At 39.2% G+C, this 144,179-nt stretch overlaps 1 protein-coding gene across 8 annotated transcripts; it reads left to right on the top strand.

Moving 5' to 3' along the window:
- The first annotated feature begins 15,605 nt into the window (after positions 1 to 15,605).
- Positions 15,606 to 85,173, top strand: SNCA (synuclein alpha). 8 transcript variants are annotated; one of them, XR_013950009.1, is made up of 7 exons: positions 15,607 to 15,859; positions 17,592 to 17,737; positions 24,249 to 24,290; positions 30,135 to 30,280; positions 38,266 to 38,327; positions 39,885 to 40,002; positions 63,715 to 81,103. XR_013950009.1 is itself a non-coding variant. In XM_080588921.1 (6 exons), the coding sequence occupies exons 2-6, from the start codon at positions 17,617 to 17,619 to the stop codon at positions 84,578 to 84,580; spliced, it is 432 nt and encodes a 143-aa protein (XP_080445047.1). In that variant the 5' UTR covers positions 15,606 to 15,859; positions 17,592 to 17,616; the 3' UTR covers positions 84,581 to 85,173. The 8 variants fall into 8 exon arrangements, 5 of the variants coding, with proteins under 5 accessions (XP_080445047.1, XP_080445051.1, XP_080445049.1 ...); XM_080588921.1 differs by lacking the exons at positions 38,266 to 38,327; positions 39,885 to 40,002 and adding an exon at positions 84,548 to 85,173 and having other exon boundaries at positions 15,606 to 15,859; positions 81,055 to 81,144; XR_013950008.1 differs by having other exon boundaries at positions 39,885 to 81,103.
- Positions 85,174 to 144,179: the final 59,006 nt, after the last annotated feature.

A 144,179-nucleotide genomic window follows, 5' to 3' on the forward strand; every position in this document is an offset into this window, starting at 1 on the left:
GTAGCCATGACACAGTAAGTACATGAGTGCTTGGATTTCAAAGGTCTCTCTTTTCTAGCTGTATCAATAAGAGGAAAATGGGAGGTTAAGAGAGAGTCAAAGGAGATAGGAGCAAGTAGTAATGGCCACCAGCTACTAATTTCAAATGAAAGAGCTGGAAAACCTTGTACTAAGTGAATAAGCATGATTTCTAATTTCACATCTGGCTTCTTGGTTTTGTTTACACTTTCAGATTGAATCACCCGGAGCGTGCCAGTAAATCTGCAGAAAAGGTGTATTTATTTTTAAAAAAATAGAAATAATAATGTCTCATTTCACCAAAATGCTTTTCCTTTTCTGATGTTAGAAAATCCACAAATTAATAACTGTGTATTTTTCATTTCCACACCAGTCACCAGTGGAGAAAAGATGAAAGAGAAATAGAAGGAAGAGAAACAAATTGAGTAACTGAGAAAAGGCTTTCAAAATAAAAATCCCTCACAGAATAAAACAAAAGTGAATGTAAAATTGCTCCACTTTATCCGCTAAGGAATTTAAATTTCAAAGCTTCTTGTGAAACCCTTTTTCTCTCTTCTATCAACTCTGCTTAGAGCTAGACTGGAGATGAATTGAACCCAATATGTTTTATCATTTGTAGCTGAAAGGTAAGACCTGCTACCACCTCTTTTAGCAACTGAGGAATGTAAGATCTCAGTGTGACACAGAGCACAGTGTTCCTACAGGAGGTACAGCAATATGGGCCTGTCTTATCTATATTCTAAGAGTGCCTTTAAATCCTTCTGAAAAGATCAGGCAGCCTCCCTGATCCTTGGCAGGAAGGCACTGAGATTTGCTCAAGCCCTCTACATCATATTCAGACATTGAAAAAGAAAAGGAAAAGACGTTTTCCAAGTGTTGAGCAATTGGATTATTCAAACCTGGTGCAGGCGTAGCAAAAGGGCTTTGGGAACGCGGCCTGTTAGAGTGCCCAAGGTGAACCCATTTGGGAATGAATACCCAGAGGAATTAGGATTGACCAAGGCTTCACCTTCGCTTTAAGAAGTTAAATGGTTGATCCACCATTTCCATTTCTCAAGGGAAAAGGAAGCATCTATTATAGAAAACCCCAGGGTTTTCATTGGAAGTCACATTGTTGGGCCATAATGCCAGGATCCTTCAGAGACCTAGAAACAACAAAGCAGCCACTAATTTGACCAGCTGCTTCATGGCCTGGGAGGAAGTTGACCTTGACTTCATATATTGTATTGCAGTGAATATCACTGGTGAGAAAGGCTCTGTAAAATTTCTACATGACTTTAAGCTCTTCCAATCTAATTTTGATGGAGAGAGAAATTCTGCTCTTTCAACATCTGCAGAACTTCTTTCTCCAGCTGATCCCACTGCATGTGCTTGTTACTTTCCACTCCTGGGGAATATCAGAGCTCTGAGTCCTTTGGAGGCTGATTATTTTTATCTCGCCCAGCTCTTTTCTATTTAGAAGAAGGGGAGTGATGTAGATGCTTCTCCTTTCCCTATTTGTACCAAACAGCCTTTCTGAAATGTCTGGACTTGTTCTGGCTTCCCTGAAGCTTTGTTTTAGATTGTTTGGTTGCAACAATTGCCTAATGACCAAGTAACTATAGCCAACCTGATTTTAGTGTTTGCTAGCTTTGTAAAATTGTGTGATGTAACACTGACTGTTATCTGTAATTAACACACAGCAACAGCAAGTAGATATTATGTATAGAATGAATTATCTGTGGCCCTCAAATAAAATGCAGCATAAAGGACAACAGGCATGGGATTAGAGTGGAAAATTTAAAGGATTGGCACAGGATATCAGAGGCCCCAGGACTGTGAACAGCTCAGCTCTGGTCAGTTATTGGTTTTACACATAAGGTGTGTTCCCCTTTCTGCTCATGACAGGATTTGAAGTATATCAACCTGATGGAGAATTCAAGTAATCTGGTCTTTAATTTGGATGCAACACACTGGTAACATGTGGAGCAGAGTCTGTAGTGCTAGTAGCAAACTGGAAGTAGCAGGAGAAAAAAAATAAATCTGTATGTGCTGCAGCGCAGCACAAGGCTTGCCAGTAACCAGTGCCGTTAATCAGGGGTGTTTCCAAATGCTGGAGGGACAGTCTCATTTCTTGTAAAAGGACTCTCTGTTAATGACATGAGTTGTGGATGAAAACCCCAAGAAAATGTAACAGAACAGAGCGGGTGACACCGTGCCTGGCTGCCTGGGAAGCTCTGGGTTTATGGAATGGGTTGCAAGGTCTTCTGGGAAGTGCAGGCTTGGCAAATTTACGAGGCATAGTAAAATGAAATGACAATGGCTAATTACTGGCTTTGCAAACTGCTTGAACTGAACAGCACATTTTACTGTCATGTGGCAGGAGGGGCCCCAAGATATTTGCTTACAATTGAGTGTGAGCCATGCTTACCCCTTGCAACAATAAAATTTTCCCTATGAGCCCCGTTTCAATTTCTACATGTTCTGCTTCACTGTTGGTTTGCCACAGCCACATTTGCTGAGTTTCAGTCGGTCCTAACTGATAAATTTGTGAGACAGAGGGGTAGAAAAGATAGCAGTACTTCAGGATGGTAGCTGTTGCTGTGCGACAAAATATACTTACCTAAAGCAGTAGGCAACAGCCTTCCTGAAGTCATTCAGGAAATCTCTGCAGGCTATATAAAAGAATACGGGAACGCCTGACTGAAGGAGCATCATGATGTTGAATAACCCACAGTAGAAGGCGTATAATACATTTAGAGGAATGACAGGCTCTGTGTGCACTGTCTGCAGCATGCCTCAGCATTCAGTCCTGCTGTTGTCTGGATCAGGTGTGGCGTGGCAGAGTATATGCATGGATCCATTAGCCTGAGAACTGGATCTCCTTCCTAGGGCCACCAGCAAACTGGTGGAGAGGCTGGGAGGTAAGTAGGGGCCCCCAATTTGATATTTTGATGTCTTTTTCCCTTTTCCCAGAAATAACTTTATTCTGGTGAAGCAGCTGTGCCTTTTGCACCCTTGTAAATCTGGGGGTATTACAGAGCTTAGATATCGAAATGAAATTGCATACTGAAGATGGTGATGGCTAGAGTGTACACAAAGAAAATTACATATTCTAGCATGCAGCATTGAACTGAGTGCTAATGGTGCAGTCAGGCTAACCTGTAATGCAGGGTTTAAGACTTTTTTCATCTGCTGTTGTGATTACAGATTTCAGACAGACAGCCTATTGATGGCAGAGAAAGAAAATTGGGAGAACCAGAGCTGCTTGAGAGACCAGGGCTACTCGAGAGAGCAATGCATTTAGCAGTCATGATAGAAACAATAGAATAAGGTTAAGCAAGTTGCAGTATTTTTTTGTAATTGTAAGGAGAGAACAAGGTATTTCTTGCAATAAAACTGCTAGTATAAGTCCACAAAGGCAATTCTTTCCATCTGAGAAACTGATGAAGATCAAACGTGTTTTTATCAACACGCCTGCATAGGCACACGTAGAAAGACTTGAATGTGTTGGAGAGAGGAAACTCAGTCTGGGAGTCTGCATAGCTGAACTGATAGAAAATTCAGCCCTGCTAAAAGGCTCAATGTAATGTACAGCTTCCAGATATAAATGTACATGCAAACAAAAGGGCGCTCTCCAACCAGAGCTATTCCACGCTGACAGGCCTAGCTAAAGAAGAATTTCATTTGCTTATGTTGATGCAGCCTATATGAGGCACTTAGCGAGTCTCATTTACAGAGTAGGTCAACAGCCTGCTTGCCTCCTCCAAGCTACTGTCTCCGTGCTCTAACTTAGTTGTGGCTGAATCATCCTTCAGTCTAGTTTGCAACCTTTCTGGCCTTCTTTCTAGATGTGCGAACTGCAGTTAACATTAGGAACTTGACTCCACATTTGTTTACCAGGTTCTAAGCTCTGAGATGCTGTGAAGTGTCCTTACATTTCCTATCCTCTGTTATACTCTGTCAGTTACAACCTTGTCTCTCTCTTTTCAATGTACAAAATTTGCAGAGAGGGACATGAAGAATATGTCATTATGTTGTGGCTGAAGAAGTGGTTCAGTAACTTAGCAGACTCATCAAACTGTTTTCTCCAATGGATTAACGCTTCTCAGTGTTCAACCTCTTGCTATGTTCTTTATAGTTTTTAGATAATGAACTCTTCAGTCAAGCAAAATTCATCAAGTTCAATGAGAATTAGACTTAAATGAAAAATTCTCTCGGTTCCTTATTCTGTTACCTTAACAACCAGTACATATACCTCACAACTAAAATTTCCATCAGAAGTGCCTCCCTGTTCCACATATATTTCCGTTCTGAATATTCACAAAGAATAATACTAGATATCAAATATTGACATAATTCGTATGTGCCTATTTTCCCATAGGAATTCATAATGTCAGATACCAAGCAGTTTACCTGCCAAGTTGGTTTTTTTGAATTTACCCAAAAAAAAGGTCAAAAAGGGAAAACTTCCTGTTTAAGAAATTTAACACCAAAGACAAGATTGCAAAATGGATGAAATTAATGAGAAATTCTCCATTTTCTCCAACAAGCTTTACATAAGACAGGTGTGTTTTTCAAAAATAATTTCCTTGAGAAGCAACCAGTAACCAAAACAGAATTAATAACTCTCAATTTCTTCTTAAGATTTTTCTTTTTCTTCTTTATGAAGTAGTTTCTCTAAACAAAACAACTGCTAGTTCAGGTTCAGCTATGCAGTTTGCTGCTTACTTAGCAAAACTCTTAAAATGTTTTTGAACATCTTGGATTTAAAAAAAAAAAAAAAGATTGAAAAAGAAAAAAGTGTCCTTCTGTTTTGTGAAATAAAGCAACTAATACTACACTAGGAGTACCAGAATTCCTTTATCATCACTGAAAGTCTTTTCTTCATATCCGTTGGTATGACTTTTACAAAATACTTGAAGTTAGCAGTGCCAGTTATCTTTAAAACTAACCCCTACTTCCTCTGTTAGTAGTAGTAAAGTTAACTCAGACATGGAAGAAGAGGTATTATTGTTGCAGAATTATAATACAATAGTTATGTTTTCTGCAAATATTGGAAATACTACAATAAAGCCGTACTGAATTTGTCATGCAATACAAGGACATTATCTTCTACAATCCCAATCCCACATTTTTACCAATGAAATAGACCATAGAGAGACATTCTGTAAGTGATAAGAAATGAACCTTTTCTCATTCTGTAGCTGTGCCCGTTTGTACAACTCAGAAGAAAAGGAAAGTGAGTTGTACAAAGTACATTGATGGATTCATTGTTTCATTGCTGGAGAACAGCATTCAAATTAGTTTAGGCCATATGACAATACATTTTTTTCTGTTATTCACAATTGCATTAGGGAAGATTTGCCTCAGTGAATCTACATTACTGTTCTAAATCAGATCAGGAGAGCACTTCTGGAGCAGACCTCCCACTCTGCCTGACTTACTGACTTGCATCATAGACCTGTCTCAGGGTACACAAACTTTTTCACTTGGAAGAAAGTAAACAAAAAGATGCGTTCATTGCACTAGTGGGTATTCTGTCCATGGGACAAATTAGAGCTAGCCTAGAATATCTTTATCTGAAATACATATGGTTGGTATGTATTTGGTGTAACATTTGGTTGGTTGGTTTGCTCTTCGTCCCTCCCTCCCTCCCTCCCTCCCTCCCTCCCTCCCTTCCTTCCTTCCTTCCTTCCTTCCTTCCTTCCTTCCTTCCTTCCTTCCTTCCTTCCTGTAGCTGGACTAACTGATAGCCCCAATCAGACAAGTACAGTCAAATCGGGATCACTGAAGTCAAAAGCAGCCAAAGGTGGTTTGGGACGACAAAAATATGTCAAATCTACAAAATTATAACATTATGTTTGTTCAGAAGGTTCTGGATGGGAGCAATATAACTGACTTGTGAAAAAAAAATGTAAAGACACTGGAAATGCTGTTCTCAGGCTGAGATGGCTTAATGAGGCGTCAACGTCTCATTTTCTTATTGATGGTGTTAGTATCTCACAGCACAGATGACCCCCACAGACTGAATTATTATCCACAGTAGACAAGAGTAGCAATGACTGAAATGCAATCTTCTAAAATCACTAAATGGAAATATAATACCCATCATTTCTTTAAGGTGTTCAGCACACTGATTTTAAGTGAAGAACATCAGTCAAATTGTAGTCAGCTTCCCAAATGAGCTGAAAAGTATGTCAGCAGATACATTTCAAATTGAAACACAAGTTTGCTCATGATGGGGAATGCTTTCCTTCAGCAGAGCATTCAAGCTAGTCATAGAACAAAGAAAGATGAATTTGGCTCATGAATAGCAAGGGAAATTATTTACAGTTATGATTTATGCCCTTTTCAAGTACTTCTGAAAGAGTTTAATATTTGAAGGGAGTTTCAGAAGTACCTAGAAATGTGGTTATAAGGACACCAGCAGAAGACAGTACTGATGAGTTTATGCCACAGGTATGAACAGTTTACTGCTTGGTTAGATCTTAACAGTAAATAATTATTATTAACAATTGATTCAAACATTGAAAATACATTAGCTTTTTATAAACAGTTTACATACAAATTCTTAGCATAGATTGTAGCCAAAACAGTCTTATGTATGAGAGGGTCCTGATTAGGGCCATAAACCCTGCTGCTAGCCTCTGTTTTTCCTAACAAAACCAAAGCAGCACTGTTCCTGACAGCATGGAAAGGAAGATATTGAATGGGGGTGTATGGTGTGTGAAAGGATGCATCAAGATCAATGCATCTTGACATCGATATTTTTGAGCAACTGCATAAGCAAGAACCTTTTAATTGTGTAGCAAATCAGATCAATCTCTATCAGAGAAGCTTGAAATTACAGCAACAAAGGCAGCATCTTGTGGTGCGTTAGCCATGGGTTGAACACATGCAAACCTGGACAGCAAACAGCAGAGAAAATTACAGTGGAAGCTGGAGAGAAACAACCCATTCTCTAATCTAAGTTCACCGAGGCAGGGAAAAAAAATAAAAAAATAAAAAAAAATAAAAATAAAAGCTACAGTGATGCTAAACTCTCATTTTGCAGGGCAGTTAGTACCTAGGCAGGCAGTGATCTGTGATTATTGATTGCTGTGAATGGTTCACCTGTTTCACTCTCACTTGTCCTTCTCACATCCTTCATCTGTGCTTTATTTGCCTGTTTGTACCTTGTCACTAAACAAGCTCTTTTGAAAAAAAGGATATTTTCTGGTCTTTCTAAATATTTTATATAAAGAAGGATCATAAGATGCAGATGACCTCCTGAGGCACCCTGATTCTGTAAAAGTCCTGTATCTTTCAAAACACAAAAGGAAATTTGTATTTTGGCCCAGGGAAAGATACAGATGCCCAGTATGAAAGCAGACCACTCTTTAAATAGAGTGCAAATATCAAGGAACTGACTACTTGTTTTAAAAAGCGAGATCCAGCTGTTTCAGACAAGATTGTCTGGATTTCTTGCACAGAGCACAAAGCAGGGGAGTGGCTACTGATGAGTCTGATTCGCAACAATGAGTGTTGAATGCACCCCAAGGACAGAGCAAAGTGAATCATTGAGAACAATTTATTTCTTACAGCTTCTGTGTTTGTGATAACCTGAACAAAATCTAGGGATCTGAAACAACTTCAGACTTTTAGAAAGCCTTGATTTGGATTTTGTGTTTGTTATTTTCACACTCCATAGTCCAGGCAGTGTCTGATTTCTCTCACTGTTACTCCTTTTTCCTTCTAAAGTCCCCAAGAAAGTGTATGTTTGTCTTGGTAGCAAGTTAAGGCAAGAACATTTAAATTTAAATTTGAATCAAATCTGAATCTGTAGTGGCTAAAATGAAAAACAGTACTTTTGGGAGATTAATGTCTGCCAAATCAGTATCATCTGAATCTGAATCTTACTAATATTTAATGTTTAGTAGTGATATTATCATTAACAGTGATGAAAGTTGTATACAATTTGGTTTACAAAAAATAATAATAAAAAGCAAGCAGTATAGCTGTCCTACGGTTTCATTACTCTGGTCTTTGTGTGACAGAGAGATTATGAAATTATGTCAAAATTCCTAGACTTAATTGTCTAAATGAAAAAGTCTATTTAGACAAATAAAACAGTAGTGCTGGTTCTGGAGAAAGCTGAGTTTCGGCTGTTACAGGCAGAAATTTTGCAAACCTGGACCCTTGTCTAGATGCTTTGGGTGGTTGACCTCACTCACCCAAGCATTAAATTCTGAGTATTTCTCTATCTGACAGTGAGTCACCTTACAGTCACCGATAGTACAAATGATCTGGAAAGCAAGTGCTCTTACAGCCTGGTCTGACAAACTTTTATCCTAGCAGAGGCCGAACATGATTGCTGTAACTTGCTGGGTTGGAGCACTTAAGATGATCTGATTGTCTGACAGCTTGTAGGTTAGGCCTTGGCAAATACAGCTTCTACTCTGACTTTGACAAATATTTCCTTTTTCCAGTCATATCGCCTTCATAAGCTGCTACAGAAATCATTTTCCTAGGGCATTGCTTCTACCATATCATCGCTCTTTTCACAGTTCTGCACTGTCCCTTGCTTTTCTTGGACAGCACACCTGAAGGTTCCTTGTGGCCTGTCCTTATAGAACCTACTGCCACCTGTTTGCTGTCAACACATCGGTTCTTGTCTCTCTTCTGACAGGTGTCTGTGACATCCAACACTAATGATGATTTGAAAATATTTCATTCCTTCTCCCCGATCAACCTTCATGCAAGAGAAGTCATTCCCCAGACACGTCTACTTATACCACTGACAACTTGAATTGAGGCCTACTGTGACCTTTTTGTTGGGACTTTTGTTGCCACCACATTGCTGCTTTGTGCCCCTGTGTTCTGGGTGGCCTTGTTCTCCCTTTGTCTCTTCCCTAACCAACTTATTCCATACTTAAGTGGTCTTCTGAGTCTTCTTCTCCTACCTCCTGGGCATCACTGTAAATATGAATGCTTCAAACTACTTGTGAACTGAAACAAATTGGAGAACCTAACAAAAACAAAGTGTTGCTAGTGTAGATTTTTTTCAAGATCTAAGCTTGAGGCTGTTCCTGGAATGGTAATTTAAATTAAATTTAATTTACAGGTGCATTTATTTTGTGCATGAAAATGAGGAAAAATAATTTTTTTATTATTATTTGTCTCCAGTGCTCAAGCTTAAGACTAGATCCCTTTGTGAAGAACTGTGAAACTGCTGCCTGCAGCCACTGTGTGCCCTGAGCTGCATATAGATAAATATTAATACCCTAGGTATTGCCTTAAAAATAAGGATTTTAAATCAAGACAGGTACCTAAATGTTTTGTGGCAATAAACACATAGACATAAGGTACAGTGTGGGATGGAGATAGGATCCCACTAATTGATTCCATGTCATTAAAAAAAAATGGAGGCAGAGAAAATGGAATATAAGTTCTTACACAGATATTTTCCTTCATATTCTTGCTCTTCTTGATTCTCTCTGAGGAAATCTCTGGATTAGTTTCAGAATAAATGAGAATTGAATTAGACTCACAGTTAATGTTACAAAAAGCGCTGGCAATTCATGACCATGTAATGAGGTTTTGGTGATTGTACCAGTCCTAGTACAGTATGTATCTAAGGGACCTAGCTGGTTGGGGATCTTGCATGTTGGAATCAAAGAAATGAGAAGGGAATGATGTGTTGCCTTTTCCAGAGAAGACTTTAGCTTTTCCTTATGACTTAATGAGGCAAAACGTAATAAAGCAAGCTATGTAGTCTTTACCTACTTTTTCTGTATATCTTTGTTTATATATATATTTTTTTTTTCAAACATGGAATATTCAATAACAAAATCTTCCTTCTGCATAACAACTGTTGGTGAACATCAGTTACATAGCGTGCTTTTGTTTACTAAATATGTCAGATAAAAGACTTGTAGCAATAAAGGAAACGTTTTCAGAAGCAACATGAAAAACAGGAATTTCTGTGTGAAGGTGCAATCATGTGCTTGGATTGCTTATATGTTTACCACCTCCAGGCTATTAATACCTCTGGTGACAAAACTGCAACCTGTTTGAAACTTGCCATTTTTCTTTTGTGCGATGTCTGCTTTCCCTTAAAAATTGTAGAAAGAAGACAGTTGGATAGATGGTCCTGCCTGGGTTTTACACTTGTTTGAAGAGTTTGCTGGTTCCTAACATTAGTATCTAATTAAAGCTGCTGCCTTCCTGGTGTTTCTCCTGAGAAATGCTGCCAGGTAATTAATGTGTTTTGCCTCCACCAGCTCGGTTACATAGGTTTGTGGCAGGTTACTTCAGGGCATACAGTATTATCGTTGACCTTGGATGCATCTGGTGCTGACCTCTAGCTGAAACAGGATTTGGGACTACACAGGCATCAGACATGATCCTGGATGACGAGTCTCACTTTTCTAGTATTAGCTTGTCAGTTATATCAGATAGTGCTAGCATGTTGCATCACATGGGAGGAAGATGATTCTTTCCCTCATTTACAGTCACCTCATTGGTGCTATGTAATGGGAAACATCTTAAAGAACAATCAGCATTGTCTTTGCCAGACACCCTCTGGTCAGCTTGATCTGATGTACTGCGTGTCTGAGTAGAAACATGCTGCCAGATGGCCTCCTTGGCACTTGAGCTGTTGCTTTTCAGAGTACAGCTTCACCTAAGGTCACAGGTGGAACAAACAGAGTTGCTTTCCTCTTAAGCACTGAATTTCTAGCCCAGACAAATTCATTAATTTACAAAATGTTACCATTGCTTATGCAAAATGTGGTATCTCTGTAACTTCAGCCTTGACTGCAAGTAAAGTAGGTGAAGGTCTAGCAGGCTTTGCGTGTAACAGAGATGGTATAAAGCTGTGAGGCCCCTCTTTCCATTGGCTAAAGATATGTCAGGATTGTGTATTTGGGCTGATATTTATTAGGTCAGAGAGTCACCTCTGGTCATCTCTGCCTTCTTTAAATATATATATATGTACATACATACATACCTACTCACACACACGTATATGTGTATACATACACCCAACATGGTATTTTTGTACATTTATCTGTCTCAATTGAAAGGTTCTAATTTATGCACTTTATATATATTCCCTCTCTCTTTTATATATATAAATATACATATACACAATAATAAGTAATTGCCTTAAAATGGGTAATCTAAGTCTGAGCTGATGGGGACAAATCTTATGTTTTACCTATGAACTTGTGTTTTGAGAATGTTTATACTGTTCATGTTTGAAAGAAGGAATTTGAGGGTTAGCAATCACTGCTGGGATATATGTGTGGGTATTTATTTTTTTTTTCAGACATGTTTTTGGTTCCAGTGAAATTTCTTCAAGTGTTAAGACATAGGGAAAAACCCTTCCTTCTAGGTCTTATGTGCCCAGGCAGAGACCTTTTTCTTGGTTAGATCTCTAATGAATCCACCTGCACTGACAACCAAAGCACCCCGGAACATGCTAAATATTAAGAAAATGATGTACCAAGACTCAGGCTCACTTGTAAGCAAATGAGAGGTCATACTCAACTTTTCTTGAAATTGAACATGTTTCTGAGTTCTCAAAAATTGCTCATGCACATACAGCATGGTCAAGAACAGCAATGTCCCACACAGGGACCTGAGTGTGAACAGAAATGCAAATGGCGTGATGTAAGAATATGAAAATGGTCTGAACTTTCAGTGGAGTTTAAAGCAATACAGATAGTAAGCTGTCCTGTAAGAAACCTAAGACTGAAATACATTTGCATAAAAATCCCATTTTTACACAGTTAATGAATTTGTGAAATTAAAACAGTTTTCATGAGATCTGCAATCATTAAAAAAAACCACCCTGCAGTGGAATAATAAATGTCACCTGTGAATAGCCTGCCCATTTCCTGTCATTTTGCAGTGTTATGTAGACTAGGACAGCTTCCTTTCATATTGCAGCTTTTCAGGTTTTCAAAGGTACCCTTCTGCTGAGTAACATCATATACCAGTTCTGTGGCAACAGGGAACATTTGTGTGAGTCACTTTGAATGAACAGGACAGTGCTTTCAGTTTAATATATAGTCTTCAAGGGGGACATCTTTCCAGTGTTTCTGCTTGAAGAGTTTTACATTTGAAATTTTTCTACCTAAAGAGAGAAAATTCTGATAAATTTTACTCTGCAATATCAGTCAGTTGTCAATAACTCTGTAACTGTTCTTTTCATAGTGATGAAGTAGATTTACTTGATCACTAGCAGGTAAACCAAGAAGTTAGCCCACAATGCAAGATTGATTGAAGGAACTTTTATTACTACTTAATTGATTTTTACTCTAAATGATCATGCAAAGTAAACAGTGCCATTAAATAAAGATTTGCTTTAAATGTGATCAGTGGGCAATCTGCTTGCTACAATCCTCTCTTCAGACAGGAAAGGCTTCAGGGGAGAACTTACTTTTATAGTAATAGCACTGAGGAGACAACCTAAAAAAGCCAGCTGTTGTAGACAATGTGATTTAAATAGGTATTACCTTGGAGATACAGTGCTAATTCCCTACCATAGTTAATTCTGTTTTCCACTAAGTCCCACCCATTTTCAGAATGAATTTCAGATTTATTTATTGTTTACCTTCTCTGCCTCTCACCCTCTGATCTATAACTTAACAGCCGCCTTTTTTGAGCACTACAGCTGAATTTTTAAGTTTTATTTCTGCTCTTGAAACTTATACCTCTTGTTTTACCTCTATATCTAGCTGCATGATTTTACTAACCCACAAGCTGTTACTTTGTCAAACAGCAGAGCATCATGCCTCCCTCTAATAAATCAATGGAAAAAAGAACCCCTGAATGCTAGAGAAACAGAAAGCTGCTTTAAACTTGGATAATACTCACATAAGGAGTGCAATATTCACTCTTTATAAGGGCATACTAATTCATACAAGTTTCCTAGCTTCATTAGTAAGGACAGAATGCTTGAGTGACTGGCTTTCCCTAAGCCCTAAGGTATATGAATTGCTGGGCCTGCTGACAATAAAAGGTAGTACATTAAGTAAATCTAAGCAAACCTGGAGCTCTTCTAATATCTCTGGATCTGCTTTTAGAAGCTGGCTTTCCACCAAATGTGAAGCTTCTCTGCCTCAGTCTTTAGCAGCAAGACCAGTTGTTCTCTAGGTACCCAGCTCCCTGGGTTGGTAGGTAGGGACAGAGAGCAGAATGAAGCCTTAGTGGTATGCAAGTATATGGAGACAGGTGGGATCCACCCAAGGGTAATGAAGGGGCTAGCAAAAGTGCTCACCAACCTGCTTTACATCATTTATTAGCAGTCTTGGCTATCAGGTGAGGTCCCAGCTGACTGGCTGCTAGCAAATGTGACTCCCATATACAAGGAGGGCCAGAAGGAGGATCTGGGGAACTACAGGCCTGTCAGTCTGATTTCAGTGTTAGGGAAGGTTATGGAGCACAGCATCTTGAGTGCCATCATACAGCACCTACAGGTGAACCAGGTGATCATGCCCAGTCAGTGTGGGTTTACAAAAGGCAGGTCCTGCTTGAGGTCCTTCTTCTATGACAAGGTGATACGTTTAAGTGAATGAGAGAAAGGCTGTGGATATTATGTGCTCAGACTTCAGTAAAGCTTTTAACACCATTTCCCATAAGCATTCCTCTGGAGAAACTGACTGCTCATGGGTTGGTTGGGCATATGCTTTGCTGGGTAAAGAACTGCCTGTGTGGCTGGGCCTAAAGAGTTCTGAATAGAATCACAGAATCATAGAGCAGCCTGGGTTGGAAGGGCTTGATGATCTTAGAGGTCTTTTTCAACTGAAATAATGCTATGAGTCTAAAGGGTGAGGTGTAACACAATGTCTATTACAGCGTGTTTGAGGCTTTTTGCAATACAGCTAGAAAATCCTATTGTAATAAGTCTTTGATAGTTAATACTTTATTATTTTAGTGGCAGAACAAGAGACAGAACCTGAGGTAAGCCTGTTACCATAGGAGATCATCTCAAATGGAGTTGCTCTTCTTTTTCTGCCCCCTAAAGGCAAGGGTGAGCCAAAGGGCCATAGAAGTTGAATAAGGAAACAAGGTATAGCAAAAAGGAACCACGGTGCTTTGACTCCAGCAAGTCTCCTGGCCTTATTAGAGGAACTCAACTTAGTGTGGAGGAAAGAGAGTGGAAAGAAGGAATGGGGGAAAGGCAGTACTGTTAATGTTGTCTTTTAATTATTGAACCCAGTATTAAAAACAAAATAAAACTGTTAATTTGCATTAAGTAAAATTGCATGCTTTTGCTTGTGACATGTGGAAAGAAAAATCATTGCCTCCATGCAGAAGGCGTATGATTTTGATTTACTTGGATTTACTGTTTAAAACTGTACTCATGTTCCTTCCCCAAAACTGGGAGGAAATAACCAAATCTAGTCTTTGCACTACTAAGTGTGAATGTGCTGCACATGATGAATGAGATGAGGTAGTTTATGCAATGCACTTCCTGGATAAATTTTAAGGCATTTCTGGAGGGCAGAATTACAAAGGAATGATTTGTATTCTCAGTCAGCATCTTCTTACACAAAGAATTAAAATATATTGCCAAATGCTTGTTTGATTAAAACTAGTAGTGGGATGAAACAAAAGAAATTTTACCAAACAGTAGAGAAATATTAAGGCTTATAAAGAAACCTGAAAGGCTGAAAACTCTGCGCTGCATGTTCAGAATGGAAATAAAACCAGGGGCGCATCAGCTGCCTGCACAGGATGATGGATGGAAGATGTTCCGTGCAACTCCCACCCTTGTATCTTATCTATACCATATTCTGTTCCTCTTTTGGAATGCAATAAAAAATGAACTGTTTCCGCAGGTCTTGCAGGATTTTATACAGCATGCTAACTGATGGACTGAAGCTGCAAGTCCATCTGTTCTGATACCTTGTCTCCTACTGATCTTGGCTTTTTATGACTAAGTTCTGAAACCAAAATAGAGAAGAAGTCTGATAGCTTTCCCTTTCTGGAGGAAAAGTGAATTCAGGGTATCAAGAGAGGAAGGAGCAGCAGTAGCCCTGGGGCTAGGAGGATGGATGGAGAGGTGCAGAATGAGGTGGAGGATGCTAGGAGAGGTGCAGGGATCTGGCAGGAGTAAGGTTGGGTTTCTCTTCCTGCTCTGGGATGAAGATTGATTTATTTATTTAGTGTGTGTGGTAGTGTTAACACACATTACGTTTGCAAGACCATCTCCTGCCATCCTTAAAAATGTGCCGGGATCGTAAGTCTTGAGAGAACAGCATCATTTAACTCGAGGCATTTAGGCCTGATGATTTGGAAGAGAAAGAAAAAGTAACTAAGGGATTGAAGAAAATTTCCTGAGCCGTCGGTGAAGCGAAACATGGCTGTGCTGCTGAAATCGCCATCAACAGCTCGCGGAGCTTCTGCCTTTGGTGAGAGCGGTGGGAGAGGGCAAGATGCCTTGTCTCCCCCTTTTGCTCCCGTGCCCCCCGCGGTCTGCGGAGCCTGGACGGGGGCTCCCATCTCATCGCGCCCCCCGGCAACCCTCGTTCAGCCGGGGCTGGAGGCAGGGGGAAGGCGGGGGGGAGCCTCCCTACCTTCCTCCGCTCCTCCTTCCCGCTCCCTGCCTGCCTCCCCGCGGCGCATCCTCCCTCCTCTCCTCCCCTCGCCCTGCCTCTCCCTCGCACTCGCTCCCCGCTGCGCTGCCGTCGGGGCGGCGCCAGGAGACCCAGCCCGCGCTCCCCCGCCCCGGGGATGTGCTGAGAAGGGGCCCTCTCCGCGCATCGCTCTCCTCCTCATCATCATCCTCCACCACCTCCTCCTCCTCCTCCCCCCCGCCCACAGCCTCCTCGCAGCGGCCCGGAGCCGGCGGCGGTGGAGCCCGGCGGTAAGCGGCGGGGAGGGCGCCCGGGGGCAGGGCAGGGCAGGGCTGGGTCGGGTCGGGTCGGGGAGGGAGCGAGCGATCGAGCGGAGCCTTTCCTTCGCTCCTACCTCGCTGTTCCCTCTCGGTAGTGCCTGGGGCTGAGCTTTTGTGGCTGGGCAGCCATAGGTGTGCGTGGGTACAAGGTGTGCGCGCATGCATATAGGTGTGTGTACGTGGGTATACATATATACATTTATCCTTGAACGTGAATCCTTGAATCCCATATACATTTATCCTTGAGGGAAGCCGGGCGCTGTGGCCACCTTGTGCCGACGGCGGGTCAGCCGGAGCCTCTGGGTGTCTATCTGGTCACGTCGCCCTGCCTCCCCCTCGGTAGGCAGCTATATATTTATATACATATATATTGTCGCGACGCCCTGCCCTCTCCCTCCCTCCCTCCCTCCACAGGTGCCCGTTATTTGATTTACATAGGGATATATAGCTATGTATAGATATCTTATCTCCTTGCTGCCCCCAGGTGCCCCCGCATGTGGCCGCGGCGCTGCCCCGGGGACTGGCCCGGGGACCCCTCAGTGTCGGCAGAGCTGGGGGCTGCCTGCCCCCAAATGTGAGTGCACAAGGCGCCCCGCAGCCCCAGGGCGACAGGTACCGTGGGCAGTGTGCCTGGAGCACTAATCCTGCCTTTCTTCAAACGCTCGTCACAAGTTAGTAGAAAGCTGCGGCAGCGCAGATGCCTTCCTAGACATCCATTCCTCCTACTCGGACTCCGGCAGAGGAAAGAAAATAGCAGGCACCATATCTTTCTGTGTCGGTGGAAGAAGAGAAAGGATTATTGGTAATAGATTCGTTGAAGGAACCCTGACTTGTTGGGTTTAATTACTATTAGTTAGCTAGTAGTTTAAATGCAGTCCTGGGTTGTATACCTGCTGCAGAACTCCTTTGCTAGCTTTAGTGCAGCACTGTTAAAATTGTGTATTCCTGCTTCTGCTTTTTAGTAAAATTTTTTCTCAGTCCTGATACAAGTGGAGAATCCATTTGGGAAAACTCAGTTTCCAGAAGCGTGACATGGACTGTGCACGATTTGCTGGGTTACTGGAAAAGCAGCGTTTTGTATTTGCTCCAGTCCTTTTGGGTTATAGCAGAAGGTTCTTTTAACAATAGCAAATTAACATTTGTCATTTAGAAGGGATGTTTTTAAAGTTACTAGTGTTTACGTTGGCCTCTGGATGAGATGGAGTATCATCAAATCACAGGACTAAATCTTGCAGTCAGTACGTGCACGGAACTGTTGTCCTTTGGAGGAAATGGTGGTAGGCAAGGAAAGGACTTATATCAATGAATCCATCATCCAACCAGCACTGTTAACAGCAACCTCACTGTAGGTTTCTGTGGAAACTCCCAAGCCTTTCTTGGACCATTCTTGCAGTGTTGTTTGACTTGCTATCTATGGCAGCATGTGAGAAAATATAAAGGCGATTTGTGTAACTGTACTCCTTGTTTTTCTATTTATTTAACTGTTTATTTGAAATACTGAATGCAACATGAGATATAGAGAGGTGTGTGTGTATTTCTAAACTCTAATAGAGATGTAGATCAAAGCTACATAGTATATGGATATAAATAATATTCTAAAATAATGGATATGTCAATCAGTTTGAATGAAATCTTCCTTTTCTGAGAAGAAAAAAAACCAGAAGCTGAAAAACTGTTATTCAGAGTGTACTCTTTTTTCTAGTGTTGTGTGAAGAAATTCTTCAGCCATGGATGTGTTCATGAAAGGACTTAACAAGGCGAAGGAGGGAGTCGTAGCAGCAGCAGAAAAAACCAAGCAGGGTGTAGCAGAAGCAGCAGGAAAGACGAAAGAAGGCGTCCTCTATGTAGGTAGGTGGACAGTAGAGTTCATGCTGCTGGTTGGTATACCCTGACCTTCACGTTCATCTGAAAGAAAGATCTGGATTCTCATCAGACCTATTCTTCTGTAAAAAAATGTGTAACCACTCATAGGAGATTATTGCAAAGTAAACAAGATGAGAGTTGAGCCTTCCTGAGCTCCAAGTCTTTTAAACATTTGCTTGTTGGTTCTTATGTCACCCGGGTCTTATGTGACTTGATGGTTCATATGTCACTCGGTTTTGCTGGCCATGCATGACTGTACTGTGGAGCCATATTTGTAGCAGCATCCAGGACAAGATTGTGCTGTAGAAGGGGCATTACAATACAGGTGACTAGCTGACACTGTATCCAATACATTTGCTAGGTTAAGGCTGAAGAGGTAAAAAACAGTGTAAAAAAACAATCCTGTAGAATTCATAGGTTTTAAGCAGGGTTTTGAGAGAAGAAACTTGAGGTTAATTCAGGAGCTGAACCTAAGACATGCCCATGCCTTTTCCTGGAATAAAATGAAGATAAGTGGAAGGGTGTACACTCCATAGAAAGGAGCCTATTCTCTTCTTTTACAAATCGTAAATACAGATCCTCAGTGGTAATGTTTTGTGTACCAAAGTATCAGCTCCTTGTCTTCTGAAGTCAAATTTTTTAAATTAATGTTCTGTACTTAATATTGCATATCTATACCAGTTATTTTCCATGGCTCCTCCAAGAAGTACCTTTACAGTCAGTGAGGTAGAGCAGGTAGCCCCTCCAGGCAGCAATGAGGAAAATGGGAAGCAGTTGTTAATTGACTTATCTAGGCCACACAAGAATTTTGTACAGAGCCAGGGATAAGATAATCTTCAAATCCCAGATTGGTACGTTGACTGCATGATTGTCATCTTCGCTTAGCAAGTATCAGGTTTTTGAAGACTCTCTTGCAAATGCCACCATGAAAAATTCACAGGAAAAGAATTTTCCAAACCATATGAATAAACGATCATTTAAAAAAATTATGGAACCTCTTTCTCTGTTCATCAAATTAATTTGTATTGTAACAGAATGGAAAATATACTGTTTTCTGCAGGTCCTTTATGCTCTGATTTTATAGCAGGTCAGTTCTGTAATGGATGCTATTTGAACCTAGGGAAATGCACACAGATATCAAAGAGAAGTTGAATGGAGTTGAAAACTGGAGACATTTCTTTTAAATGGGAGCACTGGGGTTTCTTCAATTCCTATGTATTTCCAGGATTCCCTCTGCCCTTGCAGGCTAATGTCAGTCTGTAAAAAATTATTTCTGCTCCAGATAGTTTGGACTACTTATTTGGAATATACTTTTCTCCTGCAGAGCTGTAGCAAAGCTTCGTGCTCTTGCCAACAGAGATGGAAGTCATTTTGAAAACTAGTTGTAAGATGAGTCTATTTTAAAATGAGCGTCTGCTCATTTTCAGTATCAAAATAGCTGTTCTTTCACTGCACATTGTGCTTGATAGTGGAGTTAGTTTTCAGGGTATGGCTTTCTTTTTTTTAATTTCATTTTCTTGTCATTCCTGAACATGCTTTTAGAGTCATTGATTTCTTTGTATTAAAAACCTGCATTGTGTACTGAAATAATCTTTGTGCCTGACATGTTCTCCTGATCATAGTAATGTTTGAACCTAGTTCTCCTACCAAAGGCAAAAGGTTTCCTATTTTTATGAGGTTGAACTTTGGAGGGCAGGCTTGCTATTTATTTCAAAAATAATAAGATAACAGAGCCCTAAGCCATAATAGAGGTCTGTGCATATGACTGCCGTAATGGTGAAGGACCCTTCCTGAAGCAGATGACTGCTTTTCAGGAGAAAAGAGCTTTATGCATAGTTTCAGTCATGCAGGCAAAAGAGCCTTTCTTTCATCACATCAGAAGCTCTTCCCCAGATTTCTGGCAGGTAATCTGTCTGGGTGTGTGCCTGGGTCTAGCAAGCCAGCTTCCATAGAGGAATTTTAAACACAATCAGTGATAGGGTATGGACCACAGTGATAAGCCCGCTGGGTTATTGCTTCCTCAGGTTTTCCAGCTGTAAATGGAAAAGCCAGAAATAAAACTAGGAGAGCAAACATCAGAGCAGAAATCATTGAAGTGTTGTAGTGGTGTTAGGGGACTTCTGTGAGGGCTTGGGTCTGGCAGAGACCAGCTGAAAGTAGGTCACAGCTCTATGCTCCCTGCCAAAGCAGCATTTTCAGGCTGCCCTGAACACCCTTCAATTTCTGAACTGGGTCTATCTCTTTCTGCTTCCCTAGCACACAGCAGGGGCAACTCATCTCCTGAACAGCATTAGCAAAGGCTGATGTGATAATCTCTTGGTTCTGTAGGCTGATAATGGTTGCAGTCTGAAAAATGGTGAAAACCCTTTATAATCACAAGGAAGGAACAGGATACTGCATTAGGGCTTCTAAAGGTTTCTCTCTCCTTGCCTTTGTAGGTGGATTTTCAGATACAAATTTCACAGCCAGATTCTGTTGTGAAAGCTACTTGACGTCTTGCAAAGAAGAGCCTGACAAAACCGGGCTAAGAGGGACCTGTTAATCATTTTCAGATTTGACAGTCACCTCCATGACACTCAGTCTTCCACTGTGATTAAAGAATTAATAAAATACAAAATTGCTGGCACCCCGAGGTGCGATGGTCTCTCATTTAAGGGAGGAATTTTATTAGTAGAATTTGAGGAATTTAAGAGTGTTATTTAAGTAAATAATGAAAATATCTGGACCTTTCTTTCTGGGTTATGGTTAGCTATATGGCTACACTAAAAGGTTGAAACATACTTCTACATAATACAGGTCTATTAACAAAAACTAGAATCAAATGTGGTCATTGGAGGGGGGGGGAAGTTCCCTTTGGCAAAGGGGAAACTCACTACTCTGAGGGTGTCTATTGAAGGATATACTGTGGATTCTTTCTCTTTTCATGTAGAAGTCTGTTTTCTTCCCTCCTACCATGTTTGTCCTGCTTTTTAATAACCTAAAAAAAACTAATACAGTCAATACAGACAGTTCAATACAGTCTACAGTGTGGTTATATGCTTTCAGTTAGCTTTTTCCTAATTTCCTCTGCTGATGTACTTGAGCATTGGCCAGCTGAAATGCAGTGGTTTTGTAGTGGCCAGTGCAGCACCAGGACTTTTCTCTATGTCAAAGAAGCACCTTGTCATTGATTAGAAAGGAGGACAGCGACTCAGCAGTCTTGTGCTGGATCATGAATGCCATAAATTCAGAACTGGGTCTCCATGTATCTTTCAAAACTTGTTGGTGTGATGTGGTAAGGAAAAGAGTGGCAATGCTTACCCACGCTTATTTTGAAACCAGGAACTGTGAGTGAGGATAATCTCTTGCATGCTATCAGTGATATACTGCTAAAGAATTCATTTGAGCTCTGTGTTGGTACTGGGGAGCTACAGTTTGTGCTCAGTTGACTCCCGAGTGCATGTTTAGTTCTCAGGAATGAAAGTTTCCAATCTGATCATTTTGGTTGTTATAAATCATAGCAGAATGGAGAAATAGCTTATCAGGTGAGGAATGGGTAACAGAAGAATTTATTATATCCTGTATTAACTGCCCTTAGAGTAGATAAGTACAGTCATGACCTGTTTGGCAAGACCATCCAAATTCCTCTGCTGCACTTTGTTTTCTTAAGGTTTCTTATTTTCCTTTGGTAATAGCAGCTGGTGGAGTAGTCAATGGGACTCAAGGTCCATCTGGTGGAATAACGGGCTTCAGTACTTGTGAACAAGTATTTTCCTTAGACAATGACTTCGCCTTCCCCTAATTTGGGTTATGTCTCCCTGTCTTCATCCAGCTCTTACTAAGTGGCCTGAATCTCAGTAAAGGCTTGCTTGGAATATTCTGGTCATCTCTCAGAGGGCCCAGAAATGAGTGTACTGCCAAACTGCTGATAGATGCTTTCTTTTTTGGAATAATGATACTGATCATGATAAATAATGAAGTGAAGAGAGACTGTAGTATTTTGGATAATTACATAAAGGCAAAAAATGGGGATTTGGTTCCCTCCAGCTCACACAATTGTGTATTATAACAAGGAGAAGTAGCATTGCCATGTACAGCTATTGCTCTTGATTCACCCAAGTAGTGCTGGTCCATGTCAGGCCCTTTTTGTCTTTATATTACCCATATTCTAATTCTTCCAGTCACAGAATCATGGAGTGATTTGGATTGGAAGGGACCTTAAAGATCATTTAGTTCTAAAGCCCCTGCCGTAGGCAATCTTCCTCTTATGCATGGTATAAAGGGCAAGATTGTCAATGTTTTGGAAATGGCAGAATGAAAGACAGTTTCTATGAGAAACTATGCGGATAACCAGCTTTCATTTGTTCCCGGCCAGAAGCCATCCTACGAAATTCAGCTGTTGCATTCATAGGCCTGTTCTGTCAAGTCCCAATGTACAGGTCCTATTGTAGCTCTAAGTGGAGAAACAGCTACTTCCACATAAGTGTGCAGTAATGGGACAAATAATGCTTAGCTCTAACATATGCTGTGAGATCTGGACCACTGCTTAGCTGGTCATTTACATATATATATAATGTCCTATACAGGTCTGTTAGTTGTGTTTTCACTAAAACAAAGCCTACAAATGGAAAGAGACTAGCGTTTTTAGATTAGCTGTGGTTATAGCAGTTTTACATGAGATAGGAATTAATTGTGTCTGTTCCTTGGAGATGCATGCATTGCAGAAGGCCCCAGGGAGTTCTGTCATACCATCAGTCTCTTACCTTAACTATCTCAGCCCTAGGGAACTGCATACTTGCTATTCACAGGTTTGGAGTTGCTAATGGCTTGGATTGCAGGCAATAACTTCAACAACATGAATGAGATTTTGGTCAGATTTAACAATGAAGTTAAAAGTACATCCTTAATGTCATACATTCCAGCAGACATGTTGTAAGCCTAAAATGGTGTTTAGTCTCTTTCTAGCAGTCGGTAGAACTAGTCATCTGCTTGTATTTCAGTATGTGTTTGAAGTACTTTGTTTGTTCAGATCTCATGGTGCTGCCAGATTGAGAATCAAAATTCTAAAAGAAGTCTTTAGACATTAGCACCTTGTATTTAATAAAATTAATGTCTCATTCAGTGGTAAATATTTTCAATGAGAGAAAACAAGCTACTGCTTTTTAAAGAGAAAATCAAAATAAGGAGGAAGGAAGATTTCTCAACTGTTTATCCTCTTCATTAGCTAAAGAACAGGAAGTCATTTTACTTGATGCAACAATTTTTTTATTTTTTATAACAGAATAATGCTCTTGCTCATAGATAACAAAGCCTTTTCAATGCTGTAACCAATCTGATAGAGCCATGGCTTAAGCTCTACAAATTGGTACTAGCAGCAAATAAGACACATTGATGAATGAGCTTGTATGTTCAGTGTTTAATTGTATTATATAGAATTGTGGAAAAAGTACTTTTTCTTCTAATACATTTCTGTTGGTTTTTTATTATCTTATAATATATTTCTGCTCATAGCAGGTTGTGTATGTTTATATTTATACATAGTGATAATGCTAAAATTTTATAGAGATTGGAAGTGTAAAGTCAGAACCACAAATTATGATGTCCGAAATACTGAATGGCATACAAACTAAAAGTTATATAACAAATAAGGTAACTTTTGATAGTTTTTTTTTTGTTTGTTTGTTTTTTAAAAAAAGCCATATTATCATGATATTTTCACATAGGCATTCCAGAATGTGTTTTGGCTTCAGTGTGGCAAAATTACATTGCTCACACAAGTCTTACGTTATGTCTCAGTATAGCACAAGTTCTAGATTTTGGTCTGTAGAATCTTTATGTTGATTGTTTTGTCTGTGACAAGGAAACAAACTGAATTAGGCAGACCTTGGGTTTGACTCCAGTGGCATTTTCACATTTGAGTACTGTCTACTACCTTATGTGTCCCTTTCAGATTCCTTCTGTCTAAGTCTGGCTATCCTACAAGCTCCCCATGATTTTAACCACTGGGTCTTTCCACAGGCTCAGTAATGCTTGTTAACCCCTGCAAACCAAGATCTAAGTAAGAGTTATTACAAGAAGTAATAAGGATCTTCTGGGAACTTTGGCTCTAATCTTCTAAAAATGCATGCACGAGTCTCATTAGGATGTTAACAGTAAGATGACTTCTGTGCAGAGTTGTCCGTGTGAGTTTGCAGAATGGCAGGCTTAATTAATGTGACTATTAAAAGAATGGCAATGAAGTCAATATATACAAGAAATAAGCTGCAGCAATGTTTCCAGTGTTACTCATTTCTATAGTCAATCTACATTCACACAGTTGCTCTTCATTGATAGTGTTGGTCTTTCCATTAGATTAAATATCTCTTGAATTAATTTCACTTGAATTAATTTTAATCAACTTAGCAAATGCTGTATGCAACTGTATGTAATCTGTCTATTCACTTTGCTTTATTATCCGTCTCGTCTTTACCAGTACTTAAGAACAAGTATTTTCAACCTAATATTGTTCTCTGTTTAGGTTCCAGGACCAAGGAAGGAGTTGTTCATGGTGTCACAACAGGTAAGATAATTATCTCTCAGTTTCAACTGCTTCCCTACTTTTGTTTAACCAACCATTTATCTGTTAAAAATTTAGGTGTATTTCTTTGACAGCACTCTCATATTTGAAGAATGGAAAAATGTAGTCAAAATGAGGGGCAGAAAGCAATGTTTGTTTTCTCAAAAATGTATAAAGTTTTATGTTTTACCGTTGAAAAAGTAAATTTAATATAGCTGTTTATGTATGAGGAGAGTTTTCTGAGCAATATTCTGAATTGAAGTTGAGCAATACCAGGATGAACCAGGAGGCTAATGAAGCCAGATTCCTTAACAGAAGGAAATAGCGTGTGTTTGTAGAAGTAGAAAAATCAAGGGTTTTTCTGTTCTTTGTTTATTGCCAAAGGTAAAATATTCGATGCCAGAAAGTTATAAACTAGTTGGCATGAAATAATATTTTTTTTTCCTGTGAAGAACTTCCTGTAGAAACAGAAAGCCTGGTTTCTGACAGACTATGCCCAAGTCTGTCTCCTTGTGATCTGAGGAGGAACAGCAGTATCTGGAGGTGGGAGTGGAGGAGTGCCACTAAAGGAGGAACGTGGAAGGCAAAGTGTGTAGGGACTTGGACATATGTCGGGAGGACTTTAATCTTTTGCTTTAGGACTTCATAGAACCAGTCAGACAGGATTGATGCTAGTGGAACAGACAGGAACTACTGCAATACATGAAGGAGGGAAAATATTGTGGAAGGAACCTCCTCTATACAGTCGGCATTGTAAGAGCTGGGTAGAAAGGAAAAATCACTGGGAGTGTTTGCAGTTAAGGCAAACAGCAGTGTCAGCAGCTTGTCCATGCCTAAGTCTTTTTGACTATCCACAGTGAAACAGTGATGCAAAATGGAGTTTCACCTCCGCAGTCATTAACAGCTCTGCAGTGTAATCACTGCTGTTATCTGCAGCCTGCATGAGTGTACCCAAGCTACCATTAAGCTGGCTGCCTCTAGTACAGCTAAGTATAACTATAGTATAGTATAACTATACTATGACTGTATCCGTGGCAGCAGAGAATTCCACATGAACTTAATACCTGAGTATCATTGGTATTCTTAGAGGTTCTTCATCCTTGATTGAGATCTACAAATAATGTGGTTTCAGATAAAGTTATGCTACAATGACAGTATGGACATGCCCCATCGCTCCTTCCATTCCTAAAAGATTCTTGTGACTCATCAGTATGTCTCCCTGGAACTGGTTGGGTGGGAAGAAAAGAGGGAAATAGCTTACAGGAAAGAAACACATTTCAGAATTTTGATAAACTAATTTGAATTTGTCACAGTTATGAAGGTTTCATTTATTTTTTTTATACATTTTTTTGGAACTGCATAATTTCTCAGTAGCAACAACACTTTCAAACTTTGAAATTAATGCTGGGCATATATGTTCATTGGTATTTCTACACTGAAAAAGAGTAAATTTGCATTTCAAATTGATTTGCAGGGTTCATTTTAGATATGAACTGAAACAACTAACCAATAATTTGGAGTGATAAGTGGGTGGCAAAATTAATGGAAGTCTTATATCTATACAGAATGCAGGAAAACCTGAGCTGACCACAGTGCACAGAGTCTAATGTGAAATATTCTGCTATAGATTATGGGACATCTAGAGATGTGAAGAAGATGCTTGGTCAAGAAACTGAAGGTGTTTTTCCCGTAAGAAAATAGAAAACAAATGAGAGTGGGATTAGAAAAGGATTTCTTCTTTCTTTTGATTTGGGTACAACCAGTGGGTCATTCATCTGTGCTCACACAGGCCAATACCAAGGATAAACAACTGTAGTTGGACTTAACTTGGCAGTACAAAATATCACAATGCGCATAATCAGTTGAGAAATAAACCAATAGTATTTTTAGTAACGAAACTGATCAGAACATCCCTCACAGGCCCTCAGAACTTAGCCGCAGGCTAAACAGATCTGTGCTCTTTTTACGAGGTTTGAAATCTCATAATGGTAAACCTCAATTAAGAGAAATACTCAGAGGGATCATTACTGTAACCAGTAGATGATTGCAGTAGAATGAGATTTGAGGCATATATATCCCATATTATCACAGATGTGGGAACAGCAGTGGATAGCACTAGCAAGCAAGTTAATAGAGGTGATGTTGACTAAGCTGGGCTTTGTGTTAGAATAAAAGTCAAGGGCATTTACACGTGTGAAACTTGCTGAAGAGGTGGGTTTCTGTAGCAGGCTAGCATACTGAGGAAGTTCTTTCCTTCCATCTTGATCTGCTGTAATACGTGCAGCAAGACAGGAAATCTTAGGTAGGAGAACAAAATTTTTGAAAAGATGTTAAATTTTGTTCTGCAAGATATAAAACAGACTACAAAACAAAACATAAGGAGAACATATCTGTTCTGTGCTGCAACTATGAATAGTAACAATGTTACTGAGAATTTTAAGCAAATTTCATTTTAGGCAAAAAGCTCCTCTTCCACTTTAGGAAAAGGGTGACTCAAAGTGAAATACCCAAAGCTTGAGAATAATGTTTATTGTGCCACAACCTCAATAATTCTGGCCCATTAAACTGGTTGAAAGGAGTTTAGCTGTTGAATGAAAATTCAAAATGGATAGAGGGCAGATAGTAAGATACTGTCTTTCAGAAATCAGAGTCATTAAGATAAATCCAGAAAACTATACACATAGCACAGATCTGCAAAGGCACTAATACTAGCAGGAGAAACTCTACGTTCCTATTTCTGAGGAATGCAAAAACATTATCAAAGTTCTATTACCAGAGTGATTCTGTAAATAAGCTCCAACTTTTTAAGCCTTCAGCTCTGTAACCCTAATAACAAGAGAAGGAAAAACAAAATAGTTTTCCAGTCTTATGTGTTTTATTGATTACACTAAGTAGTATCAAGGGAAAAGCATTTAGTGCACACAAACAAATCAGTTCAGAATGCAGGGAGTTAATACCAACTAATTAATCTAAATACTAGGTTGTTTAATGATCTTAAGCCATTAAGTCTTTGTAAAGTTGATGTCTGCTTTGCATCACAGTGCTGAGAAACAGTAAATCAGCTTCTGTAAAGCTTGACTGTGCTATAGCCCGATTACTTGTGTCCACCTGTGGAGTAAGTGATCTGGAATGGTGTACTAAGGCCATGCCAAGGCTAACATTGAAATAGAAGTTCTAATACTGACTATAGCATACTGCAAAAATTATTGGCGTTTAAGGTTTCTTTGTCCCTACTTATCATATATAACTGGGTAATACAAGCTTTTAACATGAAACTTTTGGAATATTTCAAAATGAGAACTTTGCTTTCTATTTTGAGCAATAGAAGTAGATGAAAACTACATGCTTTCTTTGGATTAATAACATTATTCTGACTGCACTAAATACACTTTTGAATATTTATTTTAGATGATCAGATTGCCTTAGGTACTTGAAGAATTCATTTACAAAGAAGCCATAAGTATGTTGTGGGTTCTTTAATTTATACATTCACTATAAGACACCTGGTAAAGTTAAAACAAATGCAACTGGAATACCAATGACTAAGAATACTAAGGAAAACAAGCAAACACACAAAACAAAAAAAAAAAAACACAAGAATGATCAGATAAAAGAATTAAGAAAAAGATTGACTACGGTTCTTAACTGTTGAGACCATGTCTTCATTTCACTTCAGGAAACTGACATCTGCTTGAAGTACTGAGTTAGATGGCTTTTTCACCTTGAGCTTACCACAAACCAGTGCTTTTCTTTGACTATCAGGACATGCCCTGTAAATATTCCATCTTTGAAACTGTACATTTTTAGCTGTTTATCCTTGGGAGATGAGCAAGATGGATGAATTATGCACAGTCAAAGAAAATGGATGAATTATTACAGTCAAAGGCCAGTAGACATGTTAATTAGATAGGCAAGTCAGATACACAAGCTAACACCTCGTAAGACCAAAAAGCAATACTTCTTCCTCTACAGAAGTTCTGAGAAAGGGCAACCTGACAAATAGCATGTTCTCTGTATTCCTGTGAATCACAGCTAGGAGTCCTCATTTTAGTGTCTTGATGCAACTAAACCTGGTGCAATCGGGTCATACCTTAAAACAAGGAAATCCTCAGTCTAGCATTCCTGTGTTTGGAAAGTCACTAACTGAAAAGCATATTTAGCTGTTCAGCACTTTGAGGTGTGTCAGTCCCCTTACCAGCCAAGGGTTTTACACCAGAAACTATTCAAAAATAGCAAAACTAGCAGGACCTTAGAGCTCAAATAGTAAGAAAGGATTAATTGAACAAGTGTGAACACACATTTATTTGGATCTGTGGTTCTAGTTCGCATCTGACTGTGTCTAGCCTCTTGAATCATTTTTCTTCATGTAACAAAATGTGTTATTGCACCTCAGGTTTCACATGATATCAACACCCTAGAGCATCATAAGATCACCAGAACTGGCAAACTCTTAGTCCTATGAAAAAAAAGACAAGTAGGTCTTTATAAGTATCCTAAAAGACAGTTAACACAGCAACTTTAAAAGCATTTATTTAAATGGATTAGATTTCTAGGGCAACTTCACTAGCATTTCTCAGAGTGTCTTTACATTATATCTCAGAGCATCACTACAGTGAACCCAAATCTCTCTTCACTTACCTTCTCTGCTCTCCAGAACAACTCCTCATAGATTTGCTTTATTTATATATTTTTTTAAATATGTCCAAGCAATTCCTCTATTCTTTTGCTATCAAGCCATACTGTTTCATTTCAGAAATTATGCTCTCTGGATTTTGCATTAGGTCCCTTCTTCTCACTGCCACGTTTCAGGACTATAAATACAATTTATAGCTCAGATGGAATTTTGTTTGGAGGAATATACAAGATTAGTTGGAATTACAAAGCTATATTCTGGATGTTTTTTTAAGAACAGTCCCTTGTTTAGATAAGTAAATTAGTTTTTTTTTTGTTTGTTTGTTTGTTTGTGGGGTTTTTGTTTTTTCCTTTTTCCCTGAAAATCTGGCCCTGTAACTTGAAGGCATGAAGTCATCTGTTCTCTTTATTCTTAGAGTGGTTTCATTATAGCACAAGCTTCTGTCAGGGAAGAACACTTGGGAATGAATGAGCAGAAAGAATTCAGTAATACTCTGAAAGGTAGAAAGGCAACCACTGATGTATATGTAGGCTAAATGAGTTGTTGTTTCCCTGGGGCTTTGAAGTAAGCTATTAATCCGGTTTGCTTTGGCATTTTTGGCATTCAATCTTTTTGTAGATTAGTATGTTATGGATGGAAACATCAGCTGTTGGGCAGAAATCTCAGAAAATCAGATAAGATGTTGTATTAGAAATTCTTTGGTCAAGTAATAGTAGCTCTGCTTATTAATCAAGCTTATATTAAAAAAAAAAAAAGTAAAAAGAATAATCAATAGCTTTTGTGTCCAAAGTAAAAAACATCGTCTTCCATGCCCTGTAACATGCAGCAAGTGTGCTTGATGGACTAATTGGAATGCATTTCCAAACTGTACTATATTGAATGTGATTATTATACATTGCACAGTGAGGCATAATCAGGGCCCTTAAGTAATGACTTTTCTTCCCTAAAGTACGGCTAGACGTGAATGCATATGTTGAATGTCTTTCACATGAAAGAAATTGAGCCACAGATGAAGCTTATTTTTACCTGTGCTGCTCCAGTATGATCAGATTGAGTCTCATTTCTGAAGATCCACTTGGGGTACACAAAGTGTAATGGCCCAATGGTTTTTCATGACAATGAGCTGTCAGTCATAAATATGACTCTCTGAAAACGTCAGTAACTTAAAATTCCCAGAGCTGTAATGTGGTTTTCCATCTTCTGCTTCTCCTCAGTGGCTGAGAAGACCAAAGAGCAAGTATCTAATGTTGGGGGAGCTGTGGTGACAGGAGTGACGGCAGTGGCCCAGAAGACAGTGGAAGGCGCAGGGAACATTGCTGCAGCCACTGGCTTGGTGAAGAAGGATCAGTTGGCTAAACAGGTTGGTTTGTTTACGCTTTTTTCCAAATGATGAAGTAAATGATGGGTGGCTTCTGAACCAAGGGGCAGATGGAGTGATTCCTTTTGCATATGTAGATAGTATGAATAGAGGATGGTTTGTGTTAGGCTAAACAAACAGCAAAGAAAATATCTGCATTTTGTAGCTTGTATTTTGAATGACCCACAGGATTTGGGAACTTGAGGAGGATTGGGCATCTAACTTTAAAACCTTCATATATTTGAAGTGTGATCTAATGATGATTCTGAACTCAGTAGCTTCTAGTAGGGCCCAGCAGTTGTACTGCTGCTGTTCAGTTGAATGGGAAGATAACTGTTTTTCCAAATAACTCAGGACTGAAAAGGAACCTGCTAGAGCTGAGAGGTCAAACAGCTGAATCTCAAGTTTAACAGCACAATTTGTATCCTCTGCAGATGAAAAGCAGAAGGGGTCATGTACCAGTTCACTGATACATTGCATCTTAGGTCAAGATGTAGCTGGAGAGTCCCTATTTTCCACGATTATAATGACATGAACTCAAGAATGCCTCCAAACCATCCTGAACTCATCAGATTAAATTTGCTCTAGCTTATCATATTAAAAAACAAACAAACAAACAAAAAAAACTGTAGGTATTTTTATTTCAGCACAGAGGTGAACATTATATATTTGCTCAATACCAAGATTCACATTTTATTGTTGATCTACTGCAGTCATATTCTTCCACTTACACTAGATGAAAAGTGGCCCCTTATAGCTGGTGGGAATTATACTTCCCAAAACATGTATATTTGTGTTTGGAGACAAAAATAACTCAGAAGAGACAAACATCTCCTTTCATACTGTTTTATGTATGAACATTTGTGTGTTCATAATAGCAAACTGGGGTTATGAAGAATACTAGTATTTGCACAGAAATATGGGTGTCATATTGATTTAGAATGAAGAAGTTCTATGGCGCATCTTTTTTCCACTTAGAGTCCAGAAGTGCTGTTAAAATTGAATCCTTAAATGCTCTTCTTTATCCTTATCTGTTGTATTTCTGTCTATCTTACAAATCTATTGGTGCTTAAGTCAGATGAAGAAAGTGGTATTACATTGCGGTAGGCATTCACTCTGCTGCAGTAGATTGGTCTTGAAAATACGATGGTTTTGTTCTTTTTCAAAGGAGTTTTCAGGGGAGGGGTGTGCTTTTAGTCTCTTTTTGTTCAGATATAAAGAAAATCTTGCTTTTGATGTGCTCACAGTCCTTTGTAAAAGCTATTTTGAAGATTTATAGATTTGAGTATCTAATGAACATGCCAGGGGACACATGAGTATGGAATGACCAGAGTAGTGTAATCTAATGTTCACCAATAGCCCTTCAGTAGTTTTATGTCAAGAATATTCTTTTCTGTTGATAGCTCTTTGAATCCTTTAGTGGGGTGTCATAAGAATCATCATTGTTTTAATATGCGATTGCCTACTTTAGTATTGACCATAACTAAGATTTTTTCATGTTAATATTAGTATATACTTATAGTGTCTTATAAAACATGATACAAATCTCGACAGACTTTCGTTTAGTTCTCTTATGTATATTGTAATGCTTAAATATGAGTCGTGATGGTTATAACAGAATAAAATCACATCTGTGAAATTAAAGAACATCCATAATGTGCATACATATTATTTTATAGTTCTATAAACAGCATCATTATTTTGAGCCCATGTTTTGTTCTTTAGATACACTAAACCATACATTTGATTTTTGATGCTGGTATTTTTAGACTGAGATTCTCAGTCATGTGTGCAGTATGGCCACCTAGCTGATTAGTACCTATGGCTCTTAAGAGACTACTCTGCATTTCTGTCTTACTGTTTTTGCAAGGGATGAACAGCCATTTCAAAAACATTGACATCTAAACTCAATCATGTAAAGGTATTATAAAACCTAGTATTTTTTGCATTCATGTGCAGTTCAGAGATACATAAGATTCATTTTGATTTGGTTTTTCAAGTATAGTGATGTTTGGGTGGGGACCAGTTGTAGGCATTCAGAATACCAGTCACGCATATGGGATGGTTTTGTTTCACTGATTATATCCACACTGGAAGTGGGTCCCTTTGAGGAAAGAGGATGGGGTTTCTTGAAATAAGAGAAGGTACAAAAGAAGCATACAATGTGAATCTTAATGTAACTTTGTTTATATATCTCTATAACATAATGTCTCTTAAGGCTGTGTTATCCCTAGTCTACTCTGAACTGGGAATATGCAACTATGACTTGCAAATTCATTCCTTGAGCTTGAGTGTGGTTAGCCAGTGCCTTTTACAGATTGTTCTTCCTATGGACATCTATTTGAGTTTGTCCTAAAGCAAATGACTGTGTATCCCACATGCAAGAAGAACATTTGCTCACACAGTGCAAGTCACGAGATTTGACAGGAAAATGCAAATTATCCGTCAAAAGTGGATAGAAACGTCATTACAGGCTGATCTTTATTTTATTATTATTTATCTCCACAGACGACTAAAAGGCATGAGCTAGTAATCTGTTTTAGTTGGATTCTAAATTTCTGATGAATTATTTCTTCCAGTTCATGTGGGCCTGCAAAATCAGGTCCAAATTCTAAGGTTCAGTTGGAGAAACAATGATTTCCTGAGGCCTCTTCCAACCTGAATTATACTGTGAACTCAGAAGGCTGATAAACTCAGCCTCCGTGCAACTGGAGGCCTTCAATTACAGGGTCAGGGACTGTGAATTAAATATGATCAGCTGTTTCCCAATGTGTCTGGAAGCCCATATAAACTAACAGTCGTTGCTGGCATTTTCCACTAGTGATTTGTTTGCGAGTGTGAAAGCCCGTAATCTTGCATTGCGACTGGCATTTTCCTTGTGCCATGATGGAACTCTGGTTTTGACTTTGAACTCATTGAAAACGGTCACAGTATTTACCTGTGGATAAAATGGTATTTGTGCAAAGGAAATACTGAGCAAATTTTTGGTAAAATGCTTTCTAGAGACATTTGTATGAGGTTGGCTCCTATAGCTTTTAATACTGGCTGTGTGGCATTTTGCACAGCACGTGGACCATGACGAGCAGGCATAGTCATCCAGCCGAGGCCAGCCTGGAGGGCTGCTGTCACACCATGCTGTCAGCCAACATGACAGCTGAGACTAGTGAGTGACAGGGATGACTTCATAGTGCCATTCAGAGAACTGCTCCAGGGGGTTTACACGTTGGCAGAAACTCACTACTTAACACAGTATGGTTGCAGTTAGTAGGCTTGCATTAGCATTAAAAGGGCTAACGCACTACAAGTAGTGTTTTAATAAATGGCAAAACAATTCTTAAGATTATTTAGAATTCTAAACTTTTTCATGCTTTGCCAGCCTGCATCAACTCAGATTTTATTTCTAGCTTGTACTAGCTTTTAGCACAGAATCTATTAAAAGCATATTAACTCTTATAAAGTAGTTGTAAATTCAAGCCTAATTTTAAAGTCTACCAGCAATAATACTTTTATTTGTAATCATTTTAACTCCTCCTGGAATCAGAAACGAACTTCTCCTTTTCGTGCTTCCTCCTTTCTGTTAGGAGAAGACAATAAAAAGAAATACTGCAGTATACAGATACAAGATGTGTTTTATATTTTTACATTTATTCTGTGCCTGTGCATCATTTATTTCTGTGTAGTGTGAGTATGCTTCTAAATCATCATGTAAAAGTCAAAGAAAAATGGAAGATTAATAATGATTACGTTTGCTGTAGAAACAAACATGCTTTTTCCTAAGTCAAGAAAACTGTAAAATCCTTTGAGTGCTCTATTTTCAGCTCAACATGGATGTATGGATCCAGTTAATGTGAAGGGGTACTAGCTAGTGATTAGCTATAGTATAGAAAACAAAATATGGATTACAAAGTTTTTTACTTTAAAAGGGGTAATTAAATAATGGAAGTTCTTAACCTCACAAAATTCATGTCATTCCATGTTTTGGTTCTCTAACGTTTTGGAAATAAATCTGTTTGTAAGTTCACTGATTTCTATGACAAATAATTTTATTTACTATAGCACCAAAACAAACAAACATACGAACAAACAAAAAACAACCACCACCAAAAAAAAACAGTCAAGCTCAAACCTCAAGTTACTTGGAGAACAATGCAGATTTAGATGGTAAGATGTGTAACACAGAAAATTTAAGGCAAACAGTAACAGGCCTCATCCTAAAGATCTTGCTTGGTATCTGTATGCCCTAAATCCTTTTTCTTTTTATAAAGTGTCTTTTAATTTAACATATTACATTCTGAATTATACTTGTGAAAACAAAATTACAGTAGCAGATAATATAATAGTTATCATATAAACAAAGTATAGTTAGAGAGCAGGTGATATAGCTCATTGGTTTATTTGCCAAGCTTGCAGGGAAGAGTGAGCAGATTGCTCCAGCTGATCATTGAAGAAGAGCAATGCCCCTTCTTCATCTCCCCTGCTTGTCCTTCCTAAGGAGCACGTATCCTTCCACTCCAACACTCCAGTCGTGGGAGTCATCCCACCACGTCTCTGTAACGCCAATGAGTTCGTAGCCTTGCAGGTGTGCACACCTCTACCTCCTCTTGTTTATTCACCATGCTAGGTGCATTAGCATAGAGACATTTAAGTTGGGCCCCTGCTGAAGTTCACTTACTGGTTATAGTGGCTGGAATTCCTGTGTGCTGCTCTTCAGGTGCTCTCCTGCTGACCCATGACCATGTCCAGGCTCTGGGCATCTATCACTTGTGCTGGTATCAAACTGGGGAGAAGTCCTTCTATACATTGTCTTATACTGAAATACCCAAAAGCATTTTAGTAGTTATCTTGGGAAGTTCAAACAGATATTTTCTCATTTTGTCTATTTATAACTTTTGAAATATAATGTGCATAATTCCTTCTGTGAGTTAATACTGACATGACACTTGTAAAAAGCTTGGAACTGTTAAAATTGATTTTTAATGTACTTTTTTTGTGAGTAACATTCCAGAAATAGGTCTAATCATTGTAAAATTTGGTTTTAAAATCTGCATTTTGATAGAATGTAAGTATCTCCTAGGGTTCTGACCACCTTTACATGCAGTGTACACTGCAGAATGCTTGTCTTATTGAAAGATCACTGTTCCATATCTTGCTACCAGTCTGTACGTGAGTCATTTAGTCTGAAAAAGTTTAGCTCGGAAACACAAAGGAAAAACTAGTGAGCATAGATATAGAATTCCCTCGTTCAGAAATGGAATTACGGAGGGTTTTCGTTTGTTTGTTTGTTTTTACCACCTTTCCATTACATTTCATGCTTTTAAACAGCTGATGTCCCTAAACACTATTAGACCCCAACAAACAGCAGGACAGTAAGCGTGAGATACATGAAACTTAAGCTGCTGTCCTCTTGTTGTAATGAGCAGGTTTATTCCTTTCCCCTGGAGCTTATTATGGCTAAAACATAAAGTCATAAATTAAGGAAAGAAACTGTAGTGAGATCTCAGATTGCCAAATGCAGAAATAACTTATATCCTATTAACTTCCAGACCTGGTGCTTTTCTACAGACACCGTAGAGCAAGTAGTCTAAGAGGATGCAGTATTGTCTAATTGCTTTCTTTAACTACTTCACTCCATTACTTCTTGCCATTTCTGGCTCTAATATAAGGCTACATCAGAGAATGGGCGCGTTTGTGATTAAGTATATGTAATCTAGATCCCTGTTGAGCCTGACAAGCAGCCAGAAGTCTAACCCTCTGCTGTGGTTCAAGCTGGCATGCAGCTAAGCACCACACAGCCATTTGCTCACTCCTCTCCCTGCCCTGCCATGGGATGGGGCAGAGAATTGGAGGAAAAAGGTAAAACTCATGGGTTGAGATAAAGACAGCTTAATAGGACAAAAAAAAAAGAAAGGGAAATAATAATAATAGCAATAATGATAAAAGTATACAAAATAATTGATGAATAATGCAGTTGCTTATCACCCGCTGAATGCCCTGCCTGTCCCTGAGCAGAAGCAACTTCCCTGTCCTCCCCTCCGCTCCTTTTCCCTCCCACTAACTCCCCCCCACATTTTATCATTCATCGTGATTCCATATGGTATGGAATATCCCTTTGGCCAGTTGGGGTCATCTGACCTGGTTCTGTCCCCTCCCAGCTCCTGCTACACCCCCAGCCTCCTCACTGTCAGAACAGTGTGAGAAGCTGAAAAGTCCTTGGTTTAGTGTAAGCACTGCTCTGAAACAACTAAAACATCAGTGTGTTATCAGCATTATTCTCATCCTAAATCCAAAACACAGCACCATACCAGCTGCTAGGAAGAACTTTATCCCAGCTGAAATCAGGACACCCTCTGAACTTGAACCAAGCAATGCCAGTTCTGCCTTGTGGTGCAATGTACAGGGTGGAATTTTTGGTTGTTCAGAAATGGCCCAGCTGTGGTTCTGATGGTGACACTCATGCTTTGCCTGTGGAAGCAATTGTAGCAGTAGACTGTGCTTTTGGAAAGCTTTCATCGGTGATTTGCAGTAGAAAAACTACCAGACAGTGTTGTCTTTGGGGAAACCAAAATGTGATAGATGACATATAGAAGCAGGCCTGCTTATGTAGTCACAACTGAGCATCCATCAGACAATACTTGCTCTCAAATTTCTATTTAAATTATAACAAAGAGCATGTAGTTTGAGATAGGGTTGCTTCTTCCCTTACCATTTTATTTCTTTATCTGTGCATAATGTATGAACAAATGCTGCAAAACCGAGAGGGTATTTATCAAGAATTAGTGTTGTTTCCTTTTTTAATGTATGTAGATGGACTGAGAGTGGAAGAACAAGGGAAGAGATTAATCCCCATTAGGGGATCCACATTATTCATAAGCTGAATCACTGAAAACCCCTCTTAAGAGAAACCATTTGTTAGTTTTTTCTTCAAATTCACGAAGTAAATGTGATTGCCAAGTGAACTGAGATCTGTCTTTGATTACAGTAGAGCTGGACTGATTCTGGCTGGGCCTTTTGTACAGGGGATTAAACCCTTCAAGTCTCAGAGTTACCAGCAGTATATTGTATAACAAAACACTTCTGAAAATCTAATCCATATATCTGAAACAAGTAACGCAGGAAACTTTAATTTATTCTAAAATATAAGGCACTTCCAGGTAGACAATGTTAAGATTTTGAATCTGCTTTATGAACACAGTCAAATCTCTATTTGAACATTGAGACATTGAAACACTTTTTGAAATATTTATGAGGCTGGGGAATATAGAGATGAATATGCACAGGAAAATAACAAAAACTTTGGAAAAACAGATGATGCCTGACTCCAGTTAGGAGTGCTAGAGTTTTAGTGTTTGTTGACCAGAGTGGTGAAGTGCTGGGAGGATTTTGAATTGTGACCTGTTCCTAGCCTCCCTGGTTAGCTGAGAAAATGCCTTTCCTGTTGTGGGGCTCATCGTCAGTGTTTTTCCTCAGAGGGCAAAAGAGCAGTGTTTAAAGGCAGACTGTTCTCCGTGTTAAAGCATTTCCATCATTTTCATGTATTGACATATGTGACTCAAACAGATCAGGAGTTGTCTGAGTCGCAGAGCAGGATAACTTGTGTGGTATTAGCTAGATGTCCTGGAGTTTATTGCTCTTCATTAATTCAGAAGCAACTATCAGTTTAATGTAAAGGTCTCATGGGTTTTCCTGGCTTCCTGCTGTGGGATAACATTTTAGTGCAGACTGATGTTCCCAGTCTACCTGCTGCCTTCTGGCTATAAAGTATTCCTAATTATCTGCAGAGGAATTTAGATTGTGGAGCTTTTGGGTGGCTTCATACTGATCTTTCTTTTCTAGCAATTGCTCAACTGCAGATTTAGCTTTGACCCTAGAGAAAAAAACTACCCTCCTCACCCCGATCCTAAAAACTCTTTGCTAGCTAATAGAAGGATGAATGCATTCTGCAAAATGAATTTTTCATATGTAATGAACATTTCTAAATCTATCTACAGTAGCAAAATACATCTTTAATTTGTGAAGGAGAAACAAAAGACCTTTCCCATGCTTTCATCAGGTGAGTGACGTCTGCATTTATTGTAAGGGTTTGCTTGTTTGAAGTCTATGCTTTTTTTCCTCTCTGTTGTGTTCTTTACTCTCGTCTCCATTCCAACTCTTTCATTTCCAATTTTCTTTCTAACCTAATATATGCCCTCATAGCATGTTCCAGGCTGCTGTGTTTCTCTCTCCTGATCCTGGTTGGTTGTGTACACAGAGACTTAGCTGTGCAAGTCCCCCAGGCTCATGTGGCACTAGTTCTGTTTCACAGTGTTCCAGTCTTTCCTATGTATCCATCTGTGGGATTTCATGCAGTGTTCACAGTCATATATTTTTCCCTGTTCTAAATAGTTGCCAAACCCATGTTAAATATTCAGGAAAGTGCTGCTTACTTAGAGCAATATGTTTAAGTTCGTTTGGGGATGATTCATATTCATGCCAACTATTCCTGTTCGTGCCCACTGTTGCACAAAAGATTTTGCTGTTTCAGATAGGAAACAGTTTTATGTAAACCATGATAGCTGTGCAGACCTAATAGTGGTATTTTTGTAAAGCTTAAGGTACAGGTGTGATAACCTGTAAGTCTCCTTCTGCTGTGTTTTGATCTTTCTTTTCTCTGCTGGCCAATATCATGTGTTTAAGCATAATTCAGTTACCCTGGAAAGGCATGGAGTTTAAATGTGATTCATTTGGTGCCTATCTGGAAGCCATCTTCAGAGGGTTTGTGAAGATAGCTGGTGCCATTTGCTGATATAGTACAAGCCAAACATTGCAGTTGACAGATTTTAGCTAGCAAAAAGTTTGTGACAGGTGCTGAAGTGACATTTTTGGCAAAGCACCGCTACATTTTTTTTTTATGTCTGCCAGTCTCTTTTCAGCAGAGCACTGCAGTGAGGTGCTTGGTAGGTATGAGTGGCAAATTGAGGTCCTGGATTGCTATGCTGATGAGAGTAATAGAAACTTGAAAATGACTCGGGACTGAAGTGTAGAGGAAGTTTCTCTCTGTGGAGAAATAAGGTGATCTGTATTTTCAAAATATCATCTAAAAAGTCAAACAAACAAACAAAAAAACACCTGTAAAAGAGAGGAGGGAGGAAGAAAGAAGGCAGAATGCTTTGGTTAGGATCACCTACTTACTGGCAATGCTGTAGTTATTACTATTAGCAGAAGGGGAGTTTATATAAGGAGTAGTGATAATCAGCAAGTATCAGTGGCATATGATATACCCCATTTTGATGGCTATTTTGACCACCGATGGAACTTCCTAAAGAGTCAACATGTGTCTGCGGCTTCTCCAAAGCTGCTAGATTATTACTAAAGAGAAAGGAAGCCATGATGACCTATCTTTTCTACATTAAACTAACATCTCGTTTTCACCTGCTTTCAGCTGTGTTAAATCTGTCCCTTATAGGAATTTAAGAGGTCTGTATAAGGATTATTGATAACCATTTTAGTTGTAAATGACTTGTCTCTAAGTACTTGTTTCAAAAGCTTCTAGCTTCTAGTCTAGAGATCAGAATTTGTTACTGGAGAAAGCTAAATTTAATATCTCAGAAATATTTTTTTTTTTTGACAGTGGTTTGTCTAATGCAAAGTGTTTCCTGTGAGGAAACTGGAGGTGTGAGCTGCTAAAGATGTCCTCCAAGAACTGATTTTTGCAAGACTGAAGCAAACCCAGATATGGGTTTTGAAACGTACTGGACATATTAATTGCCCTCTAAGGTTTTGGTGTTTGCTTTCAGAGCTGTTTGCTTATGTTTGTCAGAACGTACCCAGCTAATAAAGAATAACTTCTTTTGCCCTGCTTAGTAGATCAGCCACAAACAGAAAGAGGAGCAGTCTGTAACTGTAATTCCTTCACAAATGTATAAAATAGGATTTGTACCTTTGAGGCTGCTTAGGCCCTCTTCCCCACCTCCTAGTCTGTCCTGTGCAGAAAGGGTATCACCTAGAGCAGCTGACACTGCCAGTATAATTTCAGCCATGCCTGTTTCTTCTCAGGGGCTATGGGACGAAGCAAAGGCTCCAGGCTTTTTTTTTTTTTTTTCTTATAACTTGGCATTGTGAAATGTAATCCCTTCTTCATGCACTATTATATGTAAAGGAGATACAGGGATTTTTCTTTTACCAATTCACCATGATGGGTTAAGTGTTGAAAGGATGCACTCTGGTCTAAACAAAGGTATATGTTTCCCACCATAGAGTGGTGGGAAAAAATCAATTAGGGTGTCAAAATGAGTGTCACTCATAAGAAATGTGTTCTTATCCATAGTGACAGCTTTTGTAACATGGACGGTCCATTCCTGCTGAAGAAGGGAAGGTGCTGGTAGCTGAAAAAGCTATCAAATATTTCAGTTCAATACTTAACACCTGGCATATATTAGCTGTGTAAGAATTACATTCTAAGATGCTTGTTTAACCCATCTGACTTTGCTAATGCTTTGTGTCATTGATCTGAACAAACGCTTCTTTTCAGGTTCCTAGTTGTATCAGGTTTAAGGGATGGGTTGCTTTTAATTTTGTGCTCACAATATTTTATCTTACAAGTCCCTCAAGGTATAAATTACAGAGTTCAGATAGACATGCTGTATTTAAATTATTTTGTAGAGAAAGATCAGAGATTGAACAGAGTTGAAGGCTGAATTAATTTCCCTCTGTGGAAATAGTTCTTCAAACAGGTCAAGAGAAAAGTCACTGGAAAGGTGATGTCAATTTGAGTGTGTTTCATGCTGGCACTCACATTGAAGAAAGATTTCTCCCCCTCCTCCTCATCCCCACCATGTTCTTAGAAATTTATCTGAAGTGCATTTTCTGTATTTGGTCATGCTGGACCAACGCATTTAGCAGCTAAATGCTTGTCCTTGTACGAAGCATCAAGACAGCCTATGCACTGCCCTGTTGCTGGTTCCTCTTGTTAGCTTAGAATTTATAAAACAGATTTTTGAAACGAGGACGAGGTTCTTTTTCCAAATATCATTATTTCAAATAAATTTCATGGCTTTACTTTAAAAAAAAATAAAGTAAAAAGGAATAACTCGTAGCTTTGAAGGAGGAAATGTGTTTGAATACAGCTGACTGGCAGTCTAAATCAGTATAATGAATTTGCTTTTCATGGTCATCAGAATAATGTTTCCTTCACAGTCTATTTTTGGAAGGGGTGGCGTGCTCATCATTCACAGGAAAGGTAACAGATTTAGTAATGCTTCTTTCCACCTCCTACACGCTATCTATACATCTATGAAATAAGGATTCAAAGTCTTAGTTCTCTTTGCAGATTTTTCCCTAAGCTTCATTTCAGAGGTGTGTTTATAATGCAGCTGGTAGGAATTCTGTAAATGCCTGCTGTTTTCCAACCTGGGGAAACAAGGGAAGAATCAATGAAACCACTATAAAAAACAAAACATAGGTCTTCCTCTGGAGTCTGGGAGTGGTAAAAACCTTAGATGAGGGTAGCTGATTTGTTTGTTCATCATGTTCCTAGGTTCTTTGTTCCTTAGCTCAATTTTTTTACTCTAGATTTCAAGTGTGGTACATTACAGGCAGTGAAGTAACTGTATAGAGTCCTTCACTGGCTTCTTGAAGGGGAATCAAACTTGGCCGTTCATGTCAGTATGCAGGCCATGAGAAGAGAGCATGGAGGACTATAGGTCATACTTGAAATAACGTGGATGAATGTAACTGGTCAAGATATCTATAGCGATGGCAATCACCTCCAAGATACATTGTTCTGCTAGCTCAGGCTGTTAAGAGCATTCTGGTACCTGAAGTTTTGTGTGTGCTAAGGAACACTTTGTATTTATAATTTGCCTGAGAGGAAGGTAGCTGTTTTAAACAGGACAGACAGCTCTAAACCCATCCTGGCATCATCCATTGACGAAATGCTGTTGAGAGTTGCTGTCACACTTTGTGCTGGTAGATCTTGTTGACCTGGCAGTGTATTCTTTGCAGTAATTATTACAAAGCCAAGTACATAACTGTGTTATTGCAGATGGATTACAACAGTGCCCATGAAAGCAAAACAAGGTTAGTTTGCAGGTAAAGTTTTCTCTTTAACTCTGCCACCGCTACTCCCTGCAGCTCTGAAATGTGTGCTACTGCTGTACGCAACACAATGATCAGCTCCACTGTGGTCTTTGGCAATTGCTCAAATCAGCTACTAGGCCATTAAAAGTTGCAGATTTTAGATCTGGAGGTCTCTAAGGTCTCTGGTATTGAAGCCATGCCTGCTTGTAGGTCTGAGGGGGCTTTAATTTTGAAAGCTCTGAAGAGGTGAGAGCAACTGTAGTTTTGCAAAGGCAGCATGAAGCCTGGTCGTGTAACAATTACTGCAGTAGGTGGGTGCTTAAAGCTAAGATTGCACTGATGGCAGCAGCTTAGTTTCTGGGCTCTGGTAAGCTTTGTAAGTATGTATATTAAAACCATTTAGTTGATACCCTTTTCAGGGAGAAATCAGAAGGAAAATGACACATCAGGTATTGTGTGAAGTTTGCAGGCTGTAATGTGCATCCCATGTCAGAACTTTGCTACCATTTTAGAAATCATATACACATTTAGCTAAAGATTGATCATATCTGTGGATGGTCTGTCAAAGGTTTTTTTGATGTTAGAAGGATAAGGAACTAGTCACAGTTGTCTGTGGAATGATAATGCTTCAAGTCTTCTGCTTTTCAAACACTGATTTGTTTTAAACATTTTTTAATATTTATTTATTTATTTTGGAGAGGAAGAAAGTTTTTCCTTTGTTGTGAAAGTACCCAAATCATTTAGGTGAATGAAAGCAAGTCTGTGCAACAATTCTTAGAGTAACTCTGTGCACAGGGTTTGGCATTCACAATCATATGCGTCTTAGTACCTCTGCCGCCCCTTATTCTTTTCAGCCTGTAGTGGAAGGGAAGAGTTACTACAAAAATGTCCTTTGGGGAAAGAAGAGGCAGAAGTCAAGCAGCTCTTAGATCTAGAAGCATTCATTGATGTTCTAGGACATGCAACTGTAGGTTTCTTTCTCACCTGTTATTGGTATCTCCTCTGAAATGCTCTGAGGTTTTTTCTCTGCATCCCCTTGGTAGGAAAAGTCAGTTTTGTTTTGTGGAGACAAAGCTTGCAGTGGGGGCATGTTGGGTTCAGGAAATATGAAAAGGCTGGGGAAGGGAGATCTGATGGCCAGGGAGTAAGAGGAAAAAGAGGATGACCATGCATGAGAGAGGGTAGCTCTCTTATTTCTTTAATGCTCCAAACATTGTGAGGCAACCTCTTATTCCTGTTTCACTTTGGGATATGGGATGCTGGCTTCAAATTCCGCCTAAATCTCTGCTGCTGCTGTTCCCAGTGTCCTGGGAACAGGGAAGAAAGAGGGCTCTGCCAATGGTACTGTGTGTGCAATGGTTTCTATCTTTCTCTTACACCCAGCTCATTATTTTTTGCTTAGCAAATAGTGGCTCTGAAGTCTAGATGCCCTGGAATTTGAATATTTGAGCTTGATGTCTTCCCTTTTTCTTCAGTGTTAGGCATTAACATAAATCCTATGGGAAGAAGACATTGCATCTTAGATTCTTTATTTCTTCAGCCACCTTGTGTTGGTAGACACTGGTTTGCCCTTCACCAGGATGGCAAGGGAAGTGATTGTCCATTGTACGTGGCATGACACTGACACTCAAAGCAAGTGCTGAGAATTTCAACAAGGCATAAAGAATTTTCTTCCAAATGTTGTCTCTCCTCTTATTCATATTTACTTTTTTAGAAATGTTTGTTGGGCATATACCACAGCTGTAACCACTTCCTTCTCCTGAACTCTCATGTAGCCTGATAGATCCAAACTGGATTGATGCGTTCTTGCCTTTCTTCTGAATCATAACCTTACAAGTCAATTTTTTTATTACCCTTATGCTCAATTTCAGTTATTTAAACTGAAGACTAACTTGCTTGCCCAGATGTAAATAGGTATGGGATTTTTATTCTATGGGTCTATGCAGGAGGAACTGAAGATGTAATTTTTCTGGAAACATCTTTATAAGTGGTGATGATGTAAGGGAAATAAGATCTTATCTTGACTTTGTGGCTTTTCTTTACATTTAGATGAGCATATCTGGTATTCAGAGAGAAAAATACACCTGTCATAGCGTTTACTAAAGATTCCTTAGAAGGAAGAAAACTTGAAATAACTTGTAATTTTTATTGTGACATGAACTGTCCCTTGCTTGCAAAAATCATGTCAACATTGCTGTTAAAATCATGACTGAGTTTCAAACTACAGTATGTATTATACTAATGAAGAGCTACTATGTTAGTGTCTCGTCTGTTATGTCCCTTTTTGTAAGACTGTCATGTAATTTCAGATTCACATCTGAGACACATTGAATTGTTTTGTTTGTTTAAGTCTCTTCTGAGGGGGAAGAAGGAATTTGCCTGGCTCATCACCAGACATTGTGGCCTGTCCTTTGGAACAGGGTAGATGGATATCTATCTGTTGATTGATGGCTCTTTTTGTTAACAGAATGTGTAAACATCTGACAAGATGCCATTTGGCATGTGCCACAGTCTGAGACTGATTAGAGAGGTGGGGACAAAGAAATACAGCTGTCCTGTTTCCTTTTGCCTAAGAGGAGCCGTCTTCCTCACAATGAGGCATTGCACAAAGTTTTCTCACTTGTTTTGGGATGAGAAGCTAACAGAAGAGGAGTTTGAAAGGTCTACTAGTAGGAACCAAGTACATCTTAGGAGTGAGGGAGCCTTTGGCTGATGTTTGAATTGAACTATGGATGTGAAGAAACACAATTTCAAGTCCAAACTCAAAAGACTAGACAATAGTTCAACAATTGCGTGTTCTGTGGAATAGCACTGGGGGAGACTCGGCACACACTTGCCAGTGAGTTATGCGTGAGAAAGAAGCATTCACTGAAAACATATGCTTGTGCTTGACTGCATGCTACTCATTATCAGCTATGTCTGGGTGTGCTAGACAGGGTTAATTACTGTAATATGTTAACATTAAAATTGGAAGTGCGTCAAGGGTAAAATTCAATCATAGAATCATAGAATTTTTTGGGTTGGAAGGGGCCTTAAAGGTCATCAAGTTCCAACCCCCCTGTGATGGGCAGGGATGCCACCCACTAGATCAGGCTGGCCAAGCCCCCATCCAACCTGGTCTTGAACACCTCCAGGGATGGGGCATCCACAGCTTCTCTGTGCAACCTGTTCCAGTGCCTCACCAACCCTGAGTGAAGAATTCCCTCCTAGCTTCTAGTCTAAATCTCCCCTTCTTTTAGTTTAAAGCCATTCCTCCCTTGTCCTGTCATTGTCTGCCTGAGCAAAAAGTTGTTCTCCATCCTTTCTATAAGCCCCCTGTAAGAACTGAAAAGCTGCAATGAGGTCACCCCAGAGCCTTCTTTTCTTCAGTCTGAATTTCCCCAGCTCTCTCAGCCTTTCTTCATAGGAGAGGTGCTCCAACCCTCTGATTAACTTCATGGCCCTTCTCTGGACCCATTCTAACAGATCAACATCCTTCGTGTGCTAGAGGCCCTAGACCTGGATGCAGTACTCCAAGTAAGTTCTTCTATTTTTCAGCCATTCAGTAGTGCTTTGGTGAGGAGGCATACTGTACTGTAGTCAGTGGTGTTGGCCATGAAGTAAGGAGGGGTTCCAGCGTTTGACAGGGAAAACAATCAAAAGTGAATGGGCATACTGATAGTATAAAATAATCTTAACTACATACACAGGTTTTGAGTAACTGATGAAGTGGAACAACAATATTTTTTTTTCCTTAATAGTATTCTTTCAATTGTGTCTCTAAGTAGATTGGCTACACTGAGTGTATAGTTTCATTAATCAAAGTATGTCCTTGGGATGTTTCCATGAAGATTTTTTTTCTGGTTTTCTGGACTCTGTGCTCAGAACAGTTGTGACATGTTTCTGCTTGTCTTTTACTGTCAGAGTAATGCATGCCATGGGTCACAGGCATTCAGATTTTTGTTAATCTCGGGCACAAAGCTTTATTGAATAGTGATCAGGAAGAAGTTTCTAGAAGCTGGAAATTACTGGGATATACAATTTTTCTAGTATTTAAAAGTGACATGTCGATATTTTGTTCTTAGTAGTGGTATTCCACAGCATGTTTTGTCTTCGTCTCTATTTTAATGTGGGAATCAGCATTATTCACCTGGGCGGGTGCTGTATTCCAGAGACATCAAGCAATAGGTGAATAACATCCAAATAGCACAGAGCCGCAAGAAACATTCGTACCATGGAAGAGTGGTATTGGGGTCTGGTAAATTCATCCCTTGATCCCATTTCATATGAGACCTTGCCTCATGAAGAACGATTGTTTTAAGCCTGTTGACTGTTATTTCAGTTTGTATCATTGTTTCATTGATCACCCTGGTATGTCTTGAAGATTGGTAAGATTTTAAAGAAACTACAATTTATTAGGAATGAGAGGGTAAGGCTAGTATGCTGTCAACTGGACAAAGGTGACAGTTCAGTTTTGTTCACTTCCTTTGACAGCAAGCTTTATCTCATTTTTTCCTCAGCCATGTCAAGCGTGGACTGACACTCCTTGAGGGTAAGTTCAGAAGGGAAGGATGGGGAAAGACAGGAAGGAACGATGCTGTTACTTAAGCCTAAAACACTTGTGTTCCATTCACTTGGCATTTGCTTTTTATTCAGGATTACTCTGGCCCTAAATATGCCATATCAACAGTTTTGTTCTTCAAGACTGTGTAGAGACTAAACATCTAAGAATCTGAGATAATTTGGTACAAGGCCAATTTCAAACTGAATACTATATTCCACTTCTTGATCATCAGTACTGATGTAATTGTGATAATAGTAACAAGGTGAAGAAGCGCAGAAGCCAGAGAGTAGGATGCTCTTGTCATCTATTTTGTTCTTTAGCAGTGAATATATGAAATAGTGTTCAGTGAAGCACTGCACAGAACTGCTTCACAATTAAAAAATAAATAAAAAATAAATAAACACAGATGTGAGTAGTTCTATTAGACAGTACATCCAGACTATCATATATTTGTTTACCTGAAGTAGAACTGTATCAATATCCAGTTAGTCTATAGTTAGTTTATCATTTGTGCTTTGGTTAGTGACAAGCATACATAGCCTTTTAGCTTATTTTCCCCTACTAGCATATTTACTCCTCTGTACACAGAATTTTGAATTCTGTAGTAAGTGATAATAATTTTAGAATTATTCTATCTTTTTTTCCACTTTCCACTCCTCCTTTTTTTTTCTTCCCAGCTCATGCATTTTATGTCTTCAGCAACATTTTCTTGGTAATACAATAAGCTATCAGACCCTTCTTCAAATTGCCAGAGAAGCAGACAATTTTTGCACGGTGATGGAGTCTTTCTATAGCTGCTGAGCATACCAGATAGAGCAATTGTAAGGCTGGTCAAATTGCAATGCAATTCGGTTCTTGAACAGTTATTTTGTGAGGACAGGGTGGTAGAATACTGTATATTCTAGCCTTTTTCCTTCACTGCATGTCCATCGCTGGAACAAAAAGTGTTTAGGCAGAAAGGGAGCAGAGCTTATGTCTCCTTTGTAGTTTGGATTCATTGAAAATTATCCAATCTTATTACTGTTAGTGATCGCAGATGGAGCCAAGTTTACACCAGGGAAACATTTCAGAAGAATAGAGCTGCAGCTATTAAAATTTCAGTGAGATGTATGTGAGATTTTGCACCATAGTGATTATACTTTAAATTTCAGAGAGAGAATTTTGCCTTGCTTACTTTTGCTATATCTTCCAATGCATAGTAATTCTTTCATCCTTGTGATTTAAGTATTAGCCTAGTACTTGGACTGTATTTGACATGTTCCCTACAGGAAGGAACTCATATCCAGCAGGATGAACTATGATAGCAGCATTGTTTTATGTGTGTTTTTCTTGACTTTCTTCTTCTGTGTCATATTGTTTAGACAAGACTGTCTCAAATCTTGCATATAAATGTCTAGTTCTGTTTGAGGTAAGAGCTGAGAAACTGAATCAAGTGTTCAGTGCTGGCTAATATTTAAAGATGCAGTTAAAAAGTACATATTCAGACATCCTGAATTGAAAACAGGGGGCTCATATGTGACTTCTTATGGTCAGTCCAGATATGATAGATATAGATGTTGCAAAAACAACTGGATTTGCATGGTCCAGCTCCATTCTAGAAGACAGTGAGCAACATGAGGTCCTGGTCAGTCTCTCCACATTGACTGCAGTAGCTTTGAGACCGCTACTTGTGGAAAATGAATTAGTTTACCTCTTCTGTGGCTGGGGCAGAGGATTCCTTATGCCTTAATGGGTGTCATTGAGAGGAACCTGTGCACAGGGCAGTGTTGTCCCAAAGCTAATCATGTTGATACTTCTCTTTCTGTACTTCTAATACTGGACCATACTCACCAGAAACACCTCCCCAGTCACAAGGGATTGACCGCTAAGTGCCTCCCTCGAATCCATTACAAATTGAAATAAAAGCTTGTGAGTAGAACATTTCATGCTTTTTTTTAGTAGTCTTTGGGTGAAGAGTCCTATGCTGTTGCCTGAAGTTGAACTGTATCCTGAGGAGTGTATAATTTGGATGGATGGAGTAATACAGTGCTCCAGACTTTGTAGGTGTACTGCTTTTTTTGCTTTAGGATTTTTTTTTTTTACGTTTTATACAGAAAAGTGCAAAGTGTAGTCCACTAGAACAAGAGACACAAACATTCAAACTAACAAAAATCATTTGTTCTTACACTCCAATGAGCATGCAGAATATTAACAAAAAAAAAAATCTTAAGAGCCAAATGTTGCTTTTCATCTTTAGAACAGATGCTTCTAGTCTGTTGGAAAGTTGAGTCAGGAAGCTAAGATTCCTCTCACTGTCTGGGAGGCAGAAGAAGGTACTCTACTACTTAGTCCAATTAGTAATGCTGATGTCAGAGGTGGGAACCTGAAGTGGCCAGTTGTCTACCAGATGTAGACCTATATGCAAGTGCAGATTCACTGCCTCAGTTTCGATTTAGGCACCTACAGGTAGTGTTCAGATGGTTTATTAGAGCATCCTCTGTGACTTTGGCACCAGTCTAAGGATCAAAAATCTTTTTCATGCTGAAAACTACCGCAGATCTGTCCCTCTTCCTGAGAGTGCAGAACAACCTAGGAACATCACTGCAGGATGCTTGACTTCATGATGTGAAAATTAAGTTGCAGGCCTGTCCCAGAGGGAGACAGTGCTGATTTTGGAGGCCAGAGTTGGATGATCAATGTCATATTCCTCTACAAAAACTATTTGTATTAATTAAAATTTGCCAGCACTCCTAAAGCATTTTAGAAACCATGCTGTCAACAGCTTCTGAATGCTGAAAGAAATGTTGACACCAGCTGTCTACTCATGCACAGCCCAACCCCCATGAATCACTTGTCCTCTCAAATTCAAACTAATTAAAATTTTATTTGGGTGATGACTGTTTGTCTTAAGCTTTTCGAAGATTAAGTTGCTTACAGTAACAGGAAAACAAAGCTCAACAGCAATCTCTTTGGACAATGTTTCTATTTAATAGCTTTTAATATAAAGACAAAGGGGAGTCTCACAGAGCAATGTGAAATTCAGACATGACACTGGTTTCTTCAGATTCAGAAATGCATCTTTTGGTACTACTGCTTTGGAGGGTTCAGAGTTGGATTACACCTACAATGTAAGATTTAAATTGTTTATTGTGCTTGTTGAAATTACAAGTCACTGAATTCTTTGATGTTGCTTATGATATTAAATATTTAGTGAATTTTGAAAGGAAAAAATGGTGGATTTTTTGGCCTTCTACACTGTTGAATTGAAATGAAATATTTGAATTAAAAGATACTAAAGTGGCTAGATCTTCAGTTAACATTTGCTGCCATAGCCTTGGTTGTTTCTCAGTCCTGAAATGTCTAAAAATGAAAGTATGAGAATATAATTTGTAGTTTGTCTGTATATAAACTATTCTGCATAGATGCTGTTGTAGGGTTTTTGTTTTGTTTGGTTTGTTTTATTGGCCTTCATGAACCAGCTCAGAGGGAAGGTATGTTTTGATTTGGGATGTGCTAGCGGGCTGAGAAATCATTCTGTCTAGAATTATATTTTTTAACAGTGGAGATGTTTCATGCTCAGTAGGCAACATCATCCTGTTTGCTCTAGAAGAGCAAATGATTTAACTCCTGATTATAAACACCCAAAGAGTTCCTGGGAACAACAATAATGAACATTCAGTATTGAGGGCAGGAATCATTTTCTACCTCACAGAGAAGAGAGGAGAATTTGAAGGGGAAAAAAAAAAAAGAGAGAGAGAGAGAAAAAAAAAAAAAAGTGGGGTGGGTGAGTGAGGTTTTCCTGTAACTCCCTTCTCTATACCCAACAAGGGTATTTTTCTTACTTGGTGGTGGCACTATTTGTGATTTCAGTTATTAGGTGTAACCATTTGTGACACCAGACACTAGCAAAAGATACATGTCTGGACTTCAGTAAGTTGTCATGAATTGAGGCCAAACCTATGTCAGAAGAGTGAAGGTTCACCCCACTGGCCAAGCAGCTTGAGTAGACATTGATCCCGCAGTCAAAAATTAGAAAAGCACCTAACGACACACACCTACAGCAATATTCACTCTCAGGGAATTATGGTAAGTACCAGGAAAAACAACAGCCAAAGCAGTCGTAGCAGTCTGTGAGAATTTCCCTCCAACACCCAACATACTGGAGTAAATCCTGTGGTAGAAATGTTTGTAAAGGCCATAAGGCTGTAAATGATCATATCTCTTTTCATAGCCACAGATGACAGAAATGGCCTTTGATGCTTTCTGAGGCTCTAGCCACTTGTGCTTTCCCTTCCACACCTATTTGAACATGTTGCAATTGTGTAAGGGAGCCATTCCTGGCCGCTTATTTTTTTTTTTTTTTAACCTTCCCAGTACATGCTGACTTTGAGAAAACTTTCCCATCTATACAGTGTCACATTGATTCCTCCGGGGCATGAGTAATTGCTGGAACAGTTACCCTTCCTCCCCACCTTGGAAATTAGCATTAGGTGTTTTAGTCCTGTTGTTTATAAATGCATCAGTCAGAAGGATATAAGAAGAGCTATAAACATTGGTGTGGCATGGGCTCCCATCTTGAAGATGCAGGACACATGGAGCATGGTATTGCTCCACAGTATTCCCCCTTTGCCAGCAGGGATTCAAATTTGAGAAACTTTGACACTCAGAAGTACCAGTAGGCTATATGAAGGGTGCCATGTTTCTATGTGATACCCCTCAATTTGTCCAGTAGTCTTTTAAATGCATGTGACTCTCTTCAGCCACACTGTCCTACATAGGGGAGTACCACAGCTTAACTAAAATGCTCTGAGAGAAAGTACTTTTTGTCTGTTTGGTCGTGACACTGGTGATTTTATATTGTCTTTCAGTTTTCATCTATGAAGGTAGCTGACCTATTATTCCCTATCATCCCTGTGCTGTTTATCATGTAAAGGTCACGTTGATCAAAAAAAAATCAAATCTGAGCTCTTTCAGTTGCTCTTCATGCTGATATATTTTTTGATGTTAACTGGGCTTCTGTTCTTATTTGTGCTCACTGAAAAATATTCACATTGTAATAAAATAGGAGAGAAGAGGAAAACCTACATTTTTCTCTAACTTAATCAATAGAAGTGTGTTTTGTTGTAATAGGAAGACTGAATAATCATAAAAAAATTGGGAAAAAAAAAAAAGGAAAACCAACCATCTCGGTCCTGGTAGAGATCTTTTTTCATACAGTACATTTTCCCATGCTTAGTTCAAATTTTTTTTTTTTAAACAAAGATTTTTCAGCAGTTGCGTCCATAAGTGGTGTATGAACAGACTTCAGTTTCCATGAATTTGCCCATTATTCAAAATTATTTGGCTGTTCCAGACTGTTGATTGCTCTGTCTTTGTTATTTTCAATTTGTTATTTGTACTATGCATTTGGGCACTGGTTATGCAGTAATGTTTCTGCTTTTGGATTGGCTGTCTTCCAAACTCACAAAGCCTTTCTGAAGAGACTGTGCAAATACTCTGGCAAATACATTACTGCATGTGTATTTGCAGTGGTTTTTCATATGTATGATAATAGAATGTAAATAAATGAAAGGTGAGCACAATTGAAACAGTTATAAGAATTGTATTTGTACAAGTGTTCTGGAATATTTTGTGATGGATTAGCATTCTAACGCATTCTCCTGGATACTTTAAAGATGGATGTTGTAAGGACACTGTCTTCAAATTTCTCTTTTCTATAGAAATTCTTTTTTTTTTTTTTAATCTTTAGTTATTCTATACTTTATTAAGGAAAAAATTGTAAGTGAAAGTACCACATAGTCCAAGATAAATTGTACACAACTACTATTATCTCAGGAATGCTCTAGTGCAAAAATTTGGAGATGTCCTTCACTAAAAAAAAAATAAATACTTAACAGTGTATCTCCATATGGACATAATCATCACAGCTGATACTGGAAATCCTTGTGGGAAAGGGAATCTGCCATTGTGGGTATATATGGGCATTAGCTGGATGCTTCTTTTGTGGTGAAACTTACTCAGATAGTTAATTGTGCTGACCTTTAAACTGTTATTAGGTTTCAGACTTGACAGCCTGAAGTGAATTGGAGAGGTACCATCTCTGAGCTATAATTTGGATCTTAATGTTGTTTTGAACACACTTCTGTGGAACAGTTACACTTGGCTCATGTTGTCAAGGTTTCCTTCTAACAAGTGCTAGAAATAGTTTTTGTTTGTTTGTTTGTTTTAAGTGACTTGAACAACACTCTTGAACAAATACAGATACAGCTGCTAGGGTGGATTATGCAGTTTTTGTTCTTGGGATTCTGTTTCTAGATGTTTGTGTTCCTGTTCTATTGCCAGTATTCGGAATTCCTTCCACTTCATTACCATTTCTAAATTTGTGAATACTATACTGTCTTTTCTGCCACAGATCACTATGAACATGTTTAAGAAGTTCCCTTTAGTAACTGGTGAGGCACCTACTTTCAGACTGAAATAGTTATTTTTTAGTATTCTTTCTTTTCAGGCTTTCAGTTTTACTTGAAAAGACCTCGTTTTATCCAAATCAATTATTCTTTTAATTAAAATTTTGAGTTGCAACACTAAATGCTTCATTAAAATCTAAATATACAAATTCCTCCTTAATCCCCACATTTTGCATTTCTCTGCGAAAGAAGAAATCTTGTCAGACAAGATTTGCTCTTAACAGGTCTATGTGTTTTATTGCTCATGATTCTGCTTCCCTCCAGGCCTAGAATTTTCAGGTGTGCATAGTGGTGGCCTACATCTTTTACCCATGCAGTCAGCTGGAGATTTACTGTTCTCTTCTGTGAGAACAGCTTTAAGGCCTGAATGGAGTGGTTCTCAAATGCCTACCCTAGATGACTACTTATTTGCCAGAGTATTTGCTGTCTGTGGTTGTCTGTCGATATTCACTGATCCTTATTTTAGACCACCTGGTCTGGTCAAGTATTCGCTAGAAAATTTGGTAGGAGGGTAACTAGATAAAAAAAAAAAAAAAAAAAAAAAAAAAAAAAAAAAGAAGCATTGCACTTCTTGTTGTCTTTTGGTTTGCTTTTGTTTGTTTATTTGTTTAGGGTTGTGGGTTTTCTAGGTTACAGAAGCTGTTTCCTGTTGTTTGCATCTCTGTAGGAAACATGGAACATTTGTTATTCTGTTACTCTTCAAAGGAAAAAATTAGTATAGGTACTAATCCTCATCTTGCAGTAAAATCAACTCCAGCTTCTCAAGATTTCATAAAGGTAATATAGGCAGGAAAGAGAACTGTTTCTTCTGACAGACTTGACTTACTCCTTAAGATTATTCACCTGTCTATGGTAAGTTCCCACAGAAAAACAAATGAAAAAAAGCTCCCCAAAACCTAGCACATAAGAGATAATGTAGGCTTGTCCTGGTTCTTTTACTCCTTTCTCTGAGATGACTGGAAGGAATATTGCTTTTGGATGTGATGTTTTTACTCTAATGTTATGAAAGAGGAGAAGCAGCGTTTGTTTGAAAAAGTGGAACAATAAACACATTTTAGCTTTTTATTGATTCAGTTCTCCTCTGTCTCCTGGTGTTGTACTGTGTGCAATGGGAGCCTATCCATGGCAGTGGAGAAATTAATTCAGTGAAGCTTTATTTGCAGATAACTGTACAGTTTTGAATATTTCCAGGTGAAAAGGAAACATATGTTGCTGGTTAGAAGGCCACAACTAATTATTTTGTTTCCTTCTAAGCAGCTATAAAATAAGTTATGTAATTTTTGAACTCAAAATTAAGATTACCTTCACAGGAATTGTTGAGTGACCCATAATTAGGTTTCTAAGTTTAAGGTGTCTAATTTGTGATTAATTAAAAGTGCCCTAAAATAAGTATTTCGAATGTGCATCCCACTGGGCTTTTCAGTGTTACTAAGTCTGAACCACTCTAAAATGATCGCAGTCTTGGTCAAAATGTCCAACAACAAAAATTCCTCAAGTTGGTGATTAAAACCCCACACTCCACCCAAATGCATGCCATAAATAATTGACATACTCCTACCATGACAAAGTCAGTTGAGGAGAAAAAAGGCTCATGGTAAAACTCGTAAATGTCGTCTTTGTTAGCATGGTGCGTGTAGGAACCTCTTCTGAAAAGGAGGATTCAGTACAATGTGAATAGACAAGTACAGTATGTTAAGACTCATGAAAAACATAATAAATCTCCGAATCTTGCATTATGCAGTATGTTGCTGGGAAAGCTATTTCTCACTGTTTAATTTGCAAGACACACCATTCCATAAACTACAATGCAGCCCTGAAATTAGTGCTCTTTTTAGGAAAAGGAAATTAAATAAGATCATGTGTTTCACTCCTTTAAGCCCCTGAGAAAGATACCGTTTTTATGAAAACGAACATGGCACAGACAGAAAGCAGAAAAAAGAATTTTAAACCATAAGGTTTTGCTGAAGTCTGTACCAATAGTAGCTAAAGCAAAAGGAATGACCCCTATTTGGGAAGTCTGGGAATTGTATTGTTCGCTATTTTGGCTTAATAAATTTTCTGTACTGAGTGTTCAGCACCTCTTACGTTTCAATTAACTCCTTCCCCCTTATAATATATTTTGATACATAATTCTGCAAGAAAGCTGTTCTATTACAGTTCTCTGATTTCTTTAAATGACCTGAGAAATACCAAGGATTCTGACTGAAGGAAAGAATCAAAAGACAAGCTGAGAGTTAGAATGGGGATTACAGGAAAACGAAAATCATCTATGATGCACCATCAGATAACTTTTCTCTGAACATCCTAACAGGAGTTATGACTCCTGCCAGAAACTGACGGACTATTCACAGCATCACCAAAATCTGGGATTGCATGTTCTGTCAGCAAAATCCTGCTCTGAACAACATGATATTGGCATCGGCTACCTGGTGAAGCCTTGTCCTAGAGCTTCACTTTAGTGACATACCTACCAAATCTCCCAAGGAGGAGCTCACAAATGGCAAGTGATATGCTTAGCTACACTTTTCAGGACTCAGATTCAATTCATTTACTTTAAGGGCACATTCCTAGGCAAACTCTTGAGCTTAAAATGCCAGGGATGCATTTTGAAGGGTTTTGAAATTTGGATCAGAGGCTGCTGCAAGAAGAATGGTTCTGCTCTGTCATAAACTTCCTGTGACTGTGCATTGAATCACTGAGGATCTGATAAGCCCTCTTTCCCTACCTGTACAGGGTGTAATATATCTATGCTTTATCTATATAGAACATAAGAGTTTGTGACACCGTTGTTTTAAGCAAGGTGAAGGCTTTTGCAGAGGTGAATATATCATCAGCATAGTGTAAAGCATTCAGAACATGAAAATGAATGGATGCGGTTGACATTGACATATAGACTTTAATTCTACTGCAAACCTGAAGCACTACTCTTCCCAAAAATTATTCCTGTGCAAGACAGGTTCATTCTGGATGTTTTGTTCTGTATATTCCGTTTGCTAGAAGGTGATTAAGTGAAGACAAAGTCCCCACAATAATGGAAGCTCATAAGTAACATGGCTGTTACCACAATGGTAGCATTAGGAAAAAAAAATGGGTTTAGAAATGATTTTTGAGTAGTTGAGATATCTGTTTCTTCATTTAGTTCACACATTTCCCATCAGAAACTGCAGAGGAACAGAGCTATCACAAACAAGGACTTAATAGTTTCACCAAAGCTGCCATGAGACATTTCCTTTCATTACACCATGGAAGTTGGTTTAGTAATGACAGCTTTGCCGGCTTATTCCTTTTTCATACAGATTTTACACAGTAGGATCTTAAGGTACTGTCTCACTTGGTATTTGTGTATTTTGTCTGGAAGTGTTTTGTTTTGTTCTTTAATTTTATACAAATTTCTTAGATGCCAAATAACATAGAGTTATTTTCTGTGTTTAAATAAATCATCCATGGTTTTATAGATTGTTTTATTCATCCTGCATTTTATAAGTAGGAAAGGAAAAATAAATCCACAGTACTGATCTGAATAAAGCTGTAGAAATGTGAATGCCAGGATCAACATTTTCTAAAAAAAAAAAAGGGGGGGGGGTGGAGCAGGTGCACGTTGGGGGTAGGAGAAAAGAAGTTTACTCTTCTCCATAATAAAAGTGTTGCTGAGAAATAGTGTATAGCATTCCTAATTATTCCCAGGCAAGAAGAGCTGGACACCTGGCTTGCCTTTGGCCTCAGGAAAGGCCACTATAAAGAGACATGCTTACATGGTTACTCTTGAAAACTATTTCCTCTACTTATCTTCACTGTCTGCCCACCTCTCCTCTACCTCCCAGAACCAAGGATGAAATTTCCCCATTAACTGCAGGGTAATTGAAGGCTTGGCAACATGGAAATAGATGGTGCCACTGTTGTTTTCTTTATATTCCTGACTCTGTCAACAGTTGCTGCAGTACTGCTTGCTGAAACGATGATGCTTTCCAACACCGCTGCAATTTTTGCTAACTACTTTCACCTCCACTTTTTGTGGGCATATGACTTAAGGATTTTTGTAGTGCTAGAGGGATCCACGTGATCTAGATAAGATGTGATAAGTCTGACAGCCTCACATTTTGCTTTTCATTGTAATTGCTAAGATTCCAACAGTATAAACCTAAGAGATGAATGACAGCTCTATTCTTGAAAATCTTGCAGCCACAAAGCAGGATGAAAAAAATGACTGGGCTTTTGTAAATAATGCCACTGACATGGGATCTAGGCCTTTTGCTTAATTCCAAGTACTTTGGCCTTATGTGTTTTTGACTGGGTAAAATATAAACTTGAAATTATGCCAATATAATAGATGCTTGGTTAATTCTTAGAAAGATACTGCAGTCTAGGAGTTCAGTGATTAGTTCAAAGACATCTTCTGAGCATGTGTTAGTGACCATTGCTATTGTAGTGGCTACAGATGAAGAGTATAATAGCTATTAAATTCTGCTCGGGTGGTCATTTGCTCTGATTTGTAGTAAACAAGAGGATGGCTTCCTGTATGTGTTAAATGTCTGCACTCCCCCAACACCTGTAATGGCAGTAGCAGTTGGAGGTCAACAAAGGAGATCAACCTGTGTTCTGTCCTATCCCTTCTAGTTCTTAAAATTAATGGCTTAAAAGTAAGCATAATTTAAATAATTTCTTCAGATAATCTGCCCTAACATCCAAGAAGGCATGATTTTCAGAGAGGACTAATTTCATATTCCTTCAAAAATAGGTTCCTAAAAGCTGTCTTGTTTGAATACCGAAACACCATCCGAAAATTCTTCTAAAATAATTCCTTAAAGGCCAATGATAAATTATTGCCTTCTCTAGTAGAATTATATGTAGTGAAAAAACAGTAATGATGTAATTGCCTAATGTTTAGGCAATTCTGCTTTATGGCACACAGCTTCTATAGCAAAATGTTATATACCTGATAATATCTCAAAGCACTATCAAATTCAATCAATAATTTTTCATTTCCAGTATATATTTTCAGTATATATACCTTTTGTCAATATTTTCTTACTCTGGTGTAACGTAACAGCTTCTGGGATTGGTACTGTAGGTTTGATTTGACATATGAAATAAATGTTTTAATATTAATTTTAATACTGCCGTTCTATCATTTTCTTCCTTTCCTACTGTGAAGAAACATGTCTCACTCCACAAGACACCTGGGAAATCTGTATGCACAAAATTTGGTAATAAAAATGACAAAAAAGTTGATACTTGGAAAATAGGCTGAGGCTTGCAGCTGTGCAACAGAAAAGCACAAAAATCATTAAGTAATTAATGAACTCAGTGGTTTTAAGTGTGGGGGAGGAATTACTTTGTTTTATTAAGGTTGGTGTCTCAGCAGTGAGCAAGAGAGGGAGGTAACTTTATAAGAAATGTTCAAATGTACTGAAATCCTGTTTTTCCTCCTGGCTCAGCTGGGGAAAAAACTTGTAACAGTTGTAAGGAAATTACTAAGTGCACTATTTCCTATTGGAAAATATAGAAATAAAAACATAAGCAACTCTGTGAATTGCCTCCCCAAAATCACACTGAAAGAAACATTTTAGCTCATGTAAAGGATGCATGCGTGGGTTTGTTCTTGGGTGTGCCTATGTAAACTTAAGCATGTGTATGTAAAATCCTGAGTAGGATCAGGACGTCAGGGTGCTGATGTTGAAAGCTCCTCAAACTCCCATGGACACTCTGGTGCTTTGTCTAGGCCACGGTCATGGGAAGCATGTTAACATCACGTTCTCTCAAGACTCCCTTGCACTATCCCAAGCTATCTGGGCTTGTGAGTGTTTCTTCCTTCTCACATTTAGCATCAAAATAGCTTCTAAACTGAGGGAAAATACCCTGTTTTGTGACTGTGGTGTATACTGTTAGTGACACAGGCCTTCAGTGAGTCAGATTATCGGTCACAGAGCACAGCACTCTTCCAAAGATCATAGATTTGTCTGGGTTGCAAGGGACCTTAAAGATCATCCTGTTCCAACCACCCTGCCGTAGGCAGGGATGCCACCCACTAGGCCAGGTTTTCCAGGGCCTTGCCCAACCTGGTCTTGAACACCTCCAGGGATAGGGCATCCATAGCCTCTCTGGGTAACCTTTGCCAGTGCCTCACCAACACTGAGTGAAGAATTTCCTCCTAACCTCTAATATAACTCTCCCCTCTCTTAGTTTAAAGCCATTAAACATGTCTGTAACTCAGCATGGAGAGCACTAACTGGTTTTACATAGTTCAGCCTATACTGTCCAATTCAAAGAGATGAACAGAATGACAGGGTTAAAGACTTTGGCGCTTACTGCAGGCCTAGGCCGGGGATGATGTTTTGGTTGACACTATCCAAGAGATGAAGATGGGGGAAGGCATGGGTGCCACCTGTATTTCTCAGGTGCCAGAGCAGCTCTTGGCTTGAGGTGCACTCTACACCAAAAGGAATCGAAATCTCTCCAGTCTTGTCCATTCTGCATCTGACTAAAAGCACGTGTGAGCAGCTCAGCTTGGGCTGCCCTCTCCTGCCTGACAGCCAAGGATGTGCTAAGACCTTGCTGGAGCACAGCGCCCAGAGCACTCGTTGGCATTAGCAGGCAGTGCCTGTGACATACTTTCTGTTTAAGAATAGCAAAACTCTTCTTCACTTTGCATAAAAATAAAGATGGTGTGAGGCAGCTGAGTCACACGTATTCCTGATAGTGTAAAGTTGGCAGGAAAGGCAGAGCTTTCACTCCTCTCTCCCAGACACTAACCCAGCCTGTGCTTGGATGAGCAGGATGTGAGACCTGTGATTGATGAGTGGCTTTGTGCTTGAGCATTGTGGCTTCCAGAGGTAGGGTGTTCAACTGATTTCTCTGTCACAATCTAAACCAATATTAAAATGGGGTTAGAAATGGATTTTTCAAATATTCTGTGGTCGTAGTAAAAAATCAGATTTTTGAAAGCTGCGGTACCCTGAATCTTAAGTCTGGTTATTCCTTTGGTGCCCTGGTGGAAGCTGGGCTACTTTGAAAAATACTCCCTGGTGTACACTTATTATCATAACAAATCCCTGAGTCCAAATCTGTCTAAATAACTTGCTTTTAACTTGCTTTTCTGAGCTTCTGGCTTTACTTTTTGCACTAGTTTTCTCAGGCAGCAGGTGGACTGGAAATTTTAAATTAAAATGCAGTTGTGTAATTTTGATTATGGGAGCTGAGAGCATAAGAAAAACACCCGGTATCATGAGGAGGGTGACTAATGTTGGCAATATTGGTAATAATGGTACATATTAGGAGATAAAGCAGAACAGATTGTGTTTCATGATTTCTGAGTGCTTTGCTTATCTTAGTATCTGTAATATAGCCCTTTGAAGAATATTACCTGAAGTGTAACCTTCCCCTCCCCACAGAAAAAAGAAAAAAAAAAAAAAAGATTGTTTTCAAAGCAGAGACTGTTATGCTCAGTTATGGTCATATCTGATCATGTCACAGCATGACAGCATGACACCTTAAGCATCTCTTCATGCATGCAAATATTTGTTTGTACTTGATGTTTGCACTTGGAAGGCACTGCTTTATATCAGCAGTGAGTGTTTTATTTTTAACTTTTCCCTCCAAAACTTTCTGAAGGAAACAGAAATTGAAAGTAAACACGGCGTGCTCCTGACTTCAAAGCCATGGTAGCCTCTGGGACCATTTGGCTTTGTAGTGGTGCAAAGCTCATCACTCCACACTTCAAATGGACCTCAAGAAGCAGTCTGTGAAACTGAGAGGTTGTCCAGGGAAGGGACTAGGAGCTGGTTCTTGCTGTGTAGTTCTTCCTGAAGAGGAGCAAGCATCAAAGCACAATTTTTTGCTTATGAACTGTACAGACTTTGAAATAGGCTCATTCTCAGCAGTCATGTTGCACTGGGACGAAAAAACTAACCACACATTTTAATAATTGACAGAAAAGAAAAAAAGTGTTGTTAGAGAAGCGCTGGCAGATCTATACAACCCAAATCTGGCAAAGGCAAGGTTAAATTGGTCACTGAATGTATGGAAAGCACGAACAAGTTCAGTGTGTCAATGAGAAGTTCTGATAGATGTCTGAGGAGCTGATTATATTTCTAGGGCAGAGAGGCACTGCTATAGCTCTGAGGAACTTCATCCCAAATGTCAACACAGCTTTTATAGCTAAAAAAAACAAACCAAAAAATTAGTATAAGGAAGTTTCTCAGAGCATGCCATACCAGTAAAGGAACAGTGTTATGGGAGTTGTTGCTGGCATGGCCACATAAGTAAAGACAGACTAGTTTTGTGATACCCATACATACGACTATTCCAGCAAAACTTCCCAGTGGAAATTCAGTCTAGGTTTTCTCTATGGTGATTTCACTCTGAATTTTGGCAAGCTCAGTATCTAGAGTTAATTACTTTGTTAAACTCCTGTGTAGAAAGACAACTTTTAATCTGCAAATGGTTGAATACGGGCTATTGAGCGGTGTCAGTTTGCCGTGACTAAAGCAAGGAAATGTATTGTGGAAAAATTGCTTAATTTGAACTGGAAAGCTCCTTTAGTATTTTGATAAGTACACCAGTGTGTTAAGAGTACTTACACACCTAATGGGTAGTTTACTGACATTTTAAGACTGAGGGTTAGTTAAAACGTAGAATCTAAGTGGTAGAGCAGAAACAGTAATGTCCCCTGAATTAAGAGTGTTGAGGAGTATTGCATATTTGGTCAATACTGCATTTTTTCTTCTTTATCAGTACTGCTTACCAAATACTATTTGGTCAATACTGCATCTTTTCTTCCTTATCTTCCTTAGTTTTCAGATACCAGACCCGCATGTTGGAGGAGTTGTCCTGCAAGACATCAGGCAGTGATATTCAGGTTGCCAGGATAGGCGCTCCTCTCAGGACATAGAGGAGAGAAGCCCAGTCACTTCCAAGGGTCTTGCCCCTTGGGCCAGGACATCTTCTTGTGTAATGGCATGGGACCAGGACCATTCATTGTATCAGTCAGTGTTGTAGTTTTCACTGTTCTCATGGAGTGAGAACTGGCCTTAGAGGACAGCAGTTACCCAAACTGAAAAGCAGACTGGGACTGGGACTGAGGGGCCACCCACCAGAAGAGACGTGACTTTGAGGGGCAGGCAACAAATAGATGCTGGATTTGTGGTCTGCAGTCCTAAAAAAAAAAAAAAAAATGCAGAAGGGAAAACAAAATGTATTTTAGGCAGAAAAACAAACCCCCTTGAGAAGTGAGTCCAGCAGATGGGCTGGGAGTTTTGTCAACTGTGGGCAGCCTCTCTCTGTGATGAGCTCAGGTCTGAGGCTACCGTCTGACAGTGAGGTGTATCATCTGTATGCAACACTAGTAAAAGTAGGTTGTTTTCTGTGTTCAGACGCCTCTGTGCCAGAAAGGTATTTATTTAGGCAGACAAGAGGAAGAACGAACGCTTCCTTTGGGAAAGCTGCAGGTGCTTGTTCTCTAGAAGGAAACTGAGCAGTGTTTCAAAGATGCAAGTGTTAGGGAATTGCCCATTTAGCCTAATACGTCCAATCTTAATTCTGTTTTTGTGGCTTGATTCCAGTAGCCACATTCTGGAGACAGGCATTCCCCTTTCCTTTGCAGAGGGAGCCATACCTTTGACTTGGCTAAAGCAAACTGCTTGAGCTGAAGTTAACTAAACTCTGTGAGAGCTAGTGCCCATAAAGATGCAAACAAGCTTCTTCACTTATGTCCACATTACTTTGTCAATATACATGTAATTTTATACTCAGAAGGTCATTTATTTCCATCTGTCAAGCTTGCCACACCACTGGGAAATATTCCTGAAATTAAACTTTGCTAGTTGCTCGTTGCAGAGTGACAAGTGAGTTACTGGTTGGTGTTGTAAAACTTTCAGATAAAGCTGCAAACATTCTGGCTTGACTGCATGAAGGAAGCAAAAATGATGAGTATTAGCTAAGGCCAAAAATATCTGAGAATATCTTGGTGGGGTCAAGACAAATTTTCTGCAGTACTTTAGACCAGATGTTAAATGACATCTATATTTTTCTGCCCCATGGTTATGAAATCTACATCCCTCCCAAACAGATACACCTAGTTATAGACTTTTTTTTTCCTCTGAATTTATGCACTGAAACTTCTAAGACAAACACTGGGACTGTAAGCACTCAGTTTAATAATTTGGAGGTCGAAATTTCTCATCATTTTTTAAAAAATAAAAATACAACCATTGTTTTAAGTAAGATTTTAAACTGTCTTGTTGAAAAGCAGTTATGATGGAATGACACGAGAAGATAAAATTAAGGAAAGGTTACTATGCCACACCAGCCAAAACCTAAAATGCAAATAACAGTTTCAGCCATGGTTACTGAGAAGGGAGATATGAGATTTCCACATTATTATTATCTTTGTTTCACAGAGTAAAGCCAAGAAAGTGATGAACAGTTGCAGTTATGAGCCCTCACAGATGGACAGAATGAGCATATTTCCTCTCCTAGGATCACTGTCATCATTGTACTTTTACATGATACAAGTTACTTTTCCTTCAACATTGTAGAGATTCATCAGCTTTAAAATACTAAGAAAATACTTCCTGTTCTGTCATGAACTTCTATGATACCTGTATGATTGACCAGACCTTCTCTGAAAATGTATCAGTGCTCCAGTTAACTAAACCTTACATCCAACTGTTCAGTTAGGACTATGTAAAAACTTACCTGAAAGGATTTTGTAGCCTTAACGAATTTTGCATTTAGAGTTGCAATGATTTGGGGTACATACAGTCTTGATAGGTAAGCAGTGATTGATCATGGTAGATAAACAGTGGTCAAGTCAGTGCAAGTGCCCTGATATACACCTGCTGACTGTGTGTTTCTCAGTACCTAGAAAATACATATTTTAAGAACTCTGTATGTCAAGTTGTTGTACAGCCTTGATGTATCACTTAAATACCTATAAAATTTCTTGTGCTACTGTGTGTTCTTGGCTCAAATCTGTACATCAGATGGTGCATTGATCAGTGTAGGAAGTTAGAAGGGAGAATTATTCTGTTAGTCTCAGTGATAAAGCCTCTCGGGATGTTGAAATGACTGACAGTAGTTTTGAAGTTTCAGCAGAAAACAAATTGATGGCCTAACTCATGGGTGGACATAAATTTGCATCAGTTATATGTATGTTTTGCTAACACTGCACTTTGCCCTAGTGTTTATTTCTGTGAAACCTGTTTGAGTCTACAGTATGATGCCAAGTTATTTTATCATTAGCAGTAATAAAAAGAAGCCATTTGTCAAATGGAATAAAATGAAGTTGTTTCAGAAATAATTAAGAAACAGTTATTTGTAATTGAAAGAGATGTAAAGAAGCTGTGAATCTAATCTAGTCTAATATGATCTATCTGTCTGCTGTGGAGAAAGATCATATTACATGTGTGACTTCTCTTCATAGTAGCATTTGTATTTCTCCTTTATGGATGATTGCCAGCACCAGACTAAGGCTTGGAAGACTACAGCCATACCAGGCAGAAGGAAGCAGTGGAGGAGCTGGCATGGTGTCACAGTGACCCCGGAGGCTCTGGTTTGGAATTGACAGTATCTGACTCCATAGGCTGTGTCCTGGCTGCTGCCAGAGCCATCTCCACTTCCCTTGTGAAACTGAGATTGCTGCAGACCGTGTGGGCTGGCTTTCTTCCCCCTGTTTTCCAACAGCCTGAAACTAAGAGTAGTCTGCCTACTGCAAGGGAGAGACCTTAGCCTTGTAAGCCTTGTTTCTAGAAACCCTTAGGTCTATGTAAACCACATTTTTAACTTGTTTATGGGGGTGATGTTTGCTATCTTGCTTATCCTACTCATTAACAGAAAGAAAAAAATGTCTCTTCAAAGCAGCTGCCCAGTTTCTTTCACAGTTGTGGTAGCATCATGATAATTGTGGGAGAAGGGTGCAAGAGTCCATTAAAAGTAAACACTCCTCCCCCCATCTTGCAATGTTTTTCTGTTCCTTTCTCATTCACATAAAACATACAATGCCTCTTGCAGTATATTTGGATGGAGATTTTTTTCTTTCTCATCCATTTACAGTACAGTGAATTTATTATTTACTCTAGGTTTTTCAAACTGTTGAACAAGCTATAGTCAGTTACATTTCTCCAGGAAGCTTAGGCTAGGCAGTGATTCATGCTAATTCTCTGCACAATCATGTCACCAGAGGTGAATGGCCTGGCCATTCACCCAATTTAACAATCACATTCTGAAAGCAGTATTTTGGCTGATAACAAATATCCAGGAATGTACCCAGTAGTGGAATGGAAAAAAGGACTATGACCAAAAGGTGGTGGGGTTTTGTTTATTTGTTTTGTTTTGTTTTGTGAACTTACATAGTCGTTGCTGAAGTACTATTCTGAAGTACTCTGAGGTACCCAAATCTTCCCTGTGTGTGTAAGACTCAAACATGAATTACTCATTTAGTAGGGATTCCAACAGGCTTTGAGCGAACTGCGAAACCCAGCATGCTTAAGGTGATTAAAGAAGTGTCTGAACTGGTGCTCTGCAATGTAGATGAGTTGTTAACCTGGCAGGCACATAGCAAGCAGGGGAAAGCACTTGTGTGGGCAGGTGAAGGATCCACTTCTCCTTACCTTGCTAGAAGGAGAGGCTGACCAACGGAGTGGGTTCGGTCACAGTCCCCCCAGGTATTAATTTCAGCGCATTGGTTAAAGAGACAGATATCCTAATAGTGATTGATTAATATTATGATGAAACACAATCACATCCACTTCAATGGGATTAACACGTGTAAGTGCTTTAGTGTATCGGTGCCAGCAGGACCAGCAACCTACATCTTTGAAGAGGTAGCATTAATTCTGCATTCAATGAGCATGTCTCCAGCCACTATTTGCAAAGCACTTAGTTTTGAACAGAGACACAACAATTAAAATGTATTTCATGGAAGCCCCAAGATGCACACGTTCTCTGCATACAGATTGCATAGTTTATGGGGTTCACAACCCCATATTCTGCCTGTTTATATTAACTTTGTCTTCTCTTTTCATTTAAGTTGAAAAGAAACATTGATTTTTAAATTGAGGATTTTATGGATTTATTTTGTGCTGGAAAAAAAGCAGAAACAGTAATACATGGTATTCATGTGAAGGAATATTACATTTAGAAGCACTTAAACACTTGCAGAAGGAAAAAAAAAAATCCTCTCTTCCCGACTGCTAAATATTTAACAGATTGTTGAACGATCAAAGTCCCTTTTACAATTTTAAAATAACATGATAAAAATGAGTTTAAATTCTCTAACATTTGCATTTGTGACAGCAAGAATATGAAAAGCAATGTCAAATGCTTGAAGTCCTCCCACTTACGCAGTGATCACTGAGTCATTGTACTGATACAAGCCAATTTAGAACACTTTACCTCTGCTATAAACGTTGGGTCTAACTCAATTGGGAAATGGGAGTATCACCCACACAACACACAGCTCTGGAGCATTTTTCTTTTGCCCGAGGTAATCAGCAGCAGTATAAAAAACAACTTCAGTGATCAAGGCTTTCTGTTTCTGCAATTGGAGGAATATTGTCTTGAAATCCTGTTCTGAAAGACTTTGACTTGTATAAATCTTGTTTCCAAAGCGCCTTGGAACATGTCTTAGGAACACACTTTATTTGAGTGCTGCCCCTTTATGTGTGAATCTTTAAGCTTCTATTGTATAGAGGATGCAGCAGAAAAGCGCTCTTATCACTGATTTAATTATGGAATTACAGATGGATGGATAAATGCTGAGCCTGTGTGTCTCACTGGATAAAAGTGACAGGCATCAGATTTCAAAGAAATCATAGCTTATATTAAGCGGTATGATTTTTGGCACATGAAATACTTCAGGTTTCTTCAGTGAGTTCTTGATTTACTATGGAGTTATTTTGGCATTAAACCTACATAAAATCTTTCACTCTCATGGAAGCTCATTATTTGCTTAAGTATATGCTTAAAAGTCTTTTGCTAAATCAGGGCTTATATGAACTTAAATGAGTAAAAATAATTCAAGTTCAAGTAGATCAGCTTTTAAGCTTTAACTGCCAACATTATTTTAGGCTTCACTTATCAGAATGCTAAAATACAATATACATTTTTTGTCGTTGTTGCGAAGAGTACACTGAATAATAAAACAACCTCAGCTCCCTCAGCCACTCCTCTTAAGATTTTTTTCTCTAGACCCTTCACCAGCTTTGTTGCCCTTCTCCGGACACACTTCAGCAATTCAATATCCTTGTGGTGAGGGGCCCAAAACTGAATTTGGTGTTCTAGGTGCAGCCTCACCAGAGGCAAGTACAGGGGGACAATCACTTCCCTGGTCCTGTTGGCCCCACTATTTCTGATGCAGGCCAAGATGCCATTCATCATTATTTTCAGTGGTATGGTTTCTTGTTGAATCTGCTTGTTGAAAAACATTTTTTTTATGAAATAGTAAACACATCAACTAGCTTCGTGCTAAACCTCTGCAAAAATTACCATACTTTATTGACAGCTGTTGAAGTATCTCCGTGAGGGGAGAGCTCAAACATTTTTCATAGACAACTGGAACAAAATAGAGATGAATAATTTGGAATTCATGATTAAAAGATGATATAACGTACTGCCAAATGTTATTTAGTTTTTTCGGTCATGGCAAACTACATTTACTTTTAGCTTTGTATTCCACCTAATTATTTTCTAACTTGGCTCATTTTTAAAATGGCATTTGTGCATAAATTGACCAGCTGGGCATCTAACTGATGATATAGCTTGAGCATTTGCAAACGCTTCAGCATCCAGCTGTGGTAATCATGCAAGTGCATTGTTCATGTTGAGTTCTGCATGAGTGATTCTCAAGATCTGGCTCTTGTTCATATCTAAATGCTCACCAAAAAGAGTGTGCATAGAGGAGTGTCTCTATAAGTGGTAGCAGATAGGTTCTTGTGTTGTTTTCAAACTGCAAGGAGCCATGTCAGAAACACACCAACTTTTTCTGAAGCATTGACCAGTCCAGGCAGCCTTTTTGCATCATCCTCAGTGCTGAAAATCTCTGTAAAGCTGTAAAATACGAAAGAGCTCTGTGACAGTGAGAACCTAAATGCTGAAAATGTTGTATTGCTCTGGGCAGCGTATCAATGTTGATTGCAGGAACTGCAAATGTGAATTGTAGGAGAAAGAACCGTAGCAACTATAATTTGCTGCTTGTGAACTGTATGTTCTTTCAGCTCTTCCTTGGTGTTTTAACTGAATCCCTTCATTAAAACGGAATAAACTTTGATAATTATTCTCATTGGCATGACATACATAAAATTGTTCTTTCTCTACTTCAACTGAACTTCTGTAAATAACTGGTAAATGACTTACAATTTGAAGAAAAGTAGTCTGGTTTATTTTTTTTTTCTATATATGAATAGTCAAAAGTTGAGGGTAAAATGAGTGCAATTGCTATGCTAGTAATATTTCATTCAGAATTTCCAGACATAAATGTTTGTTTGTTTGTTTGTTTTCTGTTTTTCTGGATGTAGCAGACAGAATGAATACTTCACTTCAACTGCTTTTTGAATATTACCTGTACGGTGAATATGCACAATTTTTTCCTCTCGTATGCTTAAATATTAGTGGGGCAGTGCCTCTAACATAGTTAGAGTCCTCTCTCTCAAGCCATAAAGTCATCTGTGAAGAAGAGGGTATTTCGCTTTTGTTATGCTCCTTGTGGCTGTGGTACTAACTCATACTTGTGAATTGTGGCAGTTTATGGTGATCATTTTGCTGTGTCACAACACTGTGACTCCAGTTCCTTCCCAGTGCAGACAGCAGACCTCTGCCTAACAGGCAAAATTTTGGTGAACTACTGTGGTTAATAATAAAGAAGGACCAGAGGGAAAAAAACAATTCTGACAACTGATTTTCCATGTTTGTTTGTTTGTTTGTTGGTAGGTTTTTTTGTTTGTTTGTTTGTTTGTTTGTTTTGATCCCTTAAGAGCAGGTCTGCATTTTAAATTCAAATGGTTTGACAGTTTATCAATAGAAGACTCTTTGCGGTAAAAATGGTGCAGTAACAATTCGCCTATGAAGCTACATCTGTGGCTGAGGAGATCATCAGCCCACGTTAGTTAAGGTGTCTTTCCTGCTTTATACCCCACTGGGTCTTGGCCTCCTTTTCCTGTAGCAGCCCAATGACTGCCTCTCTGACCTACTTGACTCCACTCCAAACACCAAGCAGCCACATCCTTACTATAGCAAGAGGTACCTTACGTGTGACTCTGAAACAAGCAACGGAAATACAGCGCAGTGGATACTCAACAGATCAGCAAACTGTTTTGTATAAACAGAAACAGGTTGTTTAGTCCAGGGAGAAGGAGACTGAAAGGAGTCAGGATAATGGTCTGTCCTGTATCAGACAGCTGCTATAGAGAGAAAGGGGATTGTGCCCAGTGGGAATAGGACTAGAAATACTAACACTAAATGGCTGTGAAGGAGATTGAGGTTGGGCACCAGTTAAGACACTAATGCTAACAACAGTTAAGTGCAGGAATAGACTGCCTGGCCACGCTGTGGAACTTTTGTCACAGGAGGCTTTTAAGTCAGCTTTTCCCAAACATCTGCTGGGAATGATTTAGGGAAAGCTGAACCTGCCTAAAGCAGAGACTTAGGTGACTCAAGGCCCTTCCAAACTTGCACTCTGGTGATTTTCTGTATATGAAGAAGTAGTAAAGATTTGTGTGGTATGTATCACTTTCAGAACAGCAGATGTCTGAAAACGGTCATAATTTTGCCTTGAACTCCATTCTCACACAGTCTAGAGGACAGGAGACTTCAGTCTGATCTTTCCTTCTAAGCCAAAAGGAAAAGCAATGGTAAGAGTACCAAATTCCAGGGAGGAGGGAGAGAAACCACAGATACTCAAGTATCATATATTTAGGAACTAGTCCTGTAATATTCTCCTTGCCTTCTGTGGCTTTATTAAATAATTCTTTCCACTTAGCTAAAAGGAATTACACCCCTTTTACAGGAGAAAAATTAAGAGTTTAGGTTAAGTTTGTGTTTCATGCCAGTGAACTAAGAAGTAATCTTTCCCATTGCAAGTGAGAGATCTGAATAGTTACATGCTTGCTTCCACATGAAGAGGGATACTTCAGGAATCTAAATTTTAAAATGCATCCTGACTTTCTAGTCATTTGTAGTGTTTGATCTGCAGCTGAATAGATCACAATTGCAGGAAATACACCCAAAATCTTTATAGTTCAAATAATTGCTGCAGGTATTTTTCAGAGCAATTGCTTATTTCTTCCTTAGATAAAGCATTTTAAAATTCCCCAGCTAGTAAAGTGCTGTAATATGTTGGAATTGAAGGAACACTTTGAAGAGAGATGCTCACTGCTAATAGCTGAGAGTTAACTGCTTCACTAGCAGCACGTCCTGCCCATCAGTTACAGCCTCTGAATGTGACCGTGCTGCCACTAACTCTCCTGTCAACCCACAGCTCAATATGCTGGAGAGTAAAAGCAAATGAGTGCATGCTTGTTGCATTAGTTTATCCACCCATACCCTACTCTCCTGGAATGAAGTACCGTGTGACATGCATAAACACATCAGAATCTGACCCTATATTTACAATGTTTTGCTTTTTGGAAAGGTTCGATTAGATGAAAAGCAAATGGGATTTTATTAATCTCTCTGCCTGCACTCATGAGCACATACATGTGCATGCGTGTGCCTGTATGTGTGTACATTTCTACTTATTTATATTTTGTTGTTTAAATTGCATTTTTTAGTAGGCAGTTTGGAAACAAGTGAAGTTAGAATAAAATACAACAGTTTCATTTGGAAGGGACCTACAAAGATTACATGTTATTTTATTGCTTGGTGATTACATTCACATAATATGTGATACAGAACTGAAATGTGTGCTGTCTCTGGGGCTACATCTAACGGTGTCAGAACTAGTGCTGTTCATGATGCTGGAGCGTTGCTGTTCCTGCAGCTCTGTATAGGGGATTTTTTTCTAATAAGATAAATTATTATGTTTTAGAGATTGTTCTTTCAGGTAATACAGCACTGGATGGACTATTTACATGAGGTGAGAACTTTTTTAGAGTGAACTTATTTTCCTCATCTAAATTTTTCTGTTAGGAAGGAGAACGTATACTTAAGTAGCCTGTACAATGACTTTTGGAATTTATCAACACTAAAAATTTATATTATTTTGGAATGTGATTATGATCTTCATGCGGTCTTAAATAAAATATAATAATTTTGAAACATTGAGTGGGACCATGCTATTTTAAATCGTCTTTATTAACATCAACAGTGAAGCCACATCTGAACATGATTGCTTATTTCTATGCTGACTGCAAAGTCATTGGTTTACTTAACATGATCAATCAATGTTATTTACCATTATGTTCTGTTTTTATTTAATGAAGGCAAAGTTCACGTATCATACTGGGAGGTCGTTCTTGATGATAGGTTCATACGAATCAGACACTCCTTCACTGCAGTAGAGGTCAGATGTGTTTGGATAATCCCATGGAGCTCCTGCAAGATGTAGGGGCAGTCTGTTCTTAAAGACTTCTAATTAAGGTGATTGCTTTAGGATTATATGAGCCTATAAGTTCACATTCCTGACAGGTCTCTTCATCTCTCCTCTCTATCCTAGGACATAATAATTCCTGCTGTTCTCCTTTAGGATCTCCCAACATCCTTTTTAACATGCATTGTGTAGACTGAAGTCTGGATTCAAGAGAAGGCATGCTTGCAATTGACCAAGCCAATTACCTCACAGACCTTGTTAAAACGTAAAAGAATGGTCTGCATTTCTTTTAATAGCACGACATCACTGGCTCATGTTATTATTTGATGTTGTAATTCATTTCTGTGCACTATTTGCCCATCTTCTTCAATTTGTTGAGTGCCTAAATGCAGTATCTTAACCCTTTTTCCCATTGAGCTGCATCTCATTTATTTCAGTCACTTATTCAGTTTTGTTCTGCTCACTTTGAATTGTAGTAAGAATAACAAAAATAAGTTCAGGCTATTAATTTTCCCTCTATTATGCTGAAGGACAAACATACCGTCTTTGGTCCTTCTTCCAAATCCTTAATGAAGTTATTGGTGTTACTGAACTGTGTGTCTGGTGTCTGTGAAATTTTACTTGATAGAGACTTCCATTTTGGGAATGATCTGCTTGAATAATGTCCAGTATCAACAAGGCTACTTACAGTCACCCTAAAATGTTTTTATTGACCTATGCTTCTCTACCTTGTTCAGAAGAATGTCAAGTGTGACACAACAAAGCCTGTAGTAAATTAAAGTTATCTGACATCCATGAGGAGAGTTGCACTGACCCAGGAGAAAAAAAAATAGTTTGTTATGGTTTGTTTTGATTTTGGCTTGAATCCATTTCCCTGTTTTCTCTAGCTGGGTTCAAAAAGTTTTGTGTTTATTTGGGTATTTTATTTATTTGGGCACTTAGCTGACTGGTCTGTGTTCCTGCTCCACACTTTTTTCTTTTCATTGTGAGGATGAACACAAGTTGGCTCTTTTCCAAAATTTAAGTCTCTCATCCCTCTTCAGTAAAGACTTTGGTTTTGCCTTGCAGCTGGGAGAGTTCGGAGCTTTTTGGCAGCCTGCCCCCTGACTTGATGTTTAGCTAGCATGTATCGTTACTGGTACTTCACAATTAGATGGGATGAGCCCTAGCTTTTTCTTTCCCTGGCTGTGGGTTTTTCAGTGTCAATGTTCAATGTTTTCAGTGGAGTTTTCAATGTTTCAAAGCTGAAAAGGATGAAGGTGGGAGGATTGTGTGTTCTGGATGCATTTACATGCAGTATGGATGGCACATCGACCCAGCCTCTATGCAATTTATTATTTCACATCACCAATAATTAATGCATGTGTCCGTGACTTTCAAATGTATGCCACTTGCTAGTATGACCTGTAAACTACATACATTTATCAATGAATAACAAAAGTAACAGCAGCTCTAACTAGGTAATTTTACTGGCCTGGCTAATGCAAAACATGAATATGGGTTTTAGGAAAGTTGATTGCTCACAAAAATGTTTGTGTAGTACTCTGAACCGAATTCGATCTCATCTTTACAAGTAACGCTAAATGGGGAATTTTTAAGGCAATAAAAATATACACATTCTGTATTGTATTAATAATTTTTTATTTTTATTTTTTTTTAGAAATTCACAACAGTTCATAAATTTTTGTAAACAGAAACTATTTGTACTCACTTGCAGACACCACAATGGACATGTAACTGCAGGCATTTAGACAGTCATCACATTTCTTCCTCTGTCCATAGGTCTCAGTCTTTATCCTTTTCACTTCTTTGTCATTAGCAACTGGAGGGCATAAGAACATGAATCTAAATGCAGCCTGTAGCACTTGCAGGCACTATGATAGCATTTTCTTGGACTTCTGCTGTTGCTCTGACATTTATTTGTTTAATTAAATGCCTCTTCTTCACTTACACTCTCTATTTAAGGAAGAAAACAGTAGCCCCATTTCACTATTAACATTCTGAGTCATAAACGAGGACAGCTAGATTCCTTCACACTCAGGCTGCATGTAAGCTATAGTGCTTTCTTGAAAATTTATTTACATAGGTGTTTAGTGTGGGGATAATTAAAAGCATTTTTTTTTCTAGGCAGTACCCAGGTATGTTTGCTCTCTGTGTCTCCCTATCACTGGAATAAAATCAGTAGACTGCTGCTAGTGCTTTTTCATTCCCAGCTGAGGCTTCCAGCCACAGGCAGGAGGGGAGGCACTGGCTGTTTCAGTGAGTGAGCAGGAGCTCGAGGGCATCCTAAACTGACCTGACAACTGAGTTATAACCAAACAGCCCCACATAATGAATACATTAGGACTAGGAAACCAAATAAATCAAGGCCGTTTTGGCACCTCTTTCTTTTGCACGTTGTTTGGGATTTTCTATTTTGTTCGAGGATTTTTCTCCCTTTTGGATAAGTTGGGCTTTATGTTCAAAATACCTGTAAAAGATAAGTTGCCACATGGAAAAGGCAGTTACTTGTTCTCTTAGCTCCAGTATCTAGCCCCAAAAGTATCTTGACATTTGGTGGAGAAGAAAGAGTACACATGATTTTTCATTTCAAAGGGGAATTTTAATCCCACTGGCAGAGCAAATTGCAGTTCAGCTTGTAGTAAGAAATTAAATTGGACAGCAGGCAAAATAGCTGCACTGAGGGTGTACAAAAGATAATCTTTTAATCAGGAATCCCCAAATTTTTCTGCAAGCTCAGCCATATTTTGATGGTTATATGAGGGAAGTTCTTGCAGAGTGCATAATATCAAAATGAAATGGGCTTAGTCAGGTGGGAGGGATATTCAGTTACCAGTGGTCAGGACTTCAGGCAGCCCTGCCTATTTATAGGTTTGGGATATGGTAACAGACACGAGACTAACAGCTTTAGTTGTTAACCAAGTTAACAGCTGTTAACCTTGCCCACCAAGTATCACATCCCACCCCACCTCTGTGACAGTTCTGTCCTTGATGTGCACAGGCTCTGGAAATACAGTACAGGGCAATACTAGCCTTACACCAATTTAGCACTACATGGAAATTTGCAATGTAATAATGCTACTGGATGTAATTTATTTATTTTTTTACAGTCTTATTTTTATTTTGAGCCTCCCAGTTTGCACCTGATCCATATGCACAAATGTCTGGACTGCATCAACAATGCTCTGCGTAGGATGTTTCAGTGAGGTTTTCAAAGATCTTTACATAATGGACTTTAAAGGCCTTTACAAAAGAGCCATACCAAAATTACCTTGTAAAACAGTTTCTTACCTATTCTTGTTCACTGCCTTCTCCATAGAGCCTTTTAGTTCACAACTAACCATTATTTATAAAATACTCAATAACAGACTGGCAAGTGATGTGATGTGACCAGAGCTAATGAGTTTATAATATTCTATTTTCTTTAAAATAATTATGATTTCTTATTTTACTTTAATTTGTTAGGTGTTTGGGGAAGACACCTTATTGTTTGCCTTATTTTTATGTATATAAAGGTTTGTGGACAGTAGAGCTTTCTGCTAGAGAAATAATCCTCCCACGTTATCTGCATGGGAAGTTTCATAAGAATATAAGAACAGTCTGTTTCATAAGAACAGACAGAAAACCAGCATGTGTTAAATAACATGAACGTGAACATTTTGGGGTGGGAAGCTTACAGTGTATATTTATACCTGATGGGGGTGGTGGTAAAGATGATTGAACCAGACTCTTAGGCAATGCCCAGTGAAATGACAGGGGGCACAGTCAGCACTAACTGAAATGCAGGAAACTGCATAGGGGAAAGCTGCTTCACTGCAAGAGTAGTCAAATGCTGGACCGCAATACCCAGTGAGATTGCGGGGAGGATGGTCAAAACCTGACTGGACATGTTCCTGAGCAGCCTGCTGTAAGGAACCCTGCTGTGAGCAGAGCAGAGGGCTGGATTAGATGATCTCCAGGGGTGCCTTCCCACCTCGGTGATTAGTAGAACTGACTTCCAAGGTGATCTCCTCTTGCCAGTATAAAGAGTTGGAGACCTAACACTTAAATACTCTGCTTTACTTATCTCAGAATATGGAACCACTCCAGAAGAAATTACTTTGCAGTAATCATGAGAATATTTATGATTGTAAGACTTTTTTAGCATTCATATTGGAAAGAAAAAATGTGTTACTAACCAGAGAGAGAGTAAATTACACTGCATAGAACTACTGCTAGGTTACAATTACACTGCTTCCTTTTAAAGTTGCTTTTGTCTGTGGCTTGAGGTGAAATAATTTATTTCTGATTTAAATAATTCAGCATTCAAAGACATTTCACTGAGAAGATCAAATGCATACTCCAGTAGGGAACCATTTTGGTACCCTGTGCTGACCGAAGTGTAGTAGTACAAGCAGATCACTTGGTCAGTTTTGCATGAGTAGAGCATCTTAAACAGTCTCTTCCCTTCTACCAAGAGTTTTATAAGGTGAAAAAGTGAGTGAAGGGAAGGAATGGGTTGCTATTTTTCACTGAAAACAATGAAATAAGAGAAACCCATTTGTTTTCTTTTTCCTGGTAAAAAGGATAAGCCTGAAGTGTTGTCAAATACTCCTATAATTTAAACAGGGCTGGTTAGGTTGCCTGATGGCGTGCAGGTCTTGGGCTGTCCAAGTCTGATAATCACAAAGCTTTGTCAAGGTAGGAATCCTTAATTCCGTAATTTAGGGTCTGAGACCACAAGGCTAGAGAATGCAAAAGTACTAGTCTCACCCAAAGCGACCTTGTTTTAAACCAAGATACAGGCAGGCACTTGCTTGTTCTTCAGGGAAGCCTCAGGAGACGAGCATCTCTCTTCACTTCACCTTTTAACACCTTAATTATTGCATGATTTGCAATTTTCCGTTTTTAAGTGTTTTGCCTGCCAAAGAGCTCAAACTCGCCGTTTAAAAACTGACTTAATCTCTCAGAAATTTAATGTTTAGCTTTTCAGATCTTCTAATAAAAACTTTCCCTCTGGAATTACCCTTCTATATGGTTTAAAAAAAATAAAAGATGTGGCAGCTTGAAGGGAAAAATATCTTTCATAATAAGAAAAAAATTGTTCTCTAAGGTGGTTTTCCTCTTCTGTAACTAAATTAAGATATGGAATTATTGATCATGAGAAAGTAAAATTGCATTTCTTTGTTTTAATGGAAGTAAATAATGATATAACGTGTACCTTAAATAGGTCTGTGTTACTAGGGGTGGCTGTTTACCTTCATGATATTCTAACTTCAGAGGAATTGTACGTTAGAAGCAGAGAGAACAGCCATTAAAACTGTGATGTGGTGATCTGTGCTATACTTTATATGTAACAAATGTGACATTGAGTAACAGCATTCTCGTGTGATCTGCAGTGACATCAAGATGAAGGGTAGTGTTTGGGCTACTGTTTACAACTAGACAAAGGTAACAAGCCACTCTAAAGCAAAGAGTGGTGCCACCAAAGCATGGTGGTTTGGTACAGTTTGTGAGTTGCTTCATTTCAAAGAAATACTGATGTTGTGATCACTGTATTTTACTAGTGCTGTTGGTTCTTTTATTTGAGGCCTTAAAGGATTCTCCATCCTGAACTTGCCATTGGTACTTGCTAAAAGAAGTTGGGAAGATGATAAATTCTGTCTTTTTTAGGCATTGTGTCTCTGTAACCCTGATGGGCAGCTCAGGGGTTCCTAACAACAACAAAATAAAAATAAAATAAATAAATAAATAAATATATAAATAAAAACATAGCATATGAGCTTTGAAGCTCTTTTTTGAAATTCTGTTGTCAAATCTTTTGTTTCATCATTACTAATGGTCCTGGTGGTTTTACTTGCTGCCTGTTTTCCTGCTGCAGATAACGTTAAGCTTCACTCTTTCTTCCTCATGCAACCTTCAGGCTGATTTTTGAGCACAGTTTTACTTGATGTACCGATTTTTAGCCAAAGCTGTTCTTTAATGATAGGGAGAAGCAGAAATAGTATTTTGGAATAAAAGAGTGAGCACTAGACAGGAGCTGTAGGCTGTTAGAGTTGATACATTAGGTGAGGTGCACTGTAACAGCTTTAAAATTTGCATCACATACATGATGTAGCTAATTCAGTCAGAGCTGATAAGGATTAATTCTACTTCTCAGAGGAGTAACCAGGCAAAAACACGTCTAAAAATGCGCTTAAAAGCTAGGATAATTAAATATTGCACATCAAATAATCTCAGGAGTTTGAGCATTTTGATAAGCCAGGGTAGAATTGTAAACGGGCCTCTTTTTGCTGATATTTTTATGCCTGAGAAATTGCATGTCATGGTGAACATCCAAAAATATTAGTTCTCCTGGAAAACACAAGGCTAAATAAAGATAGTAGCAGCTCTATTCATCAGCGTCCCTTCGATTGTGGAATTTGTCTATGTTAACTGTGCCACAGAGCAGTGCAGAATACTAATTAGCAGGCATTGTGTGGAGGGAGCTCAGCAGAATACCAGGTATTGACTCCACACAGACTATTCTGTTTACCTCTAAAGGAAAAAGGATGTCTGGTCCCATTTAGGAGCAATGTATGTCTTCATACCGGACCTTTTATATTACACTGGTGACTTGTCCTATGTGTAATCTTTTTCACTTAGGTATACTTGAGGAATTCACCAAAAGACTGTATACTTCTATCCCAAAAAACAGGCACGACCAATTGAAATTTTTCTCAGATAAGAAAATAAGACTCCAGCAGAGCTGCTGACTGATACTGTGTCACTATTACAACAGTAGTCTGTAGTAAGAGCAAGAGAGAAGAATTCACACTATAGAAATAAATTCTGCACATCATAGGCTTATATGATGAGGGTGAAAGTAGTGTGTGCATGCACATGCACGAGTGCCAAAGTGAATATATGACTGATCTAAGGAAGAACAGGATTTCTATCTGGCAGATAAAGTCACAGTCAGTGCATGGAAGGATACAGCAAGTGAGGAATGGAATATGACTGTGGTTACCTGGTTAGACCACAGAAAGAGCTGATATGTCGCAAACAGTGAACAGCAGAAGTGTGAGACTGAGAAGAAATAGTGAAAGGGAGTAACAGATAAAGGAGGGAGCAGAACATCAGAATAAGCATGAAAGTCATTGCTAAAAGCTATATAGGGGGGCAAGGAAAAGATGGGGGGGTGAAAGAGAGGTAATCATTAAAGTCACATCTGAAGTATGAACAATGTGCAGGATAAAATGTGTTCAGTACTAAGTACCTGAAATGGAAATGTGCAAGGGCTATCTCCTTTTCCTGTGTTTGCAAAATGTTAGTATTGTACAGTTGGTATTACTACTGAACACTTATTATTAGGATGTACAAATTCTTACACAAAGAAGCTAATAAAAGAAAGAAAACTAAAAGAAAAGATAAAGATGAGGAAGAATTAAAAAGAGCAAAGAGGGATTGATTGAATTCAGCTATGATTTTGGAGAAATTTTGTTCATGTGTTAAGCATTTTCAACTTCAGTCTGAATTATTGGGTTTAGTTGTGTGAAATCTCAGTATATCATTGAGGATGTCTCATGTAGCATTTTATGAAGGTGTCCCCTTATTTCAAGTAATTTATAGAAATATCATAGAATCATAGAGTGGTTTGGGTTGGAAGGGACCTTAAAGATCATTAATTTTATATTCCTTTCCATGGTACTCATCTGCAGGTTTTTTTTCAGTGAATTTCTTCCTAAGTTTCATAGTTTTTCTTTAGTACATTTCTGTCTAGTCTGGCAAATGGAATAATTCAGTGTAGTCACAAAACTGCCATTGAGCTAGTCTTCTGGTTTTCATATCAATTTTCTTACAGTTTAGTACTAACTCCAGCAGTCTTTATGCTAGGCAAAACTCATGTTTCTTCTCCATGACCTTTTGCATTAACAGCTACTACAGGAATTGTCCCAGTTGGCATGTTTTTTGTTTGGTTTTGTTTTGTTTTCCTTCAGAATTTGTGTTTGGTTTAGATGTTAAATAGTATATACAGTTCTAGGAAAACACACAGTTTTATTCAGCAATTTAGTCCTTACACCTGTGTAATCCCATTAATTCTGAGAGGCTTTGGTAAAAATTACCATTGAAAGTAGAAGCACTTCTATAATGGTCAATAACAGATGCCTAGAGAAGAGTGTAACAAGTCTTGCATCACGTGGTGCCTCATATCATATACTAATACTGCATAGTGTAACATGCTAATTGACGTAAGAAAGCCTATAAAAATGTGACTCATTAAGGAAAAAAAAAAAGAAAAAACTTTTCCCAATATGGCTAGGCTCTAAAACTGTAAGAAAAAAAAAAAACAACACAGCATGCAGAAGTCTGAATTATAATACTTCTCCCTCCTTTAGCCACTTTGAAATAATGGTAAAACTAGAAAATAAGCAATGATTTATGAGAGTGATTGATCTGTCTATAATATAACAAAATATCTAATATAATTACTGTCATTCTGTCTTGATACCACCCAATTCTTTTTGCCTGCTCTTACAATTACTTTTGCACACCTGTGACTTTATTCCCCCAACTAGATAATAATTATTATTATTATTATATAATATTAGATAAGAGATTATTAGATTAGTAGTAATTAGATAATAATTCCCCCAACAGATATAAATGGGATAACCAACTTGAACAAGTTATGTGGGACTGTATTCACCCTTAAGGAGCAAAAGCTTGTTTTGTTTTGCTTTATGACTTGTCCAACACATTTGCAATGGGTTTAACTTAGTGGTAGTATCATTCTTTTGTTTAGATTGACTTCTTGGCTTGTCCGTGGAAGGAGAGAAGTGGGATAGCAGCACTTCAGCTATATGATAAGATAATGGTAGTCATTCACATGGACACCCACATGGAAACTGGAGGAGATCTCTCTGGAGTTGATGTTCTCTAGTTCTTCACAACCCCTGGCAACATCCTTGAGCCACAGTAGCTGCACTGACTCAGTTAAATGGAAATCAGGATGGTACTTAAGCAGGCAAAATTTACAACAGAGCTACAGAACAGAGGTCCAGACTCAAGCAGAGGGGTCACTTAGGATCCAAAATCCATTATGGGTTTTTATTGTTGTGCATATTTCTTGAGATTTTGTCTATACTTTGTAAAATCCCTTTACAGTCAGTAGTCACTGCTTGGGGAGGACATGCTTTGGAATAAATGACGAAGCAAGCAGTTTGTCTGACACTTTTCTTCTCTGTTTTAAATGTAGAATGAAGAAGGTTTCCTGCAGGAAGGAATGGTGAATAATACAGATGTTCCTGTGGATCCTGAGAATGAGGCTTATGAAATGCCTCCAGAGGTAAATCTGTTGTGGTATTTGCTGTGCATGCACATAGGAGAAAAGCAAGGGTGGGGAGCCACATGCTTGAGTGGCATTACTGTGGCACACACTGGTGCTGTGAACTGCAGGGCCACAGAAGAAACATAATTTCTTTGGCCAAAATCTCTCCAAGGTATAGTGCTGGGAAATGGAAAATCCGTTCCTTAAAGTTTAATGGGAAAACATTGTCTGTGTTTTGAAATACTTGTGCCTCACTTTCTGAGTAATCCACAGTAAATTTGTATATTTTTCTTATGTTTGTTAGGGAATGTGGGAAAAACTTCTATGTCTTCATAGACTCTTGATGGTACAATATATTTCTTGGCATCATGCTTTGTAAAACATGATTTTTAATTATTACACTCTTGGGTTAATTCAATTATGGGAGTAAATTATTGTTTTTCTTGAGCTAATCCCAATCCTGCTATCTAAAACATTACTATGGTATCTGGCACTGTGATGCATCAGTAGTTGGAGTGGCAGTTTTATAGTAGTGCAGATAATTATAACCTCTGGAAGAAGGGACAGGCCACTCAGGAGGACTACAAAGATGTCATGAGTCTGTGCAGGGAGAAAATTAGAAAAGCCAAAGCCCAATTTGAGCTCAATCTGGGTGTTGCTATTAAAGACAATAAAAATGATTTTATAAATATATAAACAAGAAAAGGTGGACTAAGGAGAATCTCCATCCTGTGTTGAATGTGGTGGGAAACATAGTGACGAGATGAGGAAAAGGCTGAGGTACTTAATGCCTTCTTTGCCTCAGTCTTTAGCAGCAAGACCACTTGTTCTCCAGGTATTCATCCCCCTGAGCTGGTAGATAGGGATGCGGAGCAGAATGAAGCCCTCATAATCCACAAGTAAGTGGTTAGCAACCTGCTACTCCACTTAGATGTATGCAAGTGTATGGGGCCACCTGAGGGTACTGAGGGGGCTGGTGGGAGTGCTCACCAAGCTGGTTTCCATCATTTATTAGTGGTCCTGGCTATCAGGGGAGGTCCCAGCTGAGTGGAGGCTAGAAAATGTGACTCCCATCTACAGGAAGGGCCAGAATGGGAATCTGGGAAACTACAGGCCTGTCAGTCTGATTTCAGTGCCAGGGAAGCCCATGGAGCAGATTCTCTTGACTGCCATCTCACAGCACTTACAGGACAGCCAGGCGATCAGGCCCAGTCAGCATGATTTTATCAGAGGCAGGTCCTGCTTGAGGAACCCGATCTCCTTCTACGACAAGGTGAAGCATTCAGTGGCTGAGCAAAAGGCTGTGGATCTTGTCTACCTAGACTTTAGTAAGGCTTTTGACACTGTTTCCCATTCCCAGCATTCTCCTGAAGAAGCTGGCAGCTCAAGGCCTGGATAGGTGTATGCTTTGTTGGGTTAAAAACTGTCTGGGTGGCCGGGCCCAAAGAGTTGTGGTGAATGGAGTTAAATCCAGTTGGAAGCCGGTCACTAGTGGAGTCCCCCAGGGCTCAGTATTGGGGCCACTTCTCTTCAATGTCTTTATCAGTAATCTGGACTAGAGTATCAAGTGCACCCTCAGTAAATTTGCACATGATACCAAGTTAGGCACAAGTGTTGATCTGCTCAAGAGTAGGAAGGCTCTGAGGAGGATCTGGATAGGCTGGACCGATGGGCCAAGGCCAACTGTATGAAGTGCCGGGTCCTGCACTTGGGGTACAGAAACCCCATGGAATGCTACAGGTTGGGGGAAGAGTGTCTGGAAAGCTGCCTGGCGGAAAGGACCTGAGGATATTGGTTGATAGCCATCTGACTAAGAGCCATCTGTGTGCTCAGGTGGCCAAGAAGGCCAACAACATCCTGGCTTGTGTCAGAAATAGTGTGGCCAGCAGGACCAGAGGAGTGATTGTTCCCCTGTACTTGGCTCTGGTGAGGCTGCACATAGAATACTGCATTCAGTTTTGGACCCCTTGCTACAACAAAGACATTGATGTGCTGGAGCGTGTTCAAAGAAGGGCAATCAAGTTGGTAAAGGGTCTAGAGAAAAAGTCTTATGAAGAACGGCTGAGGGAGCTGGGGTTGTTTAGCTTGGCAAAGAGAAGGCTCAGGGGAGACCTTATACAATTACTTTAAAGGAGGTTGTAGCGAGGTGGGGTTTGGTTTCTTCTCCCAAGCATCAAATGATAAGACGAGGGGAAATGGCTTCAAGTTGTGCCAGGGGAGGTTTAGGTTGGATATTAGGAGAAATGTCTTCACTGAAAGGGTTGTGAAGCATTGGAATGGGCTTTCAGGGAAGCAGCTGAGTCACCATCCCTGGTGGTCAACAAGAAACGTGTAGATTTTGAATTTAGTTACATGGTTTAGTGGTGGACTTGTCAGTACTAGGTTAAAGGTTGGGCTAGATTGTCCTAGAAGTCTTTTCCAATCTAAATGATTCTATGATTTGTCTGAAAATTAGGAATATAAAACATCTAGGTCAAGATGGAATAAAATTTAAAAGCATGCTTGATCTTTAACACCATGAATATCACTGAAAATATGGGTGCTGCTCAAGTACCTGGTGTTAAACACGTTTAAATGATTTCCTGGCTCTTATCAGTATGTGCAGCACCTGGTTTGTTGTTCAGCCTGAAGGTTCTTCTCTTCCCATCTGTGGCAAGTGAATTGCTGTGAGTGGCCTCATGAGCTCAAGGCAATATCAGTGGGGACCAGAAGAGATCCGTCTGTAATTCTGACTGTGCTGGGTCAAGTCCTGTATCAGTAGAGATAACATGCCTGAAATATGTCTGTTAACAGTTCAGCCAGAGATAAGGTTTACCTGCCTCTGGTGTTTAAGTAAACCATTTAAGGCGTGAAGTGTTTCACAATGGCCCTTTGTAAGACAGCCTGCAGTCCTGATTCTTCAGTGACAGGTTCATGTAACTCACTGTAAGCAGACATAAGAGCCCAGTTGCATGTATTTAGATATTCATGGTCTTTGTTGTTGAAGCACACATCCAAGTGTTTTGCTGGATCCCAGATAAAGTGTAGCAGCTTGCTTCCACTCAGATGAACAGGATTTAAAAAAAAATTACCAAAGAGTTATATATGTAGACTTCACACACAGAAAGCCAATGTTCCCCTTCTTCCCTAGATCATTATGCCTGCTGAGAATTACTCACAAGTTCATTGCTGTGAGTCTTTCTGGTAATTGAATTGTACGTTAACCACTGTGAAAGCCTATTCTGTAAACACCACGGTTTGTAAGACAGAGTATCTGGAAGATGTGACAAAATAATAACAAAAGGCAATATCCTTATCACATGAAAATCCATAATATTTTTTCACTTTATCTAGTATGACTAGAACAAGCAGTAAAAGTTAGGTTATATGTTATGTTGTATTTATCTGAAATAGTAGCACTGATGTCTGCTCTTCTCATTAGGAAGAGTATCAAGACTATGAACCCGAAGCATGAGAGACCTTTCCTTCCTTTGTATCTCCTGAAACCTACTAACAAAGACGTCACATCCTGTACAAGTGCTGAGTCCCAATGTGCCCAGTCGTAAAATTTTTTTACAGTTTTTACAGTGTATTTTGAAGTCTTCCATCAGCAATGATTGGAGTATCTGTGACTGCATCCACCTTGTTTCAGCATTTCCCTCCTGCTGAAATGAAAGCTGGTTGGCAAGGTCATTGTTGTGCTGTGGATATTGTGGCTTCAAGTTTAAAAATTAAAAAGAAAATACTAAATAAAAACACCTAAGTGTCTACTGCTTATTTTTAACTCTGTACATGTTTTGTTGATAGGCTGTCAGTAATTTGATATTGTTTATGATACAGTTTTTATTTGTTTCCAATGACTATTCTTTCTGTGCAGAGATGACTTATTGTGAGAGCTTTATATATATGTGTATGTATTATATATAGAAAAAAGTAACTGAGCATGAACTATGCACTTATAAATATTAGCTGTTGAAATTTTATTGTTTTGTGATGTGTTCTGTTAACTTTGTCTGTAAATAATAGTGTTCAACTGAAGCAAATAAAATATAACCCATTAAAAATGAACTTACAAGTTAGTGATGATTTGTAACACCTTATTTTCTCTCCAAGAGCACATGTTGAAAAATTCAGGCTGTGTTGCTTCCTGTGAAGGAACTGGAGGAACAAAACAAGCAAACAGATATCTGGTTTATACCAAAATCAGGATGAAGGATGAGAGTATCAGGGCCGGTTCCTCAGCTGGAGTAAATTGTTTGACAAAAGAGATTTATTTGTAGTGCTAATGAACTTTCCACTCTAAGGAGAACCTAAGAGTGAATGAAACCATTAATAATGGGTTACAGAAGGCTATCAGGGTATTGTGAGGCTCTTTAAAGAATTACCGTTCCAAGGTTTTTAACACACTGGGCTACAAGAGTACAGAAGAGTGATGGATTAGTTGCAATCAAGTTGTCTTGTATAAAGTCTCATTTAGTAAAAGTATAGTCTAGTGTCTGTTTTTGTAGGTGGTAATTTTATTTATTATGTTGCCTGGATACTTTTCCATACATTAAAAAGATATAAACATAAAATGTTTTTACTTCTCTCATGTTTTGTTATCGGATAGCTATTCTGAATCAAATGTTGCCTCTAAACCTGAACGGTACAATTTTTTTTTCATTTAACATTCTCTAACTCTAAGCAGTCTTTTAAACTTCCCTTAAAGTCTTTCCAGTGTTCTGGGACATGCCCAATGTGGAACAGATTATGTGCAGGTATGTGCTCATCTCATTTGTATACCGTGGGAGCTGACAGTGTTGTACTGTCAGCCAAAATCACATGAACATGACGATTTCATGGTGCTTTGAGAACTGGTGTTTCAATTTCCAATGTCACCTTCAAGTCCCAACCCCATATTTCTAGAGAAATTCATTTATTTTAGAAGAATTGCTATCAAACTCTTTTTCAAAAGCAATTAAAAATCCCCTTGATCATTCAAACAACTTGTGGATATTTTCATCGATAGTTAAATTGCTTAATGAAGCTTAAAGTCCTGTGCTCTTTTGAAGAATTCTTTTATGGTAATCTGCAACAAACCATTATCAATTTGCAGTCTCCTTCACAGATGATGTGTCAAGAGAATCTCTTGACCTGGACATACTGTTAAATTCTTAATGCCTCAGTGGCAAATCTATTGATTGCTTCCATGGAAAATTGGTATCAGGACAGCATATAATGTAAGATCACACATTTATAATTGTTAATGTTGTTTAAAGATCTTTCTTTTCTAACAGAAGGAATTGGGAAGAAAAGCACAGTGCTGTAGTGTGATTTTTTTACCTAGTGTGCTAGCAGAGACTTAGCCACCAAAAGCAATAACTGAGAGTTGCTTCCCTAGTGACCAGCCAAATGCGTGATGCTGCAGGAAACACTGGAAATAGCAGCCTAAGTGTAGTACAAATCTCTGTTGTTCATCTTCTCTTCCACAAGTCTCAACTGCTGTATTGTTTCTCTATTAGGAACTCAAATTAAACTGTTTTGTTACTCAGATGTTGCAAATAAGTTGCACACTTCTTAAATAAGCTGCGGGAGTATTATGTCATAAAAAGCAGCACTAAGAATAAATTGGCTCCTGAGACAGACCCATTGTCTGATCATATAGGGGTTAATTAATTTCTTTTGTAGGTTAACATCAGCAAGTCATTCAGACTTTTAGGGTCATTCATTTAAAATGTATCATAAGCGATCGGTGTGGTTCTCGTGCCTCTTGCAAACATGCCCTCAGATGGCCCTGAAGGTCCATGGGACCCCTGGTTTCTATGGCAGCACAGTGTGATGCACAGCTCTGGTAACAAGCTGCATTTTAATTAGATTCCTTAAAGGCTGTCCAGCCACCCTTTCCAGGTACAATAAATGCCATTTTGTCTTATTTCCTGCAGTGAAATGAATGCTGAAATGTGGATTGCAAATGTCAGAATTGTGCTGGATGCTGAAGTTGAACTAAATAGCTTTTGCTATATTCACATTTTTAAAAGTGTTCTGGGTGTTAAAAAATGTTTCTACCACGTTGCGATAATCTTTGCTTAAGCAATGTCTGCCAGAGAGGAATATACCTCAGAGGTCTCTTTTCTTTAAGAGCCTAGATTTCAACTCAAACTGAAAGCAATCTTCTGTCCTCAAATTATGAGTTAATAATGAGTCTCACCATATCCCAGTCCTCCAGGGAAAAAAACACGTTGCTTTTTTTCTATTTTGACAGCCTTAATTGGTCTTATAATGGCTTCTAATTAGACACATTGTAATATTGGTTTTATTACTGTAAATCATAGTGTTAATGCTTGTCTTACATGCCCTTGGTTGAATGACTTTCAAGCTATTGTATTTGTCTGAGGCATAAGGCAAGAAATGCCCTCTTCCCCCTAATGAGACTTTCCTTTATTCCCTTAACACAGTTGTAGGTGAATTAAGGTAAGTTACGTCTTGAACTTGAGGAGAAGTAACACGCCTGCATCTCTTCAGTAAGTACCTATTCAGCTCATCCTAGCTTTCCTATCTTGGGCACTCTGGTCTCTGTGTTCTCATATGGAAGCATGTGACATGGACGGAGGATCAATCAGCTTGGACATGCAGGACTGTGCCTTTAGTGACTGAAATTCATCCAAGAGCAAAACAGTAGGCAGGCAGAAAATGGCTACCTACACATAAAATCTTAACATACCACATAGAACTACTTAATTACCTCTAAGATTTTACGCAAAGTTGCTTGAAAGATCCCTACTGTCTTCACATGGCTGTTTTAGGACACCCGTATCTCCAATATATGTTTGCTTGTCTCACAAAAATGAGGTTTGGCAGCGCATACTGATGTGATGAATTTCCCATTCTTCTTCCTATGCTCAGAAGGCAGAAAACTCCTGAAATCTTTACTTCTAGGGTTTCCCAGAACACTGACGGCACAGCATCTTTTTTTTTTTTGTCAGATAGATGGTGCACAGTGGAGTTGATAATCCAGAACTCTGATCTCCAACTCACTGAAAACAAACGGAGTTTTTCCATTGATTTTCATGGGTGTGAATGATTCCTGGTACCTCTCTTAAGTCTGCAGAGCAATTAGAAGAGAACAGATGATCATAAGTCCCTTGGCAGAATATGTAAGATCGGCAAAAGTAGCAGAAAAACAAAGATCACCATAAAATCCCACAGCCAAGCCCTCACAAGGTTTTCTCAGATGTGATCTTACACATTGGCAGAATTCTGTAAATGATGCATGGTAAAGCATACCTCAAATGTTGTGTTTGTATGGAGTAGTTGTCCTTAGGTATTGCAACCTCGAAAGTTGCACATCCTTCAGCTAATTGATACTTAATGACCTATTAATGCAAACTAAATCTTTGTCTTCTGCTCTGGAATTGCTTAGAAGGTAAGTGGGAGAAGATAGATGGTTGCTTGATGCTGGATTTGGGTTTGATTTCAGTCCACAAAAGGCTTACAGTAGCATTGGCTGAGTTATCTTATTCTTTTTAGCCCCCAGCTCAAACTTTGAATATTACTGGAAAAGACACTAATAATAGTCTTCACAGGGTATCATTCTGCTTGGATGACCATGGGTCTGAACCAATAGCATCAGTTTGCACAAAAGCAGACGCTTGAGAGTAAAGGTAACCAAAAGCAAGTGAGATCTTAGCCTTTAGTGTCTCTATGTTGCATTTTTAATGGAAAATATTATCTGTTTAAAAGCAGACATAAACAATTTTTCTCAAGCCTGCCTGACATTTAGTGTGTAACTCAGAAGGTTCATCTGATCTAAAAAAGGCTGGCAGATGGAGAAACAGCAGGTGGAACCTCAGATGAGACAGCCGAGAGGTAACAAACAGGGTAGAAAATTAGGTCAGATGAGATTTCTTCCATGTTAGAAGAAATGCTTTGAAAATGCTTCCTCCAGTGGAGGCCTAAAAGTGTTTTTTCAACATTTTCTGTTAATATTTGCATCTCTGAATAGGTCAGAGTCTATCAGCATCTGACACACCTAACTGGCATGTTTCTGTGGAAAAGGGGAAAGTGAGATTTACATCTGTGCTTGAGGAGACCTGTCTTTAAAAAAAAAAAAAAAATCCACCTTAACAAGAAGAGAGGACACTGTTTTTGAGTGAAAGAGAACAAATCTGTTAGCAGTGAAAACATAAAGGACAATAATTTACAAATAATATGACCAAAAAGATAGGAAATCTTATCTCAGGCCACCAAGTGTCACTAAGTGACAACTTTCATTGACACGAAAAGGTGATGACAGCTCCCAAGAAACACTTAAAACAAAATTCACTATTCGTAAAAGCTTCTACCATTTATTCAGCCTCCTCACTCCAAAATCTAGTTCCATTCCTGGCCCAGATTTGCAGCAAAACAGTGATATGTTTCATTTGAATAATTGGATGTTCTTAGGTGTGAAATAAATGAAAATTTAAAGCCTTCCTCTGATGGAGACCTGCTATTCAGAAAATGTTTGAAGGAAGGAAAGGAATCTCTGGAAGCCAGATTTTCCTCTTTTTTTTTCTTTTTTTTTTTCAATTTTCATGTATTTGTATTTTAATATGTGTTTGTAAAACGTGATTTTACACGTTCACAAGGACACCACCATCTTAGATCACATTGTGTATGTCCTTTTTTTCTCGTTTGCCCATGTTGCTTTGGAAGCTTTACAAAGTATCTTGCCTTAGAAAAGTGTTCTATGAGTTTGTCTTACAAATATATATACAAATACACACACAGATATATAAATGTATATTCTATGTGTGCATGCACATACATAGGTAAATATGTATGGGCATTACCATTACATACTGTAACGCGCTACAATTCTAATAATGATCTTCCTTGGGAGGGAGAGATATGGGCAGGATGGAAGGATTATGACAAATTCAAGGAATGCATTTTTAAGTCATTTATTGTAAATACTAGGTAAAATATTTGAAAGCTTCAAAATCATAGCCTCACAGTGAACAGGCCAAGTCTGCATTAACAGAGTTTTGCTGGTGAAGCCACATAGCCATACAAACCTAGTTTTGGTTTCTTTGCTGCAGAGCAGGATTACCAACATTGTTTGTTCCATACACCCGCTACAGTGAAATGTGCCATATTTATAAAAAAAGAAAGCATAGTTGCCTCTGTGCTTCTGGACTAGGTGTTCTTGATAGTACATCTACATCAGAAGAGAATCACATTTATTCTTCCCCTGTTGTGTACAGTGCTCTTTCAGAGCCTGAAGCGCTTGTTACGGTGCCAGTTCCACTTGACTGAGCGTGATAATAAAAGCACCCTACCCAGAAACCCTGGCACTGCTTAATTACACAAGGGATTTCTTGGCAAACCTTTATTAATGTGGAGTTGGCCTTCTGAAGTGCTTCTAGGAGCGGTGTTTTTTCTGAACCACTGGCTGCCAGTAGGATGATGGCTCCTCTGTGACCATGAGCAAGCTCTTCATGTCAAGTGTTCTCTGGTGAACCCATGCTCAAACTAGCATGCTAAATGCAGGGTCATCTGTTTCTGTCTCACGAAGAGATAATCTATGCTGCTTGAATAAAGGGAATCATCCTAAGAGTGAATAAATGATTGTTAGCAGAGCAGCTCTGACGTGGAGTAGCTTGTTTGTTTGTCAGCTTTTGGCCCAATTCACATGAAATCCTCCCAGAATTTCCTCTCGTGATGCTTGTGGCACCTATGAAATGACTGGCTTGATTGCAAGGCAGCTCTAAGCAGATATTAGCTGGCTAATGCAAGTCATCTAGAGGAAATGAAATCAAAAGTGCATGTTCCCTTAGGAGCATGGGTAGTTCTGAAAGAAACCTGGGTTAATAAAACACTGAAGGGAATTGGCTGAAGGCTGGAGTGAGGAGAATGGGCTGTCAGAAGATTGCACTTTGGGGAGAAACGACATTTAATGTGTTGATAAATCACCCATCTATTTTCTCTCTTTAATTACTTTGTCTTGTCTTTCTTGCTACAAGATTGCTGGAGAAAAGGTCATTGCCTGTTCTATGACTGTTCACCGCCTAGTGCAACGGGACCCTAGACATTTCTGAATCAAAGATGAAGCGTGAGGATAATACTGTTAAACTGGAGGTTCACGAGCTGTTGCCTCTGGAGACCCTTTTGAGAACTGCTGGAGAATGGTGTGGGTGGCATTGGATCAGAGTTCAGCTCTCGTCCCCTACAGGGTACTCCAGCTCGTCATAAACTGTTGCCAGACTTCTCATCAGCCTTCTAATTACAGAAAACACCAGCGCTGCCACGGAAAATAAAGTTTTGATTTACTCAATAGCGAAGAATTTTGGTGTTGTCCAAAGTGATTGACCTGTGTTTGCCCAGCTCCCATTGCTGAGTATTTAAAGGCAGCTCTTCCTCCACCTGGCCAACAGGGATGTCATTTTCAGAGAATGGTTTAGGCTGGAGGGTCTCTGAAAGTCATCTGTCCAAACCAACTGCTCAAACAGTGCAGAACTATGCCCACATAAATTGAAGTGTCTAGGTAGGTGAGGAATACTGCTTTGCCATCAGTCCCTGAAGTGTATCTAACATAGGGCTATACCTTCTCCTCTTCTGTCTGTGATGGGCATGAAGGCCTGCCACTAGAAAAAAACAAACGGGCAACTGCACGTCCTACAACACTGTAGCACAGCAAGGACATCCTCTGGTATTGTAAGATATAGAGGCAGATCTTAATTCAAATTCTGCTAATTGCTTATTGTGTCATTGTATGAAAGTCACCCTGGCTGCATTTACAACCCTAACTGTAAAACAGAAATAGCTCTGCTTCTAAAATGCTCACAGATCTGAGAGGTGTTATTATTGCCAGCTCTAAAGCTAATCTGATGCCCTTGACTAATATGAAAAGACAAACAACTGGAAATTAATTTCTAGGTACCACAGTTTGGTGTTGTTGGTTTTTGTTTTTTTTCCTTTGTCTTCTGTCACACATTTTTAGGTCTTTTACCAGAGCCAAATTGCTATCTTGACTTGGGAAATACATATCACAATATCAAGAAGACAAGTGAACTGGAACTACCAAAAAAAGAGATAGCAGGCTCTCCTGTGTCATGCAGATACTACTGCTAAAGTGCCCAAAAATCCTAAAAGAAGCCATTTCTTCTTACTGCCACCAAGAGCATCCTGGCTTCACATTTCTTACTCTCTCAGGTAGAAATGAGATCTAACTTTTCCCAAAGGAGCTTGCTACAGTTTTTGTGGATGTGCAAGGCTTTATCTATTGCTTGAGAAAAGATTCCTAAGCACAGAGAGACTTATCACTTTCCCGTTGGCACTCACACAGTGATGTCATTTCACTGCCATTTTTAATAACATTATTTTAAAGGAAAATAGTATTTGTGACTGTCACGTACAGTTTATTGGCTAACTCACTGGTGCCATTTCACTGTTTTCTGATGAGACTGTAAATTGTCTGGGCAGGCCTGCAGCTTATTTCAGATCTCACTTTTGTAGCAGTTACATATCCATGAAATCCCAGGTGCTTAGCTGGGCCCTAGACATGATTGGGCCAGGAGCTTTAAAATACCAGATTGAAGAAACAGAGCTGACAGAGTATAAACGGATTTGCAAAGCTGAAGAGGAGAGGAAGTTTCGGTGACTTCTTAGAACATCTGGCACATCCCCAGTGTCATGCAAACAAACAACAACATTGCAGGGAAAGACTGCAAAATATTTAAGTTTCAAATGTCATCAGTAACCCCATTTGCCTGAAATTACTGACATGTGAGGGTGAGGGAGATGTTTTTTCAGAATCAATTAGAAAAAAAATACATTGCAGACTGACCTGTTGGGGATTGAGTACTGGCCCTCCATAAAATACTCTTGTAGCCCTGCGTTATCTCTATTTGTGACACACACGTTCATCTATATTGTGTTTTCTGATGAAAGAACAGGTAAACTGGAGAGTAATTTTTGTGACTGAGCAGCAAGTAACAGGACAAGCCAGCACTTGGAGCACTCCTCTTTTTGTTAGGATGTCACAGCAAGGTCTGGGCTGAGAGTTACCAATCCTGAGCTTTGTGAACACACCTTACCTCTTGAATGCTGGAATAAGAATGCTCTACAGGGTACCTGTGCTTCACTGCTCAAGCAGTGCTGCTGGAAAACATACGCTCACCCTGCACTGCAGACAGCAAACTGGGATGCAACCCAGAGGCCTCTCAGTGGTGTAGATGCATTGACTGAGAACCAGTAATCTCTCCACCTGTTATCCCAGCGCTTGGTGCATGAGCAGTATGACTGCTAACGATCAGCTGTGTTTGACTATAAACAACCTGAATAATCAGATTGACTTTAAAGACTATCCTATTACTTCTGATAGTTAATTAAAGGTTTGTTATGCTCTCTACAGGTGCTCGAGAATAGGGCAGAAAACTGCATGAATTCCAAGCTACCAGTATGAGTTATCTATGAGCAAATTACTAAAAACTAGTGTGGTTCTACTGGTTCTGAATAAACTACTTGCCAACCCTCTAAAATAAAAGAGCTGAGGAAATATTTCATTTTACAATACAGTTTAAGTTTATTAAGCTGGAGGGTTTCAGAACAGAAATAAAATTCACACATATTTCCAAAAATGTTTAGCAATTCAGGTGTAGGGTTTTTTTTTCTGCTCAGTGAGATTTTGGCAAAGTCACTCAGTCCCATGAGGGATTTAAATTTGGGTGGAAATTTGTAAGGTTTTTCATATTCTAGCACCACATACTTTAAAAATATCTTGCCAGTATTTCTACTGAAATACCATAATATCTTAGGCCTGCCCTCAGCGCTCTAGTCCTCAGCAGATTCTGGCTCTGTATATTTATCATTGCTATTATTTTAGGTAAAGACCCCCCAACTTCTAAGACTAATTCTCTTATGAGATATCTTGAAGACCAGTGTCATCTTTCAGCAGTATGTATGAAAATACCTTAAAATTTACCTACTCCAGACATACAGTTTTTGAATAGGTTCTTCTTAAGAAGAACTTAAAATCATCTGACTCATAGCGCCAACGTGCCTATTTATCTTTTATTAAACATTAATTACCACTCAGGCCATCAGACAAGGAGCTGAGGAGCAGAGAATCTGATTAAATGTAAGATTTTTTTTGAATGAATAATTCATCAAATGATCATGCACTGTTTACTTTTTTAGTGATATCTAGTGATAAAATGGTATACATTTAATTCCCAGTAGGTCAGGTAAAGCACTGCGTCTGAACTGCCGTGCCTGCTCACCCTGACTCATTGCTGCTTCTCCTGCCCCACATTTCCTGTTGTTTTTGCTACATGTGCACACACAACAGCTGATGAAGCCTTGAAAAGCCTGATAAAAGGCATTTCCAGGTCAAAGCCTTAGATCATTTGCTGGTGGACAAAGAAATAAAAATAACAGGGTTACAGACAGATACTATCATCTATCAAATGTTCCTGTGAAGTCAGGATTATTGTGCTGCCACCTAAAACACTTCACATGTACTTAAGTAGCATATTTTTGTGGATACTTTTAAAAACCTTATCTATCTCATGACTTTTTGTCTCTGACACAAGCCAGTATGATGAAGATGACTAGTACAATTTCTTGTTTTTCCCTTTTTTTCTGGGAGGATGTTACTCTCTTTGAAGCCTGCTCAGTACTTGTGGGAAAACAGTCACATTAAAGAGCCTGTGCTTGATTTTTTATATTACCATTGATTAGAAGTCATGATCCTTTTGTCACATGTCATCTGCAACTCAGATGGAAAGGAACATCTACTAGAATGGAAGAAGACAGCCAGGTGCTGTTTAAGCAGCTCTAAAAACACTCATTTAACTCAGCATTAAGTGTGTCAGAAGTCTTTTATTTCATATTAGTGGATTCATATTTCTTGCATCAGTTCTTAACTTTCAGCAAAGTCTCTTCCATGTCACGCTCACATTGGATACTTGACTCTCAAGTGTCATGTTAGAGGAGACACATGGTGTGGGGTGGTGGTGGGTGCTGATTTTAATTTTAAATCTGAGTTTTGAATTTCTTCTTTCAAAGAGAAAAAAAGCAGTGACAAATCCCTCAAGGGAAGTGAAAAAAAAATTCTGTTCTTCCTCCTCCAGTTTCAGGGAAAAGTACTGTAGAAATGTCCAGCAAGACAAGTCTTCCAGTCTGTCCTTTTCACAGAAGAAGGCCCCTTTATTTTTTTCATCCCTTTTCACACACTCCTGCTTTCTCTTCTTACCCACACTGAAGCACGACACTATCTTAGTTGTTTGGGGCTATGACAGAATTCACTGATCCTTCACAGCATCCAACTGTGGCTTCTAAAAAATGACTGGTCAGATGTGGCACCAACTGACCAAAGACTAGGACAAAGGAAACGTGCACAGAAGATGGTAAAAATAAAAATAAATAATTAAAAAAAGGCAAGAGAAATGTCTGTTGTGAAGAAAGAAAGAATGCGGATGGAGGGATGCTCCACTTCTTTTTCTGTACTTAGTTGCTGGTGATCATGCTCTGTGTGCTTGAAAATCTGCCCCTTCCAGTTCAGAAAGACATGGCCAGGGGCCACATATATGGCCACTACCATGACAGAAAAAAACAGGTGTCTGTTTTATGGCAATAACACTAACAAAACCAAGCTGGGCTCAAACTGATGACTCAGCATAAGATAGCACACTGCAATTATGCCATGCCGTTCATTTCTAATCCTCCTGCTGTTTGTTTGTATTTATTTGTTTAATATTTCTTTATTCATACATTGCACCACCCTTCTCCATTCTTTTCTAAAATTATATTGCTAATGATTAACTGCATGTGGCATTCCCACAGTGCTGTGATCAGCACTGGGTTATTTCATGCAGTGCTGTAGTGAAACAGCAAGTGAGAAAATTCAAGCCTAGAAAAGCAGTAATTTATTACAGTACAAATGAGTCATGCTGCTGACAGATTCTGACATGCAACCAATCTATTAGAGGTTTTCCTTTCTGCAAGTGTTGTCTCCCTCTCTGCTCCAGATGTGCTCTTCTTAAAGTCTGAACAGACCAATATTCACTCAGTCTGTTCTTATCTACAAAAGCTTTGGGAAAAAAAAAAAAGAAAAAGAAACCACCCTAAACCTGAACATTGTTAAATGTGCGAAGGCGTAGCAGAGTTTTTCTTCTGTCTTGTGATACTTTGATATTGTTAGCAGAAGACGAATGTTAACAGTAGGTATTTGGGGACGGTAAAATACATCCCGTAGGCTGATAACTATCCAGTCTGTGAAAAGATATTTATACTACCCAAGTTTTTCCATGTCATGATCAGTTTCATTGGACTTTTGGGTATTTTCTCAGTGCCACGATATAAAAACTTAGATTAAGGCAGCACTTTGAGGTGTCTTTATTCCCAGCTATGTATTAAAAATAGGTCAAGCATCCCTTACATCCCAATGGCAAGCACTTATCCCAATGAGTAGGCTTGAGCAGGCTATTGAAACTTGCTGGGATTTTCTTTGGGACTCATGCCTGTGTGATTTGGCACTTCGCGAGTTAGAAACCCTGCTCATCTTCCTGTCAACAGAGTAGTTCTTTGATCTTGGGACAGAGCTGTGTGAAGGGGCAAAAAACAGGAATCCTCCTGTAGAAAGTGCAGTTTGGTGCTTCATCCTCCATAGATGAATGATAGGTATTTTACACAACCAGTCAGTCTTCTACTCAGACTTCAATTGTATTTTACATTGTGGACTGATAAGAGGTTGATGAATGAGAGTTAATTAGTAATCCTCGAACGCAAATATTTCTGAATCTCAGCAGGACTTGCTAAAAAAACCAACAGTACAAATAATGTTTGAGTGTCGACAGTGACAAGGACTCCACAATGCTTTAATTGCTGACACTTCCTCAGCCTTGGATTGCTCCTTAAATGAAAGGAAAAGGTGCACAAAAAATGGTACATATTCAACTTTGCATATAGATGCAAACAATGTTGAGAGACTTGATCAAGTCTATCCAAGAGAGGAAGAATGAGTTATGTTTAAATTCAGTGTTCATCTGGTAGCTTTAATAACTTGTTGGGGGGAGGTAAGCTTGCTGTCTAATTTGATGCCACCATAGAAACCCCTTATAAAGGCCAAGGTGAGTTACTGGAGTTGAACAGATTCAACTGTTGAATTGTCAGAGTGAACTGTTTTCCATGTCCTTATTGGACTGCTGGAGCTGCTAACAGAAATGTTTACCTTGGTCTGCAATATGCATTTAGGGAACAGAAACAAACTTGGGAAATTTTTGAATGTGTTTGTATTTTTGAGTATGTACCTTTAGCTGAGTTGCATTGCTAAATTCATAGAAATTGCTTCTTAAAAACAGGTCTAGCCATACAAAAAAAAAAAAAAAAAAAAAAGCTCCAGGGATCTGGTCATAGGTGAGATTGGAGAAGCCAAAGAAAGGGGCAAAGGTGAAGCCTGGCAAAGATCCTACAAAAGGTGGGCTTGGGGTGTTTCTCTTCAGTGACACAAATATTTAAAGAAATGAGCACAACAGGAGCCAAGGGCCAGTGTGACAGAGGCTTTGAGAGCTCTTTTGGCAGAACAGGGAGGACAGATGCTCGACCAAGGAAAATCAATGGCAGAAAGGAGGAAGGAGAGTTCAGACAAATGCCTGGTGGGCTCCAAGAAGACAGGACAGTGGGGAATCAGCGGCAGGGGATGGCCCCAGCACAAAGTTGTACACAACACAGGGACAGAGCTGAAATGTTTCGTTGTAAAGCCCCACCTTCCAAAAGTGCTATTAATTAAAGCCTAATAAAATTTAAAAGGCAGGTGTGAGACTTATTGCTTCTAGAGAGCTGTTGATGGACTGATTTTTTTTTAACTTCATCCAAAAGATCTGTCTTGTTGCCAGCTTCACCTTAACTGTCTTGAGAGGGAGTTATTTAAGGCAACACTCATTCTGGCAGACACAGCTGGTAGTTCGAAGATGCTTGCAGAAAGGGAAGCTGTTAGCTTAAACTGTTTTAGCTGCAAAGACTTTGCTTCTCACCAGAGACCTTGTGTACAGCATTTAAATCTTAGGTGCACTGTTAAGAATAAGTGAATATAAAGGAAAATCAAACAATCTTTAAATACACCCTGGCATGCACACCCATTCTGTGAAATTGCCCTTTCGTGCTCAGTCACCTCCCAGGAAGCCTCCTACTCTTTCAGCACCAGCAGATTTCTGTACACAGCTCAGTGGGGTTTTTCTTAGATTAGCCTTGAAATGTGGTTGTCTGTATCCCTGCTGCAGTGGTTATGCCCACAGCCCATGCCCACAGTTTTGGGCTGCGTTTCTGTTTTTCTCTGCAAGGTGGCAGGGCACCAAGTTGAACCTGTCTGCATCTCTCTGACTGCAAGTTTCTGGAGATGGAGAGGCACAGGTTCATCACTGCCCACCAGGCCAGCACAGGACTTCATTCTGCCAGCACTTTGGCTATGGAGTGGTATTACTCCACTCAAACCTGAAAATTGTTCTTAACTGCTGCTAAAAAACATGTGAGACCTGGAGAATGGGAAATCTTCTTAAAGGACAAGAAGAAAGGTGTAACAAATGGCAGTTATCGCCATTTTAGCTCTCAAAATAAGCAGCTCAGTCTCTGCACTATATACTATATACAGTTATGACATTTGAGGGGAAATTTTGAGGCAGTAATAAGTACTGGAGGCGGGATGATAGAAGAGCTGAAGAAGTGCAGCATGAGCAGAAAATGGTTGCTTTGGACAGGCAATGCTTCCAGTTAAAAGCACCTGTAAGGAAGGATTAATAAAAGAGAAGTCAGATGGTACAGCTAGTGTCTCAGTGCAGTAGATAGACAAGTCAAATATTCCCCACTCTGGAGAGCTCAGCATGCCGTCCCAGACAGTAGCTGTGCAGCTCAGTGGGAGAGAAGCTGCTGGAGCAGCAGAGGTGACGATGACCCTGCCTTCGCCAGGAATTTTGTTGAGAGCTTGTGGGCTCAAGCTCTGTGGCAGGGAGGTCTTCTGTGATGCTCAGGGGCCTGCCCATTAAAAGCGAGCAGGTTTTGTTATCCATTTACTTGTGCACAGAAGTTGTTTCCCTCTAGTTGGCCAGACGCTTACACCTGATCTTGGCACTGTAAAAGGTACAGCTCATTCTGCAAAAGCCACAGGAAGAAACCAGCTCAGTAAAAACAGTTTCTGCAGAACTGCAATAATCCTTTTCCACAGACCCATGATTTCCTTACGCTTTTCAGTCTGATGAGGAAAAAAACTACTGAAGTACCATACAGGGCCTCGTCACCATAATATTTGCCTAGTGAATGGAGATTGATGCTACCAGAATGTTTCTAGCCTTGCAGTACCTTGGATTAAATCTCTTTGGTGGATAGAAGTGCAGATAACACTTGTCACTTATTTCTGCTCCTGAGAGAAATAAAAATTTCGTCCCCCATACATGGATGATAGTTCCTTTATTTTCCTGTAGGGAAGCAATTACATTGGTATCATGATGGTAAAGAATTTTGGTTTTGTTTTTAATTATTTTTGTTTTCTCATTGCCGCCATAAAATCATTATTTTTTTCCCTAGCATTTTATGGCTGCTTTCTGAAGACAGACTTTGTTAAAGGGAGTGCCATTATTTTCCTCCCCCATTATAAATTTTTATTACCATTTCCAATTTTGGCTAATGAGCTTATTTCTATCTGGAGAGAGAAGAGGACTGGAGGGTTGTAATAAAAGCAAAAAAATATAAGGGGTGGGGGTGGGGGTTGGAGGTGGTTAATCCTAGCACAACTGATGAGTTTCTGATGTGGCGTTTGATTTGTCAGGTCTAAGTAGTGCTCCAGGTCAGTAATAGAGCTCAATTCTGCCTTTTGGCTTGTCAATATAATGCAGATTTCTCCTGTTACACAGGTCCCATATGCATCTTTGTTGGAACTTAGTCGAGAAAAGATGGGAAAAAAAAAAGGCTTCTCTTACTTCAGTTCAGGTTTAAGCCCTTTCACAAGTTCCTGTTGCTGTATTATATTTCCAGCCTGGTCTGGTTCTTTAAGGTGCATCTTCAAGGTCTGGTGCATTAAGGCAGTTGTACCAAAATTTTAATTCCCAAAAGGAGTAAAAAATAAGTAAAATATGTCGGGTACTTGTTCAGACAGAACATTCAGACTTCCTAAGGTTTCTCCATCACTGCACATGGGCAAAGGAGAAACTACTGTCAGTTCTGGGCTGCAATACCTGCCACAGTGCCAAGCCGGTCGAATGGAGGGCTGGGAGTCCCAAACCCCAGAATAATCTGGAGAACATGAGGTTGTGGTGACAGGACATGCTTCTGTGCTGGCAGCCTTGCTTACTGACTTAAATCTCTCTGTGTGGCATACTGAAAATATTAGAAAGAAAATGTTACATGATTAGCCTGGCTACTGGAAGGCTGCCCACCACCTATAAATAGTAAATTAGCTTTCCAAACAAAGCCTGTATTGAGTATAGCTTGTTGCTCAAAGCACTGGCATGACTTTTCTACTTCTGTCTTCAGCTGAGTTAGAATTCTGTCTTGGTCGCTGGTATTCCTTCTTTCCAGATCTGTTTTTCTCTGCCATTTTCCAGAAAACAATGAGAGACATTTTAGTCAACCAAAATGGCTGAAATAGAGGCACTGTCAAGCTCTTCATTCTTTTCCACTCACACTCTTTCTTAAAAACACGAATTTCTTTATTATTTCTTTTTTCTTGTACTTTTTTATCAAGACTCAGTCATTTATTAGCTCTTTCTTTTTGATGCTCAGCTTCAGTTACATTGCAAATACATGAGTCTTCCCTGTTAAACAAGTCTATTATGATTATTAAGCACCACTTTAAGTTATGGCATGACTCTTATACACTGACCTGATAGTTAAAAGATGACTTAAATTACAATCTTCTCTACCCATTTATCCAACTATACTCCCATGTCTGTTGGACAAGACTTAGAAAGACAGATAGATAGATATTAATATATACATTACATGTAGAATGTTATGTATCCATGGGCTGCAAATCTACTGCTGAAACTACAGGAAATATATAGAGACTTAGAATCTATAGCACTTGAAATAAAATAAAATAGTCATTGCAATTCCCATGTACTGAAGTATTCTTATGCCGAGAAACAGCTGCAAATTACTATGTGAAAATACATTTATATTCCTTTGGTCTAATTTTAGTATATCCATGTCCTCTGCTTGTTAACTTAAGATTCAGTGTATTCTCATTACCAAGGATAATGTTTTGCTGTGTGTTAAATAATGGCCACCAAGGGGTACTTGGTTGTTTAGTCCTGGATGAAAAATATTCCTAGTCAATGACCCTTAAATACATTTAAAATTCAGAGTAATAAAAGAAGAAGACTTGCTAGCTACTGTTCTAATATAGCATGGGATTTTTCAAAGGAGCCTATGGGGTTTAGATACCCACCAGTATCTAAATGTTCACACTCTTACAATCTTCTCTTCACATTTCAGGCATAACTCGAAGCCCAAGGTGAAATGTTGAAGTCTCCCTCGAGGGGAGCTCGCAGACAGGGAAAAGAATTGATTTTACTGATGGTGGTGTTTTTAAATGGAAAACTACATGTAGCTTTTAATAACTTTTTTTTTTCCTGTCTGTTTTGCAAAGGTTTTCTAGATATATAGTCTGAGGTTTTGGGGCTATATAAGACTTTATTCTTCCGAAAAGTTTCCATAACCTATAGGGTTTAAATTAATATTAACATATTTCTCTGTACTGTCCACAGGGAAAGAAAAGTATAAGCCGTTAACTGGGATGGGAATGGAGAGACATGCAATTCATTAAGCATCTGCTTTAGAAATCCAGCTGCTCATGTGGGGGGCAGCACAGCTCTTGGCTGTGTGCACTGTGCTTCAGCACATCATAAGACTGAGAGCTGGTGTGTAAATGTTGTAAAAGCATGTCTTTAAAAAATCACAAAGTATTTCAAAAGAAAGGGTTCTGCCTAGGACTTAAATACTGTAGCGATGACTCTGGTGAAAAGATGTGACATACTAGGACAGAAAAAAAATGATAGAATGAGAGTCCCAGCCATAATTCTGAGGGAAAATCAACACAGGAGCATGTGAGCACAAAAAATTAATGCCTTCAAAACCACCAGAATGTTTCCTGTATAAAACATTAATCACTTCTGCTGGATGATAGCTCCTGGTACGCATGAGGAAATTTCCAGTAGCTGCAAGACTAATACAAACAGAAATCAGCAAAGGTCTCTTAGGTACAAGTGCAACTGAAGGACTGTCAGGAAGGCAATCCCATGAGAAATTGCTGATACAGGTTTCTGTCAGAAGATGAAAGCAAGCCTCCTCTCTGGAGATGAACTGCTCTGTGTGGAAAGGAAAGCAAAAACATTTCTATTCCCTTCAGCTCATTTCCTTTCTGAACTAACACCATCATTTCCTGGGCCTCTCCAGCATCATTCTATTAAGTTTTTCTGCAAATTGCTCGATTCTGCTCCTTCTCCAGTTCACAGAGGCAGACTATCTAAGACTACTTTCAAATACCCTGCCAACTCAACTAGTGAAAGACTCTGCAATTAATCAACAGGTTGAGTATAATAGAAAAGTCACATTAAAACCTCAGGAACTGCTGAGAAGGTGATGGTCACAGATCCTGAGGGGACGAAAAATAATAAAGAAACAAAAAACATTTAGAAAGCCTGTTAACAAAAAGTATGACTATGTACCAAACTGGATAAAAAATATTTCAAAACCAAACATTCAAAACCAATGAAATATTTGGCATTGTTTTGACCCCTTTGCATTAATGCATAGTCATTCATATTTCAGTTAAATGTGCATCTTATTTTCTGCCTGATCTCCATCTCATTCAGAAAGATAGTCCCTATGAAACCTTCACATTCTCCTGCCTTACAGATTGATATAGTTTTGAGCCTACTCTGCCAGTACCTAGAGGAAGGAAAACACTAAAAGAAAGGGCAAATGCTTGCAGTTTGAAGCACAGGACTTCAAATATCTTCTCCACAACAGCTCACCAGCTCCCCTCTCAGTAATGCTGCTGGTGAAGTGGGGATAACAGCAGTTTATTCCTGCCTTGTTCAGTGCACAGGAATGTCATTCAGGATTCAGTATGTACAGCAGCAGGGCTCTGACATCTTTTAAGACTTCCAGACATCTCTTGACATATGTGGAGCAGCCCGTGTGTTTGTGGCAGGCTGAGAGAAGGTGTGGGTGCCATGAGACATGGGGCTGGAGTGGGTCACCAGGAAGTCTGTCCCCAGAATCACTGAATCATAGAATGGTTTGGGTTGGAAGGGACCTTAAAGATCATCTGATTCCAACCCCCCTGCCGTGGGCAGGTGCACCTACCAATAGACCAGGTTGCTCAAAGCCCCAGCCAGCCAGGCCTTAAACACTTCCAGGGGTGGAGCTTCTCTGGGCAACTTGTTCCAGTGCCTCACCACCCTCATAATAAAGAATTTCTTCCTTATATGTAATCAAAATCTACCTTTTATTAGTTTAAAAGTATTACTCCTGAACCTGAAAAGGGATGGGGGATCAAAGTCCCTCCTGCTGTAAGCGAAGAGCAGGTTCAAGATCTCTGCCCATCAACCCATCCTATCCAGGTCCCTCTGCAGGGCCTTCTTACCCACCTGCAGATCAACACTTCCCCTCAGCTTCGTGTCATCTGCAAACTTACTGAGGTGCACTCAATTCCCTCATCCAAATCATCAATAAAGATATTAAAGAGGACGGGCCCCAACACCGATCCCTGGTGAACACCACTGGTGACCAGTCACCAGCTGGATTTCAGTCCGTTCACCACCACTCTCTGGGCCCGGCCGTCCAGCCAGTTTTTAACCCAGCAGAGTGTGCCTGTCCAAGCCATGGGCTGCCAGCTTCTCCAGGAGAATACTGTGAGAGACTGTGTCAAAGGCCTTGCTGAAGTCTAGGCAGACTACATCAACAGCCTTTCCCTCACCCACCAGGCAGGTCACCTGGTCATAGAAGGAGATGAGGTTGGTCAGGCAGGACTTGCCTTTCATGAACCCATGTTGACTGGGCCTGATCCCCTGTTACACTTGTCCAAGAGCAAAATCCTTTTGTGAACTCTATACTGTTGCCTTGCACAAAACTGTATTTCCTTTTACCCCTATTCTGTCTTTTTTTTTTTTTTCTAGACTGTAATGGAGGTTTGAAAGCACTCAGCTGCTATGGTGTTATTTGGATTAAATACAGACAAAAATATCACTGTGACTTCTCAAGACTGACTGATGGATGTCAGACTGCCTGACAAATAACATATGTCACAAAGCAAGTTCCTCCGGATTTTTTGCTGCTAATACTCCTGGAAATTACAGACATGATCATTCCAGTTAACCTGGATACTTCCACTGGGGAAAAAAAAAATAAAAAAAAAAAGAAATTGTGAGTTAGACTGATTAAGACTGCTTTAACTTGGAGGTTTTTGTTTTTTTTTTCTTGTTTTCCTTCAAAATCAATTGAAATCAGGGCTGAGAATCCCCTAGATTTCAGCTGGCTCTGGGTCAACTGGTGCCTCAGTAAGCTGGAGACGGCCACCGAGTTTCACAAGCCTGGTGCCCTAGTAGAAGCTGCCACCTTCCCCTAGGTAACAGTACAGCATAGGCAGAGTCAGGAACAGTGCCACATGCTCTGATCCAGATGGTGTTGTGGTGACAAAAGGAAGTCCACAGATCATCTTCCTCTCCCAGATGCATCTCTGCCTTCATAGTATATAAATTTTCAATGAATGGCAGCACTTTTTGGGGGGACCTTAAATCATTTATCTTCATGTAGCATACAGCTTTCATTTTCTAACCAGAAATGATGACAGGGATGTGGTTTGTCTGAAGGCAGTAGGTTCATGCGTTTAAAAGATTTAAAATTAGCAAGTGTATTCACCACATTCTGTTTTTTTTTCACTTCATGTTTCTTCTTCCAATCCTGTTCACAGTTACACAGGAAAAGTTATTAGTCAAGGTAAAGATCAATGCAAGTACTACAGCAGTTGTACTTCCTGCTGCCTGACCAAGCAAGGCTTTTTTTTTTTTTTTTTTAAGAAGTCCTATTTATTTTTGTAACTAATTTTTGGCTACTTTCCTTTATACTATTCCCAGCTATGGGCTGCTGTTCAAGAGGGCATACATGTGTGCCTTCAGGACACCCTTACAGGTGCTCAACAGGTAGGCAGCAGGTCCATGGAAAAGTCTAAAGAGCTCATTTGCTTTGGGGGCAGTTCAGCATTCACTGATCTGCCTGCCTGTGCTGCATTACAACAGCCTTTCTTTGAATGCTTCCCAGCCCACCCTTTGCTGCTGTGGGCTGATGTTTTCCAACAGATATCCTGCTTTGAAACGCACCACAGCCCCAGCTCTCCTGAGCCCCGGTGAGCCACAAAAGCTGTGTTCGTGCAGTTATACTGTGTGATTTAGCCTGTAAAGCAGTCAGACAAACCACAACTGAAATTGAACATGACAGTAGGGGTTAGAAAGGATATTAAACCGTAGGCTTTAGGCCTTAAGCCAGTCTCTGTTTGACTGCGATCAGGATGGGGTGAACAAGAATGTTTTTTTGCATCTTGTGGTCTGGTCCTAACATCACTGTGCTAAATTAGAGGGGTGGTCCTTGGGTACTGCATCTGAGCAGCACAGAGCAACTTCCTTGGCTCTGTCTGCCTACAGAACCATTGCTGACACTGTCGCTTCTGATAATGGTTACCTAGTCAGTATTTTTCATGCTTCAGTTTGTGAAAAACAGGACAATATGACATATGTGTAAAGGCCTCAAACCAGCTTGTCATCTCGGTACTGGGGAAGACCTGGATTTGGCTTTAGCACAGCACTGGTGAACCTGGCAAACATCAGATGTCAATACTAATATCCTTAAATCTGTCACCTGCTTAGAAGTTCAGTAGTTATGAAACATAAATGACTGCTATCCATATCACTCATGACTGTTCTTAACCTGTCATACCTGGGGGCTCTTGAGGAATCAAATATAACCTGTGGAACAGGGATGTTCACCTGAAGAGATCTGGAAGCAGTGAACTCATGGTTCAGCTTGAACCATGAGCATCCCTTCAACCTTGCATGTCCTGTGTTTTGTCCCAGGAGTGTGTACAACTTTATGCTTGCCCTACGTGTTTTTCACAGATGGGAGAGATGGCATAAGGCATCTTCAAGTGTTATTCCAGGTGAACTTGACATAATGCTGTCCCTGATGACTTCAGTGACATGGATGAAGGCTTGACCTAGGTGCTTAATAGGCATTACATGGCATCCTTTTACATTACCACAACTATCTTCTGCTGTCAGCAGAATATCTTCTATGGATTTGTGCCTGAAGTAGATAACATCCAGGAAAGAAAAAAGTAGAAACAAAGGAGTAGAGATGAAGCAAAAGGACACAGTGATTAAACATGAATTTACAAAGAACCTTACTACCCAGGGTAAAGATTTGGCTTCCACCTTATATTTAGTTGCTTTTTCAGAATAAGATGGTAAGAGAATTTTTTTTCCTGTTCTCCAGCTCACATACACAGGCTACCAACTCCCATTATTATTCTTGCATGTCCTGGTTTCAGCTAGGACAGAGTTAATTTTCCTCCTAGTAGCTGGTAGGGTGCTATGTTTTGGATTAGGATGAGAAGAGCGCTGATAACATGCTGATGTTTTAATTGTTGCAGAGCAGTGTTTACACCAGGCCAAGGACTTTTCGGCTTCTCGCTCTGTCCTGCCAGCGAGCAGGCTGGGGGTGCAGCAGGAGCTGGGAGGGGACAGACCCAGGACAGCTGACCCAAACTGGCCCAAGGGGTATTCCATACCATCTGGCGTCATGCTAAACAATATATAGGGGTGGCTGGCCGGGGTGGGGGGCCGGCTGCTCGGGGATAGGCTGGGCATCGGTCAACAGGTGGTGAGCAATTGTGCATCACTTGTTTCATACACATTATTAGTAGTAGTACTATTATTATTATTATTTTCCTGTCTTAATAAACTGTCTTTATCTCAACTCACAGGCTTCATTTTCCCATTTCTCTCCCCCGTCCCAGAGAGGGAGGGAGGAGGGTGAGCGAACGGCTGTGTGGTGTTTAGCTGCCAGCCGAGTTAAACCACAACATTGCACAAGAGCAAGAATATTTGCTTTAGCAAAGAACAGCTGACCACAACCCACATTTGTAGAAGCAAAACTCTGCTATGTGTTTCAGAGATGGAAGCATTCCTAATCTCCTCCTGTGCGGCAGGCAAACCTTCACAGCTCAATCTGTCTGTGGAAGAGGAAAGAGGCCATTGCTGCCTTTGACTCTTTAGGCAGACTTTCTGAAAAAGTAAAATACATTCATGCCTGATCCCTCTGTGTTTTGGATCATCAGCATCTCCCTCTTACTGTAGGACTCCAAGGCAAACGGCATGTTGTTGGGAGGATGAATGAGAGTGGGATAGAGGAGGGTTTTGTATAGATGCCAAATCTCTGCTGGTCATTGGTCCCTTGGTTGTCCTAATTGGTTGTGTGCTCTGACTTACTGCCAGGGCCAGAACTGGAGCTGCTGTGGCTGAAAGCTGACCCCTGAGACTCTCACCGCCTTGCCATCTGCTAAGGCACCATTCAAGATCAGATCTAGCCTTTGGATATGCCCCTGGAGAACAATGCAGGGAAACCACGTCAAGAAGGGATTAGCCAAGGGGCTGGAGAGGCAGAAATCTGGAACAGTGCCGTGCAGGTTAATATTTCATCCTCGAATCTCCTCTCAGCATTAACCATTTCCATCTGTAGCATGTGCCGTTGTCTCTCTCTGAGTTGGTCCTTGTCCTGTTGGCTGTTGCAGCTGTTGCACAAGATGCCAGATTTTCTCAGAAGCCAGGATCATTAATGCCATGAATCACACAGCCTCAGCTGGCTCAAATCACAGGGCTTTGTTTCAGATACCTGTGTCCATGTAGTTTCTCTTTTCTTGTTCACCTTGAGAAATGCAGTAGGGCTTACACTGCTGTGTCTACCCCTTTTCCTGTGAAATGTTTATCCTTATTATTCTGACACATTTAACTTGTTAGCTGATGTGCTGTTTTCTATTGGCATCTACAGCAGATCCATGTGAATACTGTAGAAAAATGGGAATGCTTGTTTCCACTTGTCTGTATATAGGCATCTATTGTGTCTATGCTCTTTAATTTCCAGAGGTAAGGGATGCTACCATTTGTTATGTGTTTATGAAGCACTGGCAACATAGCAGGGTGTTCAGGTCCCTGAAGCCATTTTAGACACTGAGTTCTGCTGCATTCATGTATGCTCCCGAAGAGCACCTGGTCTTGATGAAGATATCCAGCACTGCAAAATCGATTGCTTTTGTTCATAATTTGCTTCAATGATTAATGACTGTCATGATGAAGAGTTGTACTTTACTCTCAGTTTGAGTTTCTCTGGCATCAGCTTGCATCAAGTGATCTAAGTTATGCTTCTCCTTGCTAGATTAAAAAGCACTTCAGGAAATTCTTGTTCCCCTTGAGGGATGTACTTGCATATCGTAATCACATCACCTTTCACTCTTCATTTTGATACGCAGTAGACTTTGTCTTCCTCAAGCCTTTCAAGTGCAAGGTGTATTCCTTGTCTCCTGAGTCAATGTGGAAACTCTTTTCTGCACCTTCTCCAAATATTTGGAAAGGAATTTGTAAGATCTAGCTCAATGCTACTAGCATACACTCCTTTTCCCATTGCAAGACGGTTTGGGTTTGTGTTTTTTGTTGTTGTTGTGGTTTGTTTGTTTGTTTTGTTTTTTTGGCTATACTATGACACTGTGACCTCAGGTTGAAATTTCTGGGCTTCATGCAGAGCCTTCCCTGAGCTTCTACAAAAGAGTGGAGACCACCATCCTCTAAACTTGTCCTGTCATCAGTGCATCTAAATGTGGTGTTTTGCACTGAAGCCTATTAAGATGAAAATTTCATAGCTAGGCCCAACTTACAGATTGTTTCTGCTGCTCTCTAAAACTGCTTGTCTGTCACAATATTTTCATTCTACCCATCTTTGTCACCTGAAAATTTGATCATCAAAATTTTTGATAGTACTTCTGGATTACTGGCGGAAAAAAATATCAGACCTAATATAGTCCATGCAAAAATATCACGAGAAACAATGTGACTTCAATTAAAATTCTTTCATACAATTGTGTTCTTGAAATCTGTCAGCCTGTCATGTCAGATCCAGTGAGCTAGTTCTTATCCATTTTACCTACTCTGCTGCAAAGCTAAACTGAGCACTTGAACAAGGTCTATGTAGGCTACACTGTACACATGCAATTTTTTCCATTAAACAAGCCATAGATCCTCAAGGATGTTCTCCATAAAGATGTGTTGATGTTATTAATTGCATCCTTAACTACCTATTGGTTGAACCTTGTAGCAGTTCTCCTGTGACTTTATTTGGCACTGATGCTGAATTAATTGGTCTGTTGTTATCTAGATAATCTTCCTCCTGCTTTTTGAATTTTGGCCTGAAAAAAATCACTAGTTGAGCAAGCTGAAATTAGTATATATATACCTTTTGATATTTCATTCTATGCAGTGGCATCCACAGAAATAACTCATTACAGTATTCATGTGAGTGTTACAGGCAGTGGATGATTGTTGACTCACTTCTCCTGAAAACAGAAATAAATAACCATTGTTTCTTGACCAACTATATACATATGTCTATGTGTATATATTTATATATATATATATATAGCTATATATATATATAAACTACATCTGTCTGAGAAAGTGCACTCCATTCTATTTAGGAGCAGAAAGAAAATTAAATTCGTCAGCTAAACACCTGGTTCTGGCACATTTTCTTGTGTTCACATTCCTTTTTCTCAGTAATTCTTAGACAGAAATTAGCAGGAAGAAAATATTGGCAGAAAATAAAAGGGGATACAGTAGGGTTAGCAATATCTGTTCTTTGCAGAAAAAAAAATAAACAAAACATTCTGCTCACTTAGAATTAAAGATATTTTGCAAAATAGTACAATATAAATAATATATAGAAAGTATATACATTTTAGCAGTTTTTTCCTGCCATCTGTTTACCAAAAAGATTATTTTTTTCATTTTATTTTTATTTTATTATATAATTTATTCAATATAATAAATATATATAATATATAAATGTACACAATATATTATATATAAATATAATTTTTTTATATATTATAATTTATTGTTTTATTTTATTATATATATTTATTTATTTATTTAAAAGCTAATAACGTAAATACACACATAGCTTTATACTGCCTACTGATTCTGTTGCCCTCAGAAGTTTCTTAACCTTGTTGTCATTGGACAACTGCAGATTTGGGGTCACATAATATACCAAAAATAGAGGATAACCAGATTCTAGTTCCCTGGTGACTGAACAGAGGTCAGAAAGCTTCTTTCCCTCTAGTCTTGTGTATAAATTGTAAAAAAACATTAGTACTAAAACCATTTAATTTGTTTTGCTCCAGCTTTGCAGCATTGAGTTGATGTAATTGTGTTTGAGAATAAAGTCACTCATATTTGCATTATTATGTCTTTCCATTTTAGTTTCTTATTCCCAACAAGATGGTACATGCAGAAAAGAAACCAGATCATAATTTTAAATGCATAGTCTAAAGTTTACAACAAAGTCAGCAAACAATCTAAATCTTTACTACCTTACAGTAACTATAACTTGGAAACTACAAACATACGGGCTTCAGCATCAGTGGCATACAAATAGACCAATTATAGAAATAGAAAAGATACTAAATGAGGGAATAGAGCTTGACTGATTTTTATGCTCTTCAATTTCCTTGGACAATTTTAATGTGATTGGAAAGTATGCTGAAATATGCTGGAAATGCAGATTTGGGTTCTGGAATTTAACCCACCTTTTCCCTTTTTTTCCTTTTCCTTTTCCTTTTCCTTTTCCTTTTCCTTTTCCTTTTCCTTTTCCTTTTCCTTTTCCTTTTCCTTTTCCTTTTCCTTTTCCTTTTCCTTTTCCTTTTCCTTTTCCTTTTTTTTCCTTTTCCTTTTACTTTTTTCCTTTTCCTTTTTTTTCTTTCTTTTCCTTTTCTTTCTTTTTCTTTTTCTTCTTCTTCTTCTTCTTCTTCTTCTTCTTCTTCTTCTTCTTCTTCTTCTTCTTCTTCTTCTTCTTCTTCTTCTTCTTCTTCTTCTTCTTCTTCTTCTTCTTCTTCTTCTTCTTCTTCTTCTTCTTCTTCTTCTTCTTCTTCTTCTTCCTTTTCCTTTTCCTTTTCCTTTTCCTTTTCCTTTTCCTTTTCCTTTTCCTTTTCCTTTTCCTTTTCCTTTTCCTTTTCCTTTTCCTTTTCCTTTTCCTTTTCCTTTTCCTTTTCCTTTTCCTTTTTTTCCCTAGTCTGACTGATTCAGTGTTTGAATACTCTCTGTACAGTGAGGATTTTCTTACCACTAGCTAAAAGCTGTCAAAGTCAATTCCAACACCTGAAAAACCTGGAAAAACTGGAGAAAACCCTGTTTTCCTCAAAAGGGCTTTAAAGGTCTGTAAGAGTTTTAGATATATAGTGTAGAAGTTCTTCTCCCTCTTTCTTGCCCTGCAGGTCAGGAACAAAGTTCAGTGTACCTCCTACAATGCAAAAGCCTTACTTACTTTTCATGCCACTTACCTAATTTCATTTCAGCAAGACTCAATAAATTGGAAAAAGTGCATGGAGTTTTGAACCAATAGCACTGCAAAACTTTTTGGGTCTAACCATGAGGAAACTCTCTGTCCTCCAGATTCACCTCCTATTGTTTTACAGTTCCTGAATAAATGATCCAATTTGCTACAAATCTGAGAAAGACTGTGAGGCTGCTTAATGCAGGGAATAACAACAACAACAAAAAAGAATATGAGGTAGGGAGGCAATTTAAAAAAAAATAAATCATGTTGCCTTGGTTTGTACTTTATCTCACTGCTACCAGCTTTTTGTATACTCTTGTTAGGCAGATAACATGTTGACACAGCCCAGACTACATGATCCTACATCAAAAAGCAGAATTTTAAATTAAACTCCTCTTTTTTCATAGTGACAAGTCTGCTGCAGTGTTGTTCATTCTCTTTTATACTGAATTTCTTATATATATATTTTTCCCAATCAAGAGCTTTCCTTCTCAAGTTGATAACGTTCTCTGCAATATTTGACTTGTTCTGGTTGATGAGATCGGTGTCATATTAAGGTTTCTTAGTTTTCCTTACAAATTCTGGTTTTGGTTAGATCTCATAAAAGTACTCTGGTAATTTTTCACTTCAGCTACTGCAACAAAGAGAATGGCCAAGGGGGTACTCTGCTGCAGCCCAATAGCACCAATGTCCTGCAGATCATTGGTAGTGGTGGGGTCTTCTCAGACAAAGGTGTAATCTAATACACAGGCTGGAAGACAAAGCCAAAATAAAGGCAGTTTCAGTTTGAGTTGGTCAGAAGGAAACTGTGGTCACTTTGTTGTTTAATTTTATTTTTAATTTTTAATTAAAGGCAAAATAGGCTTACAGTATACTTATTACAGGAAGATTTTTCTTATTGTGAAAATCTGTTGTTTTGCTGAACCCACTAGCAACTAAATCCTACACTTCTGGTACATTTTAGGAGCTACCGGAAACACCTACAGAGTTTTCCTAGGTGTTTCCCCTCTCTTTTTGAAGATGCATGAAGTACCATGTGAGACATGTTCTGGTTAATTAATTTAGCTTTTAGCTGACAAAGAAAAGTGAGATATGGAAGTATCTAAACCACTACTGTCTTGGGATACCATAGTGGCATTTTCAAAATAGAATATTTTGGGGGATGGAAGAAAAGAAATTATTATAGGTGTGAGGAGGACAATGATTTACCATTATTTTTCAACTGATTATGTGTTTCAGTAAAAAGGTTAATGTAAAAAGATATCTCCACTGATACAGTGGGTTCTACATTACATCAAATCTCTGGAATGAGGATATATTCTGTGAGGTGTAGTCTAGATCATCCAGAAACCACAGGACCAACATAGCACTCTTTGATATATATCATATACTGTCCAGTGATTGTAATCTATGAGTTATTTTCCTCAGCCTTGCATTTCATAACTCTTTTCATTTGATATAATCTAAAACTTTATTAGAAAAAAAGTATCATTTTTCTCTTCCCCTCACAATGCTGCCCTTTGTCCTCAAGAAATTGCTCTTTGTTTCCTTACCTGTGAGTGAGTTCACCACACACAGGGCTTTGTAAATTATGCTCCTCTATAAGAGGCTGAATGGTCTCTTTTTTTACACTCTCACTTGCAAATACCTGGCAGTGCACCTGTGCCCCAAGCATCGCATCTCCAATTTGCTGTTCTAACTTTCTCACCCTCCATGGGCTCTTCTGTGATGTCATCAAACATTCTTAGAGAGACTAAATTGCTTTAGATTTACTTTTTTTCCTGTATATTTAAATTAAAATCTTATGAGACATTTTGCATTATCAATACTAGTAAGGGATGAAATAATCAAATTAATATAGTTTATTTACATATTTCTCTGTTCTAGCATTTTTACATTTGTTCACTTTCCCAGCACAGAAGAATGGTTTCACTGCACTTAGAAAACTGTTACATTTTTATGGCTTTATAAGCGGATTTCCTCAGTAAACCTTCTTCTGAATTCCACTGCTTAAAGAGCTTCAAGAAAGGAATTAAACATAAGTGCAATTCTTATTGTTTTGCTTTCAGCCTGCTGAAATGACAACAACGCCATTTTTTTCATCTGCAAACGCAATGTATTTTATATTTTGTATTGGCTCAGTATGAACTTTGATACCTCACTCTCCTTGGAAATTCACTTTAACAAATAATGTGATATCCCTGACGTCATCAGAGTCACTCCGGATTCTTCAGATTTGTAGGTGATATTAGACCTTCAAAGCTGATTCTGTCCCAGTGTCCTGGTTTCAGCTACCTGGTAGCCAAATACCTGGTTTCACAACCCCTGTGACAGGCCCTGCAGTTTTTCCAACCCCTGTGACAGGCCCTGTGGCTGGGTCAGGGAAACAGACTGTAGCAGTGCAAGTTGCCCCTATAACCAAGACGAAAAAATGGATGAGAAAGTCAGGTCGTTTAGAACGCAGAGGAACTCCTACTCAGACTGGGGAGGAAGACGACAACGAGATGGGCTACTCCGCAGTGGCTGGGCCATCACACGAAGAGGAAGATGAAGAGGAAGATACCATAAAAGCATCAATAACTACCCAAGGCCTGTCCCAGCATGAGCTACGAAATATGCAAAAGGATTTCGGTCGTTGTCCAGGTGAACACCTTGTCACCTGGCTGCCCTGGTGCTGGGACACTGGAGCCAATAGTCTGGTATTAGAGGGCAGGGAAGCCAAGCAGCTGGGGACACAGGCACTGACAAAGCAATTGGAAATGGAGCACAAGTCTTCACCCTCTGGAGGCATCTCCTGTCAGGTGTGAAGGAAAGGTATCCCTTCAAGGAAGATCTTGTATGTCAACCAGGCAAATGGACCACCATGGAGAAGGGAATCCAGTACCTGAAGGAATTAGCTGTATGGGAGGTGATTTATGATGACCTAGATAATGACCAGCTATCCAAAGATCCAGATGAAGTCAAGTGTATATGACCCACGTGGTGGAAGTTTGTATGGAGTTTGCACCATCATCATATGCCAATTCATTGGCAGTAAAGACCTGGAAAGACCATGAGGTCTCCACCCATGGTGGATGAATTGGCTAAACAACTCCAGTGGTACAAAGAAAGTTTCTCTTCCCTACAGGCCTGCATCTTGGCTGTGGAAAAACTTTCTCAAGAGTTCCACCAACTAAAAGAGAATACTTTGGAGAAACTTTCTGAAGTTTCCAACCAACTTAGAGAGAATTCACCTTCTTTCCCACCTGTACAAACCAGTCTCAGCTATCAGGGGCAAGCGTCCTTCTGTTCAAGGAAGATATAGTGGGTACACACCCTGTGCCACTCTGGTTTTACCTACGTGACCATGGAGAGGACATGAGAAAATGGGATGGAAAACCTACCTCAACCCTAGAGGCATGGGTATGAGAGTTGCAACGAAAAACGACCACAAAAGGGGGGTTTTCTGAGAAACTTGCTCCTGTTTCCAGCAGGCAGTCCCCCAGAGAGTGATGAATATTATGACCAGGATTAGAGGGCCCCTGCCTCCAGCCAGAGGGAGGAAAGGGACAATAAGGTTTATTGGAATGTATTGGGAAGTGTGGGACCTAGGCATGACATAAACAGAACTCTACTACAAGTCTAAAAACAAACTATTCAGAATACCTTTCTAAATTAGTCTCCCAAACTATTACAAATTTGTTTATGGTACTACGTAGCACTTAAATAGGTGCGTTCATCTTCAAGGTAATGTACACACATAACCGAGTGAATTCAACTAATTAAGTATCATCAAAACATCACAAATTACAAACTTCTTAGCACAGACTATTACAATTTAATTGGAGACAGATGTTCAATTAAACTATTAATAGAACCCTTAATCAAATTTGTTCACTCTCTTTAAATGGGAAAAAAAAAAAGAAAGAAAAATAAAAACTATTCTGAATCCCACAATGTTATTAACTGAAGATTTAGCAAGCAAGTTGAAACAAAGGCAGAATGCTTATGTTCTTTTGTAAATTCTAGCCTATCAGCTATTGCCTGAGGATTAGTGTATGAAAGCTATGTCTTTTTTGAATTATTCTCTTTAAATTAGAATCATAGTATCGTAGAACCATAGAACCAAAGAAACGTTGAATCATAGAATCATAGTATATATCCTGAGTTGGAAGGAGCCCACAAAGAGCATCATGTCTAACTCCTGAGTCAGCACAGCACCACTCAAAAATCAGCTCATATGTCTGAGAGTATTGTCCAAATGCTTCTTGGACTCCATCAGGGTCAGTGCCATGACCACTGCCCTGGGGGGGGTGGGCTGTCCCAGTGCCTGACCACCCTCTGGGTGCAGAACCTTTCCCTAACCCCCAGCCTGACCCTCCCTTGTCCCAGCTCCATGCAGTTCCTGCGGGTCCTGTCGCTGTCCCCAGAGGGCAGAGCTCCTCCCTTGTGAGGGAGCTGCAGGCTGCCATGAGACCTCCCCTCAGTCTCCTCTTCTTTAAATTATATTAACTGTTTATAGGAAACATTTTAATATTAGGGTGGTATTACTGGTTTTCCTCTCTGCCTTTCATAATGAAGTATACAAGCCCAAAGACCACTTTAAGCTGTGCAAAGGCTTTTGAGACAAATATTTTGCAGGCTTTCTAACAGCCCGGAACTAGCAGGCTTCATTTTTCTCAGAAAATCTGGAAAAAAAGCATCACAAAGTTGTTCATTTAATGTAAGTGTACTTTGGGGTTTAAAAGTAAATCTGACCTGAAAGCAGTATTCATGAATCATAGTCCCCAGACGTCTGTGCCAACAGTGAGGCAAAGTGAAGCAAAAATATATTTGCAAATTATGTCCTTATCTCTAATTTATATAACTTAATGAATGTTTATTATAGTTTTATTGAATCTAGTAATTCAACTTAAAAATGCTTATGGAACTAATTTTCCAAAGCAATTAGAGCCAAATATTTTGTTTAATATTTTATTGTATCAGTACTCAAAATAACGTTTCCAAATTGTCAGGGAAATACGGAGCCACCACCAAAGGCAAGGTGGAGATCTTCACCCTGGGATCAACACCTTGTTTAGGGGGCTGTGCTGATCACAACGGTGCTACAACCCAGCAGCGCTTGCTCACACCTCTATCTCTGACCCGAGCAATACACATGGGTGTTGCATGTTGCACTGTGCACCTTCTCTAGGCACCTGGTATTGCATTTGTGTGAGACTTCTGTATGGACAAAAGTCTCCCTCTTTAGAGAGCAGACTGTGGCCAGGCACTTAAGGCAGGCAGGCAGGACTGCTGTTGTTTGTCATAAGCAGTAGAAATCTCTTCCTACAGAGGAAGAGTATGTTATCCTTTCTTAGGTTACATGTGTTTACACCTAGTAAGGAGAGACTGAGCACAGTTCTATTCCTGTTTAGAGCAGAAATACCTGTTAAAATAAGAAGCCAATATGTGAAAACAAGCCATTACTGAGTTCTCACCTTACCCCATACCAAATCCTATTATATACAAAACAGCACATGCTCTTGTTGCCTGATTGACCCCTCTGCACTTCAAACAACAAACGAAACTTTATCTGTCTTAAACATCATTTGGCTAAAGAGGATGCATGCCAGCAGGTTGCCAGAGCAGCAGCAGGTTGCGGCACGCTGCTCAGGAGAGGCAGGAAGGTGAGCGGCTGGAACACAATTCCCCAGTCACCTTGCTTGCATAGAAATCATTTCACTGAGTTGTTACTGAGCATGAAACTGAAATCCTTTAGGGGTGTGACATGATTCAGAAGAAGACAAGGAAAGCAGAATGCCTGTTGGTGATCCCTGTAGAGGTTTACCAAATTGGCCACTTCATAAGGGGAAACTAACAGCCACAGATGTAAATTCATTGCTCTCCCTCCTTCTTTGCTCTGCAAGAGGTTGCTTCAGGTGATGTTTTCAAAATGAGTATATTATTTGAGTGAACACAGTGATGGATCATAGCTGCAATGCTTCCTACTTCCACTTCACATAATTGTTTTAAAGATTCGTGCCTTGATTGGTGTTGGCAAAACTGTGCATAGCTGTTGCATGCACAGGTGTTAAGGCTGCGGTTCTCATGGTATTTGTGTAAATAAAAAAGCTGCAATACAGCTAAATCCAGCATCCATGTTATTATTTTATCTACCAGCAGGAAATCAAGGGGAAATGTCCTCAAATTAGCTTTTATTCTACAGAACAGTGCCACACAGACAGCGTCCACCATTTATGAGACATTATTTGATTCTTTTAATTTGATTTGTTCTATTTCAAGCAGAAATCTGTGAAACAGAAATCAAAGAAAATCTGATTTCAGAAGCACTTGAACACAGTGCATTTGAACCAAAATATTTCATTCACTCAGCAGCTGCTCCAGGGGACAGCAATATTCTCGATGTCAGCAATGAGGTCCGCGAAGCAGTGAGGGAGCCCCCAGGGTACCCCTGTTGGACACAGTTTACAAGCAGCCCAAAACTTCCAGCTCCTCCAGCCCAGCTCTCCTACAGGAACGCTGACGCTCACATGTCTGGCTCTGGTTTAGGGATTTTGGTGTATTCCTCTAGATGCTGGAGCAGAGTGTTGGCAGATTCTGGCTACATGATGGGAGACAGGTGCTGCATGAGAGCCTTGTGACTGTTGTCCCACCAAAAGCATGGTGCAGGGCAAGGGATTGAGGACTTCTGAGGTGAGACGGGAGCCCCAGCAAGCCCAGGGGCTGCAAGGGTGTTGGGAAGTGCATTGCCTGCACTGGGCCCCAGCCCTGAGGTGGTCAAACAATAAAGTCTTCATGCAAAATCCTCCAGGCCTGGCTTCCTAAACACATAGGGCTTCTAGTAACATATTTTGGGCTTGCTGAATTGCTTGTTTTTTTGGAGCGTCTTTAATTCATTAATAGAGTACCCAGAAACGCTGTGATGTCTTCAAAATATCAGAATCTTAAAATAGCTGGACAAGAGTGAAATGTCAGACTCTTTTATGTTTCTGAATTACTTGCTGTGGGCTTTCTGTGGAGAGCGTTTTAAATTATTTAATTCAGAACAGAATATGCATGTTATCAACTGGGAATGTTTATACAGTCTTAGATATACCAGGCACAGCTTTTTATTTCCAATGAGGTTTACAAAACAAACCAGTTACCTCTAAACATGTCACAGGGGAATTCCTCTTCTCTGAATAATTCCAACTCAGCCCTATCAGGGATGACTGATTTTAAAGATAATTCTGGAAAATTATTTAATTTTGGTTTTCTTTTGCAGTGTCCAAACTGCAGGTGCTTGACAAAAGTCTTCCCAAAGTAAATGTTGCTATTCATGGTCCCTAGGTTCCCTTTTCAAAATATTCACTGGAGAAAGTGATAGGAAAAAAAAATCAGGAGCAAATCCATATTGTCTGGTGAAGATACTGTTAAACATCTTGTAGCTGATGCCCAGCGTGGGCCAGGATATTAAATTGTGCCATGTCACAAACTGACCCATGAGAAAGGCAAGATATGTTTGCCTGAGACTGGCACAACACTCATGTAGTGTGGTGGTTTCCAGACATCCCAAGAAGACATAGTTCATACCGGTTCATAAAAGATTTTCAGCACAAACATTGCAGTACGCCCTTTATGTACAAATGGCCTAGGAGCCTCGGTTACAAATGCATGTCCAAAGGAAAAAAAAAGGAAAAGTGGAAGTGTGATTGTATGTTCATATAAAGGAAGATGCAGAAGCAGATTATGCCATTGATAACAGACAGAATTAGGCAACCAAAAGTCTTCATGGAGCTGTGTATGCTGGAGATGGGTTGGCAAACAGGATGTAAGTGTGGTCTCTGCTCCCTTTTCCACTGCATGTCAAGCATCATGGCTGGGCTGGTACAGAGAGGAAGAGTGAAAGAAATGGGAAGTTGAAAATGTTCAACGTGACAGAGCAGTAAAGTCACATATCACCCCTTACTCTGGTCCGTTGCAAAGGCAGTATTAAATTGGGCTTGAAATTTGGGAACATTTGTTTACAACATTGTACATTTAATTTCTCTCTTACTGATGGCATTCTCAGGTTTATAAAATGACTGGATCTTTTCCAGACCTTCCTGTACATCTAAGAGAAGTCCTTCCAGCCTCTCATTACTGACTTACAAGAAGCATGATAGACTGATTATGCTAATAGTTGGCTTGGATTATGACTTAGAGGTTTTCCTACTTTAATTTATATGCATACAATATAGAGTGTAAGAAGCACACAATTACACAATTCGTTCTTAGAAATTGCCCAGCAGGGATGGATGAACCCCATTCAAATTTTCTGTTGAAAATAACAAATGCATGAGCAGAACTGCAGTTTCAGTTTCTCTCTATTCTTTGAATAGCTGAGGAATGTGCATGTAAACCTCAGGAGACATTCATGTGTCTGGATTTACTTTTTTTTGTCCATAGAGCCAAACTGAGTTTCCATTATACAATAAGACTCTGAGACACAACACTAATGATCTCTGCTTATAACAAGAAGAGTCCTGCAAATGCCAAAGCTCTATATTCTGAGTAATTTTGGGGGTGTTCATATAGTTTCAGAAATCTCAAGGCAAAATCATATTCCGAAGGGGAAAAATTACGGATGCCACATTACTGGATATTCTGTTCTTCGGATGACGCTTTAATATTTCATAGCTAAGGTTTAGTTAGTATTTGTTATTTTCATATTGTAATAGTTTGTTTTTTTCTGTTCCAGACCCAGATGAAGCAACAATCTTACAGTAGAAAATCTAATCAGCCTGACACAGTCTAAGCAGGGATTTAGATATATATAGTCCTGACTGACATTCATGTGCTCACCTGTGTGTGCACCCCGTGCTTGCTCACATCAGTACCCAGCATATAAAAGAATCAAGCCTAAGCTATCAACACTGCATGGACATCCCCAGGCAACTAACTAATAATCTAGAGGGTTTGGACTGGTGCTTCCACCCTGCCCTCACATCCCCCCTCCCCTTTTATGCTCATTATAAACATTTTACCATTTCAGTGATGTGTTCTTGTCTGCTGGTCATCACATAGTACCTGGTTTTGTCTTTGGAACAACTGCCAGGTTGATTGCTTTCATTTGCTCTGAAAAGGCAGAATATTTTCTTCTCTCTTCTGGGACACTTCTACCCATTCTTTGTTTTTTTGAGCTGCTTCTTTGAACAGAAATCCCTGCAGGCAGTTCATGAAAGTTTAGTTCAGTTTAAAAAAAAAAAAAAGAAAAGAAAAGAAAAAGGCAGAAATTCTTACCCAGCTACTTCCCAATAGTTATTTGACACTTGTGAATTTCTATTTTGGATGAGAAGACCTCCAGAGGTCTCTTCCAACCTCAACTATTCTGTGATATTTCCTTTCGGCCCCCCCTCCCCCCCTCATATCTGGTTTTTCCATTTCTGTTACATTTCAGATAAGGGAATGCTGGAAATCTGGGGGCAGCTCATGCATTGCACTGAGAGCAGGTTGTGATGTGTGTTTATTATTTTCTGCAGATGGGGCTCACAGAATAAGCTCTCTTTACACTCGTATGGAATTTCCAGGCCCTGGAAGCATCTCGCTAGTGATTCCTGCCTTTGTTTAGGCATATGAAACTCATTTGTTTAAGGTAAATTACCTTGGCAATTTCGATCCTGCTGTGCATAGCATATAACAGCATAGTGTGTTAGGCAAACAAAAGTCCTCTTCCAAATCAGAAACTAACTCATTTAAAGACCTAAAGAGAGGACACAACTTGAGGAGGTAAATGGTTTTCTGTGTCTTCATAACAGCTCCATGATGGCATCTTCAGTGCCCACAAGCTGGATTTCTGTGCTGGTTTCCCAGATGTTTACATAGGTAGACTTCAGGAGTTCAGGAATACTACTGAATTCTTGCAGCTTATTCTGACTTTGACTTAAAAACCAGTTTGTACTTTCTTTTAAAATAGAACTGTAATCCGGAATGCAGTTCTGTTTGCAGATTTAGCAGATAATGGGCTTGTTTCCTCCTCCTCCTCTTCAGCTGCATAAAAAATGTACATTATACAGGCTGCAGGTGGCAAAAGCCAAAGGGATGTGTTTTGCCTTTTGTTTTCTCAGCTATCAGTGTGATGACAGTTAAACTCGTTGCAAACTCACTGGGCTCACATTTTATGGCTAATGTTTGTATTCTGAGAGTCTTGTATGATCTCTGCAGCTCTGGGCTCAGTTCTCCCCTTCCTTTCTGTCCCTTCTCTCACAGCACATAATGTAATGCTCTTTGCTCATTTTACTTTTAACTTTGTAAGATTTCAAGATAGGTCAGAGTTTGGCTGAAACCATTTTGTGGCAGCTTCTGGTTTTAATGAGTACCACCAGCACAGATTGAGACGTCATGAAGGGAATCCCAGCCACACACAGAAAATATAAATTCTCTGTCCTGATAATGTTAATGTTCTTTCTCCTGGTGACGTCCTTTTATTTCTTCCCCCACTTGCAACTCAAACTCCCACTCTAAAGAAGCTTCTTTTGTGCGTGGTTAGTCACTGCTTCTTCCTGCCAAAATAAACCTACCTACATTTTTCTTGTTATTAAGTCTGAGAGGGGCCCGAAACACTCTCCAACTTTCTTTGTCTGAACAATTCGTGCCTTTTCATTTCTTTTCTCTTCTTTTGGCATTAGGAAGTACTTAGTGAAGGGCTTGAGAAGCAAGAGAGTCCAGAAAGACAGGAAAAGTTGTATATGTTGTTTCAATCAACTGTGTCCTAAAGGCAGGCAATTTTTTTTTGCAAAGAATTGTGCTCAATACTAAACCACTTCAGTGTGGCTTTAGAAATTGTGAAGCTTTTGTGAATTTGGTTTTGCAGTTGGCGGTAAAACAGAGCTTTATCAAGCAATAATGAGATGAATTTAACAAAAATATTTCATTCTGAGACACTGACATTTCACAAGTCACACGGGTTTAAAGGGAGTTCATGATTATGATGGTACTTCAGAGCCATGCTGCCTTACAGAATGTATTAAAAAGTATTACAACTGATTTACAGAATATTTCCTTTTAAATATTAGAAAAATACGTTGTCACCTTCTTGGATGTTCTTACTGCCACATCTTTAAATGGCCCAAAAGACTACCTAGTCAATACAAGAACTCAGTCAGAGAGTGTGTAGGAAAAATAGATGCTTTAGTTCTGGTTAGGTTTTAGAACACAAATGGGAAAATAAAGCTGGGGCGAGAGTCAAGAAGAAATCTTGCACCTTTCAGAACAGCATTTGCAACAAGCTCATACACCAGTAAGTAGAGAATTACCCACAGAATAGGGCTTGTGGGGAGAGGGAGACCTAATGAAGGGAATTTCTGACATTATCAGGTATTTAACCGCTAAAGCTGCTCGCAGAAAGGCGGAGTTCATAATGCCAGTCAACCAGGGAACATCTCCAAGGAACATCTCCAAGCTTCCAGGAGCGGCTGGTTTTGCCGACATTACATCGCCACCTGGTGACTTGATGGGGAGAAGCTCCCTTAAACCCGACGTTTACCATTATTAAATGTCATTGAAATGCTGATAATCATTTTCCAAAACGGATTTAAAGTACTGGTTTTGGACTAGAGAGTGTAGAAGATATTGGGTTCAACACTGGTGCTGTAGTTGCTGTCTTGTCTGCCTAATTTCAGGATTATTTTTTTTTCAGACTCTTGTTCATCCTTGGATATGGTCATCTCCACGTTCCTTCTGTGCCACTCTATCCTCTAAACACTAGGGAAAAGAGGAGCTGATACATAAGCAGATCATCACTGAAGGACTTGGTGAAGCTGGAAAAATGATTCCCTTACTTTTATTTATGTGATGTTTTCATTTGTATAAAAAAGCATAAAGTAAATAAAATGAGAAATTACGTGAATAACAAAAAAAAAAAGTGTACAGTTTAGTTCATGCATCACAGATAATGGCAAACTTCATCAACAGAGAGACAAAGGCTACGTAAATTGTGAAAAATCTAACTTGAAATAAAAAATAATGATCTAACTTCAAATCTAACTTCAAAATCTAACATCAAAATGCTCAGTCTTTAGCTCCTTCTAACTACTACAGGTGGCTCCTTCTAACTACCAAAATGACTCAGAATATCTGTGATCTGTGCAGAATCAGGAAAGCAAAACAAAGCAAACAAACAAACAAAGCCAACCCAGGGGTGATGAATATGGTGAAATTAAGAAACGAGTCAATCTTTGGGGTGTTTATATGAACCACTAGAACCAGCAAATAGTCTTCAGATGGTGGAGATTCAGAAAACAGATTAAGAACTCAATACAGTAACTGAGTATACTGGTTATTTTTGCTAAAAGTATCTTTCCACCTGTGAGAATGAAAGGAAAATACTTTGAGGGTTGAAGAATTACTACTACCTGTTAGAAAAAGTACAGCTATAACTGTAAGAGGTATCTATACATTTAATAATGGTTTTATCTAAGCAAAGAGTAGAATGAAAGTTCCCTATGTTAACTGCACTTAATTTTGAGCACATACATTACACTAATTAGAGAGTCAGAATAATGAGTCATTAAAAACTAGTGTATCATCATAAAAAAAAAAAAAAAATGAAACACTGATCTGAGACCCAGCAAATTTTGTATATTATATAGTTAAACATGACTCTAATGTTTATCTGGAATTATTTCTTGAAGTATAACTTTAGCAAATCTTCTCTATTTTAACTTGTCTAAAGTTCCCATAAGCACCTATTAGTACAACGTTCAGTGTACCCATTGCTGAACAGGCTTAAAATAATGGTCAGTGTTTCATACACTCTTTGGGAAATCAGAACAAAAGAACCCCCTGCATTTTAACTAACTGTATAAACACAAGACCGATACAGCAGAAGGCTCTATTGTGAAGAAACAATGCAGAGAAAAATATACTTGGAACAGATTAGTTCTAATTTTGAATGAACTAAGAAGAAACTATAATCTATGAATAATATTATTTATTCTGGCTTGAAAAACAGATACATCTGTTCACTGCCTCGATGCATAAGCAAGTAATGTTAGAGAACTAAAAGCTGGTTATATAAGTAAAAATAATTACATATGGATCTGTGAGGAAATCTATGTAGTATGTAATTCCTGCACATAATGCTTAATTTTGCAAGTCCTGCATTTTGTTAATGGCAATTAGTAAGTTCAACATTTTATATAAATACAAAAGAAAGCAAAGTCATATGTCACTCCATAACTTGCAAATCTTACAGACAATACAGAAAGCGTTTAAAATATGCTGAACACAAGTACACATGGTTTGACCAATAATAGGTAATCAGCACATTGCATTTCAAAGAAACTGCAAAACAGACTTTAGAAAATAGAACTTGAATTATTTGCAGACATGCTTTTCTGTATTTCTGTTTGCAAACCTGTTTTTTATAACTGATTGAAGACTATATTGTTTCCCCTAGTGAAGAAGCAGAGAAAAATGGCTTTTGTAAGACACCTTGATGACTAAGGGTGAGTGGGATGAACACTGTCTATGATGAACAGTGAATGTGCTAAGTGAATGGATGACCACAGGCTCAGGGAGGCTCTAGGGAGTTCACTTCACACCAGTGAGCTGGGTGAAGGTCACCAGCACATCATAGCTTGTCTTGTGCTGTGGCTCTTTTGTCAAGATCTGTCTTTAAATGATATGGAGGTTTAGTAGCTGAGGTCAGTCATAAAGAAAAGAACCTCCTGCATGTAATTTGCTCAGTAAGTTAGTATATTTAAAGAGCTGATCATTATACTCAGCAAAACAGTATTGCTTCCCCTTAATTCAGCTTAAATTTACAAGAGTACAACTGTCTGCAATTATAATCCTTGGACACTATCTAGTACTATCTTGTATTTGTATTAAGGCAGCACATAGGACAGGTCTCTAAAACATCTAAGAGCTGGTTCTCCACTCTGAAAGCATCTGCTGGGGTCCCCCTTTATCACTGCCCTCCCTGTTTTTTGGTTTTACTGTTATTTATATTGTGACTGAAGCAAGCATGCAAATATACATCCCACCTCATCCAGGAGAATCCATACAATGATTTCACCAAAAAAAGTCTCTTTCTGCCCCTAATGGTAGACACAACTTGTTGTTTTCAGGTGGTCAGGCTGCTCAATTGCCCAGTCTTGAGGCTGTTCATCATGAGCCTAACAGATAAATGGACTCGTGTTTCTCAGGAAGAGCCAAAAGTGCTCGCCTAAATGGCTTGCTGTGCTGTGTTTCCTTCTCAGCTTTTTCCATTCCACAACTTTAGATTAAGAGTAATTGTATTTTGCTCTCTTTCTGCTGGAATGCCAAGGAATGGAAAAGACATATCAAAGCCAGAACCAAATTGTCATTCAGGAGTGAGACTAGAAAGTCCTTTTTCTGTTTCTGTTTTTTTCAATTGTCCCCCAACAATGGCTCCTATGAGGCAAAGTTTCAAGTGCAAAAAAAGTGCCAGCCCAAATACAATTAGGGCTATTCTGGAAAAAAAAAAATATATATATATATATATTAATGGGATGGGAACCCGTCATTCAAGCCATTTATAGACCAATGACACTTGCTATTTTGCTGTTGGAAGATCATTTTCTAGTGGTGGTTTGAAATCCCATTTTCTTTTGCGAAGACCATATGTGCATCATTGAACAAGTGTGCCATCATGTATCAGAGCACTTGGAGCTTGGACTGTGACCCTCACTTGGAGGGACATCATTTCTGTCAGGGGACAACTGGTGGAGTAGCTGCACAGTTTACCGTAGGTAGGAAGGCTGTAGTTTCCCCTTGTATTGAAGCTGAATCAGTGCTTCCACAGAAAGAAATGAAGCTACCCACCTCCAGTCATTTACTCTGGCCTCAAACCTACCTTGCCTTTGAGCTAGAACAAATTAGTTGTGCCATCAAGTGACAAGGCAAGACCCGAGGAACTAAAATATAACCTGACCAAAACTAAAAAAGAGGTTTATTTTTCAGCTAGCTAATTCCCCAGTACGTTCTCAGAAAACTTTGTGCTAGCACAAGGAAGGAAATGGGTGAAAATAAATGATCAGAGAAAAGGGCAGTACTGCTTCTTTCAATGGCTGTGCTTGTTTATGTAGGCTGAAAGTGTTTTTTGAAGTATAGCCAAAGGATAGTCATATGAAAATGTCTGAGTCACTGTACAACCTGGATTGATTCCCTTTCCTTTGGAAAAGACAGCTCAGATTGTTCATGCTGTTGGGGATTTACAAATTTGGACAGTTTCCCCTCATCTGGATACTTACTGTGGGAGGTAACCTTGAGTAAAGTCTGGGGAAAAACAAAGAAATTGAGCGACACACAATGAACAGTGTTGATTGAGTTAAAGTCATTGTGAGTTTAACAATGCACAGAGAAATCTGGTCCTTAAATCTGGCTCACCTGTGCTAGCCAGCACAACAGAAATAGGAAAGGGATGATACACACAGTGAATTGCTATTGGTAACTGGCTCTCAAGGCCATGAAATTGTTACGCATTTCTCTTTCTGGAATACATAAGGACTGGATTACAAGGATGTTTCTTCATTGCATGAGAAGGAACCGAGACATGAGACATGTTGGGCTGCTCTGATGCCTACAATTTTCTGAAGACATTTTTGAGACAACTGTGTCATTTACTGTATTGTTAAACTGAAGGTAGTGGAAATATAAAAGTGTTGATGTCCTTCTACTAGAATCATTTTTACTAAAGTGGACTGGTGGGAAAAAGCTTATAGCTTCCTTTAATTTAGTGGGTAAATTACCTTGCTTAAGCCATTGAAATGCATGTTTGCAGACAGTTCTTTTGAATTCTGTCCTGAGTGATACATTTAATGAGTGTCAATACCTTCATCTGTTGGGCCTCAGAAATTATGAATTTGAAAGGACAAACAAGCTGTTAGCAAGGCTTTAATTTGTGATTTTATCACCAGATTCAAAGGTTTCTGATGAAATGAATTGGTGCTATTCTGTAATAATTCCACTGTCAGCAATGAAACAAGCAAAAAATGGCTGGCATTAACTCAGGCCAATCTAGCCTGGTGGTCAACGAGATGCAGCAGATCAATGGAGAAAATTAGCAGGAGGTATGGAGGATGTGAAACAGCTGCCTGATATACAGCAAACTGCAGCAGCAGCAGCAGCAGCTGAGCAAACTGCTCTAGTACAAGCACTTACAAGGCCAGAGACAGGCTGTAGACATTTATAATGAATTAGTCTGGGATGAAGAGATACAGAGAACCTTGTAAAATCACTGAAGAAGTGAGAACAAACTGCTCCAAGGAAAGCATTACCTGCAAGGAGTGTTATCATAGCAAGGAAAATCAAGGTTATTCTAACCTTGCAGCAAAGATGTACTCATTTTAAGAAATGCAGCAAAATCCCTTGTATGTGAAGTATGCTATAAAGGTTTTGACAAGCATTGTGAAAGCTAAAAGCTGTTTAATTTAAGCTGGTGAATAGGGAAAGGATTTATGAGATCCATACCCATTAGTTACCATTATAAAGGTCAAAATATGATTAGAAGTGACCAAGTTACAAAACTTATACACACTCACCAGTTGAACTGGTAAATTATGTGGAAGTTGCCAGTCATCACGACTGATGGTACCAATTGCTTCCTCTCTAACTTCACCATGCTGTGACTTAAAAGCTGTCCCACTCACAGAATCATAAAATGGTTAAGGTTGGAAGGGAACTTTAGAGGTCATCTGATCAAGCAGGGCCACCCAGAGCCGGTTGCCCAGGACCATTCCCAGACAACTTTTGAAGATCTCCAAGAAGGGAGACTCCACAAACTCTAAGGGCAACTTATTCCAGTGCTCCATCACCTTGCACATTACAGAAGTGCTTCCTGGTGCTTAGATAGAACCACTTGTGTTCCAGTTTGAGCCCATTGCTTCTTGTCCTGGCACTGGGCACCACTGAAAAGAGCCTTTCTCCATCTTTTCACTCTCCTTTCAGGTATTTATACACACTAATAAGATCCCCCCCGCCTCTCCTCCTCCTTCACCAACCTTGTTGTCTGCAGGGCTGTTTCTCTCCTGTTTCTCACTCCTCTCTCCAACCAGCTGCTGCTGTTGTGAAGCAGTTTTTTTCCTTTCTTCAATATGATCTCACAGAGGTGCAACAAGTGTTGCACATCAGCTCAGTTGTGGCCAGTGGAGGGTCTCTTTTGGAGCTCAATGGAACTGGCTCTTATCTAACATGGGGTATTGCAGCTTGGGGGATCCCTACCACCCTGTCATCATTCAGGGGCACTATTAGCAATGCAAATAGCAGAAAGTCGGAGGAACAGATGCCTGGATGCATGCAGCAGATTGTAGAAATGTAACATTAGCAGAAAAGGAACTAGCCATGGGCCAGAAGCAGATGACAACACAAAGCAGACAGCTTCCCCCAAGATCAAATACGGATTGGGAAATAGTAGAGTCTGCCTCTCTTGAACCGACTTTGAAAAAGAAATCGTAGAATCCTAGAATGGCTCAGGCTGGAAGAGACCTCAAAGACCATCTAACTCCAACACCCCTGCCATGGGCAGGGATGCCACCCACTAGATCAGGTTGGCCAAGGTCCCATCCAGTTGGCCTTGAACACTTCCAGAGATGGGGCATCCACAGCTTCTCCTGGCAACCTGATCCAGTGCCTCGCCACCCTCTGAGTGAAGAATCCTCCTCATGTCTAGTCTAAATCTACCCTCTTTTAGTTTGAGACCATCCCCCTTGTCCTATCATTATCTAATAAACAAAAAGAAATAAATTAAAGAAATAAAGTAATGAATTACCCTAACAAATTATACAACTGGGAAAGCTATACTGACTAAGAGACCTTACCCAGATTCCTTTTTTTGTTTGTATATACTGTTTTTTTAATGCTCATTGTGAAGCACTATCCAATTTGAAAATACTGTGGAGATACTGCCAGTTACTTCATTGTATCTCTCAGGAAGGTACATCCACTGTATGGCGCTGTATGTATCCACTGTATGTATCCGCTGTATGGCAGTGTAGTGCCTATTATAATCTCTTGCAGAAAATTGCCAGATCAACAAATGCTTTGAATTCATGGATATATGTCTACTTAACCACTTCAGAGCAGTCTAACGTTCCCATGACAGGGATACCTGCTGAATGAGTACATAATTGGATAGACAGCTCATATCACCATAAGCACCACTCTTGGTGCACCTCACTGGATATTGTCTAAAACAGTGCCAACTAATTCCTCTCGCTTCAGTTCAAAAAACGTGAACATATTTGAACATTACTAAGTAAGCAATTAAACACCCTGTAAACACCCAGTTGAAACAGGTTTGATATTAGAGAATGAAGCTGCTTTCCTTACTCTTCTTGGTTTCACTGGAATCGTACTCATGCAGACGCAGGGCATAGAAAAGTACTACCTTGTGGATGGACTGGGCAACACTCTAGGTTATGTTGTGCTGCGTATTACTTGGTGAAAGTAACATACGAGTAATAGGCAGACAGAAGAGAACAGTCTTGAATCCATTTGTTGAAGGAAATTCTGCATGACATCACCTTAGGATGCTTTTCTCTCTTGGCTGGAAGTGAGTGAACTAGAAAATGTCACAGTAAATCTTTCTATCACGAGGGAAGAAATGGGAAACTATACTACGGAAAGCAGAGTATGAAAAAAGAAGTGCAAGCAATTATGACCTTAAGAACATGTTATAGATGGCCAGGATGCCTTGAAGGAAGTGTGGGACAAAAGGACAGACTATGGAAGTTGCCGGTCATCATGATGGATGGAACGTACAACATGCACAAAGAAGATGAGACAATAAACAGAAGTATCTATATACAAAGACTAACCTTGAGCTATATCCTTAGTTACTTACTAACCAAGATTTATGTTTAATATTCTAGACCGATAACAATGAGTTTTCCCTTATCTAGAGAATTTGTGTTTTGTTTGTCTGCATTTATAGAAGCATGTAAACTTAAAGATAGGTCAGAGTTTAGCCTCAGATCTTCTGCACAAGCATATATTCTCAACAAACAGCAAAAGCTTAAGCTAAATTTATGTTTCATAGTCTGCTTTGACATTTATCATATGACTCTTCTAGCGTGTTCCAGTCATCAAACAACTTATGTGTCCTCCAGTGATCTTCTAAATGATATGTTTAGGAGAAATTCCAAAGATAATATAACTTTAATGAAAAATGTAAATATGTGTTAAATTGTTGCTGGATGGTTGGTAGTGAAGAGAAAGGGCACTTCCTTCCTTATAAGTCTATGCGATATGTGTATGAGTGTATTTTCATATATGGGGACTTTGCAAGTGTTTTCTACTTCATATGTATATGTGACATACAAGAAGCCCAAGAACTGTTATGCTAGAGCATGTGGAACAAAAAAGAAACATCAGCCAGATGCAAGATTTATGTAGCTATGATCTCATACTTTTTTTTTTTTCCTTTTTTTTTTTTTCTGCTAAGTTATGCACTGTTAAGTACAACCCTAGCTGCTTCCCATATATTCAGTCAAGTTGCTACCATGTCCTCGGAGCTCTTTACTGACTTAAGTTTTGTGTTGCTCTGGTCTTAATCAGAATTTCATTAAAAAAATTAAAAATATATTAGAAAAGGTGTTTTTGTCTTTTCTATGTACCTGGAGAGATACAACCCTAGCAAGAGTCATCCTGGGATCCACAACAGTATAACAGGATGTGGTGTTTAACACACAAGGCTGTACAAGAGCATCGGTACTCAGAATCTCCATTCAGAAATATTTCATGCCAAGATTTTTTTTTCTGGGTGGCAGTCTAATATTAGCCAAGACAAATATGGTTAGTAGAAAAGGGTAAGGCAAAGCTGTTCATTCATTACAGAAAGGCTCAGAACAGGCTAAGCTGGGAAAACTATAAAATGTAAAATGACAGAAAGTTGCTGTGACAGGTGTAATTGTTAATTAGAAGCTAATTATCTTCTGTTGATAAGTGATTCACTGGTATTCTGAGCCTTACGAAAAGAGACAGGGATTTTTAAGGTAATTCTGACAGCATTTTGACTTTGTTGCAAAATCTATGTGTTACTGTCTGTTGTAGTTCAGTCTATTAATTTAATTAATGGACTGTTGATCCTTTTTGGAATGGAACGCTAGGGAAAACAAGGTAGTGGTCCTGTACCACTGATGGGCAAATATGCAGGGCTTTATTTCCTCTTGAGAAGAACAAACAGAGCTGAACTTCTTCTCTGAACTACCCTCTATTATCCATTTTTAGATAACCTACTATAGGCTTTTGGGGGCAAGTATCATTTCCCAGAAAGCAAATCAAACTCACCTTGAAGACTTTGCATGCTGTGAGTTCTATTGCTAGTGGATGCAGTCTACCTGAAACTAATCTCCTGCGTAAAGAAGAGAAATGGAAGAAATAATACCTGTCAGCATCAGCATGTAAGGTCACACCAAGAAACCTCCTGTGGAGGCATCTCTTTGTTTTTTTTGTTGATGTTTGTTTGTTCTTTTTTTCCTGTTTGAATGCATGGATTTTCGTGTAGAGTCAGCAAAAATTCCCATGCAGACTGAGAAGCCAGTCAACCAGGAATGAGTGCTGTACATGGAGAGGGCCTCCAGTCACCTGATGTTACAACTGCCCATGCCAAACCATTTTTATAGTGGCTTTAAGCCCTTTTGGAATACAGTTGTGGTGGGTTATCTTCATGATTCTGCTGAAAACCAATTCTGGAACCTCAGTCCCAGAACTAAATCTTTGAAATGTCTGCGTGAAATTCATTTCTGAGTGGTTAGTGCCAAGAAGCTAAAAAAGGCTTGGGTATACCAAGAAATAGCTGCTGTCTGTCTCCATGTACAAGACCATTGTGCTATGCTTTTTCAGTCCTACCATACTCTGCTAAGTTATGGTAGCAGGCTCTTGTTGGAGTTGACCTTGTGTATTCATTTTTTCAGCCATAGAAAATCAGAAGTTCACTTTTATTGCTTCCCATTATTCGTAAGCAAGAAACAAAAGAGCAAGGGTGATTAGTATCAGTGCTTGTTGATCTCTTCCTATTCATAACATGACAGACTACTCTACAGTGAGGTCACTGGAGATTTTTACAACTGTAATTTCTTCTAAGTGCTTGAACTCATGTATTTGGGCTAACAGGTTTGACCGTACTAGGTGACAAAACACTGTAAGCTCAGATTAAAAACAGACAAACTAGGTTATGGACTCAATTTTTTTTTTTTTATTTTCTCCATATCGTGTTTCTGTGATTGCTGTTTTGGGCTGGCTGCTGGTTTGTTAGGCCATACGCTACCATCACTATGTTGTTTAAATGTATGTCAAGCAGAGCAAAGAAAGCTATACCAACTGTTCTGCTTTTAGGAACAACTACAAAAGCTTTGATCATTTGTATACAAGGAGAGGATTGAGGATTCCTAACCTGAAATCTTACTTAGAAATAGATTGGCCTTCAAATCTTCAAAAATATGGTGAAAACCAGGTTGATGCCACCAAGCATTTCATACTGATCTGCTTGAAAATAGCATTTAGATTTTATTTCAGTTGTATTTGTCTGCTTATTCTTTTTTTAATATTAAAATGTAGCAGTAATATTCTAATTGTTGTTTATTTTAATAGGAAGAATAAAAAACTTGCAGAAGGGGGATATTAAAAAGGGTATCAGGAGATCATAAAATAATGATAAAGCAAAAATTGCTGCTGCTCAGGCAGATAGAGACCATGGAAAGGAAATTACAACAAACTCTTGTGGAGAGAAAAAGAAAAGATGAAACTGAGAGAATGGGATTAAATTCAGCACAGTTTACATCAGTGTTCACAAAGATTGCAGCAGAAGCTAGCCTGGCCTATAGAAATAAGTAGTTAAATACGGAAACTAGAAGTAGAAGAGGGCCCTAAGGGTTAAAAAAGACACAGTGAGCAGCAAAACAGAATTTCCTCCATCCCAGATCTCAAGGTGTCAAAGATTTATATATATATATATATATATTTAGTATTGAATAAACATCAGATTGAGGTGCCTTTAATGCCATGACCAGGGAATAACAAATGAATCAATTTTACTTTTAAAAAATGAGTTGTTCAAATATTACTTTGTCATCTGGTCTCAGGATACACAAAATTCTGAAAATGACAGAAAAAAATAGAAATATTGTACAGTTGTAGATGGCAAACTGAAGCAAATTAACCTCTGGATCAGTAAGACTGATTATTATTTTTTTAAGACAAGAAAGTAAAACAGTTTTCATCTAATTACACTTAAGCACAGTATTTTATATGGTACCACCAATTTAAAAAAAAAAAAATACCCTTTAAAATGAGTGAGGCAATATTTAATAGAAATAGCTTGCTAGATTAGAAATAGTTGCTGCTAGTTTGGCAGGGAAGAGACTTCTCCTAATCCATCTGCTTAGATGAACAAAGTTATCCTAGTGAATTACAAATAAACAGATAGAATGTAATAAATAAAAGGTTTAGTAAAGCTAGTGCCACTGAGCTTAAATTTTAAGAAACGTAAAAATGAGAAAAGACAAATTATTAAGTCTATCTAAATGACTGCTCTTATTTCTATTCTAATAATCTATTCTAACTCCATGTAATCACAGTATTGCATTGATTAGCTCACTGAAATGTAATCTGATTAGTGGTTCACTAGGTTGCATTTAATCTAACTGATTATGCTAGTGCATCTCTAAGTAGTTTGTTCTGTATAGTTGTTACTCCTAATGAACTGTCTGTGCATGAAAATTCTACAAATAAAAATGATTACCTAGCTCATTGTGATTTTTTTCTAGTCTTCTGCACACCCTGGTCATTTTTCCAATATTTGAAATCATGTGTAAATTTTGCATTGTTAACAAACCACTAAAATGCGTATAGCATACATTTTATGTCTGTCATCATCTATTTGCAATCTTCATAATTAAAAAAAATCGTATCATATATATAATATGATATATATATATATACACACTAAATATATATACATATATATATATCCCATGAATACTATCATAGCTTGGTTTTGCACTGAAACTCTGTTAGTAACCTCCCTGGTAAAGAGTGCCCAATTTGTTTAGTAGCTCCACAGCTCTATTTGCAGGAGGAAATTACAGCTGCAACACAGGATTTGCAATGGTTTCAGTTTCTTTCCGTAATGGATTAGTTCTTATATTAATTCCTATTAAGACAAGTAATTGTTTATAGACAGCAGCTTTAATAGCAGGTTTTCACTCTGCTTTTGTCTTCTTATTGAAAGTCATTCAGCCATGAAAGATTACTCTTTCATCTGGGGACTTGTGCCAAAGGGAAAAGGAAGGTCACCTCTTGCAAATGGACAACAAAAGAATTTTATGCAGCAATTGTTGTTTTGGTAGAAGAGTTAAAAGCCAGAACAATGGAGTTATGGCAGTCAGGAAAAAGGAAACGTGGAATGAAGGAACAATTTTAGCCTGGTTGTAAGGAGTTTGCAACCCCACTGAAAATATACAGAAGCTAAATTAACCAATAATGTCTTTAAAGAAACAACCTGTATCTATGAGGAATAAAAAGTGTAAGTATTTGATATAGCCATTGGAAAGCAAACAATGACATCTTTAGCTATCTCACTCTTCAGCAGTTAGTACCATGGAAAGCTGAGAGGGTGAAACATGTTTATTTTTCTGCTATCCTCTTCACTAACTGTCCATTTTACTTTCCTATATCATGGAAAGAATCATTTTTGTTCTACTCTGTCCAGAAGAAGCTCAGTTTTGTTTATGTCTCTAGAGGGGGATTAGGACTGTAAATCTGGAGCCGTACAGTAAAGATGGGGATGCTGGTATATACTTTCCAGGTATTACTTGTCCAAGTGTCTAAGGCCATGTTTGCTGTGACAAATCCTGGAGTTGTTCTAGACCCATCTGATAGGATGAAGGTTTTAAAAGTCTTAATGGCAGTGTGCAGCCAGTGGAAAGTGAAAGGACCTGGGGGATGGGCCTGCCCTTGAACTACGAAGTTCAAGGGCAGCCTTGGCTGCAGTGCCCATGAAATGGTGCAGTTTAGGATCCTGAGGGCAGCAAGGAGGGTGCACAGCTAGTTCATTACCCTGGACTTCGGAAGAGTAAACTTTGGCCTCTTTAGGGATCTGACAAAGCCCTGGAGGGAAGAAGGACCCAAGAAAGCTGGATAATATTCAAGGATCACCTCCTCCAAGCTCAGCTATTTACAAAGGAACAGCAAGTGGACACAATAATAGCAGTAATAATCTGGCTGATCAAGAGACCAAACATTATTTCCAGATCCTGGGTCAGGTACTTGCTGGGACCAGTCAATATCCAGTCAGAAGTCTGTGGTCCATTCCTCTTTGTTTTACTGACTACCCTGGCTGATAAGACGGACGGATGGATGTTTTCAGAGTAGAGAGAGGCTTTAACGTTTTTTCTCCCTCTTCCTACATGTTTTTGAAAACTACCTTGAGAATCATAAGGAAAAACTCTACCTGGCATATATCTAGTGCCATTTGAGGAAATCAACTTACCCAATGTTCAGCTTCGTGCTTAGTCCCAAGCATGCCATCAGTGAGCCATCAGTGAGCCAAAAGGGCAATAGCGTATGACCTTACTGCAGCTCCCATATTCCCTTTCCAAGCACTCTCCACAGGAGAGGCAGAAATATACCTCTGTTTTCATTTGTTGGCATGTGGCAGCCCCATTGCTGAAAGGCTGCACGCTTGGATGGCCACGGGGGGAGTGGATGTGTGCTCTGCACATGCCTCCTTTTGTTGTGGCATTCCACCACGCTGCACAGTGCCTCTCCAGATAAACAACCTAAATGAGCTAGAGAAAGTCTGCTTGCAACAAGCATGGAACTACGGGCATGTCTCTCCGTGCTGATTAAATGCCTGCTTCTTATTCATGGCTCCTTCCACTCTGATAAACATCAGGAACAGCCTAATAATGTATTTCATGTATCTTATGTATTTATGTATTACACGTATCTTCACCCCGTAGAGACTTGCAGTCAGATTTTCTAAGGTTTTAAGCACCTTATTCACAATCATTTCAATGAACTATGACAAGGATATTTTCTATGAACTGAGTCCTCTCTCTGGGAGCAGTTGAAACAGTTTCAGCTCCAGCCTTGTAAATACTCATCTTTCAGTATAGTCACTGCAATATGGACACTCGTGCCCCTTCCTTCTTTCTATAAAAATCATCTCTAGAAATGCTCTGAACAAAGCAGGGAGAGACAACAAGACTTTTTCATTGGAGCAGCCATTGGTTTAAAGGTGCTCAACAAATCCATAAGACTGAAATATCACAAGGCTTAAGGGTTGGCAAAGATGTCACTGTGTAGAGTAGCACGGATGTTAGCAACAGACATTTCTCACATCTTTAAGCTGTAGATCCTATATGGGACTTTGGGGGTAGCTTTAAATTTTGGAGGCGAGGTACTCAGAAAAGTCTGGATATGTTCAAGACTGGAAAGCTCTAGATTTTCCATTGAAAGCATGAAAGTATTGCTCAGTCCAGAGTTTTTTGAGCCTCTGCTAAAACATGACAATTCTGATAAGCCTCAGCAGCAGAAGGATTTTTGTTTGGGTGAAAGTTGCCTGCTACAAAACTATCAAGTGTAACATGATAGTTGTTCCCAGTGTGCACAGAGAACAGCATGAATTTGCCCCATGATAACAGAGTGAACAACAGAGACTCTGCACTTATATAATATATACTTATATATAATATATATATAATAATAATACTTATATAATATTCTGTTATAAATAAAAGAAAAAATCCAGGCAGGATGTGGCCTTTTCTTGGCTCAGTGTTACACTGTTCATAGAATCCCAGAATGGTTTGGGTTGGAAAGGGCCTTAAAGATCATCTAATTCCACAGCCCCTTGCCATGAACAGGGACACCTTCCACTAAACCAGGTTGCTCAAAGCCCCTGGCAATTTTTTTTATTTATTTTTTCCTGTAATGTTAACTCTCTTTGCTCACACTTTTAAGGCTTTGACTACAAAACACTCTCTAAACACAATATTGAATTATTTAAACTCCTAAAGTATTTGTTTACTTAACTCAGGAAATGCAGGACTTCTAATGTGGAAAAAAAAAAAAAAAAAAAAAAGGTACTGAACATCTGCCTGCTGGTGGAAAGTAGCAAGTGGAATTCATGATTTTGCTTTGCTTGCAAGCACAGCTTTTGCTTTACCTAATAAACTGTCTTTACCTCAACCCATGAGTTCTCACACTTTTACCTTTCCAGTTCTGTCCCCCATCCCACTTGGGGAGAGTGAGTGATTGGCTGTGTGGCACTGAATTGCCTGTTGGGTTAAAAAACAATAGTGGAATAATTGATTGGCCAGATATTTTTGAGGAATATAAAGACATTCTTCAGAATAAGAAAATATTGAATTATTTCTAGACATGAGAAAAATGCAGCTAAGCAGAGCCTGAAGCATTTCACTTTGTCAAGTGTTGGTGGAGGAAACAAGTCAGCTGCTGGTGAAAACATTTTGTTTTAGAAGAAACCAATTCAGAGTGTTCATCCAGAACAGCAGAAGAAAGAGAATAGTATGTATGCTGTCAGATCCAGTCTCTTCAGCTCTCTGTGCTTTGAATGTCAGATAATAGCCATAAATTTGTGTGGAAGAGGGATGGGTGAGCTTTGTCTTTAATACATGCTCCACGGATACGTGACTAGAAGAGAGATTATGGATCTTCTTTCGAGTGTGCCTGTCATTATGATGAATTTCCTCAGTTACAGAAAAAAAGGAGGATCACGTGGATCGGCTGCTGCAGTGCTCCTTTGCCAGCCAAGAGAGTTTTTCCTGTGTTGTTATTAAGTAGCCTTATATTTTCTGTTATGTTGGAAATCTGCCCCGTAAAAGGAAATCGGTGTCAAAAAAGATAATACATAGTAGTGTGGTGTTCCGCACCCAGGTGGGAAAAAAAATAAATATGTATTATTTTGAAACCTTCATGAATGAGGAACAGCAAAGAGCATCTAAGATCCTAGAACAGTAAATATGGCAATGATTTCCAGAGTTACCATTAACACTGTATCCCATCATCTGAGAATAAAAGTTCATGATTGTTTTCAGGTACTCAAGATAATTTCAGATTATTTTCTAAACTTTGAGACAGTCACTTGACTGACAACAGAGCTCTTTGTTCAAAGTGACTTTTAATTTCTGTAGGATAAACATTGTTAACACTTAAGATGAGAATCCATAATTAATTTAATTCAGTTAACCACTTTTGATCAGTCTACAAGTATATCCATGCGATGGAGCTGTCAAAAATAGGACTGTGGAAAGATTTTAATGAACGCTTCACCCACTGGATGGTTTTCTGCTTAATTGCAGAAGTAATCTGCGTCCCACAATGGAGCAGATCTCCACGCTGCAGCCCATGGAGGAGCCCCTGGTGGAGCAGGCCCTGGGCCGGAGCTGCAGCCCGTGGAGAGGAGCCCACACAGGAGCAGGGGGTCCTGACTCTTTGAAGTTCCTGTGGCACATACTCTATAGCTTTCACTCAAAAGATTTTTGTGATAGTTTGTTAGCAGTGCTCAGATACTAAAATGTTAATGGTAGCCAAGCACTTGGGCTTAGGCAGCGGGCTAATCATGACCTGGGGAGAAAAGGTGTTAAAAATGTTTCTGATGACAGGTGTTTATTTAAAAGAAATGTGGGGAGCACATAAGCAACTACCAACTCAGATCACATTATGACAGGACGGACAAACACCGTGCTTACTCACCATGGGCTGTAAGATTCATCAGTGTGAAAATATTGCTAAGTACTGCACTTGAGGCCCCAAAAAATATATGTAACAGTTGGCTTGCACAACTGGAGTTCTCCAGTGGATGGCTACAAACTCTTCAGAAGGGATAGGCTAGGAAGGAGCAGCAGCCCTGTAGGTTATGGAGTGTTTTGATTGTCTATAGCTGAACAATGGCAATGACAGTGTCGACTGTTTATGGGTAAGAATCAAGGGGAAGGCCAACAAGGCAGATGTCATGGTGGGAGTCTGATATAGGCTGCTCAACCAGGATGAAGAAACAGATGAAATATTCTATAAGCAGCTGGGAGAACTCTCACAATCGCTAGCCCTTGTTCTCTTGAGGGACTTCAACTTATCAGATGTCTGTTGGAAATATAACACAGCAGATAGGAAACAGTCTAGGAGGTCTGGAATGTGTAGATAAGTTCCTGACACTGCTGCAGAGTGAGCCAATTATGGACAGTGCCCACTGGATCTTTTACTTGTGAACAGAGAAGTACTTGTGAGGGATGTGAAGGTTGGAGGCCATCTTGGGCACAGTGGTCATGAATTAATCTTGGTTTTGATTCTTGAAAAAATGAGGGGGGTTGCCAGAACTGTCACCCTGGATATCCGGAGGGCAGACTTTGGCCTGTTAAGAATACTGGCTGGCAGAGTACCTTGGGAGGTAGTCCTGAAAGGCAAAGGAGTCCAGGAAAGTTGGACACTTTTAAGAAGGACATTGAAGTGCTGGAGCATGTCCAAAGAAGGGCAGTGAAGCTGGTGAAGGGTTTAGAGAACAAGTCTTACGAAGAACAGCTGAGGGAGCTGGGCTTGTTTAGCCTAGGGAAAAGGAAGCTCAGGGGAGACCTTATCATGCTCTATAGTTACTTTAAAGGAGGCTACAGAGAGGTGAGGGTTGGTCTCTTCTCCCAAGCAACAAGTGATAAGACAAGAAGTAATGGCCTCAAGTTGTACCATGGGAGGCTCAGGTTGGATATTAGGAAAAATATCTTCACCGATAGGTTTATGAAGCATTGGAACAGGCTGCCCAGGGAGATAGTTCAGTCATCATCCCTTGATTTTGTTTTAGTTTTTTTCAAAAAATCTGTAGTGCTTAGGACATGGTTTAATGTTGGTCTTTTCCAACCTAAATATTTCTATGATTATCACATGAATGTGATGGAGCAGGCCATCACTCAAAGTGCAGATATGTCTCAGAAGATGAAGTTTTCTCCTTTTCATTATTAATAAATTGCTTTAGAAATTCCTTGATTTTAACATCAATGAAACATTTGGAGGAAACTCCCCAAGTTATTTAACCTGAAGAAGGATATAGGCTTGAGACAGTCACCTGCTAAGAGAATAGTTTTGAAAGCAATGTGATATTGTTAATTTTGTTTGGACTAAGCTTTGGTACATGTTTTACACTTGAAGAAACCTAAGATGGAGACAGGAGTTCCTGGGGCTATCAGGAAGGTCATTCTAGGTAACTGCAAGAATTTCAGCCCCTTTGGTGCAATGATATTGCTGTTTTTCTGATGTATCCCTACTAGAGAAAACAAAAGTTTTTAGACAATCATTTTCTATAACTATTAAGTACAAGTATTACACCTTTTTACCTATTACTGAGCTATAAAACCTCTAAGACATTTAACTAATTTGAAACATGTTTCAAGCAATGTTTATTTTACAAAGCTCTTTTCTTTATGGTCAGGTATGCTCTCTGTAAAACAGGAAATTATTTAAAGTTTATCTGTCAATAAAATCCCAACCGTGTGTTTATGATGTCTCATTCAATTCACGTGATGCTTGCCCACTGTGTTAAATAAACAATCTGCACCTGTCAGGTGTTACAACTCTTACTGGAAAACTTAGTAATGAGTAACATAAAAGTGTGCATTTGATAGGAATGCTATTCTATAGTTATTATGGTACAATTTATTAAAATCATGGATTCCAGTCATCCTTTGAAGCTTTATATTAAACAGTATCCTGGGAGACGAATGGCCAAAGCTTTAAAATGCAGTTTATAAACAATACGGTAGCTGCTACTTTATAATTCGTGAAGTCTTTGTGAATTACAGTAGCAGTTCAGATAAAATTTCAAAACAAAAATTTGGATGATATTTAACTTAAAAAAATAAACAAAAAATTGTTACTCTTTAGTAAATTGCTGATTTATTCCAAACAAATTATATGTGCTTTCTCATTATATATTGGTTTCTTTTCTTCATAAATTCAGGAAGTGTCTTCTCAGCTATTCTGCAAAGCCTTTGCACCATTCCAGCCAAGCAAATGTAACTCCTGGCAGAAAGAGCTAGCAGCAAGAATGCATTTCCACAGTTCACTAGTTTCTTCATGGAATCACATCAGAAAAAAGGCCTTCTATGAGCTTTTTAAACAGTGCTTGTGCCTTTGTGCTCAGTGAGCTTGCCCAGACCCCTGGAAACTGACCTGTTAGTTTGTGTGGGTTGGGTTGGGGCAAGGAGATTTTAGCACAGAAATACTCAAAGTTTTAAGTCATTGTCTAAGCATATGGATACCTGTCTAACTAGAGCTTTTTGTAAGATTGGTCAGGCTGGCATTTCTAGCCGCTTATAAGCCTCAGCCATACTAAAAACTCTGTCTGAGACCTTTGCAAGGGTGCTACCTCAGCAGATTTGTCTGCTTGGTCTAAATAGCAGCCACAATCCTTGTACTGCACTGCTTTGATTTTTCCATCAAGGAAAGCTAGAGAAACAGGGTAAAGAAATCAGGTTTCTTTTACTTTGCTAAAACAGATTATTTTGTCTTTTCCTGAAGATCTATAACTCAAATTGCCAGTAGCAGGAAGATTATAATATGATAATAATATCTGTAAAGTGCAAAAGCTCTGAAGAAGACACACAAGAACGAAGAAATTAAGGTATGGAAACAACTGGGAAGACTACAGGAGAAGAGTTTTAGTAAACAGAGGTAAATACAAGTAAAGTAAAACAAAATCTCAATAAAATTGGCATCACAAGGTGACAAAACCAGTGGTGAAATACAGACATAGAGATGTCTGAAATGTATGTTAGGAGAGGAGATGTTAGGAGGAATTGATTTATTCCTTAATGGATGTCAGTCTTTAGGTTAGGAAGAAATTATCTATTCATACAGTTCCCTCTGACTTTCACCTCATTTTCTGTAGGTGTAGCCTATTTGCTTATTGAGGTAGATTGGCCTCATTCCAAGACTTGTTTGCATGCCATAAAATTAGTGGCAAGAGAGCTTTCTTTCCATGCTAATTATGCTCTTTTAAAAGACTTGCTCCACCTATACGGGTGAGAGCCTGCTCAATGATTCATATCACAGAGGTGACTAAAAAGAAGAATAAAGTCAAGCAGTTGTTGAGAATGTGGTGAGATTTCTGACATGATTAACTCAGATTCGTTCCAGGCAAAATGTTTGACCTCATAATTTCCTCAGCTGAGCCAATGTGAACCCAACCTATCTCCAGGAGAGTGTCTGCACATTCATTTTACTGAAAGTATTAATGAGTTACAGTCCTGCTTAGCTAACAGCTTCACAGCTGAATCCTTCCTCAAGCAGGTATGAATGTAAAAATTTCAAAAATTTTAAGACAACCAGTTTCCTAATAATGATAAACAAAGGAAGTCAGAGGGCAAAAACTAATGGAATACCAATAATATAGTGCTATATATTCTGTTTACCTGCTGCATCTGACATCTTAATGTAATACTGGTCTGCCAGAATTTCTGGAGGCAGTAACTTTATCTGCTCTTCCTCACAAAAGCACTTTCTGCAACACCAGGTCTTAATGCAAGAGCAGAGCAGCTCTGTTACTGGAACAGAGAATTTTTTTCATCACCTTTCCACAGAAGCCGTGGGCTTTAGAGAGAAGAGACACTGTACACGTGTAGAACACCATTCAAAGAAATGTAATTCTCAGTCAAGGGAAAAGGAAATACCTATATGTATAGCTGAAGAGGGAGTGCAAAGAGGATGGAGTCAGGCTCTATTTAGTGGTGACCAGTTGCAGAACAAGAGCATCAGTTACTTGCTCATAATCCCTATTTCTTTCCTTCCGATACCAAGGAGCAGACTCTCCTTGGCTGTCAAAGCCGAGGCCTCTGAGCACACTTCATCAGCACAATGGTCTGATAACAACCCTGAAGCCTCAATGAAATTAGCAGCTCAACAGTCCCAGATTGTTATAGGGCATGAGGCACCTGTATGGTTTCTTTCTCAGCATATTTCAGTCACACACCTAAATCCAGGCTCACGTAATGGCTGTGAGACATCACTCCCACTTACCTGGTCAATATTTCTGAGGTTTCTGATACAGCCTGAGGTGGCAAAATGACAGACATGCTTTGGATGCTCTTTACAGACCCATTCAGCACAATAAAAATTTTCTTACTTAAGCAAGAGGAAGAGTGGATCTTCATTATTGCAGAAGCTTCCCCAAGCGGGATGGACAAAGCAGGGCCATGGAGCAGCTGCTATGAGAAAGCATGTTGTGGCTTCATGCACACAAGGAATTTCAGAAATGGTATGATTATTAGAGGTGGGCAGGAAGGAGGAAGGTCATTCCTTCTGAGATGCCTCTGGTTAACTAGAAATTTATGTTGAAAGGAGTCACCCTGACAGACAGTTTTGTCTCTTATGTCACTTTTACTGAAGCTTCAAGTCTGGAAGCAAATCTCTGATATTTCTATGATCTTGCTGCTAACAGGGTTGTTCATTCAAATGGCAACAGCATGTCAGAGCTTTGAAATGTCTCAGTGATA

Source organism: Anser brachyrhynchus (assembly GCF_964034855.1).
Source record: "Anser brachyrhynchus genome assembly, chromosome: 4".
In the NCBI taxonomy this organism is placed as follows: Eukaryota; Metazoa; Chordata; class Aves; order Anseriformes; family Anatidae; genus Anser; species Anser brachyrhynchus.

Bases quoted from the DNA above. Each gene is read 5' to 3' on its own strand.
- SNCA (XM_080588921.1), top strand. From the start codon at position 17,617: ATGGATGTGTTCATGAAAGGACTTAACAAGGCGAAGGAGGGAGTCGTA. The intron at 30,281-81,054 runs GTTGGTTTGTTT...TTTTAAATGTAG, and splicing joins AGGATCAGTTGGCTAAACAG to AATGAAGAAGGTTTCCTGCA. The intron at 81,145-84,547 runs GTAAATCTGTTG...TCTTCTCATTAG, and splicing joins CTTATGAAATGCCTCCAGAG to GAAGAGTATCAAGACTATGA.